This window comes from Eurosta solidaginis, chromosome 5 (genome assembly GCF_040869045.1).
Source record: "Eurosta solidaginis isolate ZX-2024a chromosome 5, ASM4086904v1, whole genome shotgun sequence".
Lineage (NCBI taxonomy): Eukaryota > Metazoa > Arthropoda > Insecta > Diptera > Tephritidae > Eurosta > Eurosta solidaginis.
In genome coordinates this window covers 139,499,178-139,643,356 of record NC_090323.1, presented here as the reverse complement: position 1 = coordinate 139,643,356, position 144,179 = coordinate 139,499,178, and positions in this window count along the sequence as shown.

Sequence of the window (144,179 nt, the reverse complement as noted above, 5' to 3'; positions counted from 1 at the left end):
TCGGGATAATTTGGGATCCTATCAGGTTATCAGCTCATTTAGTTCTTTTTTTTACTCAATTACAAAAATAAAATGCATTAGACAGAAAAAAAAAATTTTAAACAGATAACTTGATAAGCAGGCTAACGCGAATAGCCCATATATTTAAATTTCTCCTTGCGGACGGGGCCGCGGGTAAAGGCTAGTACATACATATATGTATATGTACATTAGTCAACAAAGCGACAAGTTTCACAGCTGCTACAAAAGCACATCCTGGCTGGACATTTTACTCATTCTGTTTGGCCTATCAGAAGGACAAAATACTCGTAGTGGAAAACGCAGAACTTTATGTGACTATGGTGGTGGTTTTTACCTCGACACTTAGATATTCAGTACCCTTATTAAAATGTTGAACATTACTGTTATGAAAAACAATTGTAGAGACTATTGTACGAGCATCCTTGCTGTTAATTCATCCATTTACGTGCCAAATTAAATGACTAATGATACCCTAATGACAGCAAGCGGTCATAAAATATATACAGAGAAATATAATTATATATATATACATACTTATGCATATAGCAACAATTCAATTAGAATGAATGTATCATACACGGTTAAAAATTGTATTGCGAATATGATCAAAATAAAATTGGATTTCAGTGAAAATGTGACATCTGAGTAGTAATTTAAATGGTTTGAAGTTGAAGAAATTTTGAAATTTAAAACCAAATCATTTCGATTTGAAACTTATTAGCTTTTAAAAATAAACCACATTAGATTGAGCTCTTCTTTGTCCTCTAGTCTTTGCTCGAATAACAAATAGTACCAATTATAGAAGTCTGCATATTCTTTTATTTATTTATGAACAAAAACAAAAAAAAATGCGTATATTAGGATTTGAACTAATACAAATATAATAATTTATATAAAAATTACCATGGAACCGTGTGCTTTTGTTGTTGTAGCGATAAAGACTCTCCCCGAGTGTTTTGAGGAGTGTTATTGACGGTCCTTTGCCGGATGTAGATCCGCTACGTTTCGGTAACAAGCGCCATTAAGCCCGACCATCTCGGGAACGATTTAATATGACCCCACGCCCTAGTTCCAAGAGGGACATGGGCTCGCCCGAGCCTCCGCTGTCAAGAAACAGGATTCGCCACGGGTAGGTGAGGTTGACAATTGGGTTGGAGAAGCTATAAATTGCGCTGGCAACCCCTTGAAAAGGTTGCGCTCACAAACCCTAAATCAATTTGGTATTTTAGTCGCCTCTTACGACAGACATACATGCCGGGAATGTTCAAAGCCCTCTTACCCGCTGGGGGTTGGTTTATGAGCTGACGTATCGGTATGTTATATCTTGTTCGTCCAAAGCTACATATGTATATGCTTTGAATAAAAATTTATAAATTTGAAGGCGCTTGAACGCAAAGACAGATATTTATACCTTTTATGCAAATGAAATTGAATATTAAGTTTAGCACTAATGTCAAAAGTGGAAGTCACTTACAAAACGGAGATAGACGCATCAACAAGTATACGTTAATGAGCAGGCTGACGATCCGAGTTGATTTAGTCATGTCCCTCTCTCTGCCGGTAGGTCTGTGTGAACGCAAACTAGTGCCTAAAATTTTGAGATATTTTGAAAAAATATGGTGAGAGGGTATACTTAGGTATCCGATTTAACATATGTCGGAACCGGCTGGATCGAACCACTATGGGCATATAATCCCAATGCATCCGATTTTTCAGAAAAGAGGAGTTTTGCCATATCTTCCTCAAATTATCAGATATAAGCTTCAAATATCACCAATTGCTTACGTATATGGCATATGGTTAGGTTAGGTTGAAATAGCCGGTAAAAAAAAACCTCACAAAGACTGAATGCGTCCATAGTGTTACCATAATTTTTTGACGATCAAATGGAAGAAGCCCAATCAGCCATTTCTTCCAGCAGCTCGCACTTCCTACATCTGCTGCTACTGATGAGGCCTAACTCATAAGCATGTGTTCAGTTAGTATGCCCATCGGGAGCCTTAAGTCTTCGCTCTTCAGAGATATGAGCCACTTTGTGAGCCTAATATCATGAGAATAGAACTTCTGCAGCCCCGCGCTTCTGTCCATGCATTTTCTGATTGATGGATAATATGCAACTCCTGTCTCCTTTTGATTGCTCCGAAATGAATTGGGACGTCTACCGTCGATTCAGAGAGTCCGGCACCTTCCGTTGCCAACACAACGACCTTTTCATTACCTTCTATCCATTTTCGACCGATAGCCCAGTAAAGTTTTATGGTTCGGCTTAAGAGAAGTTTTTCCAATGCTTCTTTGCCTTCCAGTACACTTTTCGATGAAGTACTGTGTGGAATTGTGTGTCTAACTATAAACATAGGTATTGACGCGAAAGCTGTAGTCGCTGTAATCACGCTTCTTCCAGAATATCTACTGGTTTCTTCAAGGCTATGGCTTCCGCCTAAAAGACGCTACAGCAATCTGACAGCCTGTATCTATTTATTTTTGGATCGTCACAGTAAACAGCAGACTCACCCCTTTCAGTTAATTTAGAACCATCGGTATACACATGTATAGTTTGTTCTGCTATTCTGCAGCCTAATGACATACTGTGCCGCGAGGCATTCTTCGCTCTCTCTTCCACCACAACTTACTATCTAGTATAACTCCTACACTTTGTGCTAAATATTTCTTGTAGGGTTATCCCTCCAAGCTTAGGCTTAGTCCAATTAGGGACCTTATATTTTCTGTTAAATAAAACTAGATCGGGTTTTTCCACGTTGGTGCTTACTCCAGCTCCAGATGGCCAGGCATGTTAATCCAGAAGTGCCTGATACTTCACAGAGCTGATTGTAGTTAGGCAGCTTAGGACGACTGAAACGTGATCTGCATATGTCGTTAGTTTGACTGGCCCTCCGTCGAACCGCCTAACCAATTGGTTGATAACCAACGTCCACAGCATTGGTGATAAAACCCCACCTTGAGTCGTATCTCTGTTTAAAAATTTTGTTGCCTCGCATAGACCCCATTGATTCGTGATAATTCTGAAGCTTAGATTGGAGCCGATCAATGGAGTCAATGAAGTTGAGGCTGCCCATTATTGCACGTTTCGGGACATTCCTCGAAGCTCCTGTATTGTCCAAAACAGCACATAGGGCATATTCCTGGTGTTATAGGGCTCCCTCTATATTCATGACCACGATATACAATGCAGTATTGACTGACCTCCCTTTAGTGTAAGCATGTTGTGCTGAAGAGAATAGTTGCTCATTTATATTTGATTTTATATACACGTCTAATAATCTCTCTATAGTCAAAGATTATTCTTAGCCATTATATAATCTTTCCACCGGTTATCTGAAGTATAGCATGGAGTATCCCATTTGGACCCGGCGATTTGAACTTGGCAAAAGATTTTATTGCGCATTCAATTTTCACATTTGTCACCGATTATCTCGCTCCGTATTAGGAGTGTAGACGTTGTTACATAACTCTTCCGCATCATCTCTTGATGGGAAGTGTGCGTTAAGTAGGGCCTCTACTTACTTTTATTACTGTGTGGCCATTCCCCGTCATTCTTTTTATCCGTCCGTTTACTGCATCTCTCTTAGATAGCACTTTTCTCAGTCTCGACATTTCGCTGGAGCATTCTATGTCCGCACAGAAACCTTTCCATGAAACCCTCTCTGACATGTTGATTTCACGATTAAAGATCCTTAATAGATCTCCGTATTCGTCTTAGAACTCCTCGCTTTCCGCAATTTTTGCCAGCTTTTAAATCTTATTTACCTACCCTCTAAGTAGACTCAACTCTTTACTCCATCATGGTAGCTTTGATTTCCTCTTGAATCTTCTCAGAGGACAAGCTCTGTTGCACGCAGTTGTCAGCGCCGTATTGCGTTTTTTATACTCAGTTGAGCAGAGCTCACAGAGTATATTAACTTTGATTGGATAACGGTTGGTTGCACAGATAGATATAGGCTTCCATATATCAAAATCATCAGTATCGAAAAAAAATTTGATTGAGCCATGTCCGTCCGTCCGTCCGTCTGCCCGTCTGTCTGTTAACACGATAACTTGATTAAATTTTGAGATATCTTGATGAAATTTGGTATGTAGGTTCCCGGGCGCTCATCTCAGATTGCTATTTAAAACGAACGCAATCGGACTATAACCACGCCCACTTTTTCGATATCGAAAATTTCGAAGAACCGAAAAAGTGCGATAATTCATTACCAAAGACGGATAAAGCGATGAAACTTGGTAGGTGCATTGACCTTATGACGTGAAATAGAAAATTAGTAAAATTGTGGACAGCGGGCGTGGCACCGCCCACTTTTAAAAGAAGGTAATTTAAAAGTTTTGCAATCTGTAATTTGGCAGTCGTTGAAGATATTATGATGAAATTTGGCAGGAACGTTACTATTATTACTATATATGCAAAATCGGATGAAGAAAACGCCCACTTTTTAAAAACAATTTTTTAAAATTCAAATTTTAACAAAAAATTTAATATCTTTACTGTATATAAGTAAATTATGTCAACATTCAATTCCAGTAATGATATGGTGCAACAAAATACAAAACTAAAAGCAAATTTCAAAATGGGCGTGACTCCGCCCTTCTTCATTTAGTTTGTCTAGAATACTTTTAATGCCATAGGTCGACAAAAATTTACCAATCCTTCTGAAATTTGGTAGGGGCATAGATTCTATGACGGTAACTGTTTTTTGCGAAAATGGGCGAAATCGGTTGAAGCCACGCCCAGTTTTTATACACAGTCGACCGTCTGTCCCTCCGATCGGCCGTTAACATGATAACTTGAGAAAAAAACTATATATCTTTACTAAACTTAGTCCACGTACTTATCTGAACTCACTTTTTCTTGGTATAAAAAATGGCCGAAATCCGACTATAACCACGCCCACTTTTTCGATATCGAAAATTACGAAAAATGAAAAAAATGCCATAATTCTATACCAGATACGAAAAAAGGGATGAAACATGGTGAATGGATTGGTCTTTTGACGCAAAATATAACTGTGGAAAAAACTTTCTAAAATGGGTGTGACATATTAAGTAGAGGAAAATGAAAAAGTTGTGCAGGGCAAGAAAACTGTTCGTGGTATTTCATATATAAATAAATTAGCGGTACCCGACAGATGATGTTCTGGGTCACCCTGTTCCACATTTTGATCGATATCTCCAAATCGCCTTCACATATACAACTAAGGGCCACTCCCTTTTAAAATCATAATTAGTGTCTCTAATTTGATACCCATATCATACAAACACATTATAGAGTCACCCCTGGTCCACCTTTATGGCGTTATTTCGAAAAGGCGTCCACCTATAGAACTAAGGCCCTCTCCCTTTTAACGCCTTTCATTTGATACCAATATCGTATAAACACATTCTAGAGTCACCCCTGGTCCACCTTTATGGCGATATCCCGAAATGGCGTCCACCTATAGAACTATGGCCTACTCCCTTTTAAAATACTCTTTAATGCCTTTCATTTGATACCCATGTCATACAAATCATTCCAGGGTTACCCTATGTTTATTATCCTGCATGGTGGTTTTCCCTTATTTTGTCTCCAAAGCTCCCAGCTGAGTATGTGATGTTCGGTTACACCTGAACTTAGCCTTCCTTTCTTGTTCGCGATAACTATGTTGTTTTATGTTCAAGGACGTATTTGTTTTAGGTTAAATGATTAAAAAAGGATTAAGACGAAACTGCATGTATACATTTTTCCGCAATGTTTTTGCTTTTTCTGAGCAACGAAAGTAGGGGTGTATGTAGACTTTTGTCCGTCATTGTACATATACATATATGTATTCACAAAGCAATGTAAAGGAAATTACTTAAATTCTGTCAATCCTGCGTCGTAAACGAAATAACTTCATAGCACATTGCAACTTTTTGTTTGCATTGAAATTAAGTTGAATAAATTATCAATGTTTATATTTCTTCCCAATATTGTTATCCTCATGCCAACTGTGTCCCTGGAGATATTCGGCGTCATTTTATGTCGTCAGCGAAGTATTTGCTTGTCAAAGCCGCACTTTCCATACAGTTATGCCCATTTGCATTATAGATATGTATGTATCACTTTATATGCAGAAATACATCAACATTTGCTCAGTATCGCTTGCAGGTAAGTTAGCTAAACACGAATCGCTTTACACACATTGCCATAACATTGTCTTAAAGTTGGCAATAAAATACATCAAAATATAGCCCAGCAATGTGAAACCCACTTATGGGCCGGTAAAAAGCCGTTCGAATGATAGTCCGATACTGTTTCAAGGGTTTTCGTGACTCCATCTTTATACGACATCTAACGGTTTATGAAAACACTAGCCTTTACCCGCGGCCCCGTCCGCAAGGAGAAATTTAAATATATGGGCTATTCGCGTTAGCCTGCTTATCAAGTTATCTGTTTAAAATTTTTTTTTCTGTCTAATGCATTTTATTTTTGTAATTGAGTAAAAAAAAGAACTAAATGAGCTGATAACCTGATAGGATCCCAAATTATCCCGAAATTATCCAGAAAAAGCTACGAAATGAGCCCCACGCTATCGCGGACGGATTCCGAAAACCGTCCAGAAATGCCCCGAAGGGGTCTCCAAAAGTTCCCGGAATAGTCCCAAAAAAACCAGAAATGACAACGACACGATTCTAGACATATCCAGAGAACCACACAGAAATGATCCCTGAAGGTGTTCCAAAATGATCCCGAAAAGGTTCCTAAATGACCATGACGGGCTCCCGGGCGGATCTCAAAAACCATCCAGAAAATATCCAGGAAGGGTCCCTAAATTATCCCGACATACTCCAGAAAAAGTTCCGAAATGGATCCGAGCGGATCCACGACGGATCGCGAAAACCATACAGAAATGATTCCGGAAGGGTCCCAAAATGACCCAAATGGGATCCCGCACAGATCCAGAAATGATCCCGGAAGGGTCCAAAAACTATCCCGGAAAAGTAACAAAAATCCCGAAATGGCTCCTACGGCATCCCGGACGGATCCAAAAATGATCTCGGAAGGGTCCCCAAATGATCCCAAAATGGTCCCGAAATGACCCTGATGGATCCGAAATAACCCCGACGGGATCCCGGACAAATCACGAAAACCATCCAGAAATAATGCCGGAAGGGATCCCAAATGATTCCGACAAAGTCCCGCATTGATTCCGACGGGATCCCGAACGGATACCGAAAATCATCCAGAAGTGATACTGGAAAGGTCCTCAAATGACAACCTAATAGTACCGAAATTACCCTTAAGGGGTCCTGGACGGATCTCGTAAACCATCCAGAAACTATCCCGATATAGTCCCGAAGAAGTCCCGAAATGACCCTGACGGGAACTCGAACGCATCCCTAAATAACCCTGACGTGATCCCGGACAGATCCCGAAATCTATCCAGAAATGATCTTGGGACGGACCCCAAATGATCCCGAAAAAGTCCCGCAATGAAAGCCATCCAGAAGTGATGCCGGAAAGGTCCTCAAATGATCACCTAATAGTCCCAAAATGACCCTGACGGCATCCCGGGCAGATTCCGAAATCCATCCAGAAATGATCTTGGGAGGGTCTCAAAATGGTCCCGAAATAGTCTGGGAAAAGTCCAGAAATTACCCTGACGGGATCCCGGACGAATCCTGAAAACCAATCTTAAATGATGCCGAAAAAGTCCCGAAATGACCCTGATGGGACCCCGAAAGGATCCCGAAAACTATCCAGAAATGATGCCGGAAAAGTCCTCAAATGATCTCCTAATAGTTTCGAAAAGACCCTGACGGGACCCCGAAAGGATCCCGACAACTATCTAGAAATGATGCCGAAAGGGTTCCCAAATGATCCCGTATTAGTCGCGAAAAAGTACCGAAATGACCCCGACGGGATCCCGGACGGATCCCGAAAACCATCCAGAAATGATGCCGAAAGGGTTCCCAAAGGATCCCGTATAAGTCGCGAAAAAGTCCCGAAATGACCCCGACGGGATCCCGGACGGATCCCGAAAACCATCCAGAAATGATGCCGGAAGAGCCCCGAAATGATCCCGAAAAAGTCCCGAAATGACCCCGACGGGAACCCGGACGGATCCCGAATACCATCCAGAAATTATGCCGAAAGGGTCCCCAAATGATCCCGTATAAGTCGCGAAAAAGTCCCGAAATGACCCCGACGGGATCCCGGACGGATCCCGAAAACCATCCAGAAATGATGCCGGAAGAGCCCCCAAATGATCCCGAAAAAGTCCCCAAATGACCCCGACGAGATCCCGGACGGATCCCGAAAACCATCCAGAAATGATGCCGGAAGAGCCCCCAAATAACCCCGACGAGATCCGGGACGGATCCCGAAAACCATCCAGAAATGATGCCGGAAGAGCCCCCAAATGATCCCGAAAAAGTCCCCAAATGACCCCGACGAGATCCCGGACAGATCCCGAAAACCATCCTGAAATGATGCCGAAAGGGTCCCCAAATGATCCCGACGAGATCCCGGACGGATCCCGAAAACCATCCAGAAATGATGCCGGAAGAGGCCCCAAATGATCCCGAAAAAGTCCCCAAATTACCCCGACGAGATCCCGGACGGATCCCGAAAACCATCCAGAAATGACGCCGAAAGGGTCTCCAAATGATCCCGTATTAGTCGCGAAAAAGTTCCGAAATGACCCCGACGGGATGCCGGACGAATCCCGAAGACTATCCAGAAATGATGCCTAAAGGGACCCAAAATAACCCCGAAAAAGTCCCGTAATGATCCCGGCAACCATCAAGAATTTATCTCTCGAAGGTACGCAAATGATCCCGATATTACCCTGATGGGATCCCGGACGGATCCCGAAAACCATCCGGAAATGATCCCGGAAGGGTCCCAAAATGATCCCGAAATAGTCCCGAAAAAGTCCCGAAATTACCCCGGCGGGATCCCGGACCGATCCCGAAAACCATCCAGAAATGATCCCGGAAGGGTCTTTATAATGTGTAAAAATTATTAAAAAGTAATTGCTCGAAGGGGTCGTGAGACCCCCACCCCTCTTTCCATGTTCGAAAAAAATTTCGCTAGTAGACTACTGTCTGTGTCCCAAATTTCATCGAAATCCGTGTAGCCATTCTGGCGTGATTCAGTCGCAAAGACGAAAAAATATAATAATTAAATTATAACTGTTCCTAGGGGGCGGGGACCACGCCCCTTTTGAAAAATATATAGCTAGTAGATCCTTCTAGACTATTGGCTATATGTGTGCAAAATTTCATCCAAATCGGTCCAGCCGTTCTTGCGTTATTGAGTCACAAAGACAAACGTCTGGACAAACATCCAAACATCCAAACATCTAAACATCCAAACATCCAAACTTTCCCATTTATAATATACTAGCCTTTACCCGCGGCCCGTCCGCAAGGAGAAAATGAAATATGTGGGCTATTCACGTTAGCCTGCTTATAAAGTTATCTGTTTAAAATTTTTTTCTGTCTAATGCATTTTATTTTTGTAATTGAGTAAAAAAAAGAACTTTATGAGCTGATAACCTGATAGGATCCCAAAATGATAACGAAACTATCCAGAAAAAGCCACGAAATGACCCCGACGCTATCGCGGACGGATCCCGAAAACCATCCAGAAACGCCCCGGAAGTGTTTCCAAAAGTTCCCGAAGTAGTCCCAAAAAACCCGAAATGACAACGACACGATTCTAGACTTATCCAGATAACCACACAGAAATGATGCCTGAAGGGTACCAAATTGATCCCGAAATAGTCCCGAAAAAGTTCCGAAATTACCCTGACGAGCTCCCGGACGGATCTCAGAAACCATCCAGAAAATATCCAGGAAGGGTCCCTAAATTATCCCGACTAACTCCAGAAAAAGTTCCGAAATGGCTCCGAGGGGATCCACGATGGATCGCGAAAACCATACAGAAATGATTCCGGAATGATTCCAAAATGATCCCGAAATAGTCCGGAATTGACCCAGATTGGATCCCGCACAGATCCAGAAATGATCCCGGAAGGGTGCAAAAACTATCCCGGAAAAGTAACAAAAAATCCCGTAATGGCTCCTACGGCATCCCGGACGGATCCAGAAATGATCTCGGAAGGGTCCCAAAATGATCCCAAAATGACCCTGATGTATCCGGCAAACCATCAAGAAATTATGCCGAAAGGGTCCCAAAATGATCTCGAAATAATACAGAAAAAGTCACGAAACGACCCCTAGAGGATCCCCAAATGATCCCGTATTAGCCCCGAAAAGGTCCCGAAATAACCCCGACGGGATCCCGGACAAATCCCGAAAACCATCCAGAAATGATGCCGGAAGGAATCCCAAATGATTCCGTAAAAGTCCCGCATTGATTCCGACGGGATCCCGAACGGATACCGAAAATCATCCAGAAGTGATGCCGGAAAGGTCCTCAAATGATCACCTAATAGTCCCGAAATGACCCTTAAGGGGTCATGGACGGATCCCATAAACCATCCAGAAATGATCCCGATATATTCCCGAAGAAGTCCCGAAATGACCCTAACGGGATCTCGAACGCACCCCTAAATGACCCTGACGGGATCCCGGACAGATCCCGAAATCCATCCAGAAATGATCTTGGGAGGGACCCCAAATGATCCCGAAAAAGTCCCGCAATGATTCCGAGGGGATCCTGATCGGATACCGATAACCATCCAGAAGTGATGCCGGAAAGGTCCTCAAATGATCACCTAATACCAAAATGACCCTGACGGCATCCCGGACTGATCCCAAAATCCATCCAGAAATCATCTTGGGAAGGTCCCAAAATTATCCCGAAATAGTCTCGGAAAAGTTCAGAAATTACACTGACGGGTTCCCGGACGAATCCTGAAAGCCATCTCTAAATGATCCCGAAAAAGTCCCGAAATGACCCTGACTGGACCCCGAAAGGATCCCGAAAACTATCCAGAAATGATGCCGAAAATGTCCTCAAATGATCACCTAATAGTTCCGAAAAGGCCCTGACGGGATCCCGAACGGATCCCGACAACTATCTAGAAATGATGCCGAAAGGGCCTGCAAATGATCCCGTATTAGTCGAGAAAAAGTCCCGAAATGAACCCGACGGGATGCCGGACGAATCCCAAAAACCAGCCAGAAATGATGCCGGAAGGGACACCAAATGATCCCGAAAAAGTCCCGCAATAATTCCGACGGGATCCTGAGCGGATACCGAAAACCATCCAGAAGTGATGCCGGAAAGGTCCTCAAATGATCCCCTAATAGTCCCGAAATGACCGTGACGGGATCCCGACAACTATCCAGAAATGATGCCGAAAGGGTCCGCAAATGATCCCGTATTAGTCGAAAAAAAGTCCCGAAAGGACCACGACGGGATCCCGACCGAATCCCAAAAACCATCCAGAAATGATGGCGTTAGGTATCCCAAATGATCCCGAAATAGTCCCGAAATGACCTCGTCGGCATCCCGGACGGATCCCGAAAATTATCCAGAAATGATGCCGGAAAGGTTCCCAAATGATCCCCTAATAGTCCCGAAATTACCCTAATGGGATCCCGGACGGATCCCGAAAACCATCCAGAAATGATGCCGAAAGGGTTCCCAAATGATCCCGTATTAGTCGCGAAAAAGTCCCGAAATGACCCCGACGGGATCCCGGACGGATCCCGAAAACCATCCAGAAATGATGCCGAAAGGGTTCCCGTATTAGTCGCGAAAAAGTCCCGAAATGACCCCGACGGGAACCCGGACGGATCCCGAAAACCATCCAGAAATGATGCCGGATGAGCCCCAAAATGATCCCGAAAAAGTCCCCAAATGACCCCGACGAGATCCCGGACGGATCCCGAAAACCATCCAGAAATGATGCCTGAAGAGCCCCCAAATGATCCCGAAAAAGTCCCCAAATGACCCCGACGATATCCCGGACGGATCCCGAAAACCATCCAGAAATGATGCCGGAAGAGCCCTCAAATGATCCCTAAAAAGTCCCCATATGACCCCGACGAGATCCCGCACGGATCCCGAAAACCATCCAGAAATGATGCCGGAAGGGTCCCCAAATGATAGCGAAATAGTCCCGAAATGATTCCGGAATAGTCCCGAAAATGTTCCAAAATAACCCCGACGGGATCCCGGACGGATCCCGTAAACTATACAGAAATGATCCCGGAAGGGTCCCAAAATGATCCCGAAATGGTCTCGAAAAAGTCCCGAAATTACCCCGGCGTAATCCCGGACCGATCCCGAAAACCATCCAGAAATGATCCCGGAAGGGTCTCGGTATGACCCTTACGGGATTACAAATAAGGTGAAGCTAATTATAAAACCATGTTAATAAGGCAGCAGGCGCATTGGAGCGAATAAAAAGTTAGATAGAAACATACAGGTAAAGCTAATAAAAGCGTGCTAATAAAAACAATTGATGGAGGGCGGATGGCGGGAGTAGAGGAGAGGACCACTGATCGTTCCTCCAAAATTGTCTAGATCTCGTTCTGTATGTACCAGATACCAAAAACTATTGATTTAGGAGAAAATTTAGATTGAGTTATAACAATTTATGGATTTTACACCAGAGGGGGAGATAAAGGGGGGCGGGCGGAGGGTGTCACTGCTTACTTTGTAAGCCCTCGACTTATTTGACCCCTTGAGTCTGTGATATTGGTGAAGGTCAGTATACGTAAAGTTATAATGTGTAAAAATTATGAAAAATAATATCTCTCAGAGGGGTGGGACCCCCACCCCTCTTTCCATGTTCGAAAAAAATTTCGCTAGTAGACTACTGTCTGTGTCCCAAATTTCATCAAAATCCGTGTAGCCATTCTGGCGTGATTCAGTCGCAAAGACGAAAAAATATAATAATTAAATTATAACTGTTCCTAGGGGGCGGGGACCACGCCCCTATTGAAAAATATATAGCTAGTAGATCCTTCTAGACTATTGGCTATATGTGTGCAAAATTTCATCCAAATCGGTCCAGCCGTTCTTGCGTTATTGAGTCACAAAGACAAACGTCTGGACAAACATCCAAACATCCAAACATCCAAACATCTAAACATCCAAACATCCAAACATCTTAACATCCAAACTTTCCCATTTATAATATATATATTAGATTAGATGAATCAATTTGTGTTGCGTGGAATGTCCCAAATTCGCACCGTAACTGCACACTTGAATTCTAAAATATATTCACATACATACATATATTTATACTAACGTACCTAGAGCCACATTTTTATGAATAGTGAGGTGTCTAAAAATATAGTTTCTTTTATACTACAATATTTTGCCTTAATCGTAGTTTTATATTTCATGTCTGTTGCATGCAATATATGCTGTTGCTCGCACCTGTGAGCATGTGGCTAGCTCTTATCCAAACGATATGTAAGTATGTCTTCAAAAAATATCATTATCTTATTCGTGATGTGAAGGTTTGTATGCACAGTTATTGGTATGCATGATGTGCAAATGTCTCGTGGTTAATTAGCATAGTCGTGAACTTTCTACTAAACTAGTTCTTGTTAGAATAAAGTCGCATTTTTAATATAATATCATGTTTTATTATTTATGATAAACAGATAAATAACGCTTAACCTTCCAAACAATTTTGGCAGGGCTCAAAGCGAGTAAATCCTGTTTTATCCAGTATATGTAAAAGTTGGTAGTAGCCGTGGTGCGGGTAAACGTAACACTCCCCCAAACCTTCAGAATGTGTTTCAACGGTTGAAAAATAATGCCTACATCTTCGCGGATGTATTGATATGGACGTGGTGTATCACTTGCGCAACCCCATCATTATTAAAAACTGTATGCGACTGGGGCTGAACGCCACTCAGGGTTAACCAGCCTTATTATACCGACAGCGACCTGCTATGACAGCAATTACAACAATTTCTTGCATTCAATTTAGAACAGTCGTGAAACTCTTACAATCTTTAAATTTCAATGCGGGGATTCTAACCGTGTATGCAATCTGGTTGCTATCGTTCTAGGGATAAGTGCTACTAAAGCTGTCACCATTCATAAAGATGCCAACACTTTGCCAACAACATACATTTTGAATTGCGTATGTATGTACATATGACTATATAAATTCCCAGCAAACAACTTATGCCTTAAAAGGGGCTAATTTCATAGGGCTAAATGGCTTAAGGAATCAGGCCTTAGTTCTATAAGGAATATTATTTGTATGGAGTATACCTTATAATACTCTTTATATTTCTGTACTTGTGTTATCAGACATAAATTTTTTTGAAAAATAACGTTATCTATAAGGCTTATAGCCTATATAAAATAAGGCATTCATAAGGAATTATTATAAGCCATTAGGAGGAATATAAAAACGTTATTGTAAGGCTTATGAACCAAATAATATAAGACTTAAATTAGGCCTTATTATAAGATATTGCTTGCTGTATTAGAACCTTTTTTATAATGCTAATAACCTACTAAAAACCAGTCTTTCATAAGACGTTATAATAAGATAATACTTCGAGTACAATAACCTGATTATGAGCCAGGTAGAATTAGGAATAGTATGACATATTTTAACCTAATTATAAGGCTTATATGTTGCGTAAATAAGCCTAAAGTAACTATAAGGCGTATGATGTACTATATTGACCTTATTCAAGGTGTATCTCAGAAGTGAAACCAGTATTCTATATTGCTTACAACCGCTATTACCAATTTTTGCTGGGGAAGTTCCATCCACCTACACTTGCACGCACATAAAATCTGCGCGTAGTGCAACAGACGACGTACATATGTGTGTGAATACTGTTAGAAATTGCTTTTGCGGTCGCTCTTAGTGAATGGGCATGCATTCTTGCAACTGCTGTCGCTGTTGCAGTCAAGTAGCCAGTTGTCACACGCCCACATACCAGCTATAGATGCACCAATCCACACCTTCAACCCCTTAGTGTGTGCGTTTTCGGTTGCGTACAACCAGGCAGCGGCAACAGCTTTATACACGAGTAACACTATCGACCCTGTTGCAACAATTCATGTAATACATTATATTAGTGTTAGTAATCCGTAAGAAGATCTGTCAGAGGGTAGTGTTTGGAAGAGGAATCTCTTTTTGCACTGCGGCGTTGCTATCTCAGTATGCAGTTTTCTAAATAAATTTTTCTCCACTTAGGCACGTTGGAGACGTTGGAACATAGCAAATTACAGGCAGGAGTACCTTGTTGCAACATTTGTCTTACATATTTAGCCATTCTAAGCAAGTATGTATGTATAGTCTATTAACAAATTTAGTTAATATATGTGTATGTGTGTTTGATGCAATGTGTGCTTCATTTTGGGGTGAAGTAGATGTCCCCATTGCAAGTGAATGAGTCTAAGTATTTACATATGAGTATTTTAGTATGCATGTGCCTGTGCCAAAAGATTTCTGTGTTTCGTATTGTATGGCTGTGTTATTCACACAAAAGACAAGACGCATCACTGGCTATGCTCTGCTGTGTGTATATAGTGCAACAACAATAACTTTACCGTCGGAATAACAGTTTAAGTCTTTGTCTATAATCCTTACTGCTTCCGGTGCTGTAGTCTGTCCATGGAAAGCACAGCCAGGACAATTTCCTGTTGCTCAGTTTCCTTACGCACCCATAAATGCATCGTATACTCAAATTCTCTGTAAAACTCGCACACGTAAACAAATGTACACCGGTACACACGAAAATAGCAGTAGGTTTTTTAAGGTAATTTCATCAAATATATCCTTTTTTATTTTAAACAATTTAAGAAAAAATTTGATTAACTGTGATGTTGAAACATATCAAACTTTTATCAATTAACGAAATAATTAGTCAAGTTTTCAATTGTTTTTGTTTTTATCGGCCTATTGATAAATCATTCAAGGTTCGATTCGAGCTCAAAGCCAGAACAATAATTTTTTTCTAATGCGCATGCAATTTATTTTGATTGTCTGAATAGTTAAAGAGGAGACTTCTGCTCCTCCAGTTTAACTATTTTTTGTAAAAGCGTAAAATATTTTTGGGGCTGCTGACATATGCTCGCTTAATGAAATATGTAGGTAGTCCTGTGTGAAAAGGAAAATAATAATTTCATTAAAAAATATTATGATTCGATTAACTTTCTGTGTGAAATTTGTATAAATAAGCTTTCGAAAAATTTCCATAACACTGCATGAAAATTTCGAGTTTTTTGTTGAGAATTTTCAAAATTTGTTCCTGCATACCAGCTTTGTAGTCCAGTTAGTCTGTAAAAATTGGTATTGATTTTTGGAATTCCTTTCCGATTGGTTTTTTATTTATTTTTTTTCCTTACGAAGAGCGCATAGTATTATATCTCATATGGAAAAAAGTCTGGAATACCCTTCGGAAAAAAGAGCGAAGAGAATTTCGAGAGATTTATAATTTGTACTTCGTAGGACTAAAATTGATTGGACTACAAAACTTTATACTCAAAAAAATATGAAAACTTTAAACAAAAAATTTCAAAATTTGTATGCAGATTTCTCGAGCTGTTCGAAGAAGTTTTTGAGATTGCCTCGCATAGCTTCAGTTACACAATTTATGAGACTTGTTCTTAAATTATCGTAAATAGAAAAAGATCAATTAAGGAAGGCTAAGTTCGGGTGTAACCGAACATTACATACTCAGTTGAGAGTTGTGGAGACAAAGTAAGGGAAAATCACCATGTTGTAAAAAGAACCTAGGGATGTGTTTGTATGACATGTGTATCAAATGAAAGGTGTTAATGAGTATTTTAAAAGGGAGTGGGCCTTAGTTCTATAGGTGGACGCCTTTTCGGAATATCGTTATAAAAGTGGAGCAGGATTGACTCTAGAATGCGTTTGTACAATATGGGTATGAAACGAAAGGTGTTAATAAGTGTTTTAAAAGGGAGTCGGCCTTAGTTCTATGGGTGGACGCCTTTTCGGGATATCGCCATAAACGTGGACCAGGGGTGACTCTAGAATGCGTTTGTACAATATGGGTATCAAATGAAAGGTGTTAATGAGTATTTTAAAAGGGCGTGGGCCTTAGTTCTATAGGTGACGCCTTTTCGAGATATCGCCATAAAGGTCGGCCAGGGGTGACTCTAGAATTTGTTTGTACAATATGGATATCAAATTAAAGGTGTTAATGAGTATTTTAAAAGGGCGTGGGCCTTAGTTCTATAGGTGGACGCCTTTTCAAGATATCGCCATAAAGGTGGACCAGGGGTGACTCTAGCATTTGTTTGTACGATATGGGTATCAAATGAAAGGTGTTAATGAGTATTTTAAAAGGGAGTGGGGTTTAGTTCTATACGTGGACGCCTTTTCGAGATATCGCCATAAAGGTGGACCAGGGCTGACTCTAGAATTTGTTTGTACGATATGGCTATTAAATGAAAGGTGTTAATGAGTATTTTAAAAGGGAGTGGGGTTTAGTTCTATACGTGGATGCCTTTTCGAGATATCGCCATAAAGGTGGGCCAGGGGTGACTCTAGAATTTTTTTGTACGATATGGGTTTCAAATGAAAGGTGTTAATGAGTATTTTAAAAAGGAGTGGGCCTTAATTCTATAGGTGGATGCCTTTTCGAGATATCGTCATAAAGGTGGACCAGGGGTGACTCTGGAATGTGTTTGTACGATATGGGTATCAAATTAAAGGTATTAATGAGGGTTTTAAAAGGGAGTGGCCCTTAGTTGTATATGTGAAGGCGTTTTCGAGATATCGACCAAAATGTGGATCAGGGTGATCCAGAACATCATCTGTCGGGTACCGCTAATTTATTTTTATATATAATACCACGAAAAGTATTCCTTCCAAGATTCCAAGGGCTTTTGATTTCGCCCTGTATAACTTTTTCATTTTCTTCTTTTTAATATGGTAGATGTCACACCCATTTTGCCAAGTTTTTTTCTAAAGTTATATTTTGCCTTAATGGACCAATACTATTACCATGTTTCATCCCTTTTTTCGTATTTGGTATATAATTATGGCATTTTTTTCATTTTTCGTAATTTTCGATATCGAAAAAGTGGGCGTGTTCATAGTCGGATTTCGGCCATTTTTTATACTAATACAAAGTGTGTTCAGATAAGTACGTGAACTGAGTTTAGTAAAGATATATCGATTTTTGCTCAAGTTATCGTGTTAACGGCCGAGCGGAAGGACAAACGGTCGACTGTGTATAAAAACTGGGCGTGGCTTCAACCGATTTCGCCCTTTTTCACAGAAAACAGTTATCGTCCTAGAATCTAAGCCTCTACCAAATTTCACAAGGATTGGTAGATTTTTATTCGACTTATGGCATTAAAAGTATCCTAGACAAATTAAATGAAAAAGGGCGGAGCAACGCCCAATTTGAAATTTTCTTTTATTTTTGTATTTTGTTGCAACATATCAGTACTGGAGTTGAATGTTGACATAATTTACTTATATACTGTAAAGATATTAACTTTTCTTTTAAAATTTGAATTTAAAAAAATTTTTTTAAAAAGTGGGCGTGGTCGTTCTCCGATTTTACTAATTTTTATGAAGCAGACATATAGTAACAAGAGTAATGTTCCTGCCAAATTTCATCATGATATCTTCCACGACTGCCTAATTACAGCTTGCAAAACTTCTAAATTGCCTTATTTTAAAAGTGGGCGGTGCCACGCCCATTGTCCAAAATTTTACTAGTTTTCTATTCTGCGTCATAAGTTCAACTCACCTACCAAGTTTCATCGCTTAATCCGTATTTGGTAATGAATTATCGTACTTTTTCGATTTTTCTAAATTTTCGATATCGAAAAAGTAGGCGTGGTTATTGTCCGATATCGTTCATTTTAAATAGCGATCTGAGATGAGTGCCCTGGAACCTACATACCAAATTTCATCAAGATACCTCAAAATTTACTCAAGTTATCGTGTTAACGGACAGACGGACGGACGAACGGACGGACATGGCTCAATCAAATTTTTTTTCGATACTGATGATTTTGATATATGGAAATCTATATCTATCTCGATTCCTTTATAGCTGTACAACCAACCGTTATCCAATCAAATTTAATATACTCTGTGAGCTCTGCTCAACTGAGTATAAGAATATGGCTGGCTTTCACTTGGCGTGCTCATTTCATCGACTGGCAATGCTTTGACAATTTATCATGGATTCAGTTTTTTGTTTTTGTTTTGCTTGGAAATCACAAATACCACTTAAGAACATAACCTACCAATATTCAGCTTATGTTTATTACATTGCTTAATAATTTCAAACTGTCAATAATAAAACATTGACATATGTATGAACAAATGAATGCTCACAGGTTGGATTAGGTAATGAGGCAAACTTAAGCTGTTATTTTTGTGTTCGCAACTGTTCTTTGTAATATATCGCCATAGAATTTTAGTTTGGTGCACTGCTGTTCCTAAAAATTAAAGGTAATTTTCAATTGCTGGTTCGTTGAGCAGGTAATGTCGCCGACATTTATTTGCTTAATATAGTGTTTATAATTCCCCCCCCCCCCCCCCCTTTATAAAAAAATTTAAACGATTTAAAAAGCTTTTTAAAACGACATTTCCAGTGCTCACGATACTTATGAAAATATTATAAGGGGTAATCGAAGAAAATATTTGCGGTTACGACTATTTGTGTAGATGATTAAAGTATTATTTGAAAAATGCAGTTTTTATGTAAACTAAATGTCTAGTCCTACAAGTTTACAAGTACTTATTTCTAGTCAAGATTAAATTGAGACCAAAGCAGTTCTTGATTTTACGGACACCATCGCTGAGGGGTTTGTTCGTAAAATCGATTTTTTCGTAAAATCGGGTACCATAGCATTTGTCATATATTTTTGATTAAAATAGCTAAAATAACCAGAGAAAGCACACGTGTTTTTTAAAACTTATTTTACTCAAATAACAAATGCAAAAAAAAGAACAAAAGGAAAAAATCATTTCAGAGTGGTTATCACCGTATAACATACATACATATGTACATACATATTGCATATTTTAGCTCAGGTGTGCCAAGACCCAGGAGTAAAGTTTTCTTTCCATTCTTGGAAACTCGCCACTTTTAATTGCCATTCTGTTTTTTGAGTTTATATTTTCTGCATTTTTCAAAAGGTTTTCTTTTTTCTTCAAGATAGTTGAAAGAGTAGAAGGTTTTAAATTAAACAATTTGCACAATTCAGAAACGCGTGCTCCTTTGTTGAATTTATCACCAATTTTTAATTTATCCGCAATGCTTATTTTTTTCTGGCACTCATTTTCACGTTTTTTATTAACACTTTAAACGTCACGCCACAAACGAAGAAAATATTCTTTACAAATTAAACTTGCTCCCACGAATTGTGAATTAATACTCTTTAAAGCAGTCATGTCTGTAATGAAAACTAACGGTTTTTAGTTATTATTTTTGTTTTCTTTTATGTGCAGCTTTGTTTACCCCTTTTTTATGATACAAACCACAAAATTTGTTAATTGTTCGTACAATCAAGTACTGTCGATGAACGTTTGTTCGTACTATAAAGTATTCAATGTAAAAATTTTGGATGTTCGTAAAATCGAAATTTCTTAGAATCGAATGTTCGTAATATCAAGAAACTGCCGTATTATAATATCCAATGGTTATATGCCAGTATCAAAGCAGTTGTGGCTAGTTAGTACGTATGTATGAGAAAATCGGTTTATTGAGTTTTATAATCTTACTAGCGTATTTGGCAGACGTTGTCCTGCTCAAAAATTGATTTGTTCACAATTGAATCAGAACACTTTATATCATCCCACTCTCATTTCCACTCCCTCCTACACACCTACCATATAAATTACTGCATATATGGAATCTTTATATCGAAAATTGGATACTCCCTTCAAACATTTAGGGAGAGATAGTGAATTTAAATTATTGTTTCACTCCCACTTCCACTCCCTCTACTTCTTCCACCTAACTGGCTTCATCCATGGAATATATGAACAAAACATTGGATACTCCCTTCAAATAATTACGGAGTCAAACGAATTTAAATCTTTGCTTCACTTCCACTCTAGTTTGGGGCAAACAGACCAAATGAAATTTATAAGGCACGGGAGCGTAGCACCGCCACCTTTTCCAAAATTTTATATAGTATAAAAAATACTTTGGACGCCGATATGACAAACATTGTATTTTTATATCTAAATGTCTCGTGAAATTTTTAAAACTCTACGCCAAATTAATTTTTGTCCCGAAAGCTTAAAAAATAACCCAGTGATAGTGATCTATGGCTATTACGTATCACTTTACTACCGGAAGTAGCTAGCCAGTTCCAAGACGGGCAAATTAAGTTATAGTGATAGGTGTTTTAATTTCTAGTGTAATTTACTAGATAGTCACAAATCGTTAGGATTTGTCGTTTAGAGTTCTGTTAGATCAATATACTTCAAGTATATTTAAATTAGTCAGCATGTTATTAGGCTGGCTTGGTACCTGATCGGAGTGTGGGAAATGTCTTGTGACAGCGTAACCGAAAGAAACTTTTTAAGCATTTCTTCACTCCACTTAAGGACTTTCATGCCAAACACATATTTATAAACACATATATACTTAGGTATTATTATCGAAACACATATCAAACACCTACATAAAGTAATCTAAATTTGACTAAAACTGTGCGTTATATACTTAGCTGTGCATCTCGACAAAAAAGAAAAATTGAACTGAAAACAATATTCAAGATAACTAAACAAGCGCATACTTTCTATGTTAAAAATAAAGACAATGAAGCTCTTGAGAGGTCTTAATATTTTCATAGCTTGTGCATAAGTTCACTTCTAATTTTTTAAAGTTCATTTAGCAAAATGTTTTGCAGTGGTCGCCTGCGGGAGCCTTTGGAATCAATTCTTGAGAGTGATGGCCAGATAGTTCTATTAAACGGGCTAAGTTAAACCTTTGCAATTTTTCTATATCCTAATCTGCATACACCGCCCAGCACTTGGGGGAAAGAAAAGAAACGTTCAAACGCTTGTGTGCTATGTGTATATGACATGGACGCCGCTCAAAAGAAATACACTGGGGGAAGCTGCAGATCTGTCAAAAACCTGGCCATCCTAATAGATATCTGACTGCAGACATATCCAAGCACTCTCCAGCAAGCAAACTGTGCCGTGAAGGATTTATTATTTATTTTAACGTCAAATCTTAAAAATAATTTTTAATTGTTTAATTTCGGTGTGTTTAATAAAGTCAACATATAGCTTTGAATTAATTGGTTACCGTGCGATTTATTTATCTTCAACCTGATCGTTATAATAGTATAATTATAACGCTTATGATACAATCGATAAGTATGCTGATGATATTAATATAAATAGCCCTAGAAACGATGTTTAAATTTTGTTTTCTTTGACCTGCCCAAAAAAGCAAAAAGTGGGAGGTGGACGAGGGTTTGTCGAAGTGTTTGTCGTCATCACCCCGGAAGTATACCTATAAATACACGAATTGGGCTCCAGAGGAAAGAAGAGACCTCCATTTAATTTGAAGAAACCGTGAAAAGCAGACTTGAGCCAAAATTGCGCCAGTAGTCACTATAAAGAAATGGCTTGCATACCTTCTTTCGAGACCACGAAAATCGTCTAGTCGGTTGCACGCCAAGCACTGAATAGATGATTTGAAAATACGGATTTAGCTTGTTTTATTATGTCATAGGTAAAGTACAATTAGTAACTTTTATCGCGCTGGAACAGCTTCTAATTCTGTGGCGACAATTTTTTCAAGGTTTTCTACGAAAGGACGAGGAAACGTTGAATAATAGATTCCTAGTTTCATCCTGAACACAGCTGATTATAAAAAAAGGGTGTTATGGGGTGTTTGCTTGTTTAATTTTTGGAAGAAATTTAAGACGCTCCTCAAATTGACTTAAACCGAAAAGCTGACACGCTACTGCCATTGCCACTTTGGCTAATATTGATATTTCTTGTTGTTGCTGATGCTTCATTGTCAAATAGTTTGTTTTTGTCATTATTATGTAGTACTTACTTATTGCGCGTGATTTTTTGTGTTTGTTTTTATTTCACAGACATCAAAAATTCTGCACAGTGAAAATGATTGATTCAGTGACTTTTGTTTGCCCAAGTCAAGATACTAACATATACATATGTACGTTGCAAAAAAGTGTTTATGTGTGTCGTCTGCGCAATCAGTTGATTACCCAATTTTTAGGATATGACAAAATATTCCCTTATCAAACACGCGGTACATCGTATCCTTCAAATTGTTTGCACCGTATGTAAGGCTTATATCGTTTCTTTATACAGACCAAAAAAAGTTTAAGTTCCGATTCAGATTATTAATTTCGGTTCTTGTTTTCTAAATAAAGGCACGAGAGTTGAGTTTTTGTCTGCATTAAGTCAGTAATTTTGCCATGAAAACAAATTTTCATTAAAAATCTACATAATTTTTCCCGATATTTACTTTTTACTCTACGTCCTTGATCTCTGCGAACAAAAGTAATATGTTTAGAACACTTTCAGGTAGACTTTCTAATAATAATGGGTTTGGAGTTGTGTAGCAGATGGAGGAGTAAACTTATATGCAGGTTTTAAGAGACTTAAGTGCCTGAAAGTAGACTGCAAACTTGTGAAAAAGTTGTTTAGAGAATTTGTCGCAAACTTAAGCAGTTGAAAGAACAATATGTCAACTCCCAGAAGACAATATATTATCTCCAAAAACCAGAACCCATTTAAAAATTCTGACACTAGATTTAGATTCAGCTTACCGAAGGCGTGTAGAAAGCTAGTAGCTCTTTTCTAGGTCTAAAATTTTAAGGGTAGGCTGCCATATCATACCCAAATAGCATTAAATGGGAAAATGCTTCAACAACAGTGATTCAAAGCTGGACCACGCGACTCTGGCAAGTCGTCGAAAGATCACTTGAAATCACTTGACTTTGCGATATTGAACAAATGCTGGCACATTATGTAAATGAAGGCGATATGAATAAGTGAAGTATTTATATGGGCCATAATTGTTAACGACTTTGGCCATCTAACTAATTGCCATGGTGACTTATGATTTTGCCACCTGGCGCCAATTATGCATTCTAAGGGAGGTTAGATCGTTCTCCACTTCGTTCCATTCGCACAACATGCCCTAGTAAAAGGGTTGTGTTTTCATTTACTACAATTCATTGCACGAAAATATACATAGGTTTAAGCGTACTATAAATTGCACGGATTGCATATTATTTTTACGTGTGTTTTGTTGTTGGGGCTTTAAAGTCTTAGCAATAAATACATTCCGTTAACTGCGTGCACCGTTTCCAAAACCAACGCGTTACACAATCATGTATCGGTTCCAACTTAAAATATCTTACAAGCCGATGCGTATACGTAACATTTTTGAAAAACCTTTTTTGACCAATTTTCAAATTTAAAAAACTTTGTTGCGAATTACGAATTACCTATTCGATTTGAGATTAGCTAAGCACAAATTATTTTAATCATTGCTTGAAATTTAAGAAATCCAACCCAACTTCCCGAACAAAAGTTGGCCTTGTAAAATAAAGTGGCACCGATATCATATAGGAGGCAAAATATTGAAAATATTGGATCCAATTTATGTTCCTTCCTGGAGGCTCTATTATATGAAGGTAAAGAAATTATTCCTATCGATACCAGAGTTTGACACCAGACGAAGGGGGAGATCTCACTGAGCTAGGAAGAAAAGATGGAGAAAAGATTTATTGCACTTGCTGCTCCCAATTGTCATCAGTTTTTGGAGAGCATGAAGGCCTGAATGCATACGGTCCAGGCAGCGTAGCTACATACACTCTTTTTTGATGTGTATAAAAACAAACACAACATTAACAACGAATATTTGAAGCGTGTGAAACTCCAAATTTTTATTGGTAATTTATCAAGAAGATTTTCACCTTTTCCCTAAATAAGCTTCTTCTTCTCACAGTTCGAGCTGTAGCCAGTGATTGCGATTTTGATTGTTGAAATGTCAGTGAGACACATTTAACGTTGAACAATTGTAATTCAATGCCTCACGGTGCGTCACGGAGCATGTCAACATGCACGCATAACAACAACAACAACCACACACTATGCACAAATACCACACGTTGAAAGGCAAGAAAGTAGAGTAGCGCGACGAAGAAGATAAGATGTAACTTAAGTGGAGTTCGTAGAAAGAATATAAAAATATAACGTGCATTATCACAACTTGTATACTGAGAGGGTAAAAGAGGACATGTTCATTTTCAATACGTCAAGTAGCAGCATTTATTTACAGTTTATGAGAAACAGGATGTGACATTGGCGCAAAGTTTCTATTGAACCTTACCAATCATTGTGATATGGCATGTTCGCATATGGGCCTTGTTTTTCGGTTTTAGACATAAACATGTGTAATAATATTCACGCCAGACGTTTTGTTTAAATTTCATTTAAGTACAAGTTGATGTAACCCCACCTGCAATCTATAAATCCAATGATGCGTGACTTATTCTGCTTCAGCTTCCTCATTTTCATTCTCGATATCGGATGACCTTAAATAAGTGCAAGGGTAAGCCAACTATGTAGTGTAATAAATAAATAATAGTTTAAAAAAACTAAAACAACACGCTTTTATAGCAAACCGAACTAAAAAATAGAAAATAATTTTCAATTAAAAAGAGTTTATATAACAGTAGTAGAAGGTCAAACAATCGTTTATAGTTAATCACCTCAAAACAAAATTATAATAAAATTTAAGTTATTAACAGAATAATTTAATTCACATTAAAAAGCGTGGGGTGCTTGATATTGAATGTTACAATCATTCTATTGGCGACTATCTGAGAGGAAAGATATGAAATGTAGTCAAATACACTCCACAATTTTTACTGTGAATTAAATTATTCTGTTAATAACTTAAATTTTATTATAATTTTATTTTGAGGTGATTAACTATAAACGATTGTTTGACCTTCTACTACTGTTATATAAGCTCTTTTTAATTGAAAATTATTTTCTATTTTTTAGTTCGGTTTGCTATAAAAGCGTGTTTTTTAGTTTTTTTAAACTATTATTTATTTTTAACTTTTTAGTTCAAGTAATTTTAATAGTTTTAGTCGAGAGTGATGAAACCTCCAAACGCCAGCGGTCCATGGATGAATCCAACCCCATGGCACCGAAAGGGGCCAAGATGCAGGGAGGCTGGACGCGGTGTTTCGCCGAAATTGCCAAGAGTCGGCAGATCAATGGCATTATAGACGAGAGCAGCGAAGATGGCAGGATCCCGAAACAACAGTGGAAGTGGATCGAGGCCGCGCTCGCTACGGTGACCGTTAAGGTTAAGAAAGACAACCCTGGTCCACCGCCATCTTACACCGATACAGGGTGGTTCCAGGGCAATGTCAAGCTAATTGCCTGTGACGACGCCAGGTCGGTAAACCTCTATAGGGCACGCTGATAGGGGTCGATAAGTGCTTACAGGAGTCCCTGTCTTCGTAGACTTACCTCCGGTGTAAAACACAGATCAATGCCCGTTGATCTTCGGCCCAACAAGTTGGAACCAATCGGTGAGCTGGGGTGTTCAAGTCCACCAGCCTTGGTTTGGCCGAGGAGGACTATCCACCCTCCTCTTCCATTTTCGGGTAATGGCACCCGGTTGCACGGCAACTCCACCGCGAATTCCGTGCTTGCCTCAGTTTCCCTCTTTCATTGATTTTATAATCTCGGGTATCTAATTGTCAGGTCAATCAGATCGAGATTTGTGTTTTGTCGCAATTTAGGAATGTGACCAACCTTTTCTGTCCTGCAGTGTTACAACAATGTATAATACATTGTTAACGACGGAGCTGATTTTGCTCAGACATTGCTTGAGGGCGGCACCTCCCTCCAACGGTATGCACCATATGTTAAGATCAAAAACGCCCGTTCGCCGTGAACTAACTACCGATGTAATCTATCAGCGCAAGTGTCTTTCCTTAAGCATGAATAGCTACTTAAATGTTCCAGAGAGAGGGAGTGTCATATAATTCCTTGTGAATAAAACTTTCTGAATATTGGAATATCAGACAGTAATGCTCACAAGTACTTACGACACAAACATTCACAAGATACATCTTCACTAATCATTGTACTAAACCACTTGTTGCAACTGAACCCAGCTAAACGTTCTATTCAGTTTTATGCAACTTTGTTCTACATTATTTGCTACTTTATATATGCCCACATATTCATCGTTATTTGCTACTGTGGTATACAACTTCTAATAACTCGTTTCGTTGTATAATCTTCCTCATTATTCATCAATTACGCTCCGTTCTGTTCCACAATTTTGGGCTGTGGCCAACCTTTTCTACCATAGACCTGTGTTGGGGGGCTTTCCCGCCCCAGCAATATCTTTGAATCAGCAGCTCGCCACACTGCAGTGATCTAAAAACGTTAAATATGCCACATTTTTGGATGTGGCCATCCATTCTGCGAACGCCTCCTATTCGCTACGCAGTCTAAAGCAGCCTCAAACATCTAAAAGGCGAGATGAGCACCGGCCCACTCGTACAATTATCGATTGTTTTCGGCTGACGATAGACATACGTTTCTTCTTCACCATCTTTCATCCGTGTTTCATCATATTACCGGCATCCCCGGATGCCACAATTATGGGATGTGACCAACCTTTCATCTGCCCCTCAGGGTAAGTTTCTCAGTGAAATTTGGGTACCTGTGACAAGCAAGAGACCGAATTCCCTTGGGTCCTGGGCACCCAAGGGAAAACAAGTCTACTCAGAGCGTGTCATAAAGTGAACTCTTATTTGAAACCACAGCCACCGCGATGCTCCCACAAGGGGGCCATCCCTGGACAGGAGGTGAGACCTGAGTACAAAGCATCGTTCGATGCAGTGCATCAGATCACACTGGCTTCTCCTGCTCCCGTGGTAGCAGTTTTTAAAAAGACCTTGCCTAGGGTCCCACAGAGTGATACCCGCGTCCACCCTGCTACCTTTCGAGTAAAACACCTTACTCATGGATTGGGTACCCACGGTATTATGGTCGCCTCTTACGACCGGTATTCCTACCGTGGGTATATTCTAACCCCTAACCCACATGGGGAACGCTGATAGGGGTGGTATATCCGGGCGCAAGCCTCAAGGTAGTGGAGGAGCGTGATATCCCCTCACGACCAAAGTATAGAGCCTGGGTTCCAGTGACGCCAACGGACCCAGCTGAAATCCTGGAGCTGCTCCAACCCGCCACAGGTTTGGAAGTCAACCCGGATAAAACCGGGCTTGTCCTCTTCACGAGGAGGTACAAAGTACCAAATCTTACACCGCCAAGAACTGGGGGTACGTTCTTAGCATTTAGCGATTAAGTCAAGTTTTGGGAGTCATTCTGGATAGGAAGCTATTATGGAGTGGCCATATAGTGAAGTGATCCAAGAAGGCAGCAGCAGAGCTGTTCACCTGCAAGGGGGCAATTGGCACCTCCTGGGGATTCTCCCCTAAGGTGACCTACTGGATTTACACAGCCATTGTGCGCCCGATTCTTCTTTATGGTGCCTTGGTCTGGTGGCCTGCACTAGCTAAAAGTACCTATCTTAAAATGCTTCAAAAGGTGCAACGGAGTTCGGAGCTCTGCACTGCCAGGGCTCTCGGCTCCACTCCAGATTCCGTTACATACATACATGGATACATAGATACATATGTAGATAGATACAGGCCAAGCTAATAAAAGCGTGTTAAAGAGGGCTCCAGTATGCTCTTTCGCAGATGTGCCATGCATCCACTTCTATCTTTAATAAAGGAATGCGTTTTTCGCATTATGTGCAAGTTTTCAAATCTATGGTCATTTGGGGTGGTCATAAGTTCAAGTGACCTTATGTCCGTTAACCTTATGTCACCCCACCATCACATTATTGCATTGTCATCGAGCCTTGATACGTGTGTACAGTTTCAATCAAACTTATGGCCATTCAAAGTGGTAATAAGGCCAATTGACCTTATGGCCGTTGACCTTATGTCACCATACCATCACATTAATGCATTGTCATCGAGCCTTGATACGTGTGCAAATTTCAATCAAACTTATGGCCATTCAAAGTGGTAATAAGGCCAATTGACCTTATGACCGTTGATCTTATGTCACAACATCATCACATTAATGCATTGCCATCGAGCCTTGATACGTGTGCAAAGTTTCAAATTAATCAGACTTCTAGAAACCGGTGAAAATTAAGCTCAAAGATTCCGTTTCATACAGGCCAAGCTAATAAAAGCATGTTAAAAACAACAACTTTGCCCTCACATCATGCCCAAAAAGCGGAACAAAAATGAAAACAATTTTAATACCTCTTTTGTTTGGGAAAATGTTATTAATAATGCGGATGGCAAAAAAGGGCTTGGAAAACCGGGGCAGATTTTGCAGGAACGACAATGGTGACCTGGGTACTGACGTAAAGAGTGGGCTTAAGTTATGGCGGGAGAACTTCCCCTCATTGCTAGCTAGTTAGGAAGCAGACGAACCCGATACACTAATTGCCAATTGCAGAAAACACATTCCAGAACCCGACCATGACGAACTTAAAATGGCAATTTTTCGGCTAGAGAATAACAAGACGCTGGGTAATGACATACCACGATCTGCTCAACATAGCCTGTAAGGCCTTATCTCTCGTGCTGTGCGAAAGGCTGAAGCCCAAAGTCAACGAAATGATTGGACTTTATCAGTGCAGCTTCAGACCTCGTTAATCTACTATCGACCACATCTTCAGGATGCGCCGAATCCTGGAGAAGACTCAGGAAGAGATAATCGATAATCGCAATCTGAAAAGTTTATAAGGCTTGCCAAATGACGCTGAGCAACACCACCAGCTGAGTAGGGAATGAGAAAGATATCTCAAAGCCATTCGAAAGCAAACGTGGCTTTTGGCATGGCAATACCTTTCCATGTGATTTCATTAACCTAATGCTGGAGAAGATAGTTCTAGCAGCAGAACTTAACCGTGATGGGACAATCTATTTTAAGATCCTGCAGTTGCTGGAATGCCGATGACATAATTATTGGCCTTAATAAACATGCAGTAAGTTTCACCTTATTTTGACTCGATGAAGGGACAAAAAAGGATCTGGTGGTAAACGAGGACAAGACGAAGTACTTGCTTTCATCCAAGAAATAAACGGGCATTCACAAGCAAGTGCTACTTTTTATCGAGTGACCAATAGGAAAGTAAAGTTTTTTCTTCACTAACAAAAATTACGTCTACAAGTCGCTTATCATATCTGTTCTGATGTATGGTTGTGAATCATAAATGGCGTCGAGAGAAGGGAAAAGTTTTCGAAAAGTCCTCCGGAAGTTATATGGTTGTGGCCGAGGTATCGAAGGAGGTATAATGATGAGCAGAGTACAGCGAATAAAAGCAAATAGACGAGCACGCTCCGGCCAGCAAAGTATATAAATCGACACTGCAGCTTGGTAGCGGAGGCAGTGGAGATGTCGACTGAGTTGGGAGAAGCAGGTGGACTTGGCTTTCTTTGGTGTCTTCAATTAGCGAAATTACATCCACACAAAGGACGGCAAACAAATGATGACATTTGACACATATTTTTACGAGGTAGCTACATCAAATAAATAACAATTAAGCTCCACATAAAGCTAATCGAATTTTCTTGATAGCATGTGCCGTATCTGATTTTAAATATAGCGTCAATAGGTTTTAGGGATATTTGAACTTTAGTACTAGGACTGGAGAGCAAATACTGAGCAGTTCAGTTGTTTGCTCTAAATACTCCCTAAATAAATGACTGCTTTCATTTTTCGTTTAATCAAAGTATTAAGACTCATATTTTTTATGAATTAATTAATATAAATACCTAGTAGAGATTTTTTGTCTCCCGTGATCTGAAAGTTCAATCCCGGAATTCCGAGGTTGTCCCGAAATTTAGCCGTATAGATTTCTTGATAGTTTTTGACAAAAATTGCAACGCATATGAAACTAACTACATATGCAGTATATACTAGTATTGCACCCTAAACCACAAAGTGCAATAAGATAAAGAATAAAAAGAAAATGAAATGGTATATTAATTTTGGCACGAATCTCAAAATTGTATGTCCTTAAAGGAAAATAGATAGAGCCACCATTAAGTATACCGAAATAATCAGTATGAAGACCTGAGTTGATTTAGGCATATCCGCCTGTCTGTCTGTTTTTATGAAAACTAGTCCCTCAATTTTTGAGATATCTTAATAAAATTTGGCGAGCGGGTGTATTTAGGTGTCCGATTAGACGTTTGTCGGAACCGGTCGGATCGGACCACTACAGCATATATCCTCCATACAACCGATTTTTCAGAAAGAAATGATTTTTGTCATATCTTCCTCAATTTATCATATTGAAGCTTCAAACATAACCATATGCTTTCGTATATTGCACATATTGTTGTCTGAAAAAAATGAGATCAGTCGTATATATAGTATATAACCCCCCCACAACTGATTGTTCAGATAAGAAACTTTTCGTAATTACTGCCCCATTTTAAGAGCTAGAGGCTTCTAATTTCAACGAATGCTTACGTATATAGCATATATTATTGTCTGAAAAAATCATAGAGATCGGTGGTACCTTATTATAACTTTAAACGAGCAATTCTTGTATATTTGTATGTTTGTATAGCCGAACGATCTCGGGAACGGCTTAACCGATTTAAATGAATTTGGCACAGAGATAATGTATCACCTTCTAAGACTTTCTACCTAGGTGCTGCCGCTCAGAATGTTTTACAAGGTTGCCACCTATTCGAAATTAAAAAAAAAATTGCATGAGATATGCCGATATGGGTATCAAACGAAAGGTATTTCACTCCGCATTACAATAGGGACATTTTTGAGTAGGGTTGCCATTTGTATATTTGTATGTTTATATAGCCGAACGATCTCGGGAACGGCTCACCCGATTTAAATGAATTTGGCACAGAGATAATGTATCACCTTCTAGGACTTTCTACCTAGGTGTTTCCGCTCAGAATATTTCACAACGTTGCCACCTATTCGAAATAAAAAAAAATGCATGAGATATGCCGATATGGGTATCAAACGAAAGGTATTTCACTCCGAATTACAATAGGGACATTTTTGAGTAGGGTTACCATTTGTATATTTGAATATTTGTATATTTGTATATTTGTATGTTTGTATATTTGTATGTTTGTATAGCCGAACGATCTCGGGAACGGCTCAACTGATCCGAATGAAATTTGGCACAGAGATAATGTATCACCTTCTAAGACATTCTACCTAGGTGTTGAAATGTTTCCCAAGATTGCCACCCATTCGAAATTAAAAAAAAAAAAATTGCCTGAGATATACCGCTATAGGTATTTCACTCCGCATTACAATAGGGACATTTTTGAGTAGGGTTGCCATTTAGGTTTTGAGTAGTTAGACGAAACAGTACTCTACTTAACGATATTCTATTAAAGCTTTAAAGGAGAACATTAAAGTCAAAAATCTTCGTAAACAATCTTACACATTATTCGACTTAATTTTCTTAATTTCAAACACGCTAATAAAATTGAAATGCAATATAAGGCACCGTGTCAAGTTCTAGCAAAATATATTTAAATGCATATTTTTGTCAAATATGAAATGAATAATTGCAATTTCCCACAGATTACTATTAGAAAGATTTCTCACCATAGCAAAAAGATATCTCACCATGGTAATTTGCTACCGTTGAACACTAAATCGACATAATTAAACTAACTGATAGTTGTCATTCGTGAAGTTTACAAGTTTTTTTAATGTAATAAAATTGTGAGACTTTCATAGTGTATAACTAAAAAAATATTTGACATTAACAAGTAAGGAAGGCTAAGTTCGTGTGTAACCGAACATTACATACTCAGTTGAGAGCTATGGAGACAAAATAAGGGAGAATCACCATGTAGGAAAATGAACCTAGGGTAACCCTGGAATATGTTGTTTGTACGATATGGGTATCAAATGAAAGGTGTTAATGAATATTTTAAAAGGGTGTGGGCCTTAGTTCTCTAGGTGGACGCCTTTTCGAGATATCGCCATAAAGGTGGACCAGGGGTGACTCTAGAATTTGTTTGTATGACATGGGTATCAAATGAAAGGTGCTAATGAGTATTTTAAAAGGGAGTGGGCCTTAGCTCTATAGGTGGACGCCTTTTTGGGATATCGTTATAAAGGTGGACCAGGGGTGACACTAGAATTTGTTTGTACGATATGGGTATCAAATGAAAGGTGCTAATGAGTATTTTAAAAGAGGGTGGGCCTTAGTTCTATAGGTGGACGCATTTTCGAGATATCGCCATAAAGGTGGACCAGGGGTGACTCTAGAATTTGTTTGTATGACATGGGTATCAAATGAAAGGTGCTAATGAGTATTTTAAAAGGGAGTGGGCCTTAGTTCTATAGGTGGGCGCCTTTTCGAGATATTGCCATAAAGGTGGATCAGGGGTGACTCTAGAATTTGTTTGTACGATATGGGTATCAATTGAAAGGTGTTAATGAGTATTTTAAAAAGGAGTGGGCCTTAATTCTATAGGCGGACGGCTTTTCGAGATATCGACATAAAGGTGGACAAGGGGTGGCTCTAGAATTTGTTTGTACGATATGGGTATCAAATGAAAGGTGTCAATGAGTAATTTAAAAAGGAGTGGGCCTTAATTATATAGGCGGACGGCCTTTCGAGATATCGACATAAAGGTGGACCAGGGGTGACTCTAGAATTTGTTTGTATGACATGGGTATCAAATGAAAGGTGTTAATGAGTATTTTAAAAGGGAGTGGGCCTTAGCTCTATAGGTGGACGCCTTTTCGGGATATCGTTATAAAGGTGGACCAGGGGTCACTCTAGAATGCGTTTGTACAATATGGGTGTCAAACGAACGTTGTTAATGAGTGTTTTAAAAGGGAGTGGGCCTTAGTTCTATGGGTGGACGCCTTTTCAAGATATTGCCATAAAGGTGGACCAGGGGTGATTCTAGAATTTGTTTGTACGATATGGGTATCAAATGAAAGGTGTTAATGAGTATTTTAAAAGGGAGTGGGCCTTAGTTCTATGGGTGGACGTCTTTTCGAGATATCGCCATAAAGGTGGACCAGGGGTGACTCTAGAATTTGTTTGTACGATATGGGTATCAAATGAAATGTGTTAATGAGTATTTTAAAAGGGAGTGGGCCTTAGTTCTATAGGTGGACGCCTTTTCGAGATATCGCCATAAAGGTGGACCAGCGGTGACTTTAGAATTTGTTTACGATATGGGTATCAAATGAAAGATGTTAATGAGTATTTTAAAAGGGAGTGGGCCTTAGCTCTATAGGTGGACGCCTTTTCGGGATATCGTTGTAAAGGTGGACCAGGGGTGATTCTAGTATTTGTTTGTACGATATGGGTATCAAATGAAAGGTGTTAATAAGTATTTTAAAAGGGAGTGGGCCTTAGTTCTATGGGTGGACGTCTTTCGAGATATCGCCATAAAGGTGGACCAAGGGTGACTCTAGAATTTGTTTGTACGATATGGGTATCAAATGAAAGGTGTTAATGAGTATTTTAAAAGGGATTGGGCCTTAGTTCTATAGGTGGACGCCTTTTCGGGATATCGTTATAAAGGTGGACCAAGGTTGACTCTAGAATGCGTTTGTACATTATGAGTATCAAACTAAAGGTGATAATGAGTATTTTATAAGGGAGTGGACCTTAGTTCTATATTTCGATATATCGCCATAAAGGGGGACCAGGGGTGACTCTATAATGTGTTTGTACAATATGGGTGTCAAATTAAAGGCATTAATAAGAATTTTAAAAGGGAGTTGTGGTAGTTGTATATGTGAAGGCGTTTTCGAGATTTCGACCAAAATGTGGACCAGGGTGACCCAGAACATAATCTGTCGGGTACCGCTAATTTATTTATATATGTAATACCACGAACAGTATTCCTGCCATGATTCTAAGGGCTTTCGATTTCGCCCTGCAAAACGTTTTCATTTTCTTCTACTTAATATGGTAGGTGTCACCCATTTTACAAAGTTTTTTTCTAAAGTTATATTTTGCGTCAATAAACCAATGCAATTACCATGTTTCATCCCTTTTTTCGTATTTGGTATAGAATTATAGCATTTTTTTCATTTTTCGTATTTTTCGAAATCGAAAAAGTGGGCGTGGTCATAGTCGGATTTCGGCCATTTTTTATACGAATACAAAGTGTGTTCAGATAATTATGTGAACTGAGCTTAGTAAAGATATATCGATTTTTCTTCAAGTTATCGTGTTAACGGCCGAGCGGAAGGACAGACGATCTACTGTGTATAAAAACTGGACGTGGCTTCAACCGATTTCGCCCTTTTTCACAGAAAAATTTATCGTCCTAGATTCTAAACGTCTACCAAATTTCACAAGGATTGGTAAATATTTGTTCGTCTTATGGCAGGGTTGGAGGTGGGGTTCTGCTTGCTGTACACTCTTCAATACCATCTGAAGAGATTTGCGTAACCGCCACCGATACAACTGAGTTCTTGTGCATACGCACACAACTAGCAAATATCCACATTTATTTGGCCATCTGTTATATCCCGCCATCTTCTGAACTGTCCGTTTATATGAATCACATTTCCTTGCTAAGAACTGTTAATTCGATGCTAAAGCCTTCCGATTCCATTATTGTCTTGGGTGACTTCAATATGCCACACATATCATGGTGCATCTCTGACTTTAATATCGTACCAGTTTCGTCAAAGTCTTCCAACAATGAATTTCTAGACGGAATGTCTGAGCTGTGCCTTCAACAAATCAACATCCAATCGAATAAATTCGGAAGAGTGTTGGATTTAGCCTTTGTGGATGATGAATCTAAATATTCCATTAGTCGATGCGAACCCATTATTGAACCTGAAGATGCTTACCACCCTTCCCTCAAAATAGTTTACGAAGTTGTAAATTATGCTTGTAACAGCGGAAATAAACGATACGACTCCAGTTATCGCTTCGACTTTGCGAAGGCCAATTTTAAAAAATTAAATCGTGATCTATCTCGAATAGTGTGGCCAACATTTAATGCTGATGTGGAGCAAAGCGTTTCTCACTTTTACAATACCATTTACTGTCTTTTTGAAAAATACGTACCTAAGCGGATTTGTGTACATTCCGATACAAGCCAAGTATGGTTCACTAAAGAGCTGAAAATTTTAAAGAATAAAAAGTCTCGATCTTTCAAGTTGTTCAAAAAGACGGGTTTACATAACCATTACTTACAGTACTCGATTCTACGCTGCAAGTATTTTCAATTGAACAAAAAGTGTTACAAAGCTTATCTTTGTAAAATGAAAAGAAATATAATTTGCAACCCGAAGGCATTTTACGGATTCGTAAACTCTAAACGCAGGGTGAAAGGGTTTCCATCATCCATGAAATTCCAAGATAATATTTCCAGCGATGATCAAGAGATCGCCGACTTCTTTGCGGAATTTTTCAAATCAAATTACTCTATTGAGACCAACGTTTCACCTAATGAATACCCATACCATATTGATTCATGTTATTCAATCAGAGCTCCATTTATATCTTCAGAAGATGTATTATCTTATTTAAAAACTTTAAAAGTATCATATTCATACGGCCCCGACAGGATCCCGACACACTTTCTTAAAAAATGTGCCGCAAACATCTATCAGCCGCTAACAGATTTATTTAATTTATCTTTAATTTATGGCGTTTTCCCAACAATATGGAAGGAATCTTTTCTTATTCCGCTTCATAAAAATGTAAGCAGGTCTTCAATAGAAAACTACCGGGGCATAGCAAAGTTATCCGCTATCCCAAAGTTATTTGAGGCTATTGTTACCCACCACCTAACATTCCCTATTTCCCCCATAATTGCAAGCTCGCAGCATGGGTTCTGTAAGGGCAAATCACCTATCACCAATTTACTAGAATTTACCACCCACGTTTCTAATGGATTTAGAAAAGGCCTTCACACTGATGTAATTTACACCGATTTCAGTAAAGCTTTCGACAAAGTATCACACCCATTACTTATTCATAAGCTCAGTCAACTCGGTTTTCAACCCCGTCTTATATGTTGGATTTCTTCGTATCTTGGTTATCGTACGCAAAAAGTAATCTTTAAAAATACACTTTCTGGGGTCATCAATGTTTCTTCTGGTGTTCCTCAGGGCAGCCATCTTGGTCCGATTCTGTTCTTGTTGTTCATAAACGATATATCTGGTACAATTAAATACTCAAAAATCTTGATGTACGCAGACGATGTAAAACTTTTCAAATCATGTGCCTCGGTTGAGGAACATTCCTTGCTTCAAATGGATTTAAATCACTTGGTTACCTGGTGCAATGTAAATTATATGCCGCTCAATCTCAAAAAATGTAAATTCATGTGTTTTTCTCGGAGAGTTTCGCCACCAGCTTCATATACAATTAACAACTATAATCTAGAAACTGTAAATAATTTTATTGACTTGGGAGTCATGATGGATTCCAAACTTAGTTTCAATCTTCATATTAATGCTACAGTGAATAAAGGCAAAGGTGTTTTTGCATTTGTTAAACGGTGGTCAAAAGAATATAACGACCCTTACATAACTAAAGCACTTTTTACAACATTAGTTAGGCCAAAATTAGAATACGGCTCGATAATTTGGAATCCGCGCTATCAAGTCCATGCAGACAGTCTCGAATCAATACAAAAACAATTTTTACTATTTGCCTTAAGAAATTTCCAATGGGACTCTTTAACTAATCTTCCACCTTATACTAATCGATTAAAGCTTATCAATCTTCCAACTCTTGCTAGTCGAAGGGAAATGCTTGGTGTGATATTTATGACAAAAATTTTAAATGGATCAATTTCGAGCCCATTCCTTCTGAATGAAGTGAACTTTTGCGTTCCCTCTCGGACATCGAGACACTTCAAACCTCTTCTGCTGAAACAATGTAGAACGAATTTCGAACAAAATGAACCTTTTCGGCGTTTATGCCAAGATTATAACTCTCACTCAAACACATTTGATAGCTCGGACTCCCTTTTTTCTATAAAAAAGATTGTTCTCACCTCTCTAAATTAATGTATAATACGTTTGCTTCTGTTCTCTTTAAGTATTACGCTTGGCTGATGAAATTTCTTCTGTAGCTGAGCGGTCTCAGATCGTGACGCTTGACAAACCGCTGCCCATCAAAGACTCGGCAAAATAAAAAAAAAAAAAAAAATTATTATATATATATATAAATCGATCGCGCAGCGCGCTGCCACAACGTCCATTAAAAAAAAAAAAAAAAAAAAAAAAAAAAAAAAAATGTATCCTAGACAAATCAAGTGAAAAAGGGCGGAGCCACGCCCATTTTGAAATTTTCTTTTGTTTTTGTATTTTGTTGCACCGTATCATTACTGGAGTTGAATGTTGACATAATTTACTTATATACTGTAAAGATATTAAATTTTTTGTAAAAATTTCACTTTAAAAAATTTTTTTTTTTAAGTGGGCGTGGTCGTTCTCCGATTTTGCTAATTTTTAATAAGCATACATACAGTAATACAAGTAACGTTCCTGCCAAATTTCATCATGATATCTTCAACGACTGCCAAATTACAGTTTGCAAAACTTCTAAATTACCTTCTTTTAAAAGTGAGCGGTTCCACGCCCATTGTCCAAGTTTTACTTATTTTCTATTCTGCGTCATAAGTTCAACCCACGTACCAAGTTTCATCGCTTTATCCGCCTTTCGTAATGAATTATCGCACTTTTTCGATTTTTCGAAATTTTCGATATCGAAAAAGTGGGCGCTGTTATAGTCCGATATCGTTCATTTTAAATAGCGATCTGAGATGAGTGCCCAGGAACCTACATACCAAAATTTCGTCAAGATGCCTCAAAATTTACTCAAGTTATTGTGTTAACGGACGGACGGGCGGACGGAAATGGCTCAATCAAATTTTTTTTCGATACTGATGATTTTGATATATGGAAGTGTATATCTATCTCGATTCCTTTATACCTGTACAACCAACCGTTATCCAATCAAAGTTAATATACTCTGTGAGCTCTGCTAAAGCTCTGCGAAGTCGTTGTTCTCGGTCCTCGATCCCCGATACATTCGTGGGCCCTGCGCTGTGACGCACGTTGTCTCAGGTCCTCTAAACGGTGTACTCGTTGCTCATCAGTTTCACAACTTCGCCTTTGTGATATACGCTGCCGCTGATCCTCAAGTCGTTGTTCTCGGTCCGCGATACATTCGTGAGCCTTTTGCTCAGTGGCAACATTCAAGGAATAAGATTTTTCTGCACTTACAGTTTTTGTTATATTTTCCAGGCATCTCGATTTTGCAGCACGCGTAGGGCATTGTGCTGGCAACGTTTCTCGGGTATCTTCATACCCATATCGGCATATCTCATGCATTTTTTTTAATTTCGAATAGATGGCAATCTTGTGAAACATTCTGAGTGGCAACACATAGATAGAAAGTCTCAGAAGGTGATGCATTATCTTCGTGCCAAACTTCATTTAAATCGGTTGAGCTGTTCCCGAGATCGTTCGGCCATACAAACATAAAATATACAAATACAGAAATATACAAGAATTGCTCGTTTAAAGTTATAAGATTAGAAGAATTATCCAGTGAAGAACAAATTCTGTTGTAAAAGGTAGAATTATTCACTACAGATTGCTAACAATAATGTTTTATTGTTTGATGTATATATATAGATAATCTTGTATGACTTATATAATAAATTCGAAAGTTTGTGAGTGAGTATGTTTTCAAACGCATCACGTTAAACTACTGAAAATTTCTTACTGAAGTTTTCGAACACTTATTTATAAGATTATGGAAAAGAGTACCATGTCCATATTGCCATTAGAGGATATTTACGACGTTACCACCTATTTGGACTTATTTTTAAATGGTGCGGTACTTGTCATCTTCATCATCAATAATTAGCGCTTAGTCGCTTAAGTGATTGGCTGTTTCATAACAAGTCACGCCAGCTATCCCTATTCAAGTTTTCTTCCACCTGCCTCTCGCAACTCAGTGGTGGTCTTCCCATTTCCAAACTGCGTAGTCGACTTAAATACTTTATTGGCTCCATTTGTATAGCATAACTCAGCCAGCGAACTCCTTCGATTCTCGCCGTCGTCAACAAGGACGGGACCATAAATCTTCCGGAGAACTTTACTCTCGAGCACTACAAGAGCCATCTCATCTTCTGTAGACATCATCTGTTATTCCGAGCCATATATCAGGACAGGTATGATGAGTGTGATTTTTGTTCGCCGAAAGAGGACTTTACTTTTCAATTGCCCTCTCGATGCAAAATAGTACTTGTTGGCAAGAGTTATACTTTCATTGATTTCTAAGCTGACATTGTTTTTGCTGGTAATGCTTTCCAATAACCTTTCGGAAATGGCTCAACCGATAGGAACTAAATTTAGTATATAGATATTGTATTATATAACAAGGATGGCTTAGGGAAGTTAACAACTACTTCAAATTCTTTTTTAACTTTACAGTATACGCCCATGTGGGTATCAAATGAAACGAAAGATATTTTACTGGGTATTTCAATAGAAACACTTTTAAGCAGGGTTGCCGCCGAACTTAATTATATATATTCGTTTCAGTCTCGAATAGATGCAACCATCCTGTGCACGTGATACACTTGTTGGATTATGACCGTCCTAAATGTACCTTTTGCAGAAAAACGCAGCTAAAATACTATTTTGAAACAGAGCTAGGCTCACTACATCTCCTGGTTGCACTCTGCGTGATATATATTCGGGGAGGTTTAGGCACAGCGCCTTTTTCAATTAGCGCCTTTCAAGTTTTTTTAACTTTTTCCTACATGTTTTATGCCGACGCCAACCATATGCTGCTATGCAGATAAATTTTCGTGATGTTGATTTCCCCTTCAAACCAGGGCCTTCGATAAAATTGGCAAGCGCGCTGCCCCCATACCACTCACCTTAATATTTCCGCACTTTTTGAGGTGAATGTCTCGAAAACCAGAGCCAATTAAGAAAATCTGTCACAAGCGTAGACTCGTATCTGGGCCTTAAGCCTATCGACTTGCAGATGGTCGAGGAAGGTGGTTTCCCTTTTCATTTGCTTTATAATTTTTCCGCCGACAGTTCTAATAAATACCTCGAGTAATTTATTTCAGGACTTCATATATCACTCGATATAAAGGCCTTTTCTTTACTCGAAATTTTTTGAGATCATAATTTCTATGTGATAAAGGCGACTACATGCAAACTTGGAATTTTAGTTTAAGCTTTCTCTCGTTTGTTTTAACACGGGTGGCTATAGAATTTTTGTGTGTGTGCATTAAGCTGGGTTGATTTGCATGGACGAAAGTTAACCCATATCGCACCATCGATTTTTCGATAGGTTTTGGGCTCAGGAAAAAAAGTTCCACTAAGCATACCCAAAAAGTAATTTTCGAGCCTCCAAAATTTGAGTTTTTTGACTTTTTTCTTTGATTTATAAGGTTTTTTTCATGACCTACTTAAAAAATTTTCATTTAATTTTAAATTTTCATATATACCCTGTCCGACTCAAAATTGTCCGCTAAAAACTTTGGCGATAACAGTTTTTTGAAAAAAAAAAAAAAAATATTTTTTGGGTTTTGAGGAGTGTTTTGTTGAAAAAATTTATTTTTTCGCCATTTTTTTTAAGGGTTCTTTCAGAAAAGTGCAAAAGTGTTGCCGATGAGAACGAATTTGTCTCATAGTTCCTATCCCACTTAAAATTATGCAATAAAAACGTACGGACATATTTTTGTCGAAATCGATTTTTAGTCCCAAGTGAATTCATGTGCTAAAGACGGTGGTAAGTGCAGTTTAAAAAATAAATTTTTTGTCCGATCTTGACGATTTTTTAGACAACCATCTATACCCAATAGGTAAGCTTGTGGTTAAATTTGATATTGCTAGCTATTAGAATGAGGCAGAAATGGGAGAGAAATGGCGAAAACACTCTTACTGAACAATCGGTTGTATGGGAGGTATATGCTATAGTGGTCCGATCCGGTCTATTCCGACAAATGTCAAATCCCATCAAAATATGCCTGCTTACCAAATTTCATCAAGATATCTCAAAAATTGAGGGACTAGTTTGCGTTCAACAAACGGACAGACGGACGGACAGACGGACATGGCTAAATCAACTTAGCTCGTCCCCTGATTATTTTGGTATACTTATCTATCTATCGGAAACATCTACATAAAAAATGATTTGGAGCCTTGAAAATGAAAAAAATCGATTTCGACCAAAACAAGTCCCAAAAACCAAAAAAAAAAAATCTTTTTTAAAAAACTGTTAATGCCAACGTTTTTATCGTATAATTTTAAGTGGGATAGAAACTATGAGACAAATTCATTTCCATTGGCAACACTTTTGCATGTTTCTGAAGAAAACCTTAAAAAAAATGGCGAAAAAATAAATTTTTTTACCAAAATACTCCTCAGAACCCAAAAAATTTTTTTTTTTTTTCAAAAAACCGTTATCGCCAAAGTTTTTAGCGGACAATTTTGAGTCGGGCAGGGTATACATGTATATTTTAAAATCAGATGAAAATTGTTTAAGTAGGTCATCAAAAAAACCTTAAAAGTCAAAGAAAAAAGTCAAAAAACTCAAATTTTGCAGGCTCGAAAATTATTTTTTTGGGTATGCTTAGTGTAACTTTTTTTCCTGAGCCCAAAACCAATGGAAAAATCGATGGCGCGATATAGGTTAATAAATCGACCCAGCTTAGTGTGCATACTATGCATTGATTATTCCACAACTCCTGAGTATCAAATCAATTCCAGTTTCCCACTAAATTCAATACGAAATACTTACTTCCTATATCGGCAATAAACGCATGCTACTGCGTTGGCAGTAAAGGTGCGGCAAGAAGGCTGTTCGAAAAACGGAAATCGAAACTTGATATTTTGAATCGTGCCTTAGTGTAAATACGCACAGATGTGTATGTGTATATGTTTATGATGTGGTAAAAGAAGCAGCTACAATATCACTTAATCCAGTGGTGTAAGTGACAGTGGCTGAGTGGAAGTAACAATCGACATTCTGTTTCGTGCCGTTGTTCCTTCAACAATTTGAAACTAATTTTACCCTCGCATGGCAAAAGAATTTCTGACAGCTTATTGTCGCCACAGGTGCTTATTGCGCTTAAAATGGCAGGAGGCCTAAATGTATCTTGCTTCCGTCAACGTTCCGTGTGCGTATGAAATCAGATACCCAATGCTCATCGCACCTTCGGAAGGAGTGCGAAAAACAACGAAAGGCTGTGATGCTTACTAAATGCTCGTCCATGCCTATATGTGTATGAGTGTGCTGCTTTTGTTGCTAATGAGATTCATCGTTATTGACACAAATTTTTTTGTCTTACCTTCTCAGTGCACATAAACTTTAAAATGTGGCTTCCGAGTTTAATGAAGTGCGGAAGCCGGCACTGGAACTCCTTGTATCCGTTCTACTGATCATGATGACAATGCCAAGAATGACAGGAAGGACAACAACGAGTCCATTGACGACGATATGACAGTGTGGCGTACAGTATATCGATTACCAATTAGTACAACACCTTTTTCCGTCATTCCTTTCGCTTCTGTTATTTTTCCTTTTTTGATTTTAAGTTCTTTTCAAACTTGGCCAGACAGCGTGACTCCACCTGCAGTGCGCCAAATATTCTGTTGCGGCAAGTTCATATAATACGTAGTACATACGTATGTATATATGCACATTTATTTACATATATACATACATATTTATAAGGACACATTTCTTGTTATTTTAGTTTTTTAAACACCATTTTCGAGTGTGTCACGGTGTCAAATTTCAGAAGCCGATTACTCTATCTAGTTTCAATTATTTGGAATGAATTTAGTATTTCGAAAAAGGGAACATTTAAAGCTTTCACAAGTCGAATAAACTCGGTCATTAGTAGTCGATTCGAGTCCGTAAAAGACCTATGATAGCTGAAATTTATTACAGAAATATTTTTCATTTTCAACAGTAGGTATATATAGAATAGGACCATAGCAGAAGGTCCCGGGAATGTGTAAACATCTTACAAGTTATGGGGGAATCCTGAATAGTCAATACTATGAAGAATTGGTTGGTTGAACTAGCTGATCCGTGAGTCCATATCCCATCAGTCCATAGTGAAATGTAATGTGGGAACAATGTACATGGTAGAGTTGATATGAGGATAACCAGACAGAAAATCCCTTATTGAAATTTACCAAGGGCAGCAAAACAAGCCGTGGATATACCTATAAAGAAGAAGTAAATGTAAGGAAGATGAAACAGAAGAGGAGGAAGAAAGAGAGCAGTATAATAATAATGTCGATAATTATGTGGATAATAATAACGAGACTTATAGAAGCAAGGAAAGAAATAAAGAAAAGGCGGGGAAAGGAATTTAAATTGGATCCGAAGCCGGAACCGAACACGGACGGCCTGTAATTTACTTGCTATAGATGTTTTAACAACTTGCTATCAATCAGCTGTCGGTTTTTCTTTGACAGCTTATGAGCGTGAAAAGAGGAGTTACCGATTTTTATCGAAGTGTTATAAACTTTGTATCGATAAAAAGAGGAAATCGATGAGTTATCGATTTTTTATCGCCGAGTATAAGGTTAACTATCGAAAGTTGATAGATTGGCTTTCGAAAAGTTAGCGATTTGTTATCGGCTTGATATTAATGTTATCGACGGTTAACCAATTCGCTGTCGATCAGTTGTCGACTTGTTATGGAAATATTATCGATTTCTTAACGAAAAAATATCGATTATATGTCAAAATATTATCGATTTGTTATCGATTTTTTATATTTGTCATCGATGACTCATCGGTTTGTTATAAAACAGATACCGATAAAATTTCAATATAAAATCTATGATACAACTGCACTCCGTGACAAAATGTCCGTTAGTCTTTTATTATTACGAAATGATCAAACATTTATTTTTAGTGGTGTCGCTCTTCGGCAAGTGTTTGGCAAAGACTGCGAGTGTTTTTCTGAAATGAAAAGCTTTTGAAAGAAATTAATTTGGCAAGCAATTGCAGTTCGGAGTCGGCATAACACATGTATTACCCGTTCCGCTAATAAGAAGGAAAACTTAAAAGTAGCACGACGCCAAGTAAAAAAAAAGCCCTGCGTAAACCTCCTCGGAGGTGTATCTCGGCTTGTATTTTTTTAATATGACAAAAAAGGATCACATGATCTAATATCTTATCGAATTACATAACCGCACATTTACTTTGAATTCAACTTAAGTGCCATGTACAAATGCTGTCTCACTTACCAACTATTTTTATAGTTCGAAATGCAATATATTTCACTGCTTGAGTGTCCTTGACATCTCCGGAGTCCTGTCTGCGTTTTAAATCATGTACCTTATATTCGTTGTCATTATAACGATATTTGTCCCCCGGTTGGTATTTTCGGTGTATCTTTAGCTACCCATGCTATTTTTGTAACTACTAGTGACTAGTTAGTCTAATGCTATTAGAGATGAGCGTATTTTGACACCACACATTACTGTGTATTTTTATTATATAATGTTTCTCGAAAAGAACAAATCATAAAAGCGGAGCAGTGGGTTACATAAAACAGATTTCGCTAAAATAAATTCAAGTGGCAACCTTCTCTATAACTCCAAATCTATTGATGTCAAACATAGTTCCTTATGCCATCACATCTTTAAGCAATGAGGGTAGTAGGCTTAATCGTTGGTTGTAAAAAAACGGGTAGATATGGGGACAAGCCCTAGTGCAGTTGATAGTTACTTAATATCCAATATAATTACCGTTGTTCTTGTTGCGTCAATTTGATTAATTACTTTTTTAATTTAAATAGCCAACAGCTCAACACCTTTCTAACTTTATTCGAATATACCGATGTTTTAGTTTATGTATACTAGAATATGCTACGTCTCAAGATATTTTAAGAATTCACTCAAAACCTGGGTACCCCTAGAATGTGTGTATAGAATATGGATATCAAATGAAAGCTGTTGATGAGTGCTTTAGTAGAGGGTAATTTTCATACCCCTGGGTGAGTAATGTTTCGAGATAAAGGCCAAAACGTGGACCCGGGTACCCCTAGAATGTGTTTATAGAATATGGATACCAAATGAAAGCTGTGGATGAGTGCTTTATTAGAGGGTAATTTTCATACCCCTGGGTGATTAGGGTCTCGAGATATAGGCCAAAACGTGGACCCAGGTACCCCTAGAATGTGTTTATAGAATGTGGATATCAAATGAAAGCTGTTGATGAGTTCTTTATTAAAGGGTATTTTTCATACCCCTGGGTGACTAGGGTCTCGAGCTATAGGCCAAAATGTGGACCCGGGAACCCCTAGAATGTGTTTATAGAATGTGGATATCAAATGAAAGCTGTTGATGAATGATTTAGTAGAGGGTAATTTGCATACCCCTGGGTGACTAGGGTCTCGAGATATAGGCCAAAATGTGGACCCGGGCACCCCTAGAATGTGTTTATAGAATGTGGATATCAAATGAAAGCTGTTGATGAATGATTTAGTAGAGGGTAATTTGCATACCCCTGGGTGAGTAATGTTTCGAGATATAGGCCAAAACGTGGACCCGGGTACCCCTATAATGTGTTTATAGAATATGGATATCAAATGAAAGCTGTGGATGAGTGCTTTAGTAGAGGGTAATTTTCATACCCCTGGGTGACTAGCGTCTCGAGATATAGGCCAAAACGTGGACCTGGGTACCCCTAAAATGTGTGTATAGAATAATGACATCAAATGAAAGCTGTTGATGAGTGCTTTAGTAGAGGGTAATTTTCATACTCCTGGGTGAGTAGGGTCTCGAGCTATAGGCCAAAACGTGGACCCGGGCACCCTAGAATGTGTTTAGAGAATGTGGATATCAAATGAAGGCTGTTGATGAGTGCTTTATTAGAGGGTAATTTGCATACCCCTGGGTGAGTAGGGTCTCGATATATAGGCCAAAACGTGGACCTGGGTACCCCTAGAATGTGTTTATAGAATGTGGATATCAAATGAAATCTGTTGATGAGTGCTTTATTAGAGGGTAATTTTCATACCCCTGGGTGACTAGGGTCTTGAGATATAGGCCAAAACGTGGACCCGGGTAACCCTAGAATGTGTTTATAGAATATGGATATCAAATGAAAGCTGTGGATGAGTGCTTTATTAGAGGGTAATTTTCATACCCCTGGGTGACTAGGGTCTCGAGATATAGACCAAAACGTGGACCCAGGTACCCTTAGAATGTGTTTATAGAATGTGGATATCAAATGAAAGCTGTTGATGAGTGTTTTATTAGAGGGTAATTTTCATACCTCTGGGTGATTAGGGTCTCGAGCTATAGGCCAAAATGTGGACCCGGGCACCCCTAGAATGTGTTTATAGAATGTGGATATCAAATGAAAGCTGTTGATGAATGATTTAGTAGAGGGTAATTTGCATACCCCTGGGTGACTAGGGTCTCGAGATATAGGCCAAAACGTGGACCCGGGTACCCCTAGAATGTGTTTATAGAATGTGGATATCAAATGAAAGCTGTTGATGAGTGCTTTATTAGAGGGTAATTTTCATACCCCTGGGTGACTAGGGTCTCGAGATATAGGCCAAAACGTCGACACGGGTACCCCTAGAATGTGTGTATAGAATATTAATATCAGATGAAAGCTGTTGAGGATTGCTTTAGTACAGAATCATATATTATCCAGAGACGGACTGGGACTGATATTAGGACTAGGCCTGGGACTGAGACTCGGAATGGGACTGGGACTGAGACTGGAATAAAATACATACCACCTTCTGGGACAGGCAATAAGGGATGCAGAAGAATGAGAAGAAATTTAGAGAAGAGAAAAGAGCGAAGGGGAAGGAGATTGAGAAAGAGATAGAATGAGACGAAGATGGAGATAGATGAAGCGAGAAAGACGGAGGGAGGAGTGAATAAAAGGATTAGGAAAAAGTGAAGAGGGTGGAGAGCAGAATCAGACGGAAAAAACTTATTAAAATGTATGCAGATTGGCCAAATTTAGGGCAGGACAATGTCTGCCGGGTCTTCTAGTACACATATAAAATAATTTCGAACTTAAGGGTTAGATTATGTATGACGGTGTGACGCTACACCACAGTCACTCAAATGCACAGTCACGACTATATAATACCAAAAATTTCGTGAGTTTCACTCACTGAAGTGAGTTTTATGTACATTGCAATTTTATCAGTTGACGCTGATTTTTTCTAGGTGTGCGATATGATTCAGTATAATTATTTTTTGTAAATACCTAAAGTTGACATGTGGCATTCCGTCGATTGCGGGGCTGAAACTGCAACTGAAATGATGTTAAACTAAAGAAATAATCAATAATATAAAATGCCAATACCGAAAATGGAAACAAAAACAAATCGTGTGAATTATGGCAACAAAACTTATTGAATGGAAAACCTAAGAAGGTGATCAAAACGTAAAGACATATGAAACGTCTTTGACGGCTGACAACCAACCTAACTAACACAACGTCACAAATTGTGAATATTTCCAGCTGTCCCTATTCATTGTCGGTTAATGGAATGGAATGGCTTTATTTGGCACCATATGAAACTGCCAAATATTTTTTTCCGCACGGCGCACAGTGTAACTTTTTTCACTTTTAGGATGCCAAAATTAATAACAAGCAAACCAATGGAGCAATTCATTGGAAATTTTGCAGTGTGGTTGCAGATACCCAAAATCTGATTTGAGAAAAAAAATGAGCGTGATCCGCCCACTTTTTCTCCTTGCCCTCATATAAGGTGATATTTCACATAATCATATTTTCTACTTTAAAAGCATTTTCCAGTGCCAATATAAATAAAAATTGTTTAGATTTATTAACTTTAGCTTAGAGGATTTTCATTAATGTTTAAAAAATTTTATTTTCAAAGTCAAACACAACATATGTAGGTACATATATTTATAAAGTCTGAATCGAAATAAAATAAAAATAAATAAATGTAAAGCGCGATAACCTCCGAAGAGATCTAAGGCCGAGCTTCTCTTCCAATTTGCGTCGTGCTCCTCTTGATTTTTCCCTACAAATTGGCCGGACGGGACCTACATGTTTTATGCCGACTCCGAACGGCATCTGCAAGGCAGATGAGTTTTCACTGAGAGCTTTTCATGGCAGAAATACAATCGGAGCGCTTGCCAGACACTGCCGAGGGGCGACCCCGCTTAGAAAAATTTTCTTCTAATTGAAAAATCTTATTTCTAAAATTTTGATGTTGCTTTTCCTGGGAGTTGAACCCAGGGCATACGGTGTGATAGGCGGACCACGCTACCATCACACCACGGTGGCCGCCAAATCGAAATGAATCGAAATACATACTTATAAATGAAAAGTAATATTTTAACTGGTATAAAGTTAATCGGAGTCAATATCGTCGACATGCTCTGGTTCAGATAATAAGCCAATAACTTCACTCGTTAGTGCTCGCCGCTTTGACCTAAGGGTTATCCGCAAATTGCTTATGAACAGGTCTGACAATATCAGCAACCTGTGCAGCAAATCCAAGTTACTAAGAATTCTTGACTTTTTTGTGGTGAAAAGTTCACGATAGTTTCGTGCATCTTTGTTTCTGAACCCTTGAGTTTCTTCCGAAAATTGACCAATAGGAAGAATAGAAGACACGATTATACTCTTTCCATGAAACAGAATTATATGTACGCTCACTGGCATATTGTACCAAGCATATTCGGATAAATATAGTACCCTTGTCTTCTATCACATAGTGGTGAAAAGCTTCAGAATTTATTTGAAACCCACATCCTATGCATGAAAGTATTGTAAGAAACCTTTTCAAAAGATTAATATTTATGCCGGTTATGTCTGATGTTATTTCAGGATCTCCAAAGAATCTTCTCGCAGTGTTGCCATCATTTGTGTTGCCGGTTTTTTGCTTTGGCATATCAATCAAAAGACCAACTTCTTTCCTGAATCTGTTTTGGATATGTTCTTTCTTCTTTTTCATCTTTTCCTTATTTTCTTCGCCCCGCACACACCAGGTTTTCTATTCCACTCGATAATCGATGTGTAGCATACATTCCATTCGTCGTATCCAGGAATTTAAAGGGAAAATTTCGAAAGTAAGCATGCTTTTGTCAACATTTCGCTCTGACAAGGCTCGCATATTGTTCATATCTTTTGGAGAAGTCCCACATATGTAGCACTTTTGCGATGATGTATATGCCGACAGAGCATTGCAAACTTTGCCATCAATCATGCACAACACAAACGTTGATTTCACCAGTAAGTTTAGGTTATCTGTTTGAATTGTTGTAGGACGAAGACTGGAAATTTGGTCTTTGACAGATTGCACCTCCTTTGAAATGACAGCTCGTGTTTCCTTTGTAAAAGCAAATTTTATCGGCCGGTAGTATCTCGTGGAAGATGGAGCAGGATTACTCCAAACTATAAACTTTCGTTTGTCAACCATTGTATACATTTGAAGGAGTACTAGTGAAATGAAAAACATACTAGTGTCCGATTTGTTTTCTTCCGAAACCTGTTGTTTGTAACAGCTAACGTTTATCAATCTTTGCTTGTTAGCCAAACTTCAAAGAGTACATTTAGTGAAATAGCCATAACTAGTTGGTGATATAGGAAAATTTGGTACAGTGCAGTTGGCTTTACTTCAATGCAGTCCGTCTTTGGTATGATTCATTGTTAGCTTTGTTCTCTATTTATATGGTATTAGCCCAAGCGTTTTATTATATCACTTGTCATAAAATGCTAAATGCTTAACAAAAATATACTTACCCATTTCTTTGTTTTAAAGATCTACCTAAGATCTCAAACTCCGAGCGAGCTTTAGGTAGGCTTTTATGTGATGAATACATACATATGTATATTCCCGAAGCACTCAATTGTTTAGAAGTATCACCCATAATATACGACTCAAAGGTAGGCATGCATACGTAAGATAAGTTGATGGGATAAGTGCACACCTCGTTAACTATGGGAAAACTCATTTGACAAACAATGAAGGCTATTCAGTGCACAAGTTTCTTTTTTCTGGGTTTTTACCATTTCACGTATAACTGTCTTTTTTTGGGATCTAGTATTGTAGACTTGAATTGAGGACATTACATTGTTAGGTCATTGCGCCTCCTACGTGAGCATAGAGACCTTAAGTTGGCGATTAAAGAGAAAAACGCAAAATTTCGCAATGGAATCAGGCAAATTTTATTCTATTGAAAACGAAAAATTTTTTCAGCTAACCAACTTTTAGTGGCTGTCTAAAACAAAAAGAAAAAAATTAAAAAAATGCCTACGTGGCTAAAAATTTCCAATACTGTTACAAACTACCCAAGTATGTTAAATAAAATAGTTCGAAATCAAAACAGTTATCGAAAAATCCACCACGTGGCCACAAAATTGGTCAACAATTTTGGACTGTGAAATGATTTTTAGTCTTTTTTCAATTATCCAAGTTTCATAATGCTTATCATGGTGATCGTGGGTTTTTTACTTTGCTGTGTATACATTTTCTTAACAGTTGGTTATTAATCTGTTACATGTCAAAACATTTTTGAGATTGGAGAACACTGTTTTTTGGACTTTTGGCATCCTAAGTGAAAAAAGTTACACTGTGCGACGAACGGATGCGCTCTCTGCAAAAATTTGGCACATTTGGTTTTTTCATTCGGTTCATTGAAATAATTCAAGTTCGAGTGAATGGCACATAGGACCTGGATTGGTATACTTTAGGGGGTTGTTCAAACTCTCTGCAGCAGGTGCGATTGAACCTTTGATTTTTAATTTAAATATTTGTTTTGTGATTTCCACATTGAAAATATGCAAAGTAAATGTACATATGCACGTATTTAGCTAGGTTGGGCGTGAACGCGTGCAATTATGTACATGGTATGTTCATATGAACCCCAGAAAATATGAAGGCTAGTGAACAAACAGCGGGTTAGGGGGTCAGAATATACCCGCGGTAGGTATGCCTGTCGTAAAAGGCGACTAAAATACCAAATATAGATTCAAGGGGTTGTGTAGCGCAACCTTTTCAGTTTGTCAGCGCAACATATAGCTTCTCCAAACCCAATTGTCAACCTCACTTATCCGTGGCGAATCCTGTTTCATTAACAGCAGGGGCTCTGGCGAGCCCGAACTCCTCATGGTTCTAGGGGGTGGGAGGGCGTTGTGGCCTTGAAGTTCGCATGTGGTCATAACAAATCGTTCCCGAAATGGTCGGGCTTGGTACCGCAACGTACCGGATCTGTATCCGGCAAAGGATCATCAATATCGATAACACTCCCTCAGGCCTTTGGGGAGTGTCCTTACCGCTACAACCACAACAACAACAACAACCTAAAGCTACAGTTGCAAGTATGATGACTACCCACGAGCTGGCGCTAATCCGATTCAAATCGGGTCAGTTGGTAGCCACAGTTAGCGCCTAAGTCAGAGCTATATGTACGTATTTAAATTAATTGATTAAAGCCAGTGAAAATGTCGGTCATATAAGCTTCCTCGTTACACGTTCTAAAGGTCTGCAAATTTCAAAGCCATGTCGTAGGACATCATAATGTTCAAAACCCTGAAAAGCTGTCAGAATTAAAACTGGCACCGTCTCATAATATTACAGTTCTGTCGTAGTTTGGAGCTAGTGCGATTTGCTAAAGGGAACTTCAAATACTATAAACAGGACTGAATTAAAAAGGCTTGGAAAAGGCCGTATACATTCCATGTCATATTATATTCTTCGCTAGGTTAACTGGCACCGGTTGGTAGCGCCAAAGAAACTTAAATCGTTTTCCAGTTGGTCCTTCTATTGGAAATAGGCCACCCTCTTACTCTGCCTCCATAGGAGGGTTCAGCTTTGAATACTTTCTTGGACAGTACATCTCTTTCCATTAGCATAAATTATCTCAGACCCCGTAGCCACTGTGTGTACGCTTCGTTAAGTTCTTTTCGATAGTAATCACCATGACGTAGAGGTCCGTAAATCTTCCAAAAAAATTATCTCTCGAACACTTTTAGTGTGAATACATTTGATGCGCGACAATTTGTCTTTTGCGGGTTTTCCAAGATCTGGAGCATAGTGAAAATTTAGTCGGTGATGGAATTACCAGGCCTGTAGCCACATCGATAAAATCCAATTGGCGGGTTCAGAGCGATCTGTGATTTTTCTTACAATATGCGTTACGAAGAAGGCTCATTCCATTTGCAGGACCTTCCTTAATATGGACTGGCCAAAGAACACTTATATTACGCTTGTCAGGCATACACTCTTCCGATCATATTTTGCACAGAAATTGATGGACCAGCAATACCAACTCCTCTTCTTAGTATTTAAATAGCAAAATCAAATTAAGATATTGCTATTGTCGCTCTTCATATTCCGACAGCATTAACTCATCATCTTCCCTCGTCCCTGCCTTGCTGTTATCATTTAAGAGGGTAGACAAATGTTCTCTCCAGAATTTAAGTACTCTATGGCTACTATCTGGACTGCAAAGAAGCATTGGAAAAACTTCGCTCAGGCCGGACTACACATCTTTACTGGGTTCCCGGTCATAAAGGGATAGAAGGTAACGAAAGGGCCGATGAGTTGGCAAAGGAGGGTGCAACACTCGCTGAGTCGACGATAGATGTTCCAATCCATTTGGGAGAAATCAAAAGGATAAAGGAGTTGCATATGATCCATCAAGCAGGAAAGACGTGGACAAAAGCGCGGGGCTGCAAAATTTCTAAGATCATATGCAAAGCCTACGATATTAAACTAAGTAGGTCATATCTCTGAAGAGAGAAGACTTAAGGCTCACGAAGGGCATACTGACTGGACACTGCCTTCTGGCGTCATATGGTTATAAGTTAGGCTCGTAAGTAACAGCAAGTGTAGGAACTGTGAGCTGCAGGAAGAAACGGATGAGCACTTTACGTGTTCGTGTCCTGCGCGCGCCAGGTAAGGCTCCAGCTATTAGGGGTAGCCGAGTTGCCAGATCTCGAGGCAGCAATTAAGCTGTGTCTTAGAAAACTGCTAGTATTTACCAAGGGGCGGATTTATTCTACAACATATGTCCTGGCACCTGATTGGGGTTCTTCCGTTTGGTCGTCAAACAAATTCTGGTAACACTACGGATACATTCAGTCTATGTGAGGTCTTTATTGACCGGCCAGTTCAACTTAACATTACCTGGCTACCACCGCTGTTTTCGTTTTCACAGGAGCTTGCCACTGGTTTGAAACCTTCCTTCGGTCGTTATTCCTGCTTTCTAGTAGTCCAAGTTTTTTGCACTTACGCCTTTCCGTGTCTACTTTTTTCCTCCTGAAAATGCATCTCTCTTTGACGCGCAGAAGTGGGCGTGGGCTTTGGCTGCGACGAGATAGTAGTCTAAACCAGTGTTAGAGCCTACAATCGTATGCACATATAGAATATTGAAGGCTCGGTATCCTTCTATGGCAACGTGATATTGCGTGTTCTTCAAGCAGGGGATAGCCACGTAATATGAGGAATACCTTTACTTTGGTGTTGGATATTACCTTGTTTCGGTATATGACCGGCGAGGTTGATCAGTCCCAATTTCTTAGGTGAGGTTTCATCTTACGGGTAGTTATTTCGATCGGCAAAATCTTCGGGTTGCAGGCCACCTTACTTGAAACTAGATATCTATGGTAAATATTAATTGTACCCACACTTTTCGTTTAATTTGCCTCCCTTTTGAAAGGCCTTGTTTTCCATCTTACCAATAAATAGTTGGATCAAAGACAAAGTTTGCAAAACTCAGACTATATTTACTTATATAGTTTCGTGAGTGCGGAGAGCTTGAGCTGCTAGCCATCAGGAATAACGGCAACAAATTTTACGAAACAATTCGGCTATAGACGGAAGGTTTTAAGTCCGGAGCAAACTCCTGTAAGAACTAAAATGCCGACCTTGTCTAGAGAGTACATAGATTATGGAGGGAACCCTGCTCAGCTCCCCTAAATGGATACAGCGATGTACTGCACAGGGATGATGAACCCTATCCCGCAATCGACGATGGTGGGTGGTGTCTCCCCACCCGATTATGATGAGGACGGAATAGCAATAACCAGATTAAAAAACAAGGCCGCAGACGCTGACGGATTGCCTACTGAGTTATTCAAATATGGCGGCGAGGAGGTGTAAAGCTTCTATGCAAAATATGGTTTGACGCGTGCATACCCGACGATTAGAATATAAGTATTTTTTGCCCAATCCACAAGAAAGGGGATCCTTCAAACTGCGTCGACTATCGAGGAATCAGCCGTCTTAATATCGCAAAAAGTTCCTTCTAAGTGTATTGTGCGAAAGTTTGAAGCCCACCATTAATCGGATGTTTGGGCCATGTCATTGCCACCGACCAGATTTTTACAATGCGTCAAATCTTGAAAAAAAAAAAACGCTACAAAATAATTGACACACAGCGCCTCTTCGTCGATTTTATGTCGCCCTAGACAGCACGAAAAGTATATGCCTATAAGGCGCTATGTCTGACTTTGGTTTCCCCGCAAAGCTTATACGGCTGTGCAAAAATGCGTCCGTTCGTCCTGTTATTTGGTGCAGAAACATGGACCATGACAACATCAGATAAAGCGGCTCTGGGAGTGTTCGAGTGAAAAGTTCTTTGAAATATTTACCGACCTCTAGTAGGCGAATACCAAAAAAAACCTTCGGGGAGTGCCCTTGTCGCTACAACAACAACAACAATAGACGGACAGGAGAAAAACAAGGTTGATCATTTCGCTATACATACTTGTTGGTGCGTCTCTCTCCTCTCCATGAATGCCTTGCAAAAGATCTCTCAATTTGTAATAATTTACATAAACTTCTTAAGGTATTTCTAAAAACTTGCAGAAATATTAGTTTAACTATTTTCAACAAACAACTAATTTTATATAAAATTTTCATACACTAACGCCCCGATTCTAGTGTGGTAACAATATTCTTCACCACGGTAACGAAATCATATGGCAACTTTTACACCCTTTTGGTATTCTACCAGCCGGATAATTTTTTACCCACAAAAGTAGGTGTTTACATCGAAATAACAACACAACAGCTGTTGTTTAGAAAAATGCAAAACTGAAAAATAAAGAATTGTAAGCGCAAATAGGTAAAGATAATAGTAAAAAGTGTTGCTATTGCTATACATATTTGTTCACATTATGTACTTTCACAGAATAAATTACAATATACCTATCTAGAAACTTATCATGCATAATATGCATATACACGTATTTACAAGTGAGACATTTTCGGTAAAGCGAACACGGTTGCCACACCATGTTTTCATTTGGGACCAAAATTCATCGAAAAAAAGGACTAAATTTTTGTTTTATTTTATTAGTATAAAATACAAAATTTTAGGATGTTTTTACTAAACATAGTGAAGACTTTCCTTTAATTCAAGCTGAATAAACAAATATATGTGCATGCAACCAAAAATGGTACTATATTTTGACATAGGATAAGTCTTTCACCAACCAAACGTTGTGAACCTAGTTTTGGTCACAAAGTTCTTGGTTCTAGGATTATGTTGTTGATTGCAATGAAATAAAATATGTAGTACAGTTAGGTTTTAGTAAGAAACGGTTCAAAATTTGCGTTCTGGTGTTGCCGAACTATGTAAAATCATAAATGAAACTAGGCAATTTTGTTAGTGATGTTTTTATAGATGCTTACTTTTTCCCTTAACGTTTAAACTTAATATCAGAGCCTAGATTCAGTAAGTGTGAGTTTTGATCTGAGGCCTCAGGGGTTCTGCTAGCCCTACGGGACTAATTTTATACAAAACATTTCTCCCGAATTCAAATCTCTTCCTTCTGTCTTAGAGTTAAAATATTTCTTGTGCCAAGATACTTAGTTTTCAATTACCTTACGTGGCTTAACACCACAATAGTCCTGGAATTCCTTGTACTCATTGAGCTGGGTGAGAAAGATTTAAATATCAACGTGCCAAACGAGAAGTAATGCATAGAATTTCTTTGTATAAGTTTTGAAAGTGCTAGGCTCACGGCAGAGTGCTCGCTATAAGCTTTGCTAGGCGAGAAGCAATTTTTATTTTCATATATTTTACATAGTGTTGTATAGCCGATCGAAATATCTAGCCATTATTAATATTATTATAAAACAAGAGTTTTTTTTTGATTAGTCGGTTATTTCATCAACAATTTACGACAATGTTTGCCAACACTTTTCTTTTTAATGCCTGGCATAAATTATATCCTAGGTGAAATGTTATTGTTCTGGTACATTTTATTGACTGAGCAATTTTTTGTGGTGAGAGTTACATTGAAGTAAATTCAAAATTATATTGGGGCTAAAGAAAGTGTGGCGAATTTTTGGGCAATATTGTGAATTTTTACCTGAGTGAAAAGAAAGAAAAGTATCAATCGTGGCTACTGCCTAAAACGGACCAAAAGTGAAGAAAAGGGACCAGCGGACCAGATGGGGTTGGAAGGGATCATTTTTGATCCAAATGGACCAAAGTGGCAACAGTGAAAGCGAAGAAAACTACCTTTCAAATTTCTCCACAGACAATGGTGAGTTTTTCGGTGATGACAGCGTTACCACTTTGGCCAGAATCGCGGATAAAAGCCCTCGGTTACATAATGTTCTGGGTAATATTTTACCGGTAACGCTCAGAATCGGGGCGTAAGTGACTTTTGTTCAAGCACAGATATCCATCCAAAAGTATTAATTACCCTGCCTCACTTAAGTTAAAGTTGCTAAAAACTCTCATTACTTATACAAATGGAGAAAGCTTTTGTGTGCAATTCGTCCATTTCACCATTTTCGCATCACTCATTCATATATTCATTCATTCCCTTTTTCTTTGCTCATTCATTTGCATTTCTTTGTAAATTTTTTACAACGTCAATTGATCAATTTCATTTGTTTTTATTTTGCTTCACTTCATTTGTTTCTATGTGGTAAAATTGGCTTCCTAAAAAAGGATTATTTGTTGATTCGGAAATTTGCATTTTACTATTGCGAGACAACAAACAAATCACTTCTACTATGAAAACATTACTTTATTGGTTTTCAAATATCCTTGGATTGCACCGAGTACATCCTTTTGAGTATTTGGTGGCTTTTAATTTAGTTTTATATTACCGCCATCATTTTTTCAACCCTTCCAACGGAAAAGCATACAATTCGATAGATGAAAAAGTTGTTAAAGAAATGTGGTTTCCTTTCTTTTATATACAATCATAGTGGACAAAAGTGTTTACAATTATGTATTAGAAGGCCTTTGTCAACCAACCAACGCGACGAACAGCGTGAAGCGGTAAAGCGCCAAGTCGCAGGGAGGTAGATTAGGTTGAACTGGCCGGCCTAATTTCGGAAATTACATTGACAACTTTGTAAAAGGGAAAATGTTCGCCAAAGCGAGGTGCCCGGCTACTATAAGTGCCACTTAGAAAAGATTTCACTGTACATCTAAACATAAAGTTGTTGTAACTACATTCATAATTATGTTTCCACATATCCAATCTAAATACTTTACGTATGGACAATATGCGAGAAATTTGACACTTTTCGCAAATAAAATTGTATGGAATTGCACTTTATACAGTATTGAACGAAAATAAAGCATTCACTGTCGTTCAAAAACTTAACGTTAACAGAAGGATAGATATGTATTTCGTTTAAATATTTCAGAAATTTTGCTGAATTATCAGGTTCGGTTTTATTATGTCCATCTCAGTCTGTAGCCAAATTTTTCCCGTCACAGTCTAGTCGTTTTTATTTATTAGATACCCGCCAAAAAATTGATATTTTATTTCACACAAAAAACAAATTGAGTCCTGAAATTTGTAAGACATTAATTTCTAAAAAATTTTCCTTAAATGACGCATTACATTTCCATGATTATGTCATCTGACATAGGTTTTTTTAAAAAAATACGTTAAGGATAAAGCTTATATGTATAGTCCATGGAAAATACGGTATACGACTTCACTATAAGACAAATCTGCCCAGAGAGATAACTTTATGTATGAGCGTGATGAGCCATGAGGGTACCTTATTACAAATATTTTAATAATACAAATTATAAATTATATTTCGTTTATTATAAGGCTTATGAGCCATATGAGCAAACAGCGTTACAAGCAGACCGTGTAAAAATTTTGTGAGAGTGATTTTAAGAACTGGAGGAGTTACTCTAAAGTAATCGAAAAACAAGTTAGGAAGGCTAAGTTCGGGTGTAACCGAACATTAAATACTCAGTTGAGAGCTATGTTGACAACATAAGGGAAAATAACCATGTAGAAAAATTAACCGAGGATAATCCTGGAATGTGTTTGTATGACATGTGTATCAAATGAAAGGTATTAAAGAGTATTTTATGAAGGAGATGGCCATAGTTCTATAGATGGACGCCATTTAGGGATATCGCAATAAAGGTGTGAACCCTGAGGGTTGACTTTAGAATTTGTTTGTACGATATGGGTATCAAATGAAAGGTTTTAATGAGTATTTTAAAAGGGAGTGATCCTTAGTTCCATAGGTGGACACCGTTTCGGGATGGCGCCATAAAGGTGGACCAGGGGTGACTCTAGAATGTGTTTTACGATATGGGTATCAAATTAAAGGTATTAATGAGGGTTTTAAAAGGGAGTGGTGGTAGTTGTATAGGTGGTCGTCTTTTCGAGATTTCGGCATAAAGTTGGACCAGGGGTGACTCTAGAATGCGTTAATACAATATGGGTATCAAACGAAAGGTGTTAATGAGTATTTTAAAAGGGCGTGGGGCTTAGTTCTATAGGTGGACGCCTTTTCGAGATATCGCCATAAAGGTGGACCAGGGGTGACTCTAGAATGTATTTGTACGATATGGGTATCAAATTAAAGGTATTAATGAGGGTTTTAAAAGGGAGTGGTGGAAGTTTTATAGGTGGTCGCCTTTTCGAGATATCGGCATAAAGGTGGACCAAGGGTGACTCTAGAATTTGTTTGTACGATATGGGTATCAAATGAAAGGTGTTAATGAGTATTTTAAAAGGGGGTTATCCTTAGTCCCATAGGTGGACGCCGTTTCGAGATATCGCCATAAAGGTGGACCAGGGGTGACTCTAGAATTTGTTTGTACGATATGGGTATCAAATGAAAGGGGTAATGAGCATTTTAAAAGGGAGTGGGCCTTAGTTCTATAGGTGGAAACCTTTTCGTGATATCGCCATAAAGGTGGACCAGGGGTGACTCTAGACTTTGTTTGTACGATATGGGTATCAAATGAAAGGTGTTAAAGAGTATTTTAAAAGGGGGTTATCCTTAGTCCCATAGGTAGACGCCTTTTCGATATATCGCCATAAAGGTGGACCAGGGGTGACTGTAGAATGTGTTTGTACGATATGGGTATCAAATTAAAGGTACTAATGAGGCTTTTAAAAGGGAGTGGTTGTAGTTGTATATGTGAAGGCGTTTTCCAGATATTGACCAAAATGAGGACCAGGGTGACCCAGAACATCATCTGTTGGATACCGCTAATTTATTTATATATATAATACCATTCAATACAACAGTATTCCTGCCAAGATTTCAAGGGTTTTTTATTTCGCCCTGCAGAACTTTTTCATTTAATTCCACTTAATATGGTAGGTGTCACACCCATTTTACAAAGTTTTTTTTTTAAGTTATATTTTGCGTCAATAAACCAATCCAAATACCATGTTTCATCCCTTTTTTCGTATTTGATATAGAATTATGGCATTTTTTTCGTTTTTGGTAATTTTCGATATCGAAAAAGAGGGCGTGGTCATAGTCGGATTTCGGCCATTTTTTATACCAATACAAAGTGAGTTCAGATAAGTACGTGAACTGAGTTTAGTAAAGATATATCGATTTTTGCTCAAGTTATCGTGTTAACGGCCGAGCGGAAGGACAGACGGTCGACTGTGTATAAAAACTGGGCGTGGCTTCAACCGATTTCACCCTTCTACACAGGAATAAGTTATCGTCCCAGAAACTAAGCCCCTACCAAATGTCACAAGGATTGGTAAATTTTTGTTCGACTTATGGCATTAAAAGTATCCTAAACAAATTAAATGAAAAAGGGCGGATCCACGCCCATTTTGAAATTTTCTTTTATTTTTGCATTTTGTTGCATCATAACTGGAGTTGAATGTTGATAATTTCCTTATATACTGTAAAGATATTAAATTTTTTGTTAAAATTTGACTTAAAACAATTTTTTTTTTTAAGTGGGCGTGATCGTTCTCTGATTTGGTAATTTTTGTTAAGCATACATATAGTAATAGGAGTAACGTTCCTGCCAATTTTCACAATGATATATTTAACGACTTCCAAATTACAGCTTGCAAAATTTTTAAATTACCTTCTTTTAAAAGTGGGAGGTGCCACGCCAATTGTCCAAAATTTTACTGATTTTCTATTCTGCGTCATAAGGTCAACTCACCTACCAAGTTTCATCGCTTTATCCGTCTTTGATAATGAATTATCGCGCTTTTTTGGTTTTTCGAAATTTTCGATATCGAAAAAGTGGGCGTGGTTATATTCCGATATTGTTCATTTTAAATAGCGATCTGAGGTGAGTGTTCAGGAACCTACATACCAAATTTCATCAAGATGCCTCAAAATTTACTCAAGTTATCGCGTTAACGGACGGACGGGCGGACGGACATGGCTCAATCAAATTTTTTTTCGATCCTGATGATTTTGATATATGAAAGTCTATATCTATCTCGATTCCTTTATACCTGTACAACCAACCGTTATCCAATCAAAGTTAATATACTCTGTGAGCTCTGCTCAACTGAGTATAATAAGTCGAACGACTTGTGGCAAAGACAACAGAATTTCAATGTTTGTTACAACAATCACATTGATCTCTTTAATGACTTTCAAATGCTTATAAATGTAACAAATATTCGTTATTTTGATTTTAAAACAGTGACATCAGCTATCGAAGTTTCGCGATAACTGAGGCTAATTGACAGTACGAAAAGAGATCAAGTCTTCCTCTACCTACCTCTCAAAAATCAGTGGATGTCTTACTCTTCTTCTGCTTTCAAATACAGGTGTCGATAGGAATACTTACTTGGGCCGGGCGTCTTTGTCCATTCGCATAATATGGCCCAGCCATCGAGCCTTTGCTGGGCTGTCAGGTTGGGCTTTTACTAGTTGAACTATGACGAAAAACAAAAGACTTATAGAAAAAGAACCAAACTTACGACCAAGATTTTGATCACGCTTATACAACTTACTAACAGGCCCAAATTGAGTTTACTTCCAAAATTTTAAAAGACTTACAAATAATATCCATTGCTCACTTCTTCGTCGTCTTTTCCTAAACTGCTATCTCATTATCTCTTGTTTTTCACATTTTCCTGCTTCTTCCTTTACCCCACTTTCCCCGTTCCTCTCCCGGTGCTCGGCTACGGCTACAGCTTAAGTGATGCATTGCACGCTTTACAAAATTCTTTGAATGGATCGTACGGCACAGAAGCCACCCAGCCACGGTACTTTTCCTCCTTCTGACAACTTCTCTGGAATACAGAATACGAATGAAAGGCCAAGCAGAGCAAATAATTACAATTTTTTCTTGAGTTGCTATATGTATTATATAGTAAAATTATGCCAGGGTACAGTATCCAACGAATCATTTTACAGTATTGTTATGTAGGAGTGCTGATTATTTTAAGTTATATTGTGACCAGTTTTGAGTACATAGGCATTTTTACTTTAGGAAAGTATCTTTGTTTATATGGAAGACAAAAAAATTACAATTTTTTCCCTTGTACTAAAATTTGTAGTGAAATAACCCTCAAAAAGAGTACTTTCTCGCAATCTGGCGTCACTGTATTAAAAGTTCAAGTTGAAACCATTGGAATGGGATAGAGTTAGAACTAGATTTAGAGCGATCCGCTTAAGATTAACCTATGTCATAATTAAAGTCCAACACATTTTTGGTACAAATTAATCTAGCTTCCTAGATCTACTTCATAAAATTTTCCCCACGAAAACAATTCAACTTTAGCACCTTATAGTTTGGAATAACACACAACATTTTTTCTGGGTATGAGTATGTCTGCATATGTTCATAGATCCGATAAACATCCATATAAGAATGTGTGTATTCCCAAATTTGTATAATCAAATGACCTGGTGCTTTTTTTGACTTTCCCCTATTTAATGGCTGTTGTGTCCTGTCGTGCCAAAAATGTTCCTATCTTTATTCGTTGCCACGATGCGTTTACCTGGACGATCAAATATTTCGAAGTTCAAAGACCTCTGGCTGCAAATGTTTTTTTCCTTTATAAATATTTTCATCAAAGTAAATTTTTCCAGCTGATTTTTCATAACGGTTGCCGTAGTGTAGGAACTGGTTCCGCTTTGATGCTGTCTTGCTCCTTTGTGGCATGTGCCAATGCCTGCTATCAACCAACGTGAAAATGCTCAGTAGCGGGATATGCAACATATGTTCACTTTTTATTATGTTCAAGTTTTTCAATTCACTGAAGTTGCATATGGACACGTATATATGTATACATATATGTATGAGAGTGGATACCATTAGCGGTTGATTTACCATCACGATCACTTCGAATTCTTGTAGTAAACATCTGCTGCCAAAATAATCTTATTGCTAAAGTTTGAATCCTTGGTAAATAATCATCTTTTCATAATATCGCACATCTATGAGCAGCGATATAAATTAATCCAGGGTTTCGCATAAAAAACGGTTAAATTGATTTTTGCATCCATATGAGCTTGGATACTGGTGGCTGAGATCTGGGAGCAACAATCGGATGCAGTTTTATTATGGTACGCCATTTTATATTATATTGTGCAAGGCATTGAAATATTACAAAGTACATACGAATGAAAGTTAACTCTCTCTAAATCATTATTTTGTCCATTTCGTTACAAGTCACGCCAGCTTTTCCTCTTTTGTTGCTTGAAAGCACCAAGGAGGGTCAAGTCTTCTTCCACCTGTCTCTTTCAAAAAAATGGAGTCCTTCCTCTTCCTCTGTTTCCAAACTACTGTGTAAATTGAAATTCTTTTTTGGCGAAGCGCCTTCGTCCATTCGTAAACCATTACCGAGCCAGCCTTTACGTTTTTATTAGCTGCATTATTTTCATACCTGCGTCAAGCTCATCATTATAACTCCTTAAATACTCGCCGTGGGTTTCGCGGACGGGACCATAAAATTTACAGAGAATTTTTCTCTCGAACACTACAAAAGCCGTTTAATTATCTCTCGACACCGTTCGTGGTTCCAAGCTATACTTCAAGACAGATACGATAAGTGACTTATAGAGCGTGATTTTTGTTCGTCGTCGAGAGGACTTTAATTTTCAATATAACCTACTCATTCCAAAAATTATTCTCCGTTTGATTTCTAAGCTGGCATTGCTTTCGCTGTTAACACTGGTTCCCAGATATACTAATCCCTTCACAGTTTTGAATTTGTATCCGTCAATAATGGCGTGGCTGCCAAGGCAGGCGCGAGTTCTCCGATTCTTTCTTGGATGACAGAAAGTACTTCGTCTCGTTCATAATTACTGCAAGAACCGCTTCTTGCCTCGTTATCTTATACAGAAAAGGCAGAATTCACGGCGCGTTTTCAATAGATTGTGCCATCACTGTTTAATTCTGCTGCTGAAATTATCTCCTCCAGTATTAGGTTAAAGAAATCGCAGGAAAGGAAGTCGCCTTGTCTGAATCCTCGCTTGGTTTAAAATGGCTCGAAGAGGTCCTTCCCAATTCCCCAAGGAACTTATATTCAGACAGAGCAGCAAACAAGCAACTTCTTTTCCTATGGCGCATGGTAAAGATTTGGGCGGAAGAAGATGTAGCAGGCCTGAAGCCGCGATGATAAGGTCCACTCAGTTCGTTAGCTACGGTCTTCAGTCATTCGCACAGTATGCTATAAATAACTTTCCATGCTGATCCCGCGGTAATTAGTGGGGTTTTGCGCTATCGCCTTTCTTTGTATTGAAGGGAGTACCTTTAAATCCCTATCGATGCATTCGCTTCCGATGATATTTTGTATATGAGTTGATACATACTATTTACCAACTCTTGAACTCTGTTGTTTAAACATCTCGGCGAGTAGTCTATCGTTAACGGGTGCCTTTTTATTCTTCAGCCGCGATATTGTTCACTTCGTTTAAGTCGGGTGCCGGAACATGTTTTTCGTCATCTTTCTACCTCGCTAAGTAGCAATAAATAAAAATGTTCGTTTCACGGCTTAAGCAAAATATGTATATCAGCTACCAGGTTAAAATTATCATTCCAGCAGGAATTTCTCCCGGTCTTAAGCGTCTGTAATTTGCCGAAATTTTCGGAAGAATTTCTGAGAATTATTCCTACCAGCCAGCATCTGAAGCTCCCCGCACTCACACCGTTCTGCCTCACGTTGTTTGCTTCTAAATATGTGTCGCTATTCCTTCCCGACGTCACTAATTTACCTCGCGTTGCCGTGCCTGTATGCAGGGTGCCCCTACAAGCAGCGTCATTTTTTCGGCGAGCGCGACATTCCACATCGTACAAGTTTTTTTTTTTTGAGGTCTCGCTGGTGTCAGCAGCGGTGGTACGCAATGAGAGAGAAATATGCTCCCACTTCTCGGCCACATCGTCAGGTCGAAGATTTCTCTCAGTGAACAGGTGTAATAGCCAGGTGGAAAAATCATCAGTTGTCTACTTCGTGAGCAGCTTTTCGACGGCAAACTTTCTTTGGGTTACTGTACGAACCAGGGTTGCCTTTTAAATACAACTGTATTCATTTGGATTCATGGATAAAAAGATACAAAAATTGGTACATTTTGAGGCTGGAAGTTTCAATCAAAGTTTGAAATCTGGCATGAAAACTACGAATTTTCAGGTAGAATTCTTAAAAATTTATTATTATGCTGTCTAATGATACATTAAATTTTAGAATGATATCTATGCAAGTTGGAAGCACTCAAACGTTTATCGGAATTTTCAGGTCACGTATCGTATTGTACGATCACGTACAGAAAAATAATTCCACTTAAACGGTAAATATGAGAGTCTCTCAAAAGATTCGTAAAAATTATAATATGTTATGTATCTAATGAGAACTGGTAGCCATTATTTCACATATGTATTTACTCAATCCCAATCAGCAATTCTGTGCTATTGCGATTTAAAAATAGATTTCGATGAGATTGAATGAGATTTTTCTACGAAAATTTTTAGAGCAAAATGCGTAACAGTCTTTCCAGAAAACAGGTACTGCACTATAATTGTACTGGCTACAAGCTCCATAAGATAACAGATGTTCTGACTTAAAATTTCTTTAAACTTTTATTTAATTTTTCTTCCTTTGAGGCAGTTTCGAAATTAAGATTACATTTAACTTTAAAATTTTGAGTATCTTCAGATAATCAAACGGCAGTGCATTTGTAGTATGCAATGTTCCGGCAAAAGCAAATTTCTTATGTGCCAAATATTCGAGGAAACGTACCTCTTTTCCTCGGCCATAGTCCGATCCTTTTCCTATATAATTATCCTACTTATAGATAAACAGTATCTCTTCTAAATAATTACTTTAAGAATGTTGGAGTCAGTATATTAACTTTTTATTGTACGTTATAAAACGTAGTATCTACACATATCAATATCTATCTTATTATTCTTATCTCATCTTCTTGTCTTATCTTAAACCTTATAAAACAAAGTCGCTAAGTATCGTTGTATGCCCGTGCACCGTATTTAAGCCAGTTTTTTTTCCATTTGAAAGCTTATCTACGTGAGATGGACATTTTCAATGTAATTTAAAGTATACGTTATAGGGGCGTGGAAAATTGCCAAAATGTAGAGAAAAATCAAAAATTTTTTGTTTTCTTTGGAAACGGATGGTTCGATTGGAATATTTCTTTGCGGTAAAGATTTGAAATTGTTACCATCGTTCTGCATAAAAAATATACATGATTCCTTTATACTATGCGTACAAAATTACTTTGAGTGGAACAGCGTAATACTGTTTTCACACAGAAATTTAATGATCTCATTTCACCTTCTAATGAAATCGTAATTTTTTGCTTTCACACAGAAGTAACTGCTCGATAAGTATGAAGGATGAAATTTCAAGCGAATAAAATGACAATGCTATATGACAGACAATGACATTTACTTTGACAAATGACATTTTTGAGCACTGAACATACCAAAAACTAAGAAACTGAACGCTGCCAACAGAGTTGCATTGTGCTTTTGACTTCATTCGATTAGTTACTAATGAAATAATTATATGTAGATTCGAATCTTGTATGGAAGATTGAGCTCAATAAGCGTCTTAATGTAGAAAACTGCCTTTATTATTAAATAAGCCGTGTGTGTGAAAATAGTATAACACACATACATAGCATTTGCTAGAGTTAGTTAGCTTCGGAAGATCGTGCTTAGATGTATGTATGTAATTTCGTTCCATATCAGCTTGACATATCAGATTGTACCTGTTTTATTACAGCCAAAAAACGGTATGACGAACACAGTAATAACAACACAAAGGTAATTGCTGATCTGTCCCGTCTTCTCATTAATTACCAAAATGTTCGTGGTTTACGATCAAAACTTGTTCCATTCTTCCTTAATTCTTTCAACTTTTCTGCACAAGTTGTAGGTTTTACGGAGACCTGGCTAAAGCCTTATAATTACAATTCTGAGGTTTTTTCAAATAAATATGCTGTTTATCGGCGTGATCGCATCTCTAGAGCGGGAGGTGTCCTTATTGCTGTTGAATCTAACCTATCGTCTGAGTTGATTTCGCTGGACAATATCTCTCATATCAAATTCATAGCAGTTAGGCTTTCATTCGGTAGCTATAGCGTAATTGTTTGCTGTTCGTATATACCACCTCGTTCGGATATGATGTTTATGCTAGTCATAGCTCGGCCATCTGTGATTTGCATTCGCAGTTGGGAGATAACGATCGACTTGTTGTTGTTGGTGACTTTAACTTGCCAACAGTTAGTTGGGTTAATATAAGTGATTCAAACTTTTTAACTCCCACTGCTCAACATGAGTTTCTCAATTGCTTGTTAGACTCATCTCTTTTACAGATTAACAATGTTCCAAATAGTGGAAATAAAATGCTGGATTTAGTATTTGTGGATGGCTCGGTGGGTATTGCCCTTACGCGAATACCACCTTTATCCCTTCCAGAAGACCCTCTTCACCCTACGCTAGAGATATCACTTGATATCAGCCTACCCCGTAGGATTCAAGTACAGTCTCGTCCCCGATCTAGATGCTTCTACAAAGCGAATTTCATTATGCTCAATGATCTGTTGGCTTCCCATGATTGGTCGGATCTCTATGCTTGCACTGATGCCGATTCGGCTATCTCTATATTTTACAGTACGCTTGATGGCTTCTTTGATACCTGCATTCCTACTCGCTATACCCTATGTTCGAATAAGCCCCCTTGGTTTTCAAGGCAACTTATCAGACTTAATAACATTAAATCTAGGCTTTATAAGAGATTCAAGAAATCTGGAGCATCTGCAGACCTCTCTAAATATCTAATAGCTCGTTCTAAATTTCACCGTCTTAATCAGCTTTGTTATAAAAATTACTTGAGTTGTTGTAAAGCCCAATTTTTTAGAAATCCAAAAAAGTTTTTTTTACAGTTTCGTAAATTCAAAGCGGAAAACTTCTGGGTATCCTTCCTCATTAACCTTTGGAGGTAAAAAGCTTGCACTGATGACGACGTTGCTGAACTATTTTCTGAGTTATTTAAGTCCACGTATTCATCCAGTGGTTTTCATTCCGGTCAATATCCCTATCACTTAGATAGCTCGAATTACATTAGGAATCCTGCTATTGATGGTAATATTGTTGTTCAGAGTCTTCAATCTTTGAAGCCCACCTTTTCTCCGGGACCGGACGGTGTTCCTAGTTGCGTGCTTAGGTACTGCGCCGAAAACATGTATGAGCCTATTTTAAAATTATTTGAGCTATCTCTGGGATCTGCGTCATTCCCGGCACTTTGGAAACAGTCTTTTATTATACCCCTGCATAAAAAAGGTAGTAGGTCAAAAGTTGAAAACTATAGGGGTATTGCTAAACTTTCAGTCATTCCTAAAGTCTTTGAACAGATTGTCACCAGTCAACTGCAATATCAGTGTTCTAGTCTTTTATCTGCATGCCAACACGGTTTTATTCGTCAAAGGTCAACCACTACGAATTTGCTTGTATTCACCTCTATAGTTATGGAAGGATTTTTAGCGAACAAGCAAACGGATGTCATTTCATTTTCATTTCATTTCATTTATTCGGAAAAAATACATTAGTACAATAAGACAAATTGTCTTTTGTAGTACAACAAACATAATTCATATAATTCATTTAAATAAATAAATAAAAGATGCTAGAAAACAAGCATATCAAAAACAATACTACAAAACTTTAAATTTTTAATTTTTTAAATTTTAAATTTTGGTTAAATTAGATTAAGATAAGATAAAAATAAAACAAATGCCCAGTTTAAGTTTGTTGACTAGAAAAATAACTGAAAATAATATGTTTGTAGTTGCTTTGGTTTACATTATTCCTAATTGCAGCTGGGATAGAGTTCCAAATACGTACGGTGTTGACGAAAAACAGCCTTGTCGAAGCAACGAAGTTAAAGTTAGGCACAACTAGATTACTCGTCCTGGGAGACCTAGTGAATGTCAATTTCTCAAAAAGATATGCTGGTGATTTTGTGACAATCAAGCGGTACAAAAAAATCACACTTCTAGCTGTTTGGTAGTCAATTATGTTACATCCTAATAGCTTGGACCTCCAAGCCGAAATATGATCAAATTTTCGTAACCCGAAAACGTAACGAGTTACATGATTAAAGGCGACCTCAACTTTGTGTGCAGAACATGAGTCCAACTTGTTATAAACGAGCTCTGAATAGTTTATTATTGGCAAAAGAAGCTGTAGGGCCAGTTTTCTTCTAATATGCGGAGGTGTGAAAGGTGCAGATTGCCTAAGATTGCGCAAAGTGGTATACACTTTACCCATGACTGTATTGATGTGGTCTTCACAAGTTAGATTAGAGTTGATAACGAAACCCAAATTTTTAGTTCTAGAAACAATTTGTAAAGCCGTGTTTCCAATGTATATTGGTGAGGCAAGGGCATCAACGGACCTATTCTTCGAAATGGGCAAAATGAACGATTTAGTTGCATTAAGGCAGAGACCATTATTATTGGCCCAGCTCTGTACTGACAATAAATCATTATTTACTTTAAGACAGAGGTTGGCTACGTCCGTGAAACTACCAGACAAATATAATTGTATGTCATCTGCATATGCGTGCATTTTCATGTGCTGACAAACCGAAAAGATATCGTTTACGAAGATACTGGATAACAAAGGCCCAAGAACGGAACCCTGCGGAACACCTCGGGGTAGGTGTTTGGTCCCCGAAATTTCGCAACCAGTATTAACAAGTTGTGATCTTCCTGTTAAGTAACTCTCCATTACCATCAAAGCACTGTAGGCAAATCCAAAATATGTTTTAAATTTATAAGAAAGTAACGCATGGTCAACAGAATCAAAAGCTTTAGAAAAATCTAATAGACAAAGCAGAGTTAGTTGGTTTTTATCAAAAGGTATGCGTATGTCATCAAGAATTTTAAGTAGTGCCGTTGTACAACTATGCTTGGCTCTAACGCCCGATTGGTGTGGTGATAAGAGGTTATTTCTAGAAATGTGCAAAATTATTTGCTCTGCTAGCAGCCTTTCAAAAACTTTCGACAGCGCGGGCAATATGCTAATGGGTCGATAATCACGGACCGAGTTTGCAAGCCGTTTCATCTACACGGACTTCAGCAAAGCATTTGATACCGTCAACCATGAGTTGCTTATTCATAAGCTTGATTTACTGGGCTTTCCATTTCACCTATTAATGTGGCTGAAAAGCTATCTTTCTAACCGGACCCAAAAAGTCCTGTTCAAGTGCAATCTGTCGGAATCGTTCGGAGTTTCCTCCGGCGTACCCCAGGGAAGTCATCTAGGCCCTTTGCTCTTTGCCCTTTTTATTAATGACTTGCCACAGACAATATTATATTCCCATACGGATGATGTAAAACTTTGCTACACTTACTGTCCTACAGATTTAAGTTCCTTGGATCTTCTTCAGGCCGACTTGGACTCGTTCCAATGTTGGTGCACAACAAATTTACTAGCTTTAAATTGCTCTAAATGTAAGCATATGACATTTCACCGAGTGAAGCCAGCATTGAAATCTTATGTAATAGATGGTACGCCTTTGGAGCGTATATCTATTGCAAATGATCTAGGTGTCCTTTTTGATCCGAAATTGAATTTTAACATGCATATTTCATCTACAGCCAACAAAGCGTTGAGTTTACTTGGATTTGTTAAAAGATGGGCTAAATAGTTCGATGATCCGTACCTCACTAAGGTTCTTTACACATCGCTGGTTCGTCCAATACTCGAGTATTGCTCATGCGTTTGGTCCCCTGTTTCTCAAAAGCATATAAAGCGTCTTGAATCAGTTCAAAAGCAATTTTTGATATTTGCATTGCGCGGCCTTAATTGGGACTCAAGTCTCCACCTTCCTCCATACAGAAGTAGACTTCTTCTTATTAACTTACCCACTCTGGAAAATCGGAGAATATTACTGGGGGTATTGTTCATCCATAAGCTCATTATTGGAGAAATTGATTCCGCGGACCTCCTAAGCCGCTTGTTTTTTGCGGTTCCGCCTAGAGTATCCAGACACTACGTTCCTTTCTATTTACCCCTTTGTCGACGAAACTTTGCTAAAAATAAACCTCTTCTTATCTGGTGCGCGCACTACAATGACTTTTATAGCTGCATCAGTCTTGAATGTACTTTTGCCACTATACGTAATGAAATACTTGCCTATCTAATTTAAGAGATACAAGCTAATTTAATTTGCCGGCATTTTATTCCTTCGATGAAAAACAGGAACTATCTCGCTTAAGGATGGAGGAACATTTATCAACATGTATCATTAAGAAGGAACAAGACAGTACTGTGTTGATTGGAATCTGGTGCATTCCAACAACGTAAAAACATGCTTTTTCATGAGTCACTGACCGGAATCGTATGCATTCCGGCAGTATAATCTTATGGGTCAGGCATCGAGCTGATTGGAATCCGGTGCATTCCAACAACACAGGTCATGTTACTTTTTTATGCCTTGTGATGGCGTATCCTCATTATACTACTCTTTGCACTGCCGGATTCCCATGAGATGCTGATTGGAATCTTGTTGCATTCCAACAGGGAGATTGGAATCCACTGCATTCCGAAATCATGCTGAGCGGAATCTGATGCATTCCGCCAATATAAGATTTCGGCATAAGATCTTATTTCTACTCATGTTTCTTATTATTATTATATTCTGAAATTAAATAGTAATGTTCATTAATATTTCTTTGTTTGTAATATAACATTGATGAAATATCGATATATCTTAAATTTTATCTTTTGAGTTGTATACTTATATATCTTTTATATTATGCAGTCGACCATAGTTTGTCGTCGACTTTAAATAATAAATAAATAAATAAATAAATATGTAAAATATTAAAAATTTTGAGCAGTTCTTTAAAGTTCTTAAACAAAAGTTCGATTTTTTTAGGATGTTTGTATGTATATGCTAATGTTTGTGCACTAAGGAGATTTAATCTATCTATCTCTATGTATATAAAGGAGAATGTATGTTTGTATGCAGCTTATGGATGCCGAAACTACTACGTTTAAATGAAGGAGTGCTGGTGTACGGGTCTGAAAAATCTCGCCCGCTGTAATCCCTAAATTATCATTTAAGCCATGAATATTAACTAACTCTCAAAGGAGTGAGGCGGCTTTCAAGTATGCATATAAACGTAATGCGCACATACATATGAACGTACATGCATACATACATACATGCGTGTGCATATGAAGTGGCGTCAAGGATCAAGGCGAATACGCCTATGCATTGTGTTTTATGCAAATCGTAATGAGAAAGGTTTCTTTTTGGTTAATCGCTTCTTCCTTCATCTGTTTTTTGAAAGCAATTAAATAATACAAATAAATATTCAAATTGCAATTCTAATTGTGCACACAATTCACAAGTACACCACAAAAACATCACAATGACTGCAATGCACAATTGGAATAAGAATATCAGAATTTCTTGCACATTGAAATGAGAAAAAAAGTGACATCTGGCTATGTTGTTTCTTCCCTAAGGGTGAAAAAATTGTTTTCTGTCTACTTTTTCACAGTGTTAAGCGTAGGTTTTTATTAACATTGGAAAAGAGTATAAGCAACTGTTGCATTCCTTCCATTTAAGGCGTCCGGCATAGGACACGTATATACCTACATGATGCTATAAAAAAGTTTGATATGAAAGTATTGCCCATTATTCTCTTCCTAAAATAATTGTGTGTAAGCAAAACATTTATTTTTTATACTTAGATGAGCAAAGCTCACAGACATTGAATACTCCCAGCCGTATGATCAAACACGACGGACATTTTTCTGACTTTCTCTTTTTAGAAAAAAGTGTTTCCAAGTGGAGTCACCCCTCGGCAGTGGTCTGGCAAACATTTTGAGTGTATTTCTCAATGAAAACTCATCTGCCTTGCAGATGCTGTTTGGAGTCGTTATAAGACATATACGTCCCATCCCGACAATTTGTAGGAAAAATTAAAGGAGCACGACTCAAATCCAATGAGAAGTTTGTGGCAAGATCTTTTCGGAGGTTATCGCCCCTTGTATTATTTATATTTTATTATTCCGTAAATCTTCCCGCCTTTCCTATTACACTTCCCGCTCTTGCTCTTATCTAAGTCTAACTCCACTTCCCGCTCTTGCTCTTATCCAAGTCTAACTCCACCTTCACTCTAAATCTTATCCTTATTCAAAATCTTCCTGTTAACCTCTTTTTAGTTTTAAGTCTCAAACCATTAACCTTATTCATACTTTTAGTTTCACTCTCCATCTTCATCTTGTGCTCCTTACTTTTCCGACTACCATCCAACTTCCTGTGGAAATATATCGAGTTTGGCTTTTTCCGCACATTACGTTTCTAAGGTAGTTTAAAAGTAGCAAAATAGTACCAAAAATTTTCCTTCTCTCCTACTTTAAAACTCGTGATCGGAATTGTGAGGGCTCTCGAATTTTTGTTGTTGTAGTTCTAACTTCACCTGTCTGGTTTTATTGCGTCATGCAGATAAACAGATATTGGTCGGTTCCATTCGAACTTATACTTTCACACATGTTTCACTAGTGTTTCCTTACGGCACCCCCACCTTCTATACCAAAGATACCAGAATACACTTCCTGGTTAGATATCGTTAACAATTGAAAAGATTCAGTCAGTTTGTCCAAAACGAGATCTCTTCCAGCCGACAGTATGTACGAAAGAGGGTGAAGTCAGCTCATCGTTAAATTTTCGATCACGAAAAATGCAGTAGCGATTTTTATTAAGTTCCAATTACTTAAATTAATATTTTTTTTTTATATAATTATAGAAACGCTTCTGTATGCTAAGTAAATGAAATTATGCAAACCAATCTCAAAAACGTTTTAGAAGATAATCTAAAATTTGAGAAAATTTACCGAAAATTTGGAACTTTTGTATTAAGAGTTATCTGATTTTTTTTGGAAATAGAGCGTATACTTCATGTGGACGAAAATAAATATAAAGAAAAATTGTGTCCAAAACTAATAGGAATGTTTAGAGACCTGTTAGTACTGTTTTGTTAGACTTAAATTGATTGGGTACACAACTGCATTCACAAAAAATCTTAGAAATATTTAAATGTAAAGATAAAAATTCTTGTAAAATTTTCTCAAATTTTTGATAACGTTTTCAGATTGGTTGCATAGCTTCGTAATATAAAAAATTGGAACATTATAAAACTAAAATACAGTGTTAAAAAGCAATTAGTTTTATCGATAAAAACGTGGGGGGTTGATGTCGGATTTTTAAATGTGCCATTAGTAGGTATTTATAAGCATAAAGATATAATTGAAAAAGCAACCACGCTTCTTACAATACATTTTTTTACAACAAATTTTTTTTTAGGTTTTTCGAAAAATATGACAAAAAAATGTACTCTGTGATAAACTATCAAAGCTTTACCGGTCGTTTAAATAAACAAACAAAATAAGAAGGGACTGTGAGCGGCCTAATTGACGATCTCCGCAGTTCAATAATACATAAAGTTAGAAGTTTATATTATTTCGTTACTTCAATTATGATGCATGAACATCTGCGTATGCTCCTTCGACTCCGCACAACAGCCAAAAATTTTTGAATATAAAGATGTTGCAGGCGCAAACTTCTGTGGAAAGCAGCGGAGCGTAACAAAATTCTAGTAGGTCACTTTCACCACACCAAAAACTTTAACATAATTTAAGCACACAAAAACAGTGATTGGAATTTTAGAGAGTAAAAGTTAAAATTCTGAACACATAAGCTGAATAAAAAGTGTACAAATAATTATTAAATAACAAATACAGACAGTGGTAGTTTAACAAATTCTGCTGTGGTAAGTGGCGAATGTGACCTACTAGAATTTTGTGAAGCTTGCCTCACACGATTTTTCGTCTATGCATGTCTCCATATTATATCGTTTCTGCTACAGCTGCAGCACATGAAGTTTGACCGAGCAGCTTTTCATGGCAGAAATCCACTGAGAGTGTTTGCAAAACCACTGAAGAGGTGCGAAACCGCTTAAAAAACGTTTTTCTAAATTAAATAACGTTTTCTAAATGTTTGATGTTGGTTGGCCGGGATTTGGACTCAGGACCTTTGGTGTTTTAGCCGGAGCATGCTACAGCCACATAACGGCGGCCACCATGAACACCAGCTACATATGTTCATATATTTATGGTGAGGCGAATGTTAAGGACCACAATGAAATACTGAAAACTTCCACAAATTTATGTATGCCAATGGGATAAATCATCAATCCCACCTCACAAGGAAATAAGGGTAGATATCCGAAAGCACCATTGAGCGATTTGGCAACCCATTCCACCAGTTTCTTCCAGCGAAACAAAAGCAAGGGGTATAGCCCATCAATTTTAAAGACCGAGGAATTCCGTTATTAGAGACAGAAGAAATTTACTAATCCGCACAGAATAGGCTATCGCCCTTGTCGTCATCAGTATACACTATCCTACCAATGGTGTAATGGTGATTCATAGTCAAAATAATGATGAACGCAAAAAAAACAAAGATGCCATTGAAAAAAATATTGGCAAGGAATATGAAATAAAAGTGCCAAATTCAATTCGTCCAAGCTTTTTAATTGCAGGAATGAATTTTAAATACGAAAACAGCGATTTAATAGAATCAATAAAGAAGCAAAATATTAACCTGATCCAAGGCTCATTAAAAGTATTGAAGCAGTTTGAAAGAAATCGAGGCAACATAAAGGTGTATAATGCAATCATCGAAATAGATAAAGAGGATTTTACAAAGGTTCTTGCCGCAGAGCGAATAAATATCGGGTGGGATAGATGTAAAGTCTTCGATGCTATTAATGTACTAATGTGCTACAAATGCAAAGGATTTAATCATAAATCAGCCGACTGTAAACACGAGGAAGTTTGCCACAAATGCCACGGAAAACACAACGATAAAACATGTGAGGAAAATCCAATTAACAAGTGTCTAAATTGCATAAAAGCGAACACAAACTTAAACCTAGCTTTAGACATAAATCATGATACATTTGACAGGAACTGTCACTGCTACAATAATAAACTAGAGATAAAAAAACAAAAATTAGGATATTAGCAACTAAATGAAGATGCATAAAGCTCACAAAAAATATATAATGACTAATTCAAGAAACCCAAAAATAAACTAAAATGTATATATCTTAACACGAATAGTATCACAGCTAACAAAAATGAAGTTGAAATAATGATCGAGGAAAAAAACCAGATATTGTACTTTGTGCAGAAACACATACTACGGAGGATGTATATGACTCGGAACTGGAGATTGCTGGGTTCAATCATATTAGATGCGACTCACATAGTCGTCACACCGTTGGTGTCTTAACCTATATTCATAAGAAAATTGATTTCGAAGTTATATTCAATAGGAGCATAGGTAATAATATATGGTGTATTGTGTTTGAAACAATACGATGTATAACTAAGTGGAGGGTTTGTGCGTTATATCACTCACCAAACACCAGTGATGCCGAATTCATAAGACATATTAATGAGGTGATGGAAGATTGCTTTTCTGAAAGCGGCAACAATATCGTTATTGGCGACTTTAATATAAATGTCAATACACACACAACATACTCGAGACAGCTAATTAGGACATTCGAATCACTAGCAATGTATCAATTAATTCATTTTAATACAAGAATAACAGAAACAACGCAAACGAGAATAGATCTACTCTTTAGTAACAAAACTGAAGTTGAAGTATCGAATTTGGATTCGCATAAAATATCGGATCATGAAACTATTTCATTCAAACTACCAATTCAAAAGAAGTACCAAATGAGAACCTATGAAAACCGCGTGTGTTGGAATAACTATGCAAAAGACCACTTAGTAAATCTCCTTAGAACTTACAACTTAGCTGAACTAAACAACTGCGAAGTTAGCTTAAAGGTCCAAAGAATAAACAACATCCTTAATGACGTAATGGCCACTTTAACATATAAAAACCGAGTTCAAGTTAAATTTATTAATAAATGGTACGACCATGAACTAACAGAGTTGAATAAGCTGAAATATGAACAATTTAAAATAGCAGAGAGAACCAATAATTGGGATAACTATATTACAATAAAACAATATTACAAAAAAGCAGTTAAAATAAAAAAGAAAACATTTATGGAAAACAAAATCTCAAGAAATACTAATAACCAAAAGTTAATGTGGAAATGTCTAAAAGACGCCATAAATTTGAGTAGTGAGGTAGCACAAATTCAAAAAATTTCTATAAATGGTGCTCTTATTGAAGATGATTATGAAATAGCAACTGAATTAAACCGTTACTTTAATGAGAGCATAATCAGAATCAGAGATAGCATTGAAATCTTCGAAGCCAAATGGAGATAAGCAGAAGCTTGTTTAAATTGAAGGAAATAGATGTTGAAGAAATTATGAGAGTTACAACGAAATTAAAAAACAAATACGGGGGAAAAAAATTAGTAACGGAAGGTGTATTAAAAGACAGCATGGAATACTACACATGTGTAATTAATGAAAGTTTCCAATTTGGTGTATTTCCAGACTGCTGGAAGACCTCAGTAATTGTACCTGTGGAAAAAGTAAAGGGAACAATTAAACCAGAGGAGATACGACCTATAAATACCTTACCTAGCGATGAGAAAATAATAGGAACTGTAGTTAAGAACCAATTGCTGGATTACTTAAATAAATACGAAATTATTATAAAGGAGCAGTCGGGGTTTAGATCAAAACACTCGTGTGAAACTGCACTTAACCTGGTAATTGCAGAATGGAAAGAAAGTAGAACGAAGAAACAATTTACAATTTCAGTTTTCCTCGACCTAAAAAGAGCTTTCGAAACAGTAGACAGAGATATTCTTATAAGAAAACTGTATAAAATTGGCATTAGAAACATAGCGCTTAACTGGTTCAAAAGTTACCTTAGTGGAAGAAAGCAGAAAACTGTAATAAGAAATAAGATTTCCCCCGAAGTGGACATTGAAATAGGATTGCCACAGGGATCGGTGCTTTCAGCAATTCTTTTTATAATTTACATAAATGATATTAAAAGCTGTATCAAATACTGCAAAATAAGATTATTCGCTGATGATGTACTTTTGACTATAAGCGGTAACACAATTGATGAGGCAGCCTCAAAAATACAATCGGACCTACAGGCAATATATAAGTGGTTGTGCCAAAATATGCTTAAAATAAACATAGAAAAGACAAAATGGATGATAATGGGGTCTAGAGTGACTCAAGATGATGAGTCGCTAAAAATAGCAAATACCCCTATAGAAAGCTTAACCCGAATAAAATACCTGGGAATAATTATAGATGACAAATTAAAATTTGATGAACATCTAAAATACATCGAAAGGAAAATTTCAAAAAAAAAAAATTGGGTTCATGTTTCGATCATGCAGGCATATTAGTATGCAATACAAAATACTGGTCTATAGATCCATTATCGAGCCGCATTTTATTTACTGTCCTACAATCCTATTCGCATTAGCTGATTCGCAAAAATCCAGGCTACAAATTAAGCAAAACAAAATTATGCGTTTCATATTAAGAAAACGGTATGATACCCCAATTAAAGATTTACTAGACAGCTTAAACTGGCTTAGTGTAAAACAGAACATCACTTACTACACATTGAAGTTTATACACAACATAAAGTTGGGAAACCTGCCGAATTACCTAAGTGAACGTGTCAGACTAAACAGAGAGGTCCATAGCTATCAAAAAAGACACAATAACAACTTTTACTTGCCGGTAGTGAAGGAATTAGAGAATATAATGATCTGCCAATTGATATTAAAAACTGTAATAATACCAAAAAATTCAGAAAGTTATTATACAGCTACTGTAAAGCGCTACCTGTAAAGTAGTTAAATTTTTTTTTTTATAAATAATTTTGTAGATTATTATATAGTTGAAGTCAAAGAAATTCAATGAATTGAAAAAAATATGTAAACATTAAAAATACTTTGTACCTTGTTAAATTATATAGATCTTCAAGATCGTAAATAAATAAAAGGAGACACGAGTTAAACTCTTACTTGTCAAGAATCAGCACCCACACTTTAATTTATGCCCTGTAATGTGGAACCTACGTCTCCAACAGCAACATCCCATTGGTCCAACTTATCGAAGTTGATAGTTTCCTTGAACTCCTTAAAGGAATTTGATGACAATTTGTGAGTGGTCTCACCTATTTAGTGGGAGGAAGCACAGTTAACAGCAATAACAACGTCAGAGCCCAAGTTTCATTTATAGCAGAAGAAAAATGCTTGCTATCATCGGTCTGTGAACATTTCACTAAAATAGATTTTTATATAATACTCATGGAAAATCAATAAAGGGAACAAAATAAGACGTACCCAATAACCAGATGTAAAGAAAAACGGTTATATTTCGTCAGTTTTAAGAATGTGGCAACCTCGCTGCTAATGCCGCCACATGTTTTTACTGTTGCCTGACTTGCAATATAAAAAGACACAAACAACAAAAGTCACTAAAAACAGAAATGTGAAATCGTAGTTTTGTTTGCCAACGAGAAAAGCGCAGATCCTTTCGCCTCGCTAAACCTTCGAAAGGGTGATTGCCATTGCCGTTTTTGTTATTTGAGATTTAACAAGTAAGGAAGGCTAAGTTCGGGTGTAACCGAACATTGCATACTCAGTTGAGAGCTATGGAGACAAAATATGGAAAATCACCATGTAGGAAAATGAACCTAGGGTAACCCTGGAATGTGGTTGTATGACATGTGTATCAAATGGAAGGTATTAAAGAGTATTTTAAGAGAGAGTAGGCCATAGTTCTATGGATGGACGCCATTTAGGGATATCGCCATAAAGGTGGACCAGGGCTGACTCTAGAATTTGTTTGTACGATATGGGTATCAAACGAAAGGTGTTACTGAGCATTTTAAGAGGGAGCGGGCCTTAGGTCTATCGGTGGACGCCGTTTCGAGATATCGCCATAAAGGTGGATCAGGGGTGACTCTAGAATGTGTTTGTACGATATGGGAATCAAATGAAAGGTGTTACTGAGCATTTTAAGAGGGAGTGGGCATTAGGTCTATAGGTGGACACCTTTTCGAGATATCGCCATTAGGGTGGGCCAGGGGTGACTCTAGAATGTGTTTGTAATATATGGGTATCAAACGAAAGGTGTTACTGAGCATTTTAAGAGGGAGTGGGCATTAGGTCTATAGGTGGACGCCTTTTCGATATATCACCATTAGGGTGGGCCAGGGTGACTCTTGAATGTGTTTGTACGATACGGGTATCAAATGAAAGATAGTAATGAGTATTTTAAAAGGGAGTAATCCTTAGTTCTATAGGTGGACGCCTTTTCGAGATATCGCCATAAAGGTGGACCAAGGGTGACTCTAGAATGTTTGTACGATATGGGTATCAAACGAAAGGTGTTACTGAGCATTTTAAGAGGGAGTGGGCATTAGGTCTATAGTTGGACACCTTTTCGAGATATCGCCATTAGGGCGGGCCAGGGGTGACTCTAGAATGTTTGTACGATATGGGTATCAAACGAAAGTTGTTACTGAGCATTTTAGGAGGGAGTGGGCATTAGGTCTATAGGTGGACGCCTTTTCGAGATATCGCCATTAGGGTGGGCCAGGGGTGACTCTAGAATGTTTGTACGATATGGGTATCAAACGAAAGGTGTTACTGAGAATTTTAAGAGGGAGTGGGCATTAGGTTTATAGGTGGACGCCTTTTTGAGATATCGCCATTAGGGTGGGCCAGGGGTGACTCTAGAATGTTTGTACGATATGGGTAAATAACGAAAGGTGTTACTGAGCATTTTAAGAGGGAGTGGGCATTAGGTCTATAGGTGGACGCCTTTTCGAGATATCGCCATTAGGGTGGGCCAGGGGTGACTCTAGAATGTTTTGTACGATATGGATATCAAATTAAAAGTATTAATGAGGGTTTTAAAAGCGAGTGGCCCTTAGATGTATATGTGAAGGCGTTTTCGCGATATCGACCAAAATGTGGACCAGGTGATCCAGAAAATCATCTGTCGGGTACTGCTAATTTATTTATATATGCAATACCACTAACAGTATTCCTGCCAAGATTCCAAACGCTGTTGATTTCGTCTTGTACAACTTTTTCATTTTCTTCTACTTAATTTGGTAGGTGTCACACCCATTTTACAAAGTTTTTTCCAAAGTTATATTTTGCGTCAATAAACCAATCCAATTACCATGTTTCATCCCTTTTTTCGTATTTGGTATAGCATTATGGCATTTTTTTATTTTTCGTAATTTTCGATATCGATAAAGTGGGCGTGGTTATGGTCGGATTTCGGCCATTTTTTATACCAAGATAAAGTGAGTTCAGATAAGTACTGGACTAAGTTTAGTAAAGATATATCGGTTTTTGCTCAAGTTATTGTGTTAACGGCCGAGCGGAAGGCCAGACGGTGGACTGTGTATAAAAACTGGGCGTGGCTTCCACCGATTTCGCCCATTTTCACAGAAAACAGTTACCGTCATAGAATCTATGCCCCTACCAAATTTAAGAAGGATTGGTAAATTTTTGTTCGACTTATGGCATTAAAAGTATTCTAGACTAACTAAATGAAAATGGGCGGAGCCACGCCAATTTTGAAATTTTCTTTTAGTTTTGTATTTTGTTGCATCATATCATTACTGGAGTTGAATTTTGACTTAAGTTACTTATATACAGTAAAGATATTAAATTTTTTGTTAAAATTTGAATAAAAAAAAATTTTTTTTTAAAAAGTGGGCGTGTTCTTCATCCAATTTTTATTTAGCACATATATAGTAATAGTAGTAACGTTCCTGCCAAATTTCATCATGATATCTTCAACGAATGCCAAATTACAGCTTGCAAAACTTTTAAATTACCTTCTTGTAAAAGTGGGCGGTGCCACGCCCATTGTCCAAAATCTTACTAATTTTCTATTCTGCGTCATAATGTCAATCGATCTACCAAGTTTCATCGCTTTATCCGCCTTTGGCAATGAATTATCGCATTTTTTCGGTTTTTCGAAATTTTCGATATCGAAAAAATGGGCGTGGTTATAGTCCGATATCGTTCATTTTAAATAGCGATCTGAGATGAGTGCCCAGGAATCTACATACCAAATTTCATTAAGATACCTCAAAAATTTACTCAAGTTATCGTGTTAAAGGACAGACGGACGGACGGACGGACATGGCTCAATCAAATTTTTTTTCGATACTGATGATTTTGATATATGGAAGTCTATATCTATCTCGATTCCTTTATACCTGTACAACCTACCGTTATCCAATCAAAGTTAATATACTCTCTGAGCTCTGCTCAACTGAGTATAAAAATAGACATGCGCGTGTCTAAAAAAAATTGCTACCTGTCTATTTAGTCTGATTACTTAGCGTTTGCGGCCCTGACTGTCAACTGCTCATGGGCATTTTCCAAACGTTTGATCGTTCTTATTTTAATTCTTTTTGTTAATTGCTAATCTATTGTGCTTGGCATGCGTACAAAAGCGTTTGACGTATAAATAAAAAAATCAAATATGCACAGGCGTAATAAAATGCTAAAGGATGAATTGCAGTTCAACCCACTTGCGGACTCATACATACATACTACGCTGACACATATAGAACAATATTTAAAAGCATAATGAATGGTTTAGGTTGTAGAAGTAACAAAAAAATCGGGTAGCGTTCGCACTTGCGTCCAAAGTGTTGAGAGACAAAATAAATATATTTGGTAATTCATTACTTTCACACACATACATGGAGCATTCCACAGTTTGTACGGAAGAAATCAAATACCTTTTCGTCCTTAACATTAGACAAACCATACATTCGATGATGTAATTTCGAGAAAATTAGCAAAATTTATTTTACCAATAATGCCAAACGAAAGTACTTTTTTTCTTTATAGGGCAAGTTCACGTCAATCAACATAAAAGTAGGGGGTGACATGTGTTTTAAAATAATATGCTTCTTCAGCTATTGTAAGTAATTTAAAAATGTTAATTAGTTGTTTGGTTTTAATGCGAGTGGTATGAAAATGTCTTGTCTTGTTATAAAACTTCATATAAATGGGCAAAAAATGGCCCGTATCGAAAACAATTTTTACTCAAGCGATAAATATAATGCTGTTTTCAAAAAGAAACTTAATGATCTCATTTAACCTTCTAATGAAATCGTAAATTTTTTGCTTTCACACAGAAGTAACTGCTCGATTAGTATGAAGGATGAAATGTCAAGCGAATAAAATGACAATGCTATATGACAGACAATCATGGCGGAACATGCAGACAATGACATTTACTTTGACAAATGACATTTTTAAGCACTGAACACACCAAAAACTAAGATACTGAACGCTCCCAACAGAGTTGCATTGTGCTTTTGACTTCATTAGGCATTCGATTAGCTACTAATGAAATAATTATAGATTCGAATTTTGTAGGGAAGATTGAGCTCAATAAGCGTCTTAATGTAGAAAACTGCCTTTGTTATTCAATGAGCCGTCTGTGTGATAACAGTATAAGACTTTCCAAATACTCATCATTTAGGAGATTTTGTGATTTAAAAAACGGCTTTCGATCACGGATCGTATAACAAGATACGGTCCCAGATTAAGGCCGAGCTACAAGACTAAGCATCATTTCGCCTTGCCCATTCACATACAAAATTTCGAGAAGCATTTTTTGTCCCCTTTTCTTTTATTAAAAGGCAGTTTAAATTGTGAAAAATGTTAGAAAAGTACAAATGACTGAGCAAAATAATTTGACTTGCTAAGTGTGGAAGCACTTTTACCCAAAGCAAACGTCGAATTCTTATTCTAATTCTATATTCTATGGAAGTTGTCTAATTTTTTATGCCCAGCTGAGCAAAGTTCACAGGTAATATTAATTTTGTTAACATAACAGTTATCCATAATGACAATCCATGAACAAATCTAGATAAATTTAGAGTTCCGTGTATCAAAACGATCAGGGTGAGAAGATAAATTCCTGAAGCCAAGTCCGTCCGTATGTCCGTGAACATGATAACTTGAGTATATTTTGATGTATCGTGATGAAGTTTGATACACCGCTGTTTAAAATGAGCAAAAACGGACGATAGATACACCGACATTATATAAAATTTTGACATCAAGGACGTGATTTTTCAGTAAATAATGCAGCCATAATAACCGTATTCCGTGTGTAGGTTGAAATACCAACCCTTTAATTTGTTATTGGTCATGTCTCAAAAACGATTTAAGTTAAGACTGAGTCTGGAAAAATTAATGAAATTAAAATTAAAACGCTTTTGATCTTACCCTAGGCGAATGTAATGTGTAAGCAATTCAAAAAAGATTCATTTTTATTCATTCATTTATTAATCATTTTCTTAATGCTATGTACATATTGTCACGGATATTAGCATCACTAAGCTATACCATCACTAAGGCCATGCTAAGCAGTGTTTACGTCAATAATCAAATCATGTATACACATATATAAGGCAGCCGAGATATGTCACACACAGATGCATTTACTTATACGCCTATGTGTGTGCGAGAGACTGTAAACTACAAACTCACATATATCTGAGAGACGCTGAAAAGTAGAAAATTGTAAACAAGTAGAAACTATATGAGAACCATAAACACTCGAAATAGTTGGTAAGTTCTGGAAATAGAAGAGCCTAGATGTATGCAGCGTAAACTATAAAAGCAGCACAAGCGAGTAAAAAGTAATTCAGTTTGATTTGAGTTGTCAAGCAGTTGCGATTAAGACGATATCTAGCGAGCAATAGCAGTATTATTTTGAATAGTAGAGTTTCATTGAGCTATCAATCAGTGTGGTTATTAAGCAAGCTATTCGTTGCACAGTTTGAGTGTTATTGTGAAGTACTTTAATAAAGGCCATTTTGCATTACTACAAATTGGAGTTATTTATTCAACAGTTTAGTGATTCGAACTTAGCAGAGGATTGAAAATAAGAGGATTTGCAAGTAAATTCGTTACAATATTTTAAATTTCTATATTGTATTCAACACATTAACTATAACATAGCTTAAGAAAGGTAGATGGCAATTATTATTTTAAGAATTAAATATTACTAATGCCATTTTCAATAATGATATACTGTTTTTGTGTGGGGTGTACATTAAATATTTTCATAAAACCTTAAAGTTACTAATACACTAAGAAATTTATTAAAAAGAACTTCAGGTAAAATTATTTTTATAATATATTTTATAATATTTTTTATTTTTTATAATATCGCCCTCAGCAGCGATTCCAGTTCATAATGATTATGTCCAAGCAGATACAGTTTAACTGTTTTTTGAAAGAAGTTAAAATTTCTAATAACCAGTACAGTGTTAGGAAGGGAGTTGAAGAACTTGCGTGACGTGTAGATATAAAAGCTTCTAAAGTGTGACGTTCTAGAATACGGAATTTGTACAGTTGGGAGTATATTCCTACGTAAGTTATAGACTTCTCAGGGAAAGCTCTCCAAGTAACCTGAACGAATAAAGAAAATACTCCTGACTCTATATAAATACAAATGACGGCACGGTAGTATATCCAGTCTCCTAAAAAGCGGCATACAGTGAGATCTATAGTTTGCACTACAAATACGTCTAATAATTTCCTTTTGAATCGTTAAAAGTGGTGACAGTTTTTTTGCCGAGGCGCCCCCCCCAGCAGCTGATACCATATCGAAGTTCAGATTGGAATATGCCGTAGTAAACAGTTTTTAAAGTAGGTACAGTGCAACACTTTTTGAGACGATAGAACTGCCTAGTAGTATAGAGAAAATACCGTCTCAATGTATGGATGTGCGCAGACCAATTCACACGATTGTCAGTTATTATACCAAGATATTTAAAATTCTCAACAACATCAACTCTGAAACAGTAGTCGCTGCATTTAATATTGCAATCGAAAGAACTTATCGCAACATTCTGAGTGCACTCCATATGGTGTAAGTTAAAACGAAGGCATCCTTCGGCATGAAATATAATATCACAGCTAGGTAGTTCTTTGGCAACATGGCTAAAATACATAAGTTTCGTTTTATTACTAACAAGTAGTTTGTGTAAAGCAAACCAAGCTCTCAGCAAATGCAAATCAAAGTTAATGTCACGTATTAATTCAAGTTCACTAGTTGTACTGTACGCAGTGGTTTTGCCCTTAAATGGCAGGGAAAATATTGAATTGATGTATATTAGGAACAATATTGGACCAAGAACAGAAACTTGAGGTACTCCCAGTTTTACAAACAGTGGGCTACTGCAACTGCTATCTACTTTTACTCTTTGTATTCTGTAAGAAAGATAGGATTTAAACCAGTTATGAATAAAGCCTCGGAAGCCTACATGGTGTAATTTATTCAAGAGAATATCTCCATCGACCATATCAAAGGCTTTTGTTATATCAACAAATAGGCCGGCGCAGTTTCTTTTACCGTCTAGAGCTCTGTAAATATTTGTGCAGAGACTCAGCAGAGCGTCTTCTGTTGATAAACCGGAACGAAATCCAAATTGCATAGGACTGAAAAAGTTTGAATTGTCTAGAAAGTTTAAAATTCTTTTTTTGACTGCTTTTTCAAATACTTTCGATAAAGCTGAGAGTAGCGATATGGGTCTATAGTTGTTTGCATCCCTCTTGTCCCCCTTTTTGAAAATCGGAATAACAACAGCGTTTTTAAGGATATCAGGAAAAGTCCCTTGAGTAATACTGGCATTGAATAAGTATTTCAATATATCAACTATATTAAGAGATATTCTCTTGAGTAATATATTTGAAATACCATCCTCACCACACGAACTCGAGTTTTGCAGTGTGTTAATAATTTTAATAATTTCAAAGCTTGAAATGGTTTTAAAAAATAAGCTATTTTAAGCACAATCAAATGAGGGAGGCGACTGACAATCACAGCTGCGTGAACTTAGATTACCAATCCTGGTAAAGTGTTGGTTAAATTTGTCAGCTACTTCTACAGCGTCTGAAATTAGCTGATTTTCAGTACGCAATACAACTGATTCATCACCCTTAATGCAGTTTTTATTTAGAATAGTGTTGACCACGACCCATTCTTTTCTTGAGTTGCCAAGTGCTGATTCAAGTTTTTTACGAAAAAAAGTTATCGCGTATCGAATTTATTTCCTTATTGGTCTGTTTACTAATTTTATTGTATCGGCAGCGAAGCCTTGCATTACCGGGACGCTTAGCACATCTTTTCCTAAATTTATTTTTAAGCTTTATTTAATTTAAGAGATCCCGAGTGATCCAAGGTTTAACAAGGTTATACAAATATAAAGTATCAATATCAAAAAAGAATAATAAATAAACAATTTTTGGAAGTGGCCATGGCACAGCCCCTTTTTAAGCTATAATTCGTCTACGTTTCGGGAGCCATAAGAGGAATATTTCTAGTAAAGGTGGGCAAAATAGATTTATAAGCGCTACCCTTTCTGATAATATTTAGTGTCAAAAGGTGGAGCTAAATGAACTTCACGATAGAAGCTCTCAGCCAAGTATATAATCTTTGGTTATACTCGGATTTAGATATCTTTACTTGGTTTTTTAATTTTCTTTAGTTTTATACTAGTGTACGCAGAAGATTTCGTCCTGCTCGAAAGTTGGTTTGCCTGGATTCAAAAAGCGAGGCTCGCCTGCCCTCTTCTCTTTCAGGGGCGTGGCACCCCACAATCGGTCAAGCCTTATTTCAGATTCAATAGGACTAATGCATGGCAAATAATTTTTATACATGGGGATTTTAACGTAAAGACCTCCCACTCGAAAAAACTTGATGTCTCAAAAGTACACCAAAGTTGGAGAAAATGTTTTTATTGTAGGTTACATCACCCTTGCAAAAGTAACAGAAATATAAACGGATTGCGATAGATAGTTGCAAATTGGCTTTTTCTTTTCGTTTTCCATGCTCATTTTGATTTATATATTAAATTATTTTACCCTTATACATTGACGTGTGGTATATTAAAAATATATTATTAGCTTTGAAAATTAATAAGGAGAGCCATTAAAAAATCTACCAAAATTTACGATTTTCCATGGAATGCCCGACATGCATTAAAACCTATGATTCTGCAAGCCAACAAAAGCAGCTGAAAGGATTTTGGAAAACAACTGGTTTGCCAATGCTTATTAATAAAGGCAGACAGGATATGACAGATATGCATGAAAGGCTGCAAGGAAGTGAGTAAATGAGTCTCAGCTGCTACATGCCACGCGATTGTCACACTTAACCAGTAGACGCTGGCGTCTCGCGAGTTGATAACCACCACCACTACCGCCAAACACAAAAAAGTTGATGAAGTGTTGCATATGGGAAATGCAAAAAACCTTTATGGTTATCTAAATAGAAAAATCACCTTATTTATATGCATCTATGTAGCCACAAATGTTCATAGGTACATATGTATGTATGTATGAGACAATATTACGTACTTCTTTTTCATACGAATGCATGTTTGTGTATTCGAGGTAATGTGATCGACCAAGCAATGCAAATGAAAAGGTGAAACCGAAAATTTATTGGATTTAAATTTTGGAATTTGACGTGTATTTTTTAATATCTACACCCTTAATGTCAGCATGATGTTTGGCAGCTGGAACTTTCATTTCTCAAGAAATGGCCACTTGTGCTTGAAAATAAATATAATGAAAGAATTAATTAAAATGTCTCCCCCTACCTAATACATAGGTATTTATGACTCATATATTTTATACTCCTATATTGCTAGTACAATATGCTCGCAATAAGTTTCGAATTCGAAATCAAAAAAAGACACCCTATGAAATTTTATAATTTTGTAATTATGGCAGCATAAGTGTGAAAAGAGAAGATTAAAGTTTAAACAGCAATAAATCGGCAATCTTCAAAATTTTAATTTAAAAAAATTCTCCTACTTTAAAACATTTTCCTATCAAAAATTTACATGACAAATGAATTTTAGTTTACCATACCTGAAATATTGCAATGATTCAAAAAATGATTGATGATTAATAAAGATTTAACTTTAACCTTCTGCGATTAGAGATTTAATTTTGTAGGATAAAACATGTTAGATTTAACGCTAAAACCTTCCAAATTCCTAAATCTCAAATAAGGCTGAAGTGGAAATATGCTATAACTGAAGTTTGGATCTTCGATTAACCCAAAGATTTCGTTTATTTATTCCAGTTTGGTTACAACATTCTTCTAACCAGTAACGAAAATGAGAACCAACTTTTTGTTTTTTGATTGGGATTATTAACGTCTTATTACTGTGTAAAACTTCCAGTGTTTAAAGAAGTTTTTTTGAATAAATAAAATAATTAAAAAAAAAAAATTTAAGTTAAACGGTTTTATTGAAAAGAATATTTACATTAAGTAATAATAATACTAAAAGCTAGAAAATAATTAGGTAGATCTTAGGTACTAATCATCACACTCTTCATCAATTTAGGGGGTTGATCAGAAAAGTAAATGAAAGCGTGGGTCGCGTCATATTTCTATTGATAGTCAACCGCTCATAGCTGTATAAATGATATTTTCATATATGCATAAGTAAGACCAGCTGAACCTTAATTCGGTTATGCTACGCTTCACGTTTTTAGAAATTCCACGCGCCCAACGTTTTTATTTCTTTTTCTGATCGACGGCCTAGATTGATGAGGAGTGTGATGATTAGTACCTAGGACCTACCTAATTATTTTCTAGCTTTTATTATTATTATTACTAAATGTGAGTATTGTTTTCAATAAATATATATAATATTCAGCGTTCATCCAAGCGATAGGAAGCGCTGTTGGAGAAGCGGGCGAAACCAATCAGCTTACACGGCGAATGCGGATGGGGGTGCTGGGCATGGACTGTCTGGCAACCACCGAAGAAATTGCCGAGGCTGTTAGGAAAGCTGTTGGCGGGGAAATTACGGGACAGGTCCGTTTGTCTATTTTCTCGGCAAACCAGCGTGAACAGAAGATGGCAGCCATTGAAGTGGACGAAGCTGTATCCGCTGGCTGCAATGCAGGCCTAGACAGAGGGTAGACGTGCAGCGATGCTTCACGTGTCTAGACTACGGACACCAAAAAGCAGACTGCAAAGGCCCTGATGGAAGTGCGGAAAGAGTGGCCACCAGGCCTCGACCTGCACGGAAACTCCAAAGTACTTTTTATGCCAGCCAGAGAAGGTCGACCACCTTCCCGGGTCTGGAGCATGCAGCACCTTCAGGGAGGCACTCGCTGCCGCAAAGGCCAAACAGGCGCGCAAGTGACCAGGTTCATCCAAGGCAACCTGAACCGAAGCAGGTTGGCCGATAGTATGCTGGACCAACTGGTTCTTGAAAACTGAGCACTGAGCGAGCGCACGACAGATAGTCGACAGTGCCTAAGCGGCGAACGCTACGGTGGAAGCCACCATGCGTTGCCTGAACCACGCATGCAAGACCCCAATGCCACGAAAAGGGCCTAGGAGTGCACTGGTGGAGTAGCGAAATCGCCGAACTACGCAGGGTATGCCACAGAAAGCGAAGGCTGGCAACCAGCGAACGCAGCAGGCCTGACGCGCTAGAGCATGCGGAGGCATACAAAAGAGCAAAAAAGGTTCTCTGTGCCGCCATAAAGCAAAGCAAACTTGATAGCTGGAAAAAGCTTTGCAAAGAAGTTGATCGTGATCCTAGGGGACAAGGGTATAAAATAGTAATGGGGAAATTCCGCCCACCGAACCAAACGATGGATGAGGGAAAGATCCGAAGTATAGTAGATGCTCTGTTCCTCACTCGCACAACCAGAGAGGTTGACCACGTCATCCACGAAGCCCACGACGTGCAGCCTTTCAGTGAAGGTGAGCTAAAAGCGGCCCTACACAGAATGAAGCCCGGTAAAGCGCCAGGACCGGATGGGATACTAGCTGAAGCAATAAGACTGACTAAGAGCAGTCCTGAGTTGCTGTTGCACATGTATAAAAAATGCCTGGAAGCCAGGATCGTTCCTACAAGGTGGAAGACAGCGCACCTCGTGGTAATCCCGAAAGGCAAGGGAGACCCGAACTCCCCGTCGTCTTTTCGACCATTGCGCATACTCGACAAGGCCAGGAAAATGACGGAAAGCCTCTTTAAAAAACGGCTGATAGCAGCCATTGAAGATTGAGGTGGTCTATCCCATCGGCAGCATGGGTTCCGGAAAGGTCACTCCACAATAGATGCCATAGCCGAGGTTATAATTGCGACAAGAAAGCCGAAACCGCGTACCACTAAGCTAGGCCGGTTGTCTTACTGGTCACGCTGGACGTGAAAAATGCCTTCAATTCCGCCAGGTAGGACGACATGCTCGATGCGCTGAAACACTTTTTCAAGGTACCTCCTTATCTACTAGCCATATTAAGGGAATACCTAAAAGACCGCTGGCTCACGTACGAAACAAATCAAGGTCAGAGAAAGGTGAGGATAACAGGCGGAGCAGCCCAGGGATCGGTGTTAGGTCCCGACCTCTGGAATGCTTCGTATGACAGCCTCCTTCGTTTGCACATGGCAGAAAGTGCTTTTGTTGTCGCTTTCTCAGACGACGTGGCTGCCGTAATTACAGCACGGAACTGCGAGCTGGCGCAGCTTAAATTAAGCCAAGTAATGCGCAGTGTAAATAGATGGATGAGTGACCATGGACTTCAGCTCGCGACAGCGAAAACTGAGATCGTAATCCTCACGAAGAGACGAATTCCCACCATTATAAATATGATGGTTGGAGAACAACAAATACAAACACGCAGCTCCACGAAATACCTTGGGGTGGGGTGAGGCTAGATAGCAAACTAACCTTCTCGGAACACTTTCAAGGATCCTGTGAGAAAACTGCACAGACCATAGTCTTAGTCATAGTTAAGTCGATTAAAGGCAAACACAGGCGGGCCAAGGCCTTGTATAAGAAAGCTGCTTGCTTCCGCTTCGGATTCTATACCCTTGTACGGTGAAGAAATTTGGGCGGATGCAATGAAATTCCGAAAGTATCGAGCAGCTATTACTTCTGTCAGAGGGGCGCTACGAATTGCCTCAGCTTACCGCACGGTATACGCAGACGCAGTTCTTGTTATTGTGGGAACCATACCGATACATCTTCTCGCTAAGGAGAGGAAATCAATTTACCACCTCCGAGGAGAAGTACGTAGAGATGTTGCTGTCGCGCAGGCGCGAAAAGATTCTATCCGAAGCTGGCAACAGCAATGGAGCGGCAGTACTGCAGGCAAGTGGACCAAGGAGCTGATTCCCGAGCTGGAGCCATGGTTAGAATGGCCACATGGAGAGGTCGACTTCTACCTGACACAGTTTTTAAGTGGCCACGGCTACTTCCGGGAATACCTCCACAGGATGGGCAAGGTTGAAGATCCGAATTGCTTATACTGTGGGCTCATAGACGACGTACGCCACACCTTTTTCGAATGCGATCACTTCGCACACCAACGAAGAAGAGTGGAAGTAACACTAGGCGTCCTATCCCCGGGCAGTGTCATCCATAAAATGACCTGCGGAAATGAAAGATGGGACATGGTGAGCAGATATGCAAGGAATATTCTCCTCGATAAACGGCAAGATGGTTGCTTAGCCCAATAACGTGAGAGTAGCCAAAGAGCTCACCTAGCGCGCTTCCGTACCCGAAGTTATGCTAAACGCGGTCCCAGGTGCGGAAAATGCGCGGGCCGTGGGAGGTTAGGTTTTAGTGGGTAGCCCATGAAGAAAAAGAAAGGGAGTCCTACACTCGGAGGCTCGCTGCTACTGAGAGTAGCACCGAGGCTTAAAAACCCGGTTAGTGCATAAAGCATTTCCTCTTTCCACGTAACAAAAAAAAAAAAAAAATTGTGTTCAACAAAACCGTTGAATTTCAAAAATTTTTTTTGTACTTCATTTTATTTTCAAATCTTTAGCCTTTATTAATTGCCTATTATTTCTCATTCTATATAGTTTATTTAGAGCCTCATTATTACAAGGACTCTTTCCTGATAATTTGTTACAATCTAACTCCTCAATACATAATCCTTCCAAAGACTTTACTCGACTCAGCGCCACGATGCTTGTCCCTCCTCGAAATCCAAAGTATTTTAATGCCACTTCTACCGGACTGTATATAATATTTGTTCCAAATACGTTTTTCTTAATATCTCGACCCTTGTGCCACCTAGCGATTTCTATTTCGGTATGTAATATTTGTTCCAAATATGAGCAAGATTAGACCAAAAATACATTTTTTTAAATATATCGAACCATGCGTCACCTAGCGCAGTTTTTTCTTCTTTTTCTTGCTTTGTCATCGGGTTCTGAACTATATTCCAAGTTTCCAGCTTCTTTTTTGGAAAGAAGATCGAATAGTTCATAGAACACATGTTCTCAGTTTTTGTTATAATATAGGAGTCACTTACAGTGAACAGGATACGGCGGGCATCATTGAAGGGCCTAGTCAGAAGCCAAACTCCTTTGACATCCGACTCCTTTATAAATAAATCTTGTGATAGGATTTAGCATATGTCACTACCTCCGCTGAGCATGATCCTCTGTCTCCTGCCGTTTTTGCGCAGTGTCATTTACGTAGTTCTCGTTAATGCCCTTCCACTAAATCAGAGTTACGTGTGTTAAGATTGGTCGATTACGCGCCTCGTACATACGTTGGCCTAAGGATCCACCTTTTGGCTGACATATTTATACAGCCCTTTACACAGTGGTTCGTTTGACGCTCAGCTCTCTGTTTTTGTCTCCAGTTCAGCCAAGATGAAACACTCCCAGGTATTTGGCCCTATAAGATAGACTTAACTCTTGACCGTTAAGAGATGGTAGGTTCAAGCCTGGGGCTTTCAATTTGGTTGTTAAGAGCACTAGTTCTGTCTTTGAGGAGTTAATTCCGAGTCCTGCCATCTTCGTCGAACTACTTAACTCTCATAGGAATCCCCACATAATCTCGCTGATAACGTTGGGGCACAGACCTGATACCGGTATTATTACGTCAACCACGTTGAACGTCACTTTAATCCCGTTTTGGCGGAGTATACTATCTATAACGAAAAGCAGAGTAGGAAAGGACATCGGCTTGCGGAGTCCACCTCCACCGATGTGCCCTGACCCCACTAGCCCCCATACCCTACCAAACAATCATCGCCAAAATATTTATCCAAACGTCGAGAAGTTTATAGATATCTAGTTGATATCCAACATCTTGTAAAATTTTAGTTATCGAGCTCAACTCCAACACCATTCTCCTTTTAGTTTCCAACCTTAGATAAATTTACAGAAATTTATAGTTCTCAAATCTTTTTCCAACACAATTCTTCAATTGTGGGATATCATTGGATATCGAGCTGAGCAGAAGTTAAAAATAAATATTTTCTCCAAGTTGGCCCCACCAAAGCAAAAAGATTGGTCCTTATTACGTTTTGCCATTATCTCAAGTTGGGTATGGCCCAAAGAGTTTATTTTAGTGCAGCGGTGATCAAGGAGCCAACTGTAATTCCGCCAGCGTTAAATCGAAGCTTTTCACAACCCTCACTATACTATTCAGCTATCGATCGGACACCAACCCATGACCCTTTGGTATATATAGTACCTCTTACGAACCGAACAAGCGCATTTTATTTGATAAAGAATTAAATAAAAAAAAAAACAAAAACCGTTTGTTTTGCCTTACCGACATTTTCCAGTGATTAGGTATTCTAATCTATTTAGGTAGCAATTTAGATGAACTCTCACCCAGCCCAGTATGCCCAGTTGTTGAAATTCAACCAACAACAAACAACAAAAAGTAGAAAATGAGTTACAAATAAAACTGTCAAAGTGCATTGATGGCTTGATGCGTTAAATGGGAAGCCTTCAATGTATGGATCACTGATGATAAACCGTCATGTCATGGGTTGTGAAATATTCGGCTACACGTGCTATGAACTTTGTTTTTATCTGATTTACTCATTTTCTATTACATTACATTATACATTTCACAAAAATAACACACTCGATATTGACGACGAACAATTTATATAACAATTTTATTTTATTTCATTTTTGTCATAACATTTCAGTTTATTTCGTTTTATTCTACTTTATTTTCTATTGGATTTTTTGCGACCTGTGTTCTTGTAAATATTTTGCGATTCTGCTGGCCCAAGGTCTTTTTAATAAATGAAACACATAAGTTTTTTTCTTCCGATATACCACGTACTACAACGAGGTAATAAGAGAAGCGGAAAATATATTGAAGAGCAATGATTTCCCGAACAACATTATTAAAACATTAATAAAAAATGCAAAATCTAACAAAGGAAAACCCATATCCGAAAAACCTGCCATTTTTAGATCCGTAACATATATACCGCGGTTATCAGAACGACAAAGTCTGATTGCTATGACGGAGAAAAAGTTAAAACTGCACATAAACCTAACAACACATTAAGGTGTTTCTTTAACAAAACAAAAGCAAAGATACCCGAAACCGAAAAAAGCAATGTCATATATAAAATCCCATGCAGCGGCAAAAACAACGAACCATGTAACAGCGTTTACGTAGGCACAACAAAATCAAAATTAAAAACCAGATTCACGCAACACAAATCAGATTTAAAATATTGCAAACAGTCTAGTAATCAAAAAACAGCACTAATGTCTCACTGTGCAGCTAGCTGCCATATACCGAGCTTCGAGAGCGCGAGCATTCTCCAACAAGAGCAACACTACAATAAGCGCTTGACATTGGAAAGGGTACATATCGTAAACACTCCAGAACACATTAGACTGAACTATAAAACTGACATTGACCATTCCGCTCACAACTATAAATATTTACTAACAAACAAATGACCAGTACCAAACTCCACGTCACGGCGGAAGGACGTGTAAAATAATGTATGTGATATTTTTAATCAATTTTATTGTAAAGGTTTTGATTTTATTTGTTAATAAAAATGTTTTTTTTTTTTACGTTTGTAGTTCCCTGAGGACGGTTACCGTAGTGTAGCCGAAATATATCATCATCATCATCATCATCATTTATTGCAAAAATAGTATTAGTACAATAAGATCTAGGATCTTTTATAGTACAACAAAAAGATAAATCGCAATGTAAAAAAGAACAAAAGTCATAACAGAGGGTTATGTAGGTTAAATAATCACATCAAACATAGAGAATTATCGTAATTTACTAGTATCTAAAATAAACAAATAATTAAATTCAATAACAAAACATTGTATACACTCATACATATTGATGGCGAAAACTCAAGAAGTATAATGGTTTCAACTAAAATGAGCATAAAGAACATTTTTAAAGTTGCTTTTATTTAGACTACTACGTACGGATACTGGAATAGAGTTCCATAGGCGAATGGAATTGACAAAGAATAGCCGTCCAGATGTTAGATAGTTATAAGTTGGTACTATTAGGTCGTTGATTCGAGCAGACCTGGGGAATATTAGCTTATCATATAGTTAACTAGGCTCCTTACTGTATGTGCCTACATGGTGATCAAAAGGAATATAAACAAAAAAGGCAACTCTTAGAGACCAATTGTACAGCGAACAACGGAACATTCATATGGCGTAGCAGCTAAAAAGGCTTGCACTGCTATGAATGTTGGAGACTCGAGTTCAACGCTCAGCTCCCGAAAAGCTAGCTGATGAAGAAGTGAAATTCAGAAACATGTCCTAGTAACCATCGCCGTTTGTAAACTTACAATTTTTCTCTAATATCAATTACAAAAACCATTGTATAAAGCAATATGAGCAAAGCTCGCTAATTAAATACATATGATCATATTGATATAATAGTAACAGCGGAAGTATTAAAAACAAATACTGTAAAAATCCGAACAAATGTTACTAAGCTTTCAAAAAGCACGCCTAAAAATCATATCCACACCATTAGGAATAAACTACATACAGACTGTATGTGCCTACATGGTGATCGAAAGGAATATAAACAAAAAAGGCAACTCTTAGAGACCAATTGTACAGCGAACAACGGAACATTCATATGGCGTAGCAGCTAAAAAGGCTTGCACTGATATGAATGTTGGAGACTCGAGTTCAACGCTCAGCTCCCGAAAAGCTAGCTGATGAAGAAGTATAATTCAGAAACATGTCCTAGTAACCATCGCCGTTTGTAAACTTACAATTTTTCTCTAATATCAATTACAAAAACCATTGTATAAAGCAATATGAGCAAAGCTTGCTAATTAAATACATATGATCATATTGATATAATAGTAACAGCGGAAGTATTAAAAACAAATACTGTAAAAATCCGAACAAATGTTACTAAGCTTTCAAAAAGCACGCCTAAAAATCATATCCACACCATTAGGAATAAACTACATACAGACTGTATGTGCCTACATGGTGATCAAAAGGAATATAAACAAAAAAGGCAACTCTTAGAGACCAATTGTACAGCGAACAACGGAACATTCATATGGCGTAGCAGCTAAAAAGGCTTGCACTGATATGAATGTTGGAGACTCGAGTTCAACGCTCAGCTCCCGAAAAGCTAGCTGATGGAGAAGTGAAATTCAGAAACATGTCCTAGTAACCATCACCGTTTGTAAACTTACAATTTTTCTATACTTTATATTGTTTTACTGTATTTTATTTTGTTTTCTTTTAACTCTATTTGGGGCTCATGTCTATTTATTTTATTTTATTTTATTTCCTTTTATCTTTTTAATAAAATTTTTTGAAATTAGATTTCATATTCGAATTTTTAATGGCCTGCGCTTCACTTTAAGAAAATCGGTCGATACATATATCGCACACCTAGGTCAAACCAGCGTTCATCTCAAAAAATTGCTTTAAGGGCGAACGTTTGATAATGTTTATAACGTTAACAAATTGGTATCGTTCGCGGCGAAACGAAACGATATCATTTCGTTAAGTAAATTTTGCTAATTCTTAGCTTATACTATAGAATTATAGTTTGGTCGTAAATTGGGGGAACAGTTTTTAACTTGCCTATTTATGTATATATTTATTTTATTTTATTCTTTTAAATTTTATTTTATTAACAAACAAAAGTAGTACGAAACATATTTCGAAGCAACAAAACGAATAAATACTCCAACTTAAATATTCATTTTGAATATCAGCAAAGAAAAAATTCCACTCACTCATATTTACTGACTTCCCACCAAAAAGTTTTTAATCACAAGAGCCGTCACTAGATACTTTGGCAACGTACTGGATGTTTTCTCCAGGTAGTTGCTGTTTTTTTGTCAGATACATTTAAAAAATGTCTCCTAGATTAAATATGAGTTTGGCATCTATGTTATTATAATTTTTAAATTGATAATATGTATATGCGCTATATTTAACTGTTCTGATATTTTTTTAATGGCCTGCACTTTAATGGCAAGATCCTTCGATTCATATTGATTTGTTTACATTTTATAATTATAGTTTGGTCGTAAAAGGGGCGCGATAAATTGAACTTGCCTATTTATATAATAGATGAAAATTCTGATATTTTGTGGGTACAGAATTTAAAATCATGGTTGATAAAATACTAGGGTTGGTGCTTATTCTAACTTTCAATATTTTGTTCTATACCAATTTTTTTGTTAAGATGATTCTAATTTTAAATTAATTTTTCCCGATAAATTTAGGTGTGATTTATTTGAAATATTGTGGTATTGGAAATTACGGGAGTGCTGAAAAAAAAATTGGGAACATTTTTAATTTTTTTGTTGATACGCTCTAATGTCTACGTCGAAAACGGCACTAATAAATTTACATGCATTTATAGATAACTACGTAAGGACGGAAATACATATGAAGGCATTTATCACACTGCATGTGCGAATTTAAGTCAAGTATCTACAAACAAAATATTTGGTATTTTTCCAGCCCTTTTTTATTTGTTTTTTCTTCTAACCATAATGATTTGTACTGCATTGTAGTTTTCTTACTGCTGTCACGCCATCTTTTTAACTCAATACAACTGACTTGTGTTTGTGCTTTGCAATTGCCGAGATTACTAAACTAAACCATTCAAGGATTATTCCATTATGGTGTTTGCCTTGACAAGAATACTAAAGTGGCGATAATAGTAGTAACTGCAATAGCAATGATAACAAAAACAAAAATATGCAGCAACAGCAAACGGATAATCAAATCAAACGCCAAGGCAATCTGTATATTGCATTTTTGGTTTACTTAAATGCAAACACGTGTACTTTTGCGATTATATAATACCGCCCGCCCATTGTATTGGGAGTTATGCAAGAGCTGCCATTTGGGAATTCCAATGCTGTGAACAACAAAATGATAAATGCAACAGCAATGAAACCAAAAAGCAATCTCGATGTAAGCTGTTGAATGGTGGTTTAAAGGAGTGTCTACTTGTGTGGGAGCATTTTGAACGAAATTGTATGTCGTATGCCATATGGCATATAACAATAACAAAAACCATAATGATGGGGCCAAATGCACGTGCTATGCAGCAACAGCCCCAACAACACCAAGAAATAATTTACAAGTTTGCAATATGTGTTTGTACATATAGGCTTTAGACCGTTTCAAAAAATTTTTATTTTTCGAAAAAAAGCTAAAGACGTGGTTGGTGCGTTTTTGTTTACCCGCATATACATTGTTAAGATAGATATAGACTTATATATATCAAAATGATCTGGGCGAAAAAAGAAATACATTTAGCCATGTCCTTCCGTCTGTGTGTCCGTGAACACGATAACTTGAGTAAATTTTGAGGTATCTTAATGAAATTTAGTATGTAGGTTCCTGGGTACTGATCTCAGACTGCTTTTTAGAATGAACGATATCGGACTATAACAATGCCCACTTTTTCGATATCGGAAATTTCGAAAAACCGAAAAAATGCGATAAGTCATTACCAAAGATGGATAAAGCGATGAAACCTGGTTGGTAGATTGACCTTGTGACGCAGAATAGAAAATTAGTAAAATTTTGGACTATGAGTGTGGCACCGCTCACTTTTAAAAGAAGGTAATTTAAAAGTTTTGCAAGCTGTAATTTGGCAGTCGTTAAAGATATCACGATGAAATTTGGCAGGAACGTTACTACTATTACTATATATGTGCTATCGACATACATCGCTAATAGTGGTCGGACGTGTTGGTGTTGGTGTCCTTGAAAGTCTCCTTGTTTTGCTGTTCTGAGCTTGAGATTTAAGTTGTTTTGTTTTCCGTGGTGTCGCCTGGTGTACCAACTTTTGGAGTGTGCATGTTTTGTGTCGGCTTTTGCTCTCTTTGGGAGTTTTGTAGTTTGTTTTAAACTTGATTTAGTATCTATATGTATTAGCAAATATCGTAAATTTCTGGCGCGTAGAAAAAAAAAAACACTAAAAGAAGCAATAATGGTTATTACACAAAATCAAGGAATTGTAAGGCGCGTTCGAAACAAGCCTAAATAAAGCAATAGACAATATTAGCTGTTCCCCTGCACTGCGTTATCGACCCTCACATAGCCAGGGCTACCAAATAACACCACAAGTAAATAAAAATGCAACGCACACCTACGTCGCAAGCTGAAAGCGCAAGGTGGGCGACACTTCCCCCGACTTGTCGTTGCATGACATAATGTCTGCTATTAAAAGTATAGAAAGCAATGTAAGTAGAAAGCTTGCAGGGCTAGCGACGAAAAGCGACATTGACGAGCTAAAGCAGACAGTGGGGGCTCAAATCGAACACCTCAAAGCTAAAAATGAGGCACTGGAAGCTGAGCTAACGCAAATTAAGCACGATCGGGAATTGGATAGAGTGGAATTAAACCGACTTATTGATTACAGAAAAAGGAACAACGTTGTAGTAAGAGGTATTCCAAAGGAAGACTGCCCAAAAAAAGCGGTAGAAAAACTATGCATTGAGAGGCTGGGTCTGCAATCGGTACAAGTCCGAGATGTGCGTCGCCTGTACACTCAAAATTAAAAAATGGGCGTGATTGCTGAGTTTTCTTCTGCAGAGATGGCTACCTATATGCTCAAAAGCGCTAAAAAACTGTCGGGGTCGTCTATATTTTTAGAGAAGGATCTCAATGCTGCAAAAAAACATAGCAAGAAAGTATTGCTGCAATTAAAAAAAGATCTTTGGAAGCTGGACCGCTCTCAGAGCATATATGTAAGAAATGATGCTAAGTGCATAAACAAAAAGTGGATGGCGTTTAACGCAAACAAAGTCCTAATGTGTGACGGTGAACCGGCGGAGGCTTTACTTCGGAGTTACTATGGAGAAAACCTGAAGAAACTAGATATAACGTATGATGGCATTTTAAGTAAGATGACAGCAAAAAACTAAACGTTCCCCGGTCTGATGGTGCAAACATGAGTAGTGGTAATACTGTCAGTCAACAAGACGGTAGCACAAATTAAATTATTATCATACAATATCCCCAACTTTCGTATTAAGCTTAAATTTAAAAACTTTTTTAATTATATAAAATTATTCGATATCTTTTTCTTATTTGAGACTCATGTTGTTCACGAGGACAGGTCAAAATTTTCTCACCATTTTAAAGATTATGTACTACACTGGGTAGATGCGGTTAAGACGCATGTTGCTGGTCGCGCTAGTGGAGGGTGTCTTTTTGGTTTTAAGAGGAGTTTGGAAGCTGTTTACAATTTAAAATTTCTTAGTCTTTCTGAGTGTGTTGTACTGTCGGTAAACCTACATGTGTGTACGTGGTTAATCCCTCAGTATCTGAACTGCAACAAATGGGTTGACGATTTTAAGCTCTTAGAGAACTTTTTCGCTTCGCAGCAACCGGTCTCTTTTTGTGTTTTGGGTGATTTAAACGCGCGCGTAGGTGAACATCAATTGTTTGACAAAAACTTGCTGTCTGGTCATTCGGGGTTACACGTAAGCAGAAAATCTAAGGATGTAGTGCTAGATGATAAAGGCAAAAAGCTACTAAATTGTGTCGAGGATGTGGGCGGAGTTATACTAAACGGTAGGTCATCCGGTGATATGAGTGGCGAATTTATGTTTTGCAGTGCTATAGGGTGTTCTGTTATAGACTATGTTATATCTTCGTTTGAGCTTCTACCAGCCGTTAAGAGCCTTTCAGTTAACAAAACAGAATATTCTGATCATATGCCGCTTTGCGTAATTTTGGAGGTTTCATATAAAAACGCTAAGGACGCCTCAAGCACCTGTCCACCCAAGTTAGTGTGGAAGCCGAAGCACATGCAAAGCTTTGCCAATCTTATTAGCTCAATGTCCAGCAGCAGTTTTGACATTACAGATGTTAGCATAGATGTTATGTTCCTTACAAAATAAAATAAAATCTGCTGCCCCGGACAGTCCTGGAAAATCAAAATACGTCCCAGAAAATAGTTGGTTTGACAAGCAGTGCTTTAAAGCCCGTAGAAAAATGTTAGTCCACCTAGATGAGTGGAGGAGAAGTGGCTTGGAAACAGCTCGTATATCGTATGTCGCATTACGTTCAAGTTACTACAAGCTTTGCTCTGAGAAAAAACTGGAATATGAAGGAAAGGATATTGACCTCTTAAGTACTGTGAGAAGCACAAGGGTCTGGTGGCGGATTGCTAGCTCTTTGAAAAGTCAATCCCATAGGTAGTCTGTCGTTGTCATATTTCTACAACCACTTCAAGTTATTGTTATCTAGTACAGTAGAAGCACCTTGCATGCATTGGACGTTACCTTCATTGAAATACCATTTTCTCGATTCTCCTTTTGAGCTCCGAGAGTTACAGCTTGTATTGAAAAGTCTAAAAGACAACAAAGCTCCGGGTTAAGATCGAATTTCTTATGAATCTTACAAGTACGCCCCGCAGTGTCTCTTAACAGAACTACTGGCTTTGTTCAATGTAATATTTCTTAAGAAACAGATTCCGCAATGTTTCCGCAGCGCAATTGTTATCGCCCTATTCAAAAAAGGCGACCCTGACTTTCCTTCCAACTACAGGGGACTATCACTGCTTGACACCATATATAAGATTTTCGCTGCTTTGCTTCTGAGTCGCATTAAAGCTTGGCTCAAATGCAATAATGTTATTACCGAGTTTCAGGCGGGCTTCCGCAAAAACTATTCAACAACTGACAATATGTTCAACCTGACCAGTATTGTACACTTGAACTTTAGTGCGAAAAAGAATACTTTCGCTTTCTTTGTCGATTTTTCATGTGCTTTTGACACAGTTCCAAGGAATTTGCTTTTCTACAAGCTTGCCCAGCTCGGTCTATCTAGTCACGTTATTGAGATACTTCGCTTAATTTATGAAGATACAACTAGTCAGGTTTGGATGGATGGAGCGCTTTCGGAACCATTTTCTGTTAAACAGGGTGTACGGCAAGGGTGCATGCTAAGTCCAGCTCTGTTCTCTTTATATATAAATGACTTAAGTGACATTCTCCCCTGTGGTGTAAAAGTTGCTGACGTTGTAGTTAAAGTTCTTTTGTACGCTGACGATATTGTGCTTCTGGCAGACTCTGCGACAGATTTACAGAAAATGATAGATGCGCTTTACCTTTACAGTAAGCAGTGGGGGTTGACAGTTAATCTCTCTAAATCCAAAATATTAGTTTTTAGGGAAGCTAGCAGGATGTCCGCGGGGTGTTGCTGGAAATATAGTAATGAAACTATTGAGATTGTAAATGAGTACAAATACTTAGGCGTGCTTTTAAATTATAAACTTTCTTTCAAAAAGCACTTAGATGCGAAACTACCAGAAGGTAAAACTGCTATAGTTGCTACATGGCTCAAATATATAAATAATCCCAGAATTCCCATCTCGCAAAAGATGAAAATTTTCGAAGCGGCGTTCAGGTCTATCATGTTTTATGGTGCGCAGCTATGGGGTATTGATAAGTTTGAGTCCGTAGAGAAACTCCTGCGGTTCTTTATAAAAAAGCTAATATTTCTGCCATCTAATACTCCAAACTATATGTTACACCTCGAATCAGATTTTTGTTCGCTGTACTACCATACTTTAAGCACGCACATGTATTATATCGCGCGCTGTTTTAGTTTATCACCAAATAGACTGCCCCGAATTGTAGCTGAGGAGACAGTGGGTCAGGGCTCGTACTGGGTGAAAAACTGGGAAAATGTTTATGTAAGTGTTGATATGGACCCTGAGCGTGATTTCTCGCCTGCAGCGCTAAAACTGCGAATTCCTGTAGTACTAGAGAAATTGCTGCAAAAAGAGTTTACTAGCTACACCGAGGGTGCGCTGCAATCTAGGTCACACGATCTTTACCCGTACTTGATTCCTATGGACGCTACTTACTTCTCCGATGAGTTCTCAGCCTACGCCATGTCTGATCTTTCGCGCTAGGGGTTACTTGCTAAACCTCAATCCAAGAGCTTTTAAAAATGTAACTTCTGTAAACTGCTCGGTTTGCAACTTATGTACTGCTGAAGACACCTTGCATTTTATTGGGATATGTCCTATTTACAAAGATATCTGTTTTCAATGTTTTGGTGAGAAAGTTTTGGACCTGCAAAAGGTTTTAACTATTCTGAGTGGTGGTAACTATCACTCGCTACGCTCTTATATAAGTAGTTGCGTTAAATATAGGGAACTTATTGTAACAGAATTTGCTTAAACTATTGTTTTTAACTATATGTGCTATGTAGACATACAACAATTAATGTTATTGTCTAAGATCCACTATTTATTATTTTAAAGTATAGTCTTACAATTTATACTTTTGTAATTCTTTTTTGTAATATAATAAATAACTATCTCTCTCTCTCTCTCTCTCTATATATACGTGCTAAATAAAAATTAGCAAAATCGGATGAAGAACAGGCCCCCTTAAAAAAAATTTTTTTTTAAGTCAAATTTTATCAAAACATTGAATATCTTTACAGTATATAAGTAAATTATGTCAACATTCAACTACAGTAACGATATGGTGCAACAAAATACAAAAACAAAAGAAAATTTCAAAATGGGCGTGACTCCGCCCTTTTTCCTTTAATTTGTCTAGAATACTTTTAATGACATAAGTCGAACAAAAATTTACCAATCCTTGTGATATTTGGTAGGGGCATAGACTCTATGACGATAACTGTTTTCTGTGAAAATGGGCGAAATCGGTTGAAGCCACGCCAGTTTTTATACACACTCGGCCGTTTGTCCCTCCGCTCGGCCGTTAACACGATTACTTGAGAGCAAAAATCGATATATTTTTACTAAACTTAGTTCACGTACTTACCTGTACCCACTTTATATTGGTATAAAAAATGACCGAAATCCGACTATGACCACGTCCACTTTCCAACATATCGAAAATTACGAAAAAAAATTTCATAATTCTATACCAAATATGAAAAAAGGGATGAAACATGGTAATTGGATTGGCTTATTGACGCAAAATATAACTTTAACAAAAATTTTTTAAATTAGTGTGATACCTACCATATTAAGTAGAAGAGAATGAAAAAGTTCTGCAGGGCGAAATCAAAAGCCCTTGGAATCTTCGCAGGAATACTCTTCGTAGTATTACATATATAAATAAATTAGCTGTACCCGACAGAAGTTATTATGGGTTAACCTGGCCCACATTTTGGTCGATATCTCCAAAATGCCTTCATATATATAATTAAGGGCAACTTCCTTTTAAAACCATTATTAACACCTTTAATTTGATACCCATATCGTACAACCACATTATAAAGCCACCCTGGTCCACCTTTATGGCGATATCTCGAAAAGGCGTCCACCTACGGAACTAAGGCCCACTGCCTTTTAAATAATCATTAACACCTTTCATTTGATACCCATATCGTATAAACGCATTCTAGAGTCACCCCTGGTCCACCTTTATGGCGATATCTCGAAAATACTCATTAACACCTTTCATTTGATTGCCATATCGTACAAACACATTCTAGATTCACCCTGGTCCACATTTATGGCGATATCTCGAAAAAGCGTCCACCTATAGAACTAAGGCCCACTCCCTTTTAAAATACTCATTAAATCCTTTCATTTGATACCCATATCGTAAAAACAAATTCTAGAGTCACCCCTGGTCCACCTCTATGGCGATATCTCCAAAAGGCGTCCACCTATAGAACTAAGGCTCACTCCCTTTTAAAATACTCATTAACACCTTTCATTTGATTCCCTTATCGTACAAACACATTCTGGAGTCACCCTTGGTCCACCTCTATGGCGATATTTCGAAAAGGCGTCCACCTATAGAACTAAGGATCACTACCTTTTAAAATACTCTTTAATACCTTCCATTTGATACCCATGTCATACAAACACATTGCAGGGTTACCCTAGGTTCATTTTCCTACATGGTGAGTTTTATGTAATGTTCGGTTACACCCGAACTTAGTCTTCCTTTCTTGTTTTTTTTTTAATTTTTCTGTAATTGAAAAAATTATATTTTGTTTTTGGAATAGTAAGTAGAAATTTTTTCAGACAACCTGCCATAGCTGCGCAGATAGATTCATTTCGAAGGGTGCTAAGCCTTCATCGTAAGTACACTTTAGGCACGCTGCGCTAAGCATTTAGCTATATAGGTTAATTGTTAAATTGTTACTTATATTCCTTCTTACCAACTATATTTAATCAGCGTTGCGCCATCTGTTGCAAATCGCTGATAATGCTGGATTTGTTTTTGTCAATTACTTTGTTTGACATTCCTAAATAATTCCACGTCAACTGAGTTAATGACGAAATAAACTGGAAATAAATTTTACCTTTTTGCATTTAACATGGAAGCAACAGTGGTACGTCAATGAATTTTTGTTGGTCCCACTTCCTATGAAAAAAGGTCAAACAAACCGAGCGAAACCGAGAGACGTTTTCACAGCTTATATGGGGAGACACACTGCATGATAGTGTAAGTAACTTAAATTTTTTTTAAGAACAAAGAAAAAATTGGCACTGAGCTTTACATTTTCCGATATCACGAAGTCAGTTTCAGAGATATAAAAAAAATATTTGGTGCGGGTATTAGACAGGACCTATTATTCCTGTTGAGCTGTTTTACGCAAAAAGATCTTCGACCCTTGATCTTTTGTTGCACCCAACTCCTTAATTCTGAACATCTGTAGAAAGACAATGATGGAACAAATATGCACTTTGAACAGTTCTTCAAAATTACTGTTTCTTTGTGCGTTTTAAAAATAATTTTTGATAGAGTCATAATGTTTTTTATATTTTTCTAGGATTTCTTTTCTAACTGTACGATTGGAATTACAATTTTTATTTTGCTACTTATAAATCAGTTTACAATAAAGCAAGCGATATTAAGAAAAAATTTCTCTGCAATCGTAGGCCCAAGTATATAAATATTTGCAAATGTTTAAAGCATTGTTATTAAAAATTAAAAAACTTAGTTGACGTGGTTTTACTCAGCCAAAACTTCACAAAACCGAAAATTCTGAACCCGTTTGGAGGAATATGAAAATATTTTTTTCTGGAACAGTCTAAAGTACACATAGCTAAATGTACTTATACAAACGTACAGCAAGACATTTTTGTATTTATGTACTTGGTGAACCTAAAACTGAAAGAACTTGTGTACTGTTTTTGAAATAAGTGTTGCCAATTTTTTCCCATTTCGTTTAATAAAATATTTTAGCCGAAATTATCGAAAGTTAACAAATCTAAAGAGAAGTTCATATCTCACCGATTAATTTATAAGACGGCGGTTGTACTTTGCTTTTTTTTAATCGAATTATAGCTTAAAAACTTAAATGTATTTTACTTATACAAAAACAAGCAACCACCGACTAGCGACCAAAGAATAATTGACCCAGGTGTTAGGTTAGGTTATGGATATTTAATGATCAAAATTATTAGTACAACAAGATTTGAGGTCTTTTATAGTACAACATGAAAGGAAAGATAGTTATAAGTAGTAGTACAAAAAGAAAATAAACATTTACATGATACTGATATAAACAGATGTATATATATACATATATATATTGTAAGCCTATCCATAAAAGCTAATTTGTAATTTATTCAAGTATCGTGATCAAATACACGGCCAGTCTACATACTATTATCCGAAAAATGGTTATAGATAACATTCTTATAGTTCCTCCTGCTTATACTATTTCTTATAGCATTGGGAATAGAATTCCAGGTACGTATAGTGTTCACGAAGAATAGTCTAGTCGGCGCAACAAATTTAAATGTGGGTACTATAAGGTCGTTTGAACGAGCGGATCTTGTGAAAGAAAGCTTATTATAAAGATATAAGGGCCCTTTAGTGAGCATGAATCGGAAAAAGAAAATGCAGCTCCTGGCTTTGAAATAGTCGGATATTTGACATCCCAGAAGGCTAGATTTCCAACGGGATATGTGGTCGAACTTCGAAAGCCCATACACATAGCGTATTATATGTTAACACTGCTAAAGTTTTTTTTTTTTATTCCCCAAGCTTTTCAGCTGATTCTTAATATGAGCAATAGACAGTTCATTAGTCATGAGATACATAACGGAATCACCTAATTCGACATACGCATGGATAAGGGTCTGAAAAAATTTCATATTGAAATGGCAACCCAATTCTGAGCACATGTGCTTTTGTTAGACGACACCTTGCATGTATACATTCGCGTAGCTGATGTCGCGGCATGATTATTATGTTGCAACTACCTACTACTTTTCTCTACAGCTCTTGCAATTCCGCTGCCCTGAATTTGCTTTCAAATGCAAACATTTGCAAAAGTACCAAAAAATATGAACAATTGATGTATTCTCTAAATTTTGGCTTTGCAAAACGATCAACTTCGAGTTGTGAAATACATATTTTTTCTTAGAGGTACATTAGGGTACATTTCGCAATAAATTTTCGAAAAAATATTCTAAATAAATCGAAACGATCGATGTCGTACTGTTCATAATGTCGATGTTTTCGACGTTGATATTTTTTTATTTAAAAACATCGATGTTGCACTCCTAGATGTGCGTCCATTAGTGATGATGATAAATCGAACTCGAGTACACCGCAATAATTAAGAACAAGTTTTCCACTTAAGTATGAAGGGAGTCAAGATTGGCTGGTGTTTAGAGCTCACTAATGGTGCTTTCGTAGACAAGCTGTTATTAAAATTAAAGATGAATGCGATTTCCTCAACAAAATTGAGTTGCGAAAGCAATGAAATAGTCAGCTTTTCTTCAAATGTAAGAATGTCTAGGATTAACGCCTCTTGAGAGAGAAATAGTCTGATTTTTTAGTTTTACGTTGGAATAAAATGCAACGTGATTTAGATATTCGAGGGACTACTAATGCGTCACGATTATTTATAGATACTAAAAATAAAGAATACTTTGGCAGGTCTTATTTTAGGAAGAATTATGGACGTCTGACCAAGAAAACTATCGTATTTCCCGAATTATGAAGGCTCATTCCATTTCAAGACACCCGGTTCGCACAGGACATGAGTTTTGATTTCGGTGAAATTTTAATATGTTGTTCTTTGGTTAAAATAATGAAACACGTGTCTTTTTTTTTTGCCTCAAACAATTTTTTTTTTCCGATTTATCGGTAATTGAATTCCATAAAATGCAATCGGTATTTTATTAAGCTATTTTTTCATCTGTCAATAAATTTGTCAAAAATTAATCTGTTCTGATGATTCTTTCTTTGAAATGTTTATTATTATATTTACTTTTATATAACTTTATAAACAATAGCATATAGTTAAAAAAAAAATTTTTTTAGTATTTAGTAAAAATTTATGACTTTTTTTTTCAAAATCAATATTTCAAAAAAACGGTTATTATTTTTTGTTTAAACTTTTTCTATATCGAGTGAGCAGTTTATATTTCAAATTGGGTACATATCCATTGGACAACGCTCGTTGTTTTCGAAATATGAATTTTTGAATATTAATCTTTTTTTTTCGCCATATATTAATGCATTACATATCAGCATACAAGGCGATCAATTCCAAATGCTTAAAATTAATTAAAATATCACATTTATTATTGAAAACATTCATTTGGTGTTATCTTTCAGAATATGGCAAAATATTTCACTAAACCTCCAATACCGTCACAAGAGCCTTTGCAATGTCCTGTTACAAAATCACTGTAATTCTTTGTAACACAACTTTTTCCATTTAAAATTTTTTCTTTGCACTTTTTGTTTTGTTTTGACAGTTGATGACTTGATATTCAATATTGAAAAAATAATGCAATGCAATGATGCTAGGCCATTTGCACAAAGCCTGAATTCTCTTATTTTTTATCTCTGTGCGATTTTTTTTTTTCAATAAATGTTTTAGGTATCAAATTTCAAAAAAAAAAAATTTAGATGACTCTTGTAGGGATTTTTCAAAACTTTTCGAGAAGATTTTTGTAACTTTTTCAAATTTCGTTTCACTTTATCGCAGTGTTTAATAGTCTCATCATAGTGTGTTCACATGGATATCGACCACTATGAGAGTAGCATTTGACTGAATACTCGCGCATTTTTGTCGAGCATTTGAACTTGTACGTATGTACATATGTATGTAATAATTTATCAAATAAAAATGTGCTAATATCGATAGTTTTGTGAGAGATTCTAGGCTTCTGTAGCTCTTGCAAGGGGTTGTCAGCGTAATTTATAGCTTCTCCAATCAAACTGCCAACCTCACCTTCGCGAGAAGTTCAGGGAGTGCCTTTACCGCTGAGAGTAAATGAAGAAGATATCCATTACATTTGGACAACCATTCATTTTAAAAACTTCTTATTATTAGCTAAATGCTATTTTCCGGAAGGTGCTATACAGTCTTCTTTTAACTTACTTACTTACTTAAATGGCCATTAACCGTTTAAACGGTTATGGCCGTCCAACAAGGCGCGTCAGACGCTCCTTATCTCTGCCAACCGGCGCCAATTGGTCACACCAAGGGAGTTTAAATCGTTTTCCGCCTGGTCCTTCCAACGGAGCGGGGGCCGCCCTCTCCTTCTGCTCCCATAGGCGGGTTCCGATAGAAACACTTTCTTGGCCGAAGCGTCATCTTTCATTCGCATAACATGGCCTAGTCAGCACAGCCGCTGCGTTTTAATTCCCTGGTCTATGTTGATGTCTGCGTATAGCTCGTACAGCTCATCGTTAAATCTTCTGCGGTACTCGCCATCGCCAACGCGTAGAGGTCCATAAATCTTTCGAAGAACTTTTCTCTCGAACACTCCCAGAGCCGCTTCATCTGCTGTTGTCATGGTATATACTTCTGCACCATATAGCAGGACGGGAACGATAAGTGACTTGTAGAGTATGATTTTCGTTTCGTCTTCTTGTAACGAGTATTAGAACATTTGTATGAGAAAATGTCCAACACCTGCATTAAAAAAAGAAACACGCGAGGGCAAAACTTTCGAAAAGCTCTAAATAAAATTATTGTTACACATTTTAAACCAAAGTATTCGGTGTCGTTAGTTTATCGATAATAAATTTAATAGTAACGCAAACTGGCGATAGTAGTCACCATTGATAGCTTTCCAATGCAAGTGTACGGATGTTTTTACATACATGCACCTAAGTTTGTACAGATTTGCTTTTGTTATCATGCAACAAAATGTTTATGCATACACACTTATTTTATATATTTCGAAAGTTGTAAATTTCTTTTGTGATTGTTGCTTTTAGTGTTGTCGCATGAGACAAAACAATGAAGTGGAGTACTGCAAGGATTTGCAATCATAGCCAGTGTTGCCTTTTAAGCCTTTTAAACGGTTTTATTTAGCTTGACTTGACAGGCTGGTCGGCACGAATTTTGTAATTAATTTAAGTAACTTCCCGATAAGCTACAAGTTCGAAACTTGGAATATAGCTCAGAACCCGATGACAATGCAATAATAATGTAACGAATTTACTGCAAATCCTCTTATTTGCAACCTTTTGCTAAGTTTGAATCACTAAACTGTTGAATAAATAACTCCAATAATTAATAATGCAAAATGGCCTTTATTAAAGTTCTTTACAATAACACTGCAACTGATTTTCAAAATAATATTGATCGACAGATAGCGTGCTTAATCGAAACTGATTCTCGCGCCTATACCGTTGGTGATTTTATACTCTGTGATTTCCTCGTTGCATCTTCTAGGCGCTTCCAGAATTTTAGATACTGCCATATAATTATAACTACAGATGCACGTTTATAGCTTCTCATAACTAATCATCACACTTCTCATCAATCTAGGGCGTTGTTCCGACAATTAAATAAAAGCGTTGGACGCTTCAAATTTCTATTGATAGCCATAAGTAAGACCAACTGAACCTTAATCAGGTTATGCTTCGCCCTACATTTTTAGAAATTTGACGCGCCCAACGCTTTTATTTAATTGTCGGAACAACGCCCTAGATTGATGAGGAGTGTGATGACTAGTACCTAGGACCTACCTAATTATTTTCTAGCTTTTAGTATTATTATTATAGTTGTAACGAATATTCGGTAATTATTCGGTATTCGGCCTTTTCGGCCACTTTTTTTTTGCTATTGGGTATTCGGCCGAATAGTACGTATTATTCGGCCGAATACCGAATACCAAATCATGTAAAAAAGACACGCTATATTACTCAAAATTATGTATTTATTTCCAAATTACAACACTTTACTATTTAAAATTGATCAGTGGTAAGTTATGATAGCCAAAAACAAGCTTTTCAGCATCTTTGGATAGCAAACGATTACGCTTTTCTTCGTAAATGTTACCAGCCTCAGAAAATAAGCTCTCACTAAACACGCTACTTCCAGTAGAAGAAAGGTAAACTTTAGCAAATTTTTCGTTTAGTAACCAGGCTTCCGATCTAGTCAAACTGTTTTCAAATAAAAATCGTTTGCCACAGCATTCTTCTGCTCGTCCTCCTCATCATTAGCATTTCGCATATTATCTGTAGCGACTTCCTCAAAGCACTTCCCAAAACTGTCGTGTATTTCAGTAGTTCTATCATTTTCATTCAGGTTTCTTTTCTTACGAATTGGAGAAGAATCGTCATCGGTACTACTAGATTCATAACAAGTTATTTTCAGAGCTTCTAGAAGAATTTTTTGTCTTGCTCCTTCTGCTTGAACCAATCCTAGGAAACACGTTTTGAAGCGAGGATCCAGAAAAGTAGCAACCAGATATTTGTTTTTTTCATCGAAGGTGAATCGCCTTTCAAGCTCGCCTTGCAGTGAAGATCTCATTGTTACTAAATTTGGTACTTTCTCAGCTGTCTCTGCTGTTCCCAGATATTTTAATAAATTTACTGCATGTCGTTATTTTTGTAATCTCTTCGAATGGTTTGAGGAGTTTGATACATTGTTCCAATAGTTCCCATTGTCAGATTTATTAAAGTTTCATGATCTGTTATGTACAAGGAGACAGCTCGCTTTTGTTCTAATAATCGCTCGATTAACTAATACGTAAAATTCCACCGTCTGCTCACATCTTGTACTAGTTGGTGGTTTGGCAAATTAAGTGCTTGTTAAATGGATTTTTCTGCTCTGCTAAATGGGTAACAATACCAATAGATAGCGAGGGGGTTTTCCGTTTTCTGACTTTTATCACATTTTTACTAGTTACTCCGAAAATCGAAAATTTCCGCAGATTTTTTTTATTTGGTTATGTTAATGGATAGCTATGCTAAAAATTAACATAAAATGTAAATCGTGGGTAAACGTGGGCAACTGTCAAAAGTCTCGATGAACTTTAAAAAAAATTTTTTGCACCATATTGTCACGGATATTAGCATCACTAAGCTATACCATCAATACCGCGATGCTAAAGCCATGCTAAGCGATATTTACGTCAATAATCAAATCATGTATACACATATATGTGGGATTGCAACTCTGACCTAAGCGACCCTGATAAAAAGTGACTCTGAGACTCAACGAAAACTTGACCAACGCTTAATAAATAACGGACGAATGGACGATCAAAAAATACCGGAAGGACAGTTGAATTAAAGCACTCGAAACGGACGGACGCGTTTAACATGCGCACGGCTACTTAGCCTTGAAAATAACTATTGTTTAATAACTAAAGTTGATTAAAATATTGAACGTTTGTGTAAAAATAAAACCCACAACTATGTTTGAACTTACATGCGAAATTAAAACCTAAGCAACAATTACAACTAAAACTATGTTTGAACTTACATGCGAAATTAAAATCTAAGCAACATTTACAACTAAAACTATGTTTGAACTTACATGCTTTTCTAAAATCTAAGCAACAATTACAACTATTACTATTCTAAAACTACACTTAATCTACAACTATGTGTAAAAACTAAACCTAATTAACAATTAATAAACATTCTTAATAAACACAATAAATATTGAACTACATATATAAGGCAGCCGAGAGATGTCACACACAGATGCATTTACTTATACGCCTATGTGTGCGCGAGAGACTGTAATACTGTTTTCACACAGAAACTTAATGATCTAATTTCACCTGCTAATAAAATCGTAAATTTTTTGCTTTCACACATAAGTAACTGCTCGATTAGTATGAAGGATGAGACAGACAATCATGGCGGAACGATACAAGGTGGGAGCATGGTGACATACCTACAAACAAAAAAATTCCATGTACTTGTAAATTCGATGGACAAATGTCAAAATCGTACTGCGCCGGCAGTTGATGTATCAAATCAAATAAAAAAGGTTATAATCAGCTGTTCGATGCGGCCACCTTGTATCGTTCCGCCATGCAGACAATGACATTTGCTTTGAAAACTAAGAAGCGGAACGCTGCCAACAGAGTTGCATTGTGCTTTTGACTTCATTAGGCATTCGATTAGCTACTAATGAAATAATAATAGATTCGAATTTTGTAGGGAAGATTGAGCTCAATAAGCGTCTTAATGTAGAAAATTGCCTTTATTATTCAATAAGCCGTCTGTGTGAAATTAGTATAAACTGCAAACATTCACATCAATAATTCAATCATTACGTCTACACATATATAGGTACACGCAGCTGAGAAGCAAGGCACAACCATATGCATACATCTTATTCGAGATGCTCCTAAATGTAGGCAATTATAATTGTGGAAGTGTCGCTCACACATACAAGCATGGGGTATGAGAGAATCTATAAAATCGTGCAATTTTAGTTATAGCTGAGAAGTTTGAGAGCTCATGGACAATGCTAGTAGATTCTAGAAGATGCGAACGAGAAACCAGAGAGTATAAAAGGCCGCAGATGTAGAGGCGCTGGAATTCAGTTTGATTTGAGTTGTCAAGCAGTTACGACTAAGACGATATCTAGCGAGCAATAGCAGTATTATTTTGAAAGTCAGTTTCATTTAAGCTATCCAGTTTGGTTATTAAGCTATTCGTTGCACAGTTTAAGTGTTATTGTGAAGTACTTTAATAAAGGCCATTTTGCATTATTACAACTTGGAGTTATTTATTCAACAGTTTAGTGATTCGAACTTAGCAGAGGATTGCAAATAAGAGCATTTGCTGCAAATTCGTTACAATTGGTGTCAGAAGAGGAATTGTTGAATAAATTCCGGAGGACTACAAGGACATGGCAAAGTTCAGTGAATTGAAGATCCAGCAACTGAAGGAGTTGGAGAGCTGTGGATTGAATACAAGCGGCGCTAAACTCGAACTTCAGGCACGGCTACGAGAGGCAATGGAAGCAGAAGGAATTGATGTGGACGAGTATGTCTTTTATCCTGATGGGGACGAGACAACAACAAAAATTGAAGACAAAAACGAAACATCGCAGACAGTTACGAGCACAGACTTGAACATGATATTGGCTGCAATATCTGCTCAAACATCGACAGTAACATCAATGTCGTCGCAAATATCATCCCAACTAGAATCACAGGAGGTACGCATTTCAGAAATGGCGTCGCAAGTAACATCACAATTGGAAGAACAGAAAACGTATATGTCATCACAGATAGAATCCCAAGAGACACGAATAACATCCAAGATGGAAACACAGCTCGGAGAACAGAAGACATATATGGCATCCCAACTGGAAGAACAGAAGACGTATATGGTATCCCAATTAGAATCACAGGAGACACGTATCTCAGAAATGTCGTCAGAAATAACATCTAAAATTGAAGACAAGAGGCACGTATATCAGAAATGTCGACACAAATTTCAGCACAGGTATTATCGCAGATCTCTGCACAACTGGAATCGCGTATGGAAGAGAAACTAACGCAGTTTCAGGAAGGGTTCAGTGGTCGACAAGATAAAATGGAGGCCGAGATAGATGCTGAAAGATCGGATTCAGGAGTTACAATTGAACCGTCCAATCACTTCAACGTCTACTCTGAAGGTATAATCCCCAACGTTTGATGGTTCTGTTCCATTCCAGGTATTTAAGCTCCAATTTGAGAAGACGTCGGTAGCGAACAACTGGAATGCTGAAGATAAAGTTGCAGCTCTGTTCATGGCATTGAAAGGGCCAGCAGCCGAAATCCTACAGACGATTCCCGAAGGAGAGCGGAACAACTATGAAGCATTGATAGCCGCTGTCGAGAGACGTTATGGAAGCGAGCATAGGAAACAGACATTCCAAATTGAACTGCAAAGAGCGAATGAGACTTTGCAGGAGTTTGCCTCGGATGTTGAGGGTTGGCTCATCTCGCAAATGCGGACGCACCCGTGGAATACACCGAGAGGGTAAAAATCCAGAGTTTTATAAATGGCATACGGGACGTGGAAACGAAGCGAGCTACATACTCAAACCCAAAGCTAACATTTGCTGAAACGGTATCACATGCATTGACTCAGGAAACGGCCTCACTATTGAGTAAACCAGTATACAAAGCTCATCGTGTGGAAGTGGAAAGACCAGATTGGGTAGACACAATTTGAACAAGATGAACGTATTCCGGTAAGAGTACTCAATGAGTTCAAGTCACCATTCAATTTGACCAAAGGAGCTATTTTGGGAAGATGCCAAGAGGCCGAAGTAGTTATTAACTGTGAACAGCTCCAGGAACACGTTTCATCTAGTAATACTGATCTTTCAAATGACATCACGGCATGGACGCAGGGGCTAGAGGAAACCTATCAGAGTAAGGCAAAGCAACTGCTCCTAAAGTACGCGAACATATTTGACCAGGATGGTTCCAAACCAGGCCGCACCAATGTTGTGAAACATCAAATTGACACGGGAGATGCGAGGCCGATCCGTCAAGCTCCACGTAGTGTTCCACTGGCGAAGCGGGAATTTGTGAGTCAAATCATACAAGAAATCAGCGACAGCGGCGTCATGGAACCCTCAGCTAGTCCATGGAGCTCACCGGTAGTACTTGTAAAGAAGAAGGATGGAAAAATGAGGTTTTGCGTGGACTACCGGAAGTTGAATGACGTTACGAAAAAGGATAGCTACCCATTGCCAAGAATTGACGACACTCTGGACTCGCTATTTGGTACGAAATCGTTTTCCACACTGGACTTGAAAAGCGGCTATTGGCAAGTTGAGGTGAAGGAGGAAGATAAAGAGAAAACAGCCTTCAGTGTCGGTGATGGTCTGTGGCAATTTACAGTGATGCCTTTTGGACTTTGTAATGCACCAGCTACTTTTGAGAGACTCATGGACCAGGTACTGAAAGGACTACATTGGAAAACATGCTTGGTGTACCTGGACGACATCATCATATTGGGCAAGAACTTTGATGAACATCTTAAGAACTTGGAGGAATTTTTCCAGAGAATAGCTGGCGCTGGTCTGAAGTTAAGTCCCAAAAAGTGTGCGCTGTTTAAAAAGGAAGTCAATTATTTGGGTCACAAGGTAACGACAGAGGGCATCTGCACTGCGAACGAAAAAATAGAGGCTGTAAAGAATTGGCCAAGACCACAGAACCTACATGAATTGAGAAGTTTCCTTGGGCTGTGCACATATTACCGCCGATTTGTACCAAATTTTTCCAGCGTAGCCCATAGCCTCCATGAGCTTACAAGAAAAAACAAAGCTTTTGAATGGAACAAGGAGCAAGAAGTGGCTTTCCAAACATTGAAGGAGCGTTTGTGCACTGCCCCAATGTTAGCATATCCGATTCCAGGAGCAACATTTATTCTAGATACAGATGCGAGTGGATATGCTATAGGAGGCGTTTTATCACAACTGGTCGATGGACAGGAGAAGGTAGTTGCATATTACAGCCGTTCGATTGGAAAACCAGAGAGGAACTACTGTGTTACGCGGAGAGAACTGTTGGCATTGGTAGAGTGCATTAAACATTTTCACAAATACCTCTACGGCCAGCGATTCCGTGTCAGGACAGATCACGCAGCGTTGAAATGGCTTCTGCAGTTCCGTAATCCGGAAGGACAATTGGCACGGTGGATCGAGCGACTACAAAGCTATGACTTTTCCATTGAGCATCGAAAAGGTAGTACCCATGGAAATGCTGATGCAATGTCACGAAGACCATGTAGTCTGGAATGCAAGCACTGCTCAAAGGCCGAGGCTAAAGAAGACATTATAGATGTCCGGCTAATGGCTATAACGTGTACGGATGAATGGGACAAGGAACAACTAAGAAAGTGTCAGCTAGAGGATACAGATCTGTCACATGTTATGCAAGGGCTCGAACGAAACGAAAGACCAAGCAGAGAGGAGATGTCAGCAGAGAGTCCCATTGCGAAGTCATATTGGGCACAGTGGAACAGTTTAAAATTGATATCCGGTTGCTTGCATCGAGTATGGGAGAGTGAGGATGGTCAATGCAAAAAGAAACTGATAGTTGTTCCCAGAAAGAGGTTTCCTGACGTGCTCAGCGAGCTGCACAATGGTCCAAGTGGAGGTCATCTTGGAATCACGAAGACACTCGAGAAAATTAAGCAGAGATTCTATTGTGTTGGTTGCCGTCAGTCGGTCACCGAGTGGATTGCCAATTGCGAGGTATGCTTTTGCCACTTACGCCCTTATTCTAAGCTGGTAACAACATTCTTTTATCCGCTTACGAAAATGACAAACAACTTTTCGTATTCTGATAACACAAAATTTAGGTCACATTTTCATTTTATTCTCAATAGCGCGCATCTTTGTTTTTTGAAATTATGACCGTGTAGGCCAGAATCGCGGTTACATACTGATAAAGATTTTCGGTTATATAATACTCCGTTAACAAACTTACCGGCAACGTTCGGAATAGGGCCGTTACTGAGGTAGAATTGGAGCGAGTTTTCAAAACCATGAATATATAACGTAATACGATGCAGCGAAATAAAAAATCATGCAAAAATGTTAAATTCAATTTTGAACGTAAGGTACAGTCTAAAGACAGAAAGAAGTGTTGCCATGACTTTGTTATAACAAACGATCTTATTGAACTAATGAAAAATTCAAATATTTATTCTCATTAATCAGATGATAAACAACTTTTGATGCTACTTCTCACGCACTTAAACCTGCATAAAAGAGAACATAAGTAGCCGACTCAAATAGTATTACAATGTTTTGATAGCACTACCAGACTGTTTCATTCAAAAATATTTTTGGCGATCCTGAGTACTAATATATGGCCATATATAATGCGGTTCGGTTAGAAGTAGATTCTCTAATAGTGCAACAGTGAAATCAGCAAAATCGATAGAGCCTTTTTTGAAATCATATTTGTCTATCCTATCTATATAATGAGAAATAATAAACCATTTTATTTCTATATCATACACAAATTTAACCTTTAACACGATGTGATAGAAATAAAGTTTGACCACATTAACTTTCCGTTCGTAGCGGATCTCATTTGGAATTTTCCTATATACATTTATATGGATGAAAATTAACCGATATCGCGCTTATTTTGTTGATTTTCCGACAGGGTGGATAAATAATGTATATTTGAACGATTTTCCGTCGTCCCTCGTCAAATTTGGTTTCGAGAAAACCGGTTTCGGCGTTATGCCATCATCAGTGTCCAATTCCGTTCTGATCTGTTGTTGGCGTTTGTCCTGTATTTATAGTTCGTAAGTAAATGAACAGGTATTGTCAAAATTGATGCTTGTGTATATTTAGGTATGTGTATGTGCTGTGTGCTCATTCACAACCGAGGGTGGGTTTTACTGATCGATTTGTGTGGCTGACTGAGGCAGGTAAAAGTCCGTGATTTTATTCGTTTGACCTTCTTTGTGGGTTTGTTGTTTTTGAGCGTTAATTGTTTTGTGTTTATTTGTTGATGTGTGTTTATCTGTTGTACCTGTGTGATTACTTTGTTTCTTGTAAACAAGTTTTAAAGGCTCGAATATTTTGTCAGAAATTGTGTTTATCTGTTCGTTTATTATTCTACCGTCAAATGTTTTCTGTTTGTAGATTTCCATGTTTTCGAGTACGTTGAGACGTCGGCCTTTTGCTTGTATGTGAAGAACCCTAACTGTCTTATTGATGTTTGCTGGGGAACATTCATTTTCGACCATGTGAATGGCGAAGTCAGACTCTGGTATAATGTGTGGATTCCGTTTTTTTTGTTGTAATCTCTAATGTGCTCCCTGAACCTCGTTCTTATTTGCCGTCCTGTTTGTCCTATGTAACTATGTTGGCATCCGCAGTTAAGTTTGTATACGCCGTGGCTGCTAAACGGATCCTATGAGTTAGTGTTATTTCCTGGTTTCCGTCTTAGATTGTTCGATGTTTTGAACGCTGTGTTAATGTTGTATTTTTTAAAGAAGTTTGCCAATTTATATGTTGCTTTTCCAGTATATGTCACAGTCGTCCAGGTGTTATTATTTTCCTTTTCATTATTTCTTTTTGGTTCACCATGCGTCCTTCTGAGCTTATCTACTACTGCTTTTTATATCCGTTGTTTGCAGAAATGTTATATATGATTTCAAACTCTCTCTTATATGTGTATATGTGTAAGAGGTGTTGTTTCAAGTCTATGTACCAAATACCTTAATGCTGCATTTTTATGCTGTTGGAGGTGATTTGAGGTATTATGTATTATAGAGTCGGTCGCCGTTGGCTTTCTATCTATGTCATAGTTAAATCTTTTGGCAACCTTATCAATACTTATCGTGAGGTCTAGATAGTTGATTCCTCCGCCTTTTTCGGTTTCCATTGTAAATTTTATATTTCCGTGTTGGTTTCTGAGGTACTCCAGTGCAAGCTCTTCGTTATTTGTAGTTAAAACACATATTATGTCATCTACGTATCTAGCATAAAATGACACGCCCAATTTAGACTTCAGGTCCTGTATGTACTTTTCTTCCAAATTTTGCATAAACACTTCCATAAGAATGGCTGATGTGGGTCTTCCCATTCCAAGACCATTTGCTTGTCTATATATTTTATTGTTGAATTGAAAATGGGTTTGACGTAAAGTTCTTAGCGTATTTGTAATTTGCATACTTTTCACTTTGTTTTTTGTATTATGATCATTTTTGAGCTAACTATGTCCAAAGTCTCCGATAGTGGTATTGATGGGTATAAATCTTTTATGTAAAAAGATACCAATTTGCTGTTCTTTGTTAGCTCTACGGTCTCAAGTTTCTCTATTAGTTCTGTTGTGTTAGCTATTGCATATTCGTTCCTTAGCCCCAGAGTATCTTTCAATATCGTTTTTAAATATATGGACAGTTTGTAACATGGTGCCCATTTAAAATTAATGATGGGCCTTATTGGCGTGTCCGGCTTGTGGATTGTTGGTAGCGCAATCAGTGGAGGAGCCGAAGGGTTCATTTGGACCAATCTATGTGCCATGTTAGAATCTAATACTTATATTTGTGTCATTTTTTATAGCAACTTTGACTTGTTTTTAGTATTCATCCGTGGGATCCTCTCTTATTCTCCGATATTTCATTTCCTCTATGGGTTCTTCGGTTTTGGCTATATATTCCTCTTTCTCGATTAGCACAGTGGTGTTTCCTTTGTCCGCTTTCGTTGTGACAATATTGTTTTTCCTTAGTTTTTGCCGTAGATTCTTTATCGTTTTCTCTTCTGCATTAGCTTTTTGTCCTTCTTGTGCTTTCACGTCCTTTGTTATTATTTACCTGCACAAGTGTCTTGCATACTCCTGATCCATTCTTTTTCCTGCAGACGATTGTAGATGCGGAAATCGCAATATCATTGATACCACAGACAAAAAGTGTTATATTGGCCAGCATTGTTATCTGAAGATATTCATAATTTAAAATGGAATTCTTGACCATTTTTAATTTTTAATATCTTCAGATAACACTGGAATTCTTGACCATTTGAAATTTTGAATATCTTCAGATAACACCGCTGGCCAATATAATACTTTTTGTCTGTTGCATGGAGTTTTTCTTTTGTGTCTCAAAAATTTGTGGTCGCTGATTTCAAATCTGCTTTCAAATTTCTTCTAGCAGGGCGTTTTTTGTGAAATTCGGGTATCACGAAAAAAAAGACGTCTCACGTATTACCATAGTAAGTGTAGTAACTGATGTAATACATTGCGTTATTTATTACAAGTACATCAAAGAAAATGTGTGTAAAGAATCCAGACAGTTTTTGTTTCATTTGTGGCGCGTATATGTATGTTCAAGGAATGAAGGTATGAATCCGTCAGACGTAGTGAAACGAGCTTATATGGACAACAAATCCTGCATTTCAAGATACAAATGTAAAAGTTGTGTTGAGCTATTACCCTTATGGGCAAATAAAAAAATACCTAATTTCAAGTACCAAATTCCTGTAATATGACGTAAACCGTCGGACCATCATAGCGACCGTCATTTCTGTGTGGTAAATATAACAGAAATAAACTGCAGAAATCATTCAAATGGATTTATTCCAACCTACTGATGTCCGTTCGACCAGTCCTTAGTGCAAGACACCTATAACATTAACTTCTCTGCATATAAAATTGGGTCTTATGAAATAATACGTGTGTAAAGGCCTTAGACAAAAGTGGTGAATGTTTCAAATACACTTCTAAATTATTTCCAAAACTGAGTTCTGAAAAGGAGAAGCGGGGATTTTCGATGGCCTACATAAAACTGATTTGTGATCCAGGGTTCACTAGACTCACAGTAATTTATAATAATAAAGTCTATTTATTGAAAAAAAAAATATATATATATATATATATATATATATATTTTTTCCCTAAAAACTTTATTATTAACTATCTCGGAAACTAGATCGGTTGGAAAAAACGCCCGCCAAATTTGAAATAAAGACAAAAAGTATCTAACACCAATGTAATCGAACGGCAGTGCATTTATAACGTTGCCTTGTAATTCAAACTTTAAGATCTTTCAAATAAAGGTATCTAATTTTCTTTTTTATTATTCATTCCCTATAAAATGAGTTCTGTCTGCACCAGTTGAACTAGAAAAATGGAGAAATAAAAAAATCTCTTCGTTCTTAAGTTTTTGGAAAGTGATAAGACACAGGGTGAGTCTCTTGCCCATTACGAAAAAAAGGTGCCAGCGCAACCCGTACCATCTACCGGAATAAAGTCTACTTGATATCGCTCAATAAACTGATTAGACCGTATCAGTGCGTCCTGACACCTAGTAAATCATGTATCAAATCCGGCAATTCCCCGATAAGAGAATCGAGACCACAATAAAGGCCTTGCCAAATGACGTTAAACAACAACAAACGAGGCTTCAGAGAAGCGGGTTTGGAAGCGTTGGAGAGAAAAGTTCTTCGAAATATTAACGGGCCGATGCTTACAGGCGACTCCGAGTGCAGAAGAAGTTTAAATGATGAGGTGTACGCACACATCAATATAGTCCAGTGAGTTAAAACACAGCGGCTACGATGGATAGATCATATTATATGTACGGAAGATGATGCTAAGACTAAAAAAGTTTTCTTATAGGAACCCACCAATTGCGGAATAATAGGGCGGCTCCCACTCCGCTGGAAGGATCAGGTGGAAAACGATTCTAATTCCCTAGGTGTGACCAATTGGCGCCAGTTAGCGCGGCGAAGAAACGACTGGCGTAAATTTTGGAATGCCATAACCGTTTAAACGGTTAAGTGCCAATTAAGTAAGTACGTAAAATATAAAATTTTATATCAATTCTGATCATATTAAAATTTTTGTAGGCCCGCCCTTATGTACTCACAAAAATTTATGTGGCAAATTTCTAATGAATCATAAAATTTAGGTTTCCTCTATTACTGTTTCTACAAAGATGGGAGCAGATGTTAGATCGTATTAATACCCAGCAAGAAATTATGTACGCAATTGAGAAAGATAAGTAGTTTTTGAGCGCAAAGCAGAATCTAAACCAGAGCCGGCCACACAAATACTAAAACAATTGCATAAGTGTGTGTAAAAATTGAGTGACAACTCCCCACAGTGTGCTAAAAGAAAATGTGGACTGTGAAGTTTGAAATTAAAAAGGACTTTGGTTATTTGATTTCAAGCTAATCCTGACTATATTTACTTATGTATATTCGCGGAGGTCGAGCTAGTCAGATAAAACTTTTTTATAAATGAAGGTATGTTGTTTCTTCAATGCAAAATTTACTTAAAAAATCACTTTTTCATTAAGAAGGAACTATAAAACAAAGTAAATGTAAAGATAGAAATACATATTTTCAAAACATAAAGCTATTCAATAAAAAAAAAATGTATGAAAATTAATAAAACTAGGTAGAACGTATAAAAAGTTACTTATATTAAATTGTCAATATTTATTAATAATTAATTAAATATTATTAATTATTAATATTTAAATTGTCAATATTAATATGTATGTTCAAAGGAACTTAATAATACTAACTAAAACGTATTCAAAGTCACTTTAACTTTGCAGCATATTTTTTTTATTATGTGCCCAAAAAGTAGCATGGACTTTTCCTTTTGCATTCACTGTTGATTTTAGTGAGTGACAAGCGAAAGCAAACGATCGTGAATACGAACTCAAGTTGCACAATGTGCAACTTTTGGCCGGCTTTGATCTAAACCTTGGGACAGTGAGGAGATGTGTAAGTTACTGTCATATCATGATTTCACCTCGGAATTGAGGCGCTTTAGATAAACACGGCATTAGTTTTTCTGTATGAGGCTGAGAGCAGAGAGTTGAGCAGAGCTCACAGAGTATATTAAGTTTGATTGGATAACGGTTGGTTGTACAGGTATAAAGAAATCGAGATAGATATAGACTTCCATATATCAAAATCATCAGGATCGAAAAAAAATTTGATTGAGCCATGTCCGTCCGTCCGTCCGTCCGTTAACACGATAACTTGAGTAAATTTTGAGGTATCTTGATGAAATTTGGTATGTAGGTTCCTGAGCACTCATCTCAGACCACTATTTAAAATGAACGATATCGGACTATAACCACGCCCACTTTTTCGATATCGAAAATTTCGAAAAACCGATAAAGTGCAATAATTCATTACCAAAGACAGATAAAGCGATGAAACTTGGTAGGTGAGTTGAACTTATGACGAAGGATAGAAAATTAGTAAAATTTTGGACAATGGGCGTGGCACCGCCCACATTTAAAAGAAGGTAATTTAAAATTTTGCAAGCTGTAATTTGGCAGTCGTTGAAGATATCATGATGGCAGGAACGTTAATCCTCTTATTATATGTACACTTAATAAAAATTAGCAAAATCGGAGAAGGACCACTCCCACTTTTAAAAAAATTTTGTTTTAAAAGTAAAATTTTAACAAAAAATTGAATATCTTTACAGTATATAAGTATGTCATAGTTATGTCAACATTCAACTCTAGTAATGATATGGTGCAAAAAAATACAAAAAATAAAGAGAATTTCAAAATGGGGGTGGCTCCGCCCCTTTTCATTTAGTTTGTCTAGGACACTTTTAATGCCATAAGTCGAACAAAAATTTCCCAATCCTTTTAAAATTTGGTAGGGGCATAGATTTTATGACGTTAACTGTTTTCTGTGAAAATGGGCGAAATCGGTTGAAGCCACGCCCAGTTTTTATACCCAGTCATCCGTCTGTCCTTCCGCATGGCCTTTAATACGATAACTTGAGCAAAAATCGACATATCTTTACTGAACTTAGTTCACGTATTGATCTGAACTCACTTTATCTTGGTATAAAAAATGAACGAAATCCGACTATGACCACGCCCACTTTTTCGATATCGAAAATTACGAAAAACGAAAAAAATGCCATAATTCTATACCAAATACGAAAAAAGGGATGAAACATGGTAATTGGATTGGTTTATTGACGCGAAATATAACTTTAGAAAAAACTTTGTAAAATGGTTGTGACACCTACCATATTAAGTAGAAGAAAATGAAAAAGTTCTGCAGGGCGAAATAAAACACCCTTGAAATCTTGGCAGGTATTATTACATATATAAATAAATTAGCGGTATCCAACAGATTATGTCCTGGGTCACCCTGGTCCACATTTTGGTCGATATCTGGAAAACGACTTCACATATACAACTACCACCACTCCCTTTTAAAACTCTCATTAATACCTTTAATTTGATACCAATATCGTACAAACACATTCTAGAGTCACCCCTGGTCCACCTTTTTGGCGATATCTCGAAAAGGCGTCCACCTATAGAAATAAGCCCCACGCCCTTTTAAAATACTCATTAACACCTTTCATTTGATACCCATATCGTACAAACATATTCTAGAGTCACCCATGGCCTACCTTTATGGCGATATCTCGAAAAGGCGACCATCTATAGAACGAAGGCCCACTCCCTTTTGGAAATACTCATTAACACCTTTCATTTGATACCCATATCGTACAAACAAAGTCTAGAGTCACCCTGGTCCAGCTTTATGGCGATATCTCGAAAAGGCGACCACCTATACAACTACCACCACTCCCTTTTAAAACCCTCATTAATACCTTTAATTTGATACCCATATCGTACAAACAAATTCTAGGGTCACCCCTGGTCCACCTTTATGGCGATACCTTGAAACGTCGTCCACCTATGGAACTAAGGATCACTCCCTTTTAAAATACTCATTAACACCTTTCTTTTGATACCGAAACGAACAAATTCTAGGGTCACCCCTGGTCAACCTTTATGGAGATATCTCGAAACGGCGTCCACCTATGGAACTAAGGATTACTCCTTTTAAAATACTCATTAACACCTTTCATTTGATACCCATATCGTACAAACAATTTCTAGTGTCAACCCTTATCCACCTTTATGGCGATATCCCTAAATGGCGTCCACCTTTAGAACTATGGCCCACTCCCTCACAAAATACTCTTTAATGCGGTTCATTTTCCTACATTGTTATTTTCCCTTATGTTGTCACCATAGCTCTCAACTGAGTATGTAATGTTCGGTTACACCCGAACTTACTTGTTTTTATATATTTTACAAGCTTGAAACGTTTCACAAGGAATCATTTTCATAGCTTTATATCCTTATAGCAATGCTTTTCATTTTCACTCTGTCGTCAGCCTAAGACATAACAGAAAGCTATGTTTTAAAACTGAATTCTGTAGGTTTCCCGTGGATACAAATAAATTGGCTCGAAATCGCGATATGATCCATAAGTTGTTAAAATTTAAATCGTTTTATAAATAACTTTTTATTTAATTGTCAGGTCCACGCCCTAGATTGATGAGGAGTGTGACAACTAGTACCTAGGACCTACCTAATTACTTTCTAGCTTTTAATATTATTATTACTTCATGTAAGTAATGTTTTCAATAAAACCGTTTAACTTAACATTTTTTTTTAAATTTTTTTATTTTCAAGTGTTTAGTCTTAATTGCTTATTATTTCTCATTCTATTTAGTTCATTTAGTGACAAGGACTCTTTCCTGACAAATTGTTACAATCTAAGTCCTCGAACTCTAAAGTATTTTGATGTCACTTCTACCGGACTCGGACTGTATGTAATATTTTTTCCAAATATGAGCCAAAACGGACCAGAAATATGAGTATTTTTGATATCTCCATCCTTGCCGCACCTTCCGCGATTTTTTTTTTCATAAAGCGATTTCTATTTCTGTATGTAATATGTGTTCCAAGTAAAAGCCAAATCGGAACACAAATACGATTTTTTTGAATATCTCGATCCTTGCGTGGAGTTTTTTTCTTATTATTGCATTGTCATCGGGTTCTGAACTATATTCCAATTTTGAAGCTTGTAGCTTATCAGGACGTTAATTAAATTTTAATTACAAAATTCGTGCCGCCCGGCCTGTCAAGTCAAGCTAAATAAAACCGTTTAATTATAAAGTGCAAATTTTTTATGGGTATTTATAAAAGTGCAAATATCGAATATATATGTAAATATATGTACATATGTGTGTATGAAGACAGAAGTTGTGGCAAAATCATTAACTTCCTCATATCCAAAATGTCAATGCCCTACCCTCCAAAAGATCAGATCACAATACAAACGCACACATATTATTCAACTAATACTATAACAGACAAACCAAAATTTATGTGTCAATGACCTTTACAGGACTATCCCGCCAATGTTCACTGGCGGGCAGCCAGATCGTTCAATAGTTTAATGTTTTGCGCGCAAGACGAACAACAACAAAATAAGTTTCAAGTGAGGTCGCTGACAGCCCAGCAACAGGAGAAGATAGATAAGTACATACTGACATATGTATGTATACACATTTTTATGAACAGATCCCAGGTAAAATATGCGCCTCAATAATCCCATTTGATGCTTCTCAAATAACATAACAAAGCAACTGAGAAGAGCAATGGATGTCAAATGATTGAGGTGCTCACTATTCATTGTGAAAGGTTGCCTACGAAGGTTTGATCTTCTACTAATGGAACGAATGTTGCAGACACCGCAGGAGAGAAAGAATAACCGGCTGGAGGCTAACAACTGCCTGTTGCCTATTCATGGCACATACACACACAAATAGCATTGGATTTGATATAGCCAGGTGCGTGATTTGGGCGCCTGTTTAATGAAACCGCGCAGATGCAGAATATGATTGTGCATAAGAACTAAAGATGTGCGCGAGATATTGGTACCGAGAGAAATACCGGTATTAATATTGTTACGAATATTAGCAAAACTAAGGGGTGCTGCCAACTCTAAACCGATGCTAAGCAGTGACGTGAATTCACATCCATAGATCAATCATTATGTATCTACATAAGCGAAACAATAATTGCGTCTACACATATGTACCATGTACGTATACGAGCAGCGGAGAGTCAATACACAAACACATGCATATATCTGAGATACTCCTGAAAGTATGCAATGAGAAAAACTATAAAATCATGCAATTGTAGTTACAGCTGAGAAGTTTGAGAGCTGCTGGACTAGTAGATTCTGGAAGCGCCTAGAAGATGCGAACGTTGAAATCAAAGAGTATAAAAGGCAACAAGTGTAGAGGCGCTGGAATTCAGTTTGATTTGAGATTTCGATTAAGACGCTATCTAGCGAGCAAGAGCAGTATTATTTGGAATAGTAGAGTTTCATTTGAGCTATCAATCAGTTTGGTTATTAAGCAAGCTATTCGTTGCACAGTTTGAGTGTTATTGTGAAGTACTTTAATAAAGGCCATTTTGCATTATTACATATTGGAGTTATTTATTCAACAGTTTAGTGATTCGAACTTAGCAGAGGATTGCAAATAAGAGGATTTGCAAGTAAATTCGTTACAATATAATAAATAATGCTAATATAAATAATAGTTGGAAGATCTTCAAAGCTCGAATGCAGAAGGCGAATTTAGGAAATAGTACAATGTTCTTCTGAAAAACAAAAATATATATTTAGGTACCTTAATAAAAGATGGGTTTTTAGCTTAAATTAAAATCCGTTCTTGTGTTAAAAAGTAAGGGCAGATCCAGATCGATCGAATAGTATAGTGCATGAAAAGAGGCACTATCGAAGTCTAAAAGCTTAATGTTGGGTTCGGGATTGAATATTTTTCCAGCACTTATTTTTAATACGACCACACCTACCTATACAAGTATTGTAAATATATTTATTGTAAGGGATGGGCATCCGATGATTGGAAATGATTATTGATGTCTCTTATTTGGTGGTATATAAAAGAGAGATGAAAGTGGCGCTAAAGTCGACAACTGTATTGAAAATGATCAAAAAAATAAACAGCTCTGCGTCTGTATGTACATGAAAAAATGCCATGAATCAGATGTTACTGAAAGTCATATTTAGGCAATTTTGACGCATATTCCTCAAATTAATAACTCGGACTACCTTTAGCTGGCAAACAAATTAATATTTGTGAGAAACTTTTTTTTATACGAAAAGTACTCCCACTGGATAGCTGGTGAAAAAATTTCTCTTAAGCTCCGTTATATAGGTCAGTAACCTGCGGTGGATCAAATTACTTACACATAAATTTTTTCATATTTATATTAATGCCCATTGATACCAATGTGATGATAACCCACTATTTTTCAGGCAGAAATGCATGCAATAAAGAATATCTACGAAGAGGCTTACACTCGAAGAATATCCTTATTATGCCGCCTTACGTGCCTTTCAGTCTTACACAGTTACTTTTAAGCTATTGGATGAATGTATTGAGTCATAAATGATCTAGGAGCCGAAAACAAGGGTGTCATTGTTGTGTGTCCATGCAATGGGCGGACCACTCACAAATTGTCATCAAACTCTTCTAACGGGCGTCCAAGGAAACTTTCAGATTTAACAAGGGCGGACCATAGGGAGATCGGTGTTATAGGCGTAGGTTCCACATTAAAAATTAAAAGATGGTTGGTGCCATGTAGAGACACATTGCATGCAAGACATATGTACATTACGTACTTCGGGGTTGGTTCTGGACAAGTAAGAGTTTAAACTGGTATAGTACACAGAACGAAGTTGGACCCTGGAGACGTGTCTCCCGGCGACAGGAGTTGCATATGATAGATCAAGCAGGGAAGGTGTGGACAAAGGCGCGGGGTACACAATTTCTAAGATCATGTGCAAAGCCTCACAAAGTGGCTCATATCTCTGAAGGGAGAAGCTCAAGGCTCACGATGGGCATACTGACTGGACACTGCCTTCTGGCATCACATGCTTATAAGTTAGGTCTCGTTAGTAACAGCAAGTACAGGAAGTGTGAGCTGCAGGAAGAAACGGTTGACCACGTTCTGTGTTCATGTCCTGCCCATGTATGCAGAGTTGCCACATTTCGAGGCAGCAATTAAGCTGGGTCCTAGAAAACTGCTAGTATATGCCAGGAGGACGGAGTTATGCTTTAACGTATGTCCTGGTACTTGATTGGGGTTCTTCCGTTTGGTCGCCAAACAAATTTTGGAAACGCAATGGACACATTCGGTCTATGTGTGGTCTTTATTGACCGGCCAGTTCAACCTAACCTAATGTCAGGTTGAGCGAGAAACTAGAAAGTTCGGGGAGAGAGCTGCTTATATTAGAAACTATCTCATCTATTGAAAGGCCAAGTCCTGGCAGTCGTCGGCATAGGAAATGATTGCAACTCCTTGTGGTGGTGAAAAGGGCTTTGATATGTAGAAATTAAACTGAAGCGGGGATAGGAAACCACCCTGTGGTACACCCTGTTTAATTATAGTTGGCTCTGAAATTTCGTTCCTAAATTGAACCAACGCTTGCCGACCATTTCGATAATTTGCGGTCCATCTTTTTAGACAAGGGGGAAGGTGGGAGCCTTCTTTGCCTTAGAGTAGCGTGCCGTGGTTGACTGTGTCATAAGCTTATGACAGATTGAGTGTCGCGAGCACCGTCCTGTGTAGGGGTTTTCCTGATTTAGTCCGCAATATATCTGAGTGTTTAGCGCGGTGGTAGTGGTATACATGTTTTCGGAAGCCATGTTAATGGGTAGCTAGACGAAGACTCGCCCTGAAATGAGGGAGCAGGACGATTTCTAATGTCTTCGCTACTGGCGAAAGAATGATATCGGTCGATAAGACTCGCCGTCGTTAGCTGGCTTACCAGGCTTTTAGTGCTAAAACAAGGTTTGTTTTCGATGCGTTCCCGGATATCAGGGACATGGTAGTAACGAACGGGTAGACTACTTGGCCAAGCTGGGTATTGTAGCAGTATTCTGTGATCCAGGGCCCTCCTGTGAACTTATAAAGGCACCCCAGGTTTCTGTCTATCAAACAGAAACTGTTTGTTCGCCAATAACATTTCTCTCCCTAATTGGGAGTACTCTCGCCTTACTATTTAGGTGGCATTCTGGGATCAAAAGAAGACAGCCCTTATGGGTTCTGAGAGCGGTGTTTTGACAGGCCTGTATTTTCTTCCAGTGAGTAACTTTTAGATTTGACAACCATATCAGGTACACGTAGCATACAAGCGGCCGCCCAATTATTTTGTAAGTGGTAATGAGCGTCTCTTTATCTCTACCCCAAGTGCTGCTGGCAAGAGATTTGAAGATTTTGGATTCTCTAGTTACAATTTCGGATGCATGCTCGCCAAAATGTATATCCTGATCGAACGTCATTTGTTTTGTGTATGTTTAAAATAAGGATGCTTATGATTTGGTCGGTGACAATGTCAGGTTTCGCAAAGGGAAACAGCGGAAAATCATAGGTAGATAGGTGCTCATTTTATTACGTAGCTCATTGATGGGTGTGCCATCCACTCGTCAAGCTTCACCACTTCATCAGTATTTGTTGAGACATTGTTCCCCTTTTTCCATTTTTGAAAGTAGGCGTAGATATAGTATAACTTCGACAATTTTCAATACCAATATATCGTCGACGAGGCTGTAAAAGCTGCTAAATCCATCAACCAAAGTTTCCCAAAAGAACGAAAAATTATATATTATGACGAGTTAAAATGTATTGAAATTTAAAGGAGTTAGTAGCTGTTCCTAACTTTGTTGGAGTACGTGATTCTGGACAACAAACGCATACTTTTCATCGTATCCCATTCCACAATATAAAAAAGTTGCTATAATTAAATTGGGAGCTTTTACCGCATTGTACACGATCTCAATTTATGTTCAAGTTGTGGTTAATGGACAGAATTTTGTTGATCTTAAACATATAGACGATCTGCACTTGGTACTGCACCGGGGAAAAGTACCGAGGTAAAGTATCGATATTTTACTCAGTACTTGGGAAAAAGCATCGATTACGAAATACTCGAGTATTTTTTGGAAAAGTATCGCTACCAACTCAGTTCTCGTATTGTTCTGTCACTAATCACATGTGGCACCCACAGACAGCGGCTTTTTTGAAGCAATCAAAGAAAAACAGCTGCATTACAACAAAAGTAATAGACAAAACATGCGTATTTGCAGCGGGTGGATAGAAATTTCTTTTTAAACAAAAACGCAGCCTATATACTACAGTTATAAAAATTTTGTTATTAAATTATCAGTTACACTTTCCTTTATTTAGTAGCACCCGTTTTAATAGCCTCTCTGTTGCATGACACCTGGCCAGGCGCTTATTACCTTTGTACTCACTCATTCAGATAAACACGACACAATTTTAATATTTCACCGGCCAAAAAAATGTTGTTGGTTCTTTTGTCACTAGTTAATTTCTATCCTGCTGTGCTCTTTCGAAGCAAAATAGGGATACTTTTTTTTCACTATTTGTTTCGTATAATTTTTTGTCCCGTTAAAAACTTGTATCCTTGTTTTTTGGTAGGTTCAGGTATTTCTATGTTGCACGCAATTTTTTTTGTTTTCACTTTGACAGCAATTGAATTTGTGCCTTGTAAAATGCTTTTATTTATTTCATGCCGAATGTCGGGGATGCAAAGTTGACATAAATAGGTGCATACAGTGTGTCTATATACAGACTATGTACCAGTAGGCATAGAAAGTTTTATGTATGTATGTATAAAAACTAGAATTACTAACACAATACAGTGTTAACAGTTCAATTAAATTTGAAATATTCCATCATAAAATAAATTAAAACCCATTAAGTACTTCTATTCATCGCAAATTCATTAAAACCTTGCAAGACATCTTAAATTCTGTAGGAAAGGAATGAATTAATTTTTTATTGACCCATAACTATTTCTATGAATATATTTGTAACCATTTAATTTTCTAACTAACAAGAGTCATGACTCATGAAAAACACGATGATGACCAAATATGCACATAAACGTAAAACCAATAGTGCCCAAGATACAAATACGTTTTGTTAAGATGCTCATAATACCAAATAGAAATTGAAGTGGTCAAAGCAACCAATGTATTTGTTTTAGGGCAGTTTTAACCATCTCCATTTAAGTTAGATTTTATCTGGAGAATAACAATCTATCAGATACCTTTAGATATCTTTATATTAATAGGAAAATGGAAATTGTTGCACCCCTTTTACAAACGTATCGATACGTTTTCTTAAAGAACAGTGCAGGTCATTAAAATAATTGCAAAAAAGTCAATTATTATAGCGATAGAAATTTTTGTTTGAAAATGACACCACTACCAATCACAAACACGTATTTAAGGTATGTTTACACTCACACTGCGGACGCGACAAATGTTTGATGTTGTTGTGTTGAGAAAACCAGCAGGCCTCATGCAAACAAACTCATATTTGATCTCGCGATAAAATGAACGAAGAGTGGTACATATGTAAATGTGTTTTCTTTTAAGTATAGCGCGAGAGTCTGCAAATTTTAGTAAATGTGTAATATTGGGCTGATATTCAAAGTGTTAACAAGAAATAATGATAACATTCAAGTTATAGTACTTATTCGCGTTGTTGCTTGCAACAATTTTGTGTACTATTTATAAAATAAAATAATATAAAATAATATGATAAAATACAAAAATTAAATAAAATCAAACAAAACAAAATAACAAAAATAAAGGAAATGAAAAGAAAGAAGGGTAAGGAAAGAAAATGAAAGGAAAGAGAAGAAGTTAAAAGGAAAGGAAGAGGAAAAAGGAAGGAAAGCAGAAGAGCGTCTGTACAAATTGAGTTTTAGCCATTGGGCGAACTCTAAAAAAAAGTTCTTGTTGTAGAAGTGCTTCATGCCATCCCATAGGTTCGACCACTCAAAATCATCATCAATATCCTTTAACGGGAGTCCAAGGAAACTTGTATTTTTAACAGGGATGGACCAGAGTGAGTGGTAAGATTTTAACATGTTACAGTATTCAGATCGAAGTTGAGCTAGAGTGACGCGCTTTTGCCTAGGGAGAATGCTTTGGTCTTCAGCGTCTTCAGGGTATTTACTTTTAAAAGCGGGGTTCGCCGTCCAATTACTGGCATAGAGGTCACAGAAGGCCTTTTTGTGTTGTTCTTCTACACACATCTGTGTTATCAGGCACCGAATTTCTCCATAATGCTTGCGGATACGACTTCTTAAGCCTCTGGGAGATGAGGCCTCTTCAATCAAATGTATGTTGGGACGCCGAGGTTTGTGGGTATTCAACAGAAACTATTTGATCATCATTTAATTTTTCCCCTATTGGGTAGTCCTCTCGCCTCACTTTGTAGGCAGTGTCCTGGGGTCGTAAGAAAACAGCACATAGCGTTTCTGTGAGCAGTGTTTCGGTAGGTCTGTATTTTCTTCCAGTAAGTAACCTTTACCTCAACTGCTGCTAGAAAGAGTTTTGAGGATTTCATCTCGGCTCTTGATTTTAGGTACAATTGTCACCAAAGTGTAGATCCTGATCGAACGTCACGCTTAGTATTTTTGGGTGTAGTATTTGTTGATGTCGGTAGTGTAATGCCATCGTTAGCCCCTCTGGTAACTATCATAGCTTGCAGCGATATCCTCTCAATTTACGTCGTGTTGCATTTAATTTTCCCTAAAAAATTGGCGGGAAGGGACCTACATGTTTATGCCGTTTCTCGGAAGTATTTTGATGTTCATTTTTCTGCACTTTATTTTAAACAAATAAATTTAAGGCGGATTAACCTCCGAAGATGTTTCAGGCCGAGGTTCTCTTCCAATTTGCGTCGTGCTCCTTTTAACATTTCCTACAAATTGGCGGGAAGGGATCAACTTGTTTTATGCCGACTCCGAACGTCATCTGCAAGGCAGATGTGTTTTTCACTAAGAGCTTTTCACGGCAGAAATACATCCAAATTGCTTGCCAAACACTGCCGAGGGGCGATCCCGCTTAGAAAAAATTTCTTCTAATTGAATAAACGTGTTTCTAAAATTTTGAAGTTGCGTGAGCCCAGGATCTTCTGTGTAGTAGGTAGAGTACGCGACCATTACACAACGGCGGCCGAGACTTTATTTTGCAATTCAGAAATATAAGAGTACAATAATTTTTTTATATATTTTTTTGTATATTTCAATTTTTTATTACGAAGTTGCTTCTAAGCAGCTAGTTATAAAATTATTAGGCAATTCGCAAGACCTCCTAGTTATTTGTTGTGTGTGCTATGATTTTAAAACTTTAATATGGTTTGTTGTTGTTTCATTTATAAAATTTAGATGAATACAATTCAGCAAGGATTTTCCTAAATAAATATCTATTAATAAAAATATATGGGTTAAAAAACTTAAAAAACACGCTTTTAAATAATATTGAACTAAAAAGTTAAAAATAATTTTCAAAATAGGTTTAAAATAATAATGAACGAATAATACTGGTATTGTTGTAATAAATTATCGAGCACCCGACGCTTTTTTTCACAATAATACTAGTACTATTCATTCATTATTGTTTTAAACTTATTTTGAAAATTATTTTTAACTTTTAGTTCGATATTAGCTGTGCTTTTTTTACGCGCATTACATCAACACTTAAGTTCTGTATGGACTGCTAAGTGTTAAAACTTTATCTACACCAATAAATTATTGCGCAGAAAACTAGTACTGCTCAATTTCAGTATGCATTATATTCAGTTTGCGATTTAGTCGCCACTGCTCCTCATGTGCATATCTCTGCGCACCCTTTCGGCATGCATCAATCGCGTTATCACTAGAAACAGCAATTTACTCACCGCTATCCAACAATATATGTCCCTGCACATTAGGGGAACCAAATTCCTAATGGAAGGCCCCCCTTCAAAAACTCTGTGTACAAAGTCTTTCACCGTGAAAACGAATTACGTGTTCTGCGTTTTCTAATTCGGTGGGACAGTGTGTACAGAAAGGATTCTCCTCTATCCTACCCTTATGTACATAGATACACCTTGAAACAGAAATTCCCACTCAATATCTGCGTGAGGTGGTAGTTTAGTTCGCCGTGCATCCGCTCGTACTATTCCGCTATATTCTGAACTAACATGGGAGTCCAGCGCCCTATTCTCGATTCTTCTCACCTTACTTGCCACCTAACTAATATTCGTGACCTTGCGCTTTTCTGGAATCTTCAGATGGTCGGCCGATTTCAATGCCATACAGATCGGCCATTTTATTTTTCTACTGGACTTTTTGCGATAAAAGAAGTATAGCGTCGTCGGACACTGTCCGATAAGCGCATGCTATTCATTTAGCAGCAATACGGTAGGCTGCTAGTATCTCTGTTGGTGGGTCATTTTGGATCCCTGCTATACTGGTGCTGCATATAATATTATCGAGCTGGTTAAATTCGATAAAAGCTGACGGGTAAGTTCGCCTGGGTTGCCGATGTTGGACATTATTCGCATTAGGGCTACACTAACACTAGGGAATTTCTCTCCCATTGACCTGAAATGCTTCTAGTTAGCTTCGAGTCAATATTTACTCCTAAATATTTCAAGAAAAGCTTTGATTTTATTTCATAATCTCCTATGCTTAGGACTAACTCATCCACTGTCCGCTTTGAGGTCCCCAAAACCACTTCGGTCTATGGCTTAGATTTTAAAGAAAATAACATCTAGATTCCTTTCGTCATACATGTGCAATTACATATGCATGAAAGTAAATAAGTAGTTACGCAGACTGATTATTACGAAATTTCAGTAACCGTTCAGCTCACGATGGGGCGTCAGTTGCAGTCGAAGTGAGCTTATAGTAACCAACCTCACCAACAATAACCTCATCTGCCCTAATTACAGAAACGTCACGTCTCTATGGAATTATTGCGTTGTTGTCTGTTAAATGTAAAACGATTTCTAAAGTTGCTGTAAAATTCTATGAAGTAACACGTGCACCGACGAAGGTGGGTGTTGCATCCGTTTGTTGCTGCTTTTGAGCGGGGCTTTGATGCATGACAAAAATTTACAAAGAAAGTGCCAAGAACAACAACAACCATAAAAGCTTAACAAAATTAAATACAACAACAAAATTGTAACGGTATAATTTCGGCTGAAGTTTATCCATACTCTAAGTGTTAAGCATTCGAATTGTTCTTGACTTTAAATCTTTTACTGCAGTTCGTACATCGGATTTTGTCTTTTGGCAACAATTTTGTCACGTAACTGCGCAAAATGCAGTGTCTATTAAAAGCGCTGATTGTTGTTTGCAAGTCTTGATTTCTTTGGGCAAAGTTATCATGGGTAGGACTTACATTTTAGCAGTTGAGGTGTAGTTGTTGACTTTAGTTTTGTTATACCCGGATGAAAAAAATAGCTTAAAAATTCGAACCTTAAATACCTGAAGCAAAACTATCTAACTTACCAAGTATGTGTACTTTATAGCTTATTTTTATAGAATTTTGAAGTCAAACCAAACTTTTTTCAACTCAAATCAAACTTTTTTCAAATCAAATTAAACTTTTTCAAATCGGATGAAAGTTTTTTCAAATCAAATGAAAGTGTTTTCTCATATCCTGCTAAATTTGATTTGGGTCAATTTGAAAGGGTCATTTGATTTGATTAAAGTTTCATTTTATCTGAAAATGTTATATACGAAAGAAAAACATGTTAAAGATCGAAATCAGTGGCGAATCTAAACTATTTCTATCAAAACTAGTAACCAATGTACAATGTGGCCACAGTTTAGTTCTGATAGTTACATTCTTCGCGCTCATTTCATCAATCGACCACCTTGGTCCAAAATAAAACGTTTCCTTATTAAGAGAATCTTCTTCGAATACTGGAAACAGCCAAATCTCCTCGCTATATTTTCAGGGCAGGTACGGTTTATATGAGTATCTTCTCCAAAATCGAGTTAAAAAAATCCCACGGAGGAGTCCTCTTGTCCGCAACCTAGCTTCATTCGATACCAAGCTTCAAAAAGTTATTTTTATAGGGCTGATGATTTTACCGGGGTAATACCCGGGCACCTTGAATGTTTCAAGTCGAGTTCTTTTGCGGGGACCGAATTAAAAAAATTAAGTAAAAATATTCTATCCATCCCTTCGCATCCGTTAGCTTACCTTCTTTCTTACTTAATTGGTGTTTAAACGGTTATGGCCGTCCACGAAGGCGCGTCAGTCGCTTCTTCGCTCTGCTAATTTGCGCCAAATGGTCACACCGAGGAAATTTAACACCTTTGCCAAAGTTGGGTTCCGACAAGAATACTTTCTTAGCAGGAACGTCATCTTTCCTTCGCAAAACACGCACCAGCCAGCGTATCGGCTTTGTTTTAATTCGCTGGGCTCTGTATATGTCTACCAAAGCTTCGGTAGTCGCTGTCGCCAACACTTAGAGGTCCGTTAATCTTTCGAAGAAATTTTCTCTCCGTCAGTTTATACGTCGTAAGTCATCCCAAATGTATTTTTGCAAAGCTTTCATTTAAATAAAGGTATCGTCATGAAATTTGGCATACTATTTCTTTTGACAACAAACAATGTTCTCACAAAAAATAGGGTGCAATCGGAATACAACCACGCCCCTTTTTATATATCAAATATTTCCTGTAAATATATTTCTTCGATGTTCCAGTAACAAAAAGAGCTTTTTGTGAGGATTACTCTTAGGACGGATAGCCCGACGGAAGAAAGGGATTCGTCCTGATATATGATTCGAATCACGGACGCTATCAAAAGCTGATGAGATGATCCTAAAAATTTTATATCAAAAAGTTTTCGGAATATTTATGGTGTTTTACGTTATGCCAACTGCAAGTTTGAAAGAAAACTTAAATGTGCCACATTCATATAAACACCAGCCTTTAACTGCGTATTAAAGAGTACAGGATTAAACTTATGGATTTTAATTACGTTAACAATTCCTTTGGGGAATTGAATGGGAAGCTCGAAAGTTCATTTGCCAATCCTTGCAATGTAATTGAAAAAAATTTCAAATACATTTCGAATTCCTTTCCAAAGTAATGGGAAAGCAAATACAATTTTACGCAGTACTTTTTTTGTCAATTACAAAATAAAAAACACACGAACTCGAACCTAAAAACGAAAAGAAATTACCACTTTTTGAATTTTTCTTCGAGGAATTCAATTAAGAAAAAATGTATTATAACAATAATAATTATAAAATAATTATTGTTAGGCCTTGAGCTCGATTCACACCCGCGATCTTACAAATCAGTAGGCCGATATAACAACAAAAATTGTTAATACATCCGAGAGCACGGGGAAAAAATGATAATAAAAATATGACACTATGGCATCATTGCCATGAAAGAAGTTTAATTTTCACATCTATTCTGCAACAGATGTCGCAGTGCTGCGAATATCAATTGGCAAGAACCAGAGTAGAAGTAGAAATAATGAAACAAACAAACTACCGCTGTGATAGCTGAATGGTTATAGCAGCGGCGCCTAAACGTTGCCGATGAAGGAATTTAGCAGTTCCCGAAATGGATCTATACAACAAGCTTTGGCAGTTGTCTAAATTTTTTCTTTCTTCTATTCTAATTAAAAAATTGTTTCAATTAAGAAAAAATTTATCATAACAATAATAATGATAAAATAATTATTGTTAGGCCTTGATTCAAACCCGCCATCGAGGAATTGAAATAAAATAAATTCCTTCGCTGATGAGAAAAGGAATTGATTATTTTATCAAATTATCTAGGAATGTAATGGAATTGCATTTACCCAGCTAGGTACAACTTTTAAGTATTCCGTGGCAAGTGGTCAATTTTAAGACTTATTTTTGTTGTTTTAACGTGATGTTGGTGTAAGATGGCAAGGCGGCCGCCATTATGTGGTGGCAGCGTGCTCAGCCTACCACACTGAAGATCATGGGTTCAACTCAAAGCAAAGCAACATCAAAAGTTTAGAAACAAGTTATTTCAGTTCGAAAAAAGTTTTTCTAAGCGAGTTGCCCCTCAGCAGTGATTTCGCAAACACTCCGAGTATATTTCTGCAATGAACAGGTGCTCGGTGAAGACTCATCTGCCTTGCAGATTCTGTTCGCAGTTGGCGTAAAACATATACCTCCCGTCCCGCTAATATGTAGGGAAAAAATTAAAAAGTAGCCCGACGCAAATGCACGACTTCGATTCATAGCTAAGATCAAGATATGTGCCACAATTGCGATATTCCACATTTCGGCCCTAGTTTGGGTGTGACAGAGTTTGATCTGAAAACGTAAGGCCTTCACTGGTGATTTGTAATAGTGGCAATCCCATTGATTAGGGCTGTAAAGCTTTGGTTTCCAATCCGCACCTTCACTTGAATTTTGTTAGCTTTGATAATTTGCTCACCATCTCCGCGCATGCAACTGAAATAGATTGCCACTAAAGTAGGTACAACCTTTTCAGTAAATGTGATTGAACCAGATCTGGCGTCCGTTTCATGGGCTTATTTTTAGTCGCTCCACGATATCCAAACGGACCCAGCCATCTTTAAACAGCTGAATACCTTAACTGGAATTCAACTACTATCTCCTCGAGAAGAAAAACATAATCTAACCTGAGGATATCCTCTTCTTTAGCGCAACTACATCTCGATACTGCATAACATTCAACTCTTGCTTTTCCGGACTGAACTTTCATATACCCACACGTGGAAATATCCCAAATGACATGATCGTTTTTACATATTGTGAAGAATATTAGCATCACTATGCTGTTAGTAAATAATCACAACAACAAATACAGTAAGCAGCCAAACTTCTGTAAATGCACGCACATAATGGCGTACGAAGCTCTTGAAAGCACCTCTTCGGAATATTCTGCTTGGCTGATGAAAACAGGGAGGAATGAAATGAAAGTCTGCGTAAATATTTGTAAAACCCTGATTTCTTTTAAATTCTCAGCAGGGTATAATATGCTCGATTGCACACAAATTTATTCATTTAAAGCTTTTAAAGTTAAATTCGCTCCATGAATGCAAAACGTTTCGAAAAATGCATTTCTAAAGCAGTTTTACTTTAGTCAAAACCACAAACCACCCTTGCAACACCTTTCTCAAGCCTATATGATTCGTGGGAAATTCATGTGACGGTGTAGCATGAAAAGAAGTACGGTAACATTACTTTTAAGGATTAAATAGTGAAGATATTTGTGAAACTACAGATATTTCTGCTACTAACACACGCACCACCCAGACTGTGCAATGATATCAATGTGCCGTTTAAATCCGCTTTTGGGTTAGTAGTTATGATGGGCGACGCACAAGCGTTGATAATTATTTGACTAAATCGCCTTACGATATTCTCTCAGACTGATAACAAAGCTAATGTTGCTAAATATTGAAGTCAACGTGATGCCGTTAAACGCTGGCATGCTGCACTGAATCGTTTATCGCAAGCACCCAACAGCAACAAGCTAAGCTCCCACACCCACCGAATACATCGATAATGGCTTAGAATTTGATATTATCACATACATACATACATAGATACATTCACAAACACGTGCGCTTATATTCTTGTACTGATATTAATTCGGAATTAATTGATCAGAAACCGAGATTGTAATTGACAACTGCTGGCGTTAGTCGAAGATGTCGGCGACCTCAGCATCAATTTACCATGCAGCCATATAAATGTTTATACCGCAATGCATGTGTGTGTCCATGCGAATGTGAATGTATGTATGTACATATGTAGGTATGTGTTTGCGTTAAAGGATACTAAAGAATATAATCTACTCAGTTAAGGTTATTTGAACATTCGCTTTGGTTACGTAGCGTGAAAAATATCAAAGCGACCAATGACCAAGACACCGTTGTGTTGGTACCCCCTTCCAATCAAGCAGCAGGGTAGTTCAGCAATTGAATTTTGTGGCAGCCACATGCAGTGCTCGTTGTGACACTTTTAATGTTGACAAATGGTTAGAATGTCTAACTAAACTGAAACAGAGAAATTTTTGAGCACGAACTATAAAAAGAGCGAAAATAATAAATATACGTTTCTCTCGCGGCAGCTTTGAATTTGTTGAGTATTTGTTTCCGGTGTTTTATTTTTGTACTATGTATTTGCCTAGCGAATATTGTTGCATATTATCCGTTATGGTCCTTTTTGAATGTTATTTGTTTATATGTATTACCGATATGATCGGGTGGAACATCTAAATAGGGTGGAACATAGTGCGTACGCATTAACCCGTGACTATGCATAAGATGGTTAATAAAGCCACCCGCGGGCAAATGTTTATTTTAAATAATTATCGCATAAAATAATCTTTCGCATATGATTTTTGTTTCTTTCAGGATTTTCGTTTGGATATTATACACAGGGAATTGTTCGTGACAGCCAGGGCGGGATCCATAGAGAACTACAGGGGGTAACTTCTATGGAAGCGTCTATCGATTTCTTTTCGGTAGCCGATTAAAGTCAACCGAATAAAAATTGGCGTTGCTCCTCCGTCTGAAGAGTCATCTTCACATGTTTTTTGCTATAACTATTTTAATTAAATTTAACATAATAGGTTTTTTTCGCAATCACAACTATAAGTCGCGAAAAATTAAGTGCAACATATGTACATATGTACGTGCC